The sequence below is a fragment of the Phyllobates terribilis genome, unplaced genomic scaffold (genome assembly GCF_046119375.1).
Source record: "Phyllobates terribilis strain yellow unplaced genomic scaffold, ASM4611937v1 Scaffold_7__3_contigs__length_470593459, whole genome shotgun sequence".
Lineage (NCBI taxonomy): Eukaryota > Metazoa > Chordata > Amphibia > Anura > Dendrobatidae > Phyllobates > Phyllobates terribilis.
This window is the reverse complement of record NW_027362767.1, coordinates 120,428,124-120,572,302: the sequence shown is the minus strand read 5'-3', so window position 1 is coordinate 120,572,302 and position 144,179 is coordinate 120,428,124.

Genomic DNA, 144,179 nt, shown 5'->3' with positions numbered 1-144,179 from the left:
AGGGTGGGGGAGAGGGATTAACCAGGGCGCATGGTAGCAGCCAAACTGTTGAGGAAGGTGCAGGAGCCGAGGAAGAAGTGGAGGACGAACTGGCAATGGGCATGGAAGACTTATCAGATGAGGGAGACCTTGATCACATTTCTGTTGTGCGAGGTTGGAGGGAGAGGGCAGAGGAAGGAAGCATGATTCTTACCTCGCTACCAACACAACAAAGACTTGGTCCTTCTGGATGCGCAAGACACATGAGTGCCTTCTTGCTGCACTACCTGCAACATGACCCCCGGATTGTCAGAATTCGAAGTAATCCCGACTACTGGGTTGCCACACTCTTAGATCCCCGGTACAAAAGTATATTTGCCGAAATAATTCCTGCCATAAAAAGGTATTGACGAATGCAGGAGAATCTGTTGCAGAATCTTACATGTGCTTTTCCACAAAACACCAGTGGTGCACGTAGTGAATCTCACAGTTCTAACTTGCCAACGGTGGAACTGTCGAGTCTTCATCACTCAAACAGTAACAGTAACACAGTATCTGCTGGTAACAGCAATTTTGTGGAATCGTTTCACCACTTTTTTAGACCATCCTTTGCAAGGCCACAGGAGACAAGAAGTCTGACACATAGTCAATGCCTAGAGAGGATGGTACAGGAGAATCTCCAAGTGAACATCGAAGCCATGACTGTGTCACTGGACCCTTGCTCATTTTGGTATTCCAATCTTGAAAAATCGTTGGAGCTCGCCACTCACGCCTTGGAGATCTTGTCATGCCATGCAGCCAGCGTTCTCTCTGAACGTGTGTTCAGCGCTGCTGGTGGTGTGCTGACAGATAAGCGCACGCTAGCCATGAGAAAGCTAAGAGGTTGAATTTCACCATCTGCAAGCTGTTGGCTACAGAAATGCTGCCTTTCCACCTGGAGGACACAGAGGATTTTCAAGACCTTATGTCCGTCACAGTGCCCCAGTACCAGATGCCCAGTCGGCACTACTTCTCAAAGAAAGGTGTGCCTGCGCTCCACTAGCATGTCGCACACAACATCACCGCTTCTTTGAGAAACTCTGTGTGTGACAGGGTGCACTTCACCACAGACACTTGGACGAGAAGGCATGGACAGGAGCGTTACATGTCGCTGACTGGGCACTGGGTAACTATGGTGACAGCAGGACAAGGGGCTGATGTCCAAGTCTTACCGTCCCCACGAGTTGTGTGTTAATCCTCTTTATCTCGAACTTCCTCCACTGCTTCTGCCTCCTCAACCTCCTCTCGGTCCTCCACCTGCACCCAAAGCCTGTCTGGTAATGCCACCTGCTTTCTAACTGCGCAGAAGGAATCCTGCACACCTCCTTACTATGCTGGCAGCAGGGCTCAACGCATCAGTGTTTACTTTGAAATGTCTGGGAAATGTGAGTCACACAGCTGAGGAGTTTTGGTCAGCTCTGGAGACCCAGTTTCATGAAAGGTTGTCTCCACTGGACCTGCAACCAGGGAAGGCCATGTGCGACAATGCTGCAAACCTGGGTGCGGCACTTCGCCGGGGCAATGTCACACACGTGCCTTGTATGGCTCACGTGTTGAACCTGGTTGTCCAGCAATTTTTAGCCCACTATCCCGGACTAGATGGCCTTCTGCAGAGTGCACGGTCGCTGTGTGCTCACTTCCGCCGTTCGCATCCCGCAGTTCAACGACTTACATCTCTACAGAAGTCGTTGGGCCTGCCAGTTCACCGGCTGAAATGCGATGTGCCGACACGGTGGAATTCAACTCTGCACATGTTGCAGCGACTGTGGCAGCACCGACAAGCCCTGGTGCAATACGTTCTGACGTATAGCCTGGGCCAACGAGATCCAGAGGTGGGGCAAATCACGCTGGAGTAGTGGTCTCAGATCAGGGACCTATGCACCCTTCTGCACAGTCTTGAAATGGCGACGAAGATGTTTAGTGCAGACGATGCCATTATCAGCATGACTATTACGGTGATTTACATGCTGGAGCACATGTTAAACAGAATTCGGAGTCAGGTGGTGGGACAAGAGGAGGTGGAGGAAGTAGAGGAGGAGTCGTATGCGGAAGGGATAACATCTCCAAGGTCCAGACGGTTGGCAGCACCAAGGTGGCAGGCATGGGAGGGTGGGGGAGAGGGATTAACCAGGGCGCATGGTAGCAGCCAAACTGTTGAGGAAGGTGCAGGAGCCGAGGAAGAAGTGGAGGACGAACTGGCAATGGGCATGGAAGACTTATCAGATGAGGGAGACCTTGATCACATTTCTGTTGTGCGAGGTTGGAGGGAGAGGGCAGAGGAAGGAAGCATGATTCTTACCTCGCTACCAACACAACAAAGACTTGGTCCTTCTGGATGCGCAAGACACATGAGTGCCTTCTTGCTGCACTACCTGCAACATGACCCCCGGATTGTCAGAATTCGAAGTAATCCCGACTACTGGGTTGCCACACTCTTAGATCCCCGGTACAAAAGTATATTTGCCGAAATAATTCCTGCCATAAAAAGGTATTGACGAATGCAGGAGAATCTGTTGCAGAATCTTACATGTGCTTTTCCACAAAACACCAGTGGTGCACGTAGTGAATCTCACAGTTCTAACTTGCCAACGGTGGAACTGTCGAGTCTTCATCACTCAAACAGTAACAGTAACACAGTATCTGCTGGTAACAGCAATTTTGTGGAATCGTTTCACCACTTTTTTAGACCATCCTTTGCAAGGCCACAGGAGACAAGAAGTCTGACACATAGTCAATGCCTAGAGAGGATGGTACAGGAGAATCTCCAAGTGAACATCGAAGCCATGACTGTGTCACTGGACCCTTGCTCATTTTGGTATTCCAATCTTGAAAAATCGTCGGAGCTCGCCACTCACGCCTTGGAGATCTTGTCATGCCATGCAGCCAGCGTTCTCTCTGAACGTGTGTTCAGCGCTGCTGGTGGTGTGCTGACAGATAAGCGCACGCGGCTGTCCACTGAGAATGTAGACAGACTCACGTTTATAAAGATGATCAAATCATGGATTCGCAAGGACATTTCTACCCCTGTGTCATCCTTGGGAGACTAAAAGCTTGGGGATTTGGTAAAATCACCTCACCAACCGTTTTAAGCAACAGTGGGGCAATTGATGCCACTTAACCCTAGAACGCATGACCATAAAAATCTACACTTTCACATACCTGGGGCCCTTTAGGCCCGTGTGCAAATAACATGGAATAACTCAAACTCAAATGACAAACAACTATATACATGAAGAATACCTAGAGTTTCAAAATTCTAACTAAAGCAATCTTGCAGAAAATAGAAAACAATTAACTGGGCGGGCCTGCAAGGCCACAGGTATGCGTTCTAGGGTTAAGTGGTGTCTGTGCCACAATTTTGGGAGTCCCCTTGCTGTGTCTTACGTGACGTTGGCATCGTCAATTCCAGGTGGGTTGGGTCGCACCCCCCCCTTTTAACTGTAAGAAACTACATACACTATGGCTTGGGGTAACACAGATGGTTGAGTCTGAAGAGCTGTTTACTCAGAGGTCTGCTCCAAATCTTCAGTGTCTGCTAGTCAGCGTAGAATTTTTAACTGCATCTAGCCTAGGCAATACTTTGGGCGTAGTAGCCCAGCTGCGAAGCAAGCTGCACCGCCTGTGTATCTAATAAGAATTTTTAAATTAATCTAGCCTAGGCAGACTGTGGGGACCCCCAACCAAACCCAGATGCTCAGCCCCCCTACCGCCCCCCTTTAATGGACAACCCAATAATGTAACTCTTACAACTGGATGGGTGAGGATCGGTCACAGCTTTATTAACTCTTTATACTCATTCCATTAGAAAGGCATTTTATTTCTAAAATAATTCAGCTTGTTGCAGCATGCCCTGGGTCCCCACTCCGGCAAGTTGGCCAACAAGTGTAACTCTCCAACATGTCCTTTCTATTTCCAGGCCACGGAGGATTCAGCGTACTCGTATGCAGGACTTTGACCCCCACCCATCACTCTTAACGCTTGTTCCACTCCGTCCTGGAGTCCTGACAGGAATATGTCCAGTCCAATATCTATTAAGTGAACACCGTCGGGCCGTATGAGGCCTGCTTTATCTCCTTCCAGTTGTCGGTGTCGTATCACTACACCGCCTCTGTCTCTTCTAAATTTTGCCATCCGAATATTTATTACCCGTCTTGTCCATTCGATGGCCGTGATGTCTCGCGCACCTTGCCATACCGCTATCGGCACAATCTCTGACCATACTATAGCTAATTTTGTGAAAAATTCTCTGAAGCGCTCAGTGTCTAGTTTCATTATTGCCATTAGTTATGCGCTCTTGTGATGACCTAGGTTGTTTCCCCCGGCCTGTATAACTAAGATGACCGGACCTCTTGCCTCTCTCCCTACCTTGATTACCTCCATTAGTACCTGTGGCCATAGCAGGCCTCTAATACCTCTCCAGTTGAAATATGTGTTATGAAACTCTAATTTCCTCCCGCCTGGGCGGACTTTCGCCCTTTTTTGTGCCCAATATATATACGAGTGGCCTATCACTCACACTGTTGGCTTAGCGTCACCTGTAAAAGAAACAAACCACGTTAGGATAACAAGTCCGGTCTTATGTATCTCGCCAAACACGTGGATCGCCATCTCCCTATCCTCTGAACTTCCGTTTCTGACAGTCCTGCTCTTGCTGCTTCCGTGGCCGCACCTATGCGGAATGAGTGTGTCCCGTAATCTTTGGGGTGGTTCCCTGCCGATGTTATGCATTTATTAAATATAGCTTGGAACAGGTATCTTGATAATGGCGTTCCATCAATGTGTGATACGAAGAAATTACTTTGTGATCTGATGGTTAGATATTGTTTTACTATTGTTACCGGACTCAGTGTACCGTTTGTGGGTTGTAGAAGTACCCAAGTACCCCTGCCCGCTGGAACCGTTTTCGATTGGTGTATGCGTACACGTATTGCATTATTGGCTATGACTACTTCCTGGTGTAATAAGCGTCCACTGGTGGTAATTTTGGATTGAGGGACTAATTCGCTTATACATAGCGCCCCGAAGAAGGCGATCACAAATGCAGTAGACATTAGTGTTGCTTCAAATTGTGAGTGTCATGTTAATGGTGTTAGGGATAAGATGTGAGAAATCAGTTTTAGTGACACGGGACGGGACGTCTACATTCCTGACTTGGCTGACCCCTTTTCCACCCTTTTATGGATTGTCTGATGATGAATCTTTGTCACATCTCCCCAATTCAGTAGTTGGAAGTGAAATGCTACTCCGGTCAGACACCGCTGCGCTGACGCCCCTGATATGCCCCTCATCATTAGCTGGTGGAGAAATTCTATGGTGACTTGTGATCTGGCTTGTTCACATTGGTCAACCCGTCTGCCTGCTACTAGTCGTGTCCACTCTTCCCATGCCTTACCGTATGCTTGCCACGTTGACGGGGCAACTGACGCTCTGATTAATGGCATCAACTATTCGCCACTAGATCCCATAGGGAGGGTGGGCAACTGTTGCCCGATGGGTGGGCGTTGTGGAAGAGCTCTGTGAAAATCTGCCAATTGAATTGTTATAAAGCGTTAGCAGCAGCTTTATACCCCTCAGCATAGTGGCTAGCGCGGACCCATACATTGTGTTTTAGGCACAGGAATACTAGCCTGCGTAGTAGGCCTAGCACTGGGAGAGACGATGATGCCATCTTATTAATGCAGTGCGCTAGGCTGGTGTTTTGTGTTATGAAGCGTATATTTTTGTTAGCCAGGCGCGCGCCCCATATTTCTATTGCTACCACTATTGGGAAAAATTATTTTCAGGGCTAGATGCAGCTAAAAATTATTATTAATTTCAAAGCTGGTGGAGCTTGGTATAGATGGGCTAATACAATGAGTCCCAAACACTGCTAGAAGCCCAAATATTTTTTCAGAGGTAGATGCAGATAAAAAATATTTTTAATTTGCAACCTGATGGAGGTCAGTATAGATGGACTAATAGAGAAAGTCCCACACACTGCTAGAAGGCCAAATATTTTTTCAGAGGTAGATGCAGATAAAAATTATATTCAATTTGCAACCTGATGGAGGTCAGTATAGATGGACTAATAGAGAAAGTCCCACACACTGCTAGAAGGCCAAATATTTTTTCAGAGCTAGATGCAGATAAAAATTATATTCAATTTGCAACCTGATGGAGGTCAGTATAGATGGACTAATAGAACAAGTCCCACACACAGCTAGAAGCCCAAATATTTTTTCAGAGGTACTGTAGATGCAGATAAAAATTATTTTTAATTTGCAACCTGATGGAGGTCAGTATAGATGGACTAATACAACAAGTCCCATACACAGATAGAAGCCCAATATTTTTTCAGAGCTAGATGCAGACAAAAAATTATTTTGAATTTGCAACCTGATGGAGGTCAGTATAGATGGACTAATAGAGAAAGTCCCACACACTGCTAGAAGGCCCAATATTTTTTCAGAGGTAGATGCAGAAAAAAATATATTCAGTTTGCAACCTGATGGAGGTCAGTATAGATGGACTAATACAACACGTCCCACACACAGCTAGAAGCCCAATATTTTTTCAGAGGTAGATGCAGAAAAAAATATATTCAGTTTGCAACCTGATGGAGGTCTGTATAGATGGATTAATAGAACAAGTCCCACACACAGCTAGAAGCCCAATATTTTTTCAGAGGTAGATGCAGAAAAAAATATATTCAGTTTGCAACCTGATGGAGGTCTGTATAGATGGATTAATAGAACAAGTCCCAAACACAGCTAGAAGCCCAAATATTTTTTCAGAGGTAGATGCAGATAAAAATAATTTTTAATTTGCAACCTGATGGAGGTCAGTATAGATGGACTAATAGAGAAAGTCCCACACACTGCTAGAAGGCCAAATATTTTTTCAGAGCTAGATGCAGATAAAAATTATATTCAATTTGCAACCTGATGGAGGTCAGTATAGATGGACTAATAGAACAAGTCCCACACACAGCTAGAAGCCCAAATATTTTTTCAGAGGTAGATGCAGATAAAAATTATTTTTAATTTGCAACCTGATGGAGGTCAGTATAGATGGACTAATAGAGAAAGTCCCACACACTGCTAGAAGGCCAAATATTTTTTCAGAGCTAGATGCAGATAAAAATTATATTCAATTTGCAACCTGATGGAGGTCAGTATAGATGGACTAATAGAACAAGTCCCACACACAGCTAGAAGCCCAAATATTTTTTCAAAGGTACTGTAGATGCAGATAAAAATTATTTTTAATTTGCAACCTGATGGAGGTCAGTATAGATGGACTAATACAACAAGTCCCACACACAGCTAGAAGCCCAATATTTTTTCACAGCTAGATGCAGACAAAAAATTATTTTGAATTTGCAACCTGATGGAGGTCAGTATAGATGGACTAATAGAGAAAGTCCCACACACTGCTAGAAGGCCAAATATTTTTTCAGAGCTAGATGCAGAAAAAAATTATATTCAGTTTGCAACCTGATGGAGGTCTGTATAGATGGACTAATATAGAAAGTCCCACACACTGCTAGAAGGCCACATATTTTTTCAGAGGTAGATGCAGAAAAAAATATATTCAGTTTGCAACCTGATGGAGGTCAGTATAGATGGACTAATACAACAAGTCCCACACACAGCTAGAAGCCCAATATTTTTTCAAAGGTAGATGCAGAAAAAAATATATTCAGTTTGCAACCTGATGGAGGTCAGTATAGATGGACTAATACAACAAGTCCCACACACAGCTAGAAGCCCAAATATTTTTTCAGAGGTAGATGCAGATAAAAATTATTTTTAATTTGCAACCTGATGGAGGTCAGTATAGATGGACTAATAGAGAAAGTCCCACACACTGCTAGAAGGCCAAATATTTTTTCAGAGCTAGATGCAGATAAAAATTATATTCAATTTGCAACCTGATGGAGGTCAGTATAGATGGACTAACAGAACAAGTCCCACACACAGCTAGAAGCCCAAATATTTTTTCAGAGATACTGTAGATGCAGATAAAAATTATTTTTAATTTGCAACCTGATGGAGGTCAGTATAGATGGACTAATACAACAAGTCCCACACAGAGCTAGAAGCCCAATATTTTTTCAGAGGTAGATGCAGAAAAAAATATATTCAGTTTGCAACCTGATGGAGGTCAGTATAGATGGACTAATACAACAAGTCCCACACACAGCTAGAAGCCCAATATTTTTTCAGAGCTAGATGCAGAAAAAAATTATATTCAATTTGCAACCTGATGGAGGTCAGTATAGATGGACTAATAGAATGATGCTATGCCCAAAAGATTTTACTTCACTAGGTGCAGTAAAAAAATTGGTATTCTATACACAGGTGGTATATCTTCCAACACAGATAGGCTACTCCACTGACTAACACACTCTGCAATAGGCCAAAAAGAATTAGCTTTGCTAGATTCAGCCAAATGCTGTGAAAAAAACTTGCACAGCACTGGCACAGACCTGCCTGGCAAAAACTGATAGGAACTGATGTAACCTAGTCCTGAAAAGGACTCCAATTACAATTAGTCTTTACTCCCACAACCTATCTATTTAAGAGCACAGACCTGCCTGATAAAAGTCATAGGAAATGCTGTAACCTAGTCCTTAAAAGGACTGCAATCACAACTATTCCCTACTCCCAAGCTATCTGTAGATTTGTGCGAAAATTGGCTTGAAATTAACAAGGTATAGCGCACACAGCAACAGCGGTGCCGTCTAACATGCAGCTGCAGCAGTGAGAAAATGGTGGCGTCGGGGAAAATGGCTTGGTCTTATAGGGCAAGGACATGTGACATACACTGCCAATGACACATGCCCTTGCTTGTGTGAAAAAAAGCACTTCGCTCCGTGTGTGCGCTGCTGATAGGCTGACAGATTGCACCTCCCCACTGTAAATGCGGGAAAGAGAAAAAAAAAATGGAGATCTTCATTGTTCCTGCAGAGATCCATCCCCTGCCCCTCCCCCCACCCCGCTGTACACTCAAACTGCGTATTAACATTAATTTTCATCATTACTGAGAAAAAATCCAGTTATGATTTTGGTGCACGAACAGTTATCGAACATAACCTCGAACAGCCGAATTTTTCTCAAATTGTTCGTGTTCGCCGAACGGCTCGAACACCGCCCAAAACAGCTCGAATTTGAGATTGGCGAACAGTTCGAGTAGAACAACGTTCATCTCTACTCCTGATGAAACATCTGTTTCTGGGGTCGGCTGGTCTTCCAGATGTTCTGGAGCCTCTGCAGTTTCCAGTGAGGCCGCTTGGAGGAAGGTCAGGACCGGTAACACAATCGCTTTGTTCACCTGCGTCCAAGACCGGGGAAATTCTCCGAGGACTGTCTGAACCATTTCCTCCACTTTTTTGGTGGGCCGAGGGCTGTCTTGATCTTCTTCTGTGTGTTTGAACTGTTCAGGACATATCTTCAAGTGGTCTCTTGAGACTGCCGCTGAAATTTCCCCTCCATCTTTGCTGATGAGGCACACTTTGGTGTTGTTGTAATTCGAGGGTAGGACGGTCTATGGCTCAACCTCCCACTGGTCATCTAACTTGTGGACTCGTCTTTTCCTCTTAAGTACCTGTTCTCCAGGTGATAAGGGAATGGCAGGTGCGCGCTGATTATAAGTTTTCTCTTGCTTCTGTCTCGCCTGGGACAAACTTTTCTCAACACACTCTTGCACCTTGGGGTATTGTTGACGCCGTTCGGTATCCCAATCCACATCTGATGATGTCGTCTCTGGTGTTAAGACTCCCATGTATAAGTCGATGGGTAGCTTACCAGGTCTTGCTCTCATCAGGTAAGCGGGTGTACAATTAGTGGAGTTCACCGGGATGTGGTTATATAGGTCCACCAAATCTGGTATCTTCTCTGGCCACAGGCTACATTCTTCAAGGGGCAACATCTTCAACAGGTCTATTACCACCTGGTTCATCTTCTCACACAACCAGTTGGTCTGGGGATGATACAGCGTCATCCTTATTTTCTTGCAGCCATACAAGTTACAGAATTCCTGGAACACCTCTGCTTCAAAGGCTGGACCTTGGTCGATAAGCACCCATTGAGGGTAACCATGCGGGTGACAAAAGTGCTGTTGGAACACTTTGGCTGCCGTCTGAGCCATCTGGTCTTTCACTGGCACTACTACCAAGAACCGGGAGTAGTGGACTTCTATGGTGAGAGCGTAGACATAGCCTGACCGGCTTGGAGCTAGCTTCACGTGGTCCAAGACTACCAGTTCAAGTCGTTGTTTGGTGATTATGGGCTGCAGGGGAGCCCTCTGGCTGTCATGGTCTTTCCGTCTCAGGTTGCATGGACCACATTCTCGACACCATCTCTCGATTGCTTTCCTCATGCCAACCCAGTAGAATCTCTCACGTGCCAGGACTTCCAACTTCTTCCACCCGAAGTGTCCTGCTCCATCTTGGTGCGCTTCTAAGACCATTGGTGCATCCCGCTTCGGGACTACCACCTGCCAGACCAGTTCGTGAGTCTGGGAGTTGATACTTCTTCAACACAGCTTTCTCTCGTAGATGAACAGCTTGCCCTTCTCCTTCCACAACTGTTGGGTCTCCTGTGGAGCATCTGGATCAGGGTGCGAGTCCACCTGTGTCAGCAACTCCTTTACCAGGCAGATAGCCTGGTCGCTATCTTGCGTCTCTGCCCATCCATGGTGGGGCAATGGGTTGAACGTGGCCTTTCTGTTGGCGGAGCGCTTGTTCCTTACACAGTGGGAGCACTGGGTCACCCCGTGACGATGGAAAGCGGGTAGCTCTATTTCCTCCAGCTCTTCCGGGTCTTCTCCTCCATCTGGCAAGTTGGGCATTCTGGACAGTGCATCAGCATTTGTATTTTTATGCCCCGCCCGATACTTGATGGTAAACTCATAGTTAGACAGTCGGGCCATCCATCGTTGTTCTAGGGCACCAAGCTTCGCAGTCTCCGGGTGCGTCAGCGGGTTGTTATCTTTGAAGACTGTAAGTCTGGAGGAGGCGAGGTAGTGTTTGAAGCGCTCTGTTACAGCCCAGACTATGGCGAGAAACTCCAACTTGAAGGAACTGTAGTTGTCGTGGTTCCTTTCCGTAGGGTGGAGCTTCCTGCTGGCGTAGGCAATCACTCTCTCTCTGCCTTGCTGAACCTGGGACAGCACCGCTCCCAATCCCACGTTGCTGGCATCTGTATGAAGTATAAAGGGTTGGCCATAGTCGGGGTAGGCCAGGACTTCGTCTCTGGTGAGAGCCATTTTCAGTCGAATGAAAGATTTGTCTTCTGGTTTACCCCATTTGAATGGAAGTTTCTGGTTCTTGGCCTTCTTGGACTGGCCCACTAGGAGGTCCTGCATTGGTGCCACTATCTTGGTGAAACCCCTGATAAATCTCCTGTAGTAGCCTACCAGCCAGAGGAACTGCCGCACTTCCTTAAGCGTGGAGGGTCTTGGCCAGTCTTTGATCAAGGTGACTTTTTCTGGGTCTGGTGCTACACCTTCAGGCTTACCACATCACCTGGGTACTGCACCTTGGGTTTCAGCAGGTGGCACTTGGACGGCTTTACCTTCAGGCCAAAACCAGATAGGGTTTTGAACACCTCGGCCAGGTGCTCCAGGTGGTCTTCATATGTCTTTGAGTAGACAATTACATCATCTAGGTACAGCAGGATGGTTTCAAAGTTTTTGTGTCCTAGGCAGCACTCCATTAACTGCTGGAAGGTTCGTGGGGCATCATTGCAGAGCCCGAATGGCATGCAGTTGAACTCGCTGAGGCCCATTGGTTTTGTAAATGCGGTCTTTTCTCTATCCGCCTCTGCCACAGGAACCTGCCAGTACCCACTGGTGAGATCCAAAGTGGAGAAATAATTAGCAGATCTTAGTGCAGCTAATGATTCCTCAATTCTGGGTAATGGGTAGGCGTCCTTATGTGTAATGCGGTTAATCTGCAAGTAATCAACACACATCCTCATTGTACCATCTTTCTTTCTGACGAGAGCTAATGGAGATGCCCAGGGGCTACAACTATCTCTGATCACCGCAGCCTCCTTCATCTCCCGTAACTTTCCTTTGGCACATTGATAGTGAGCTGGGGGTACAGGCCAGTACCTCTCTTTAATTGGCGGATGATCTCCTGTGGGGATATGATGTTGGACCCCTTTTACCTGCCCAAAGTCTAGTGGATGTTTGCTGAAGACTCGCTCATACTCTTGGACCACCCGGTATACTCCATGCTTTTGGTGCAAAGGGGTGGAGTCAGTGCCCGCTTGTAGCTTCTCACACCAATCCTCCATCTGCCCCTTGGAGCTATTATCCTCCACCGGTTTGGATGGAGGCAAGGGTTCCACTGCCTTTATTGCGTTGTTACTGACAGTGAACAGCTTAGCAAGGGTAGCATACCGGGGTAAATGGACCTCTTTCTTCCCACAGTTCATGATGCGTATCGGTACTCTCCCCTTGCGGACATCAACTACCCCCCTCGCTGTCAAGATGGTGGGCCTACTGTCAGAGTACACGGGTTCCACCAGGGCCTGATAATCTTGACCCCTGAGACCTATTGCTGCCTGACACCATATTAACATTTCACTCCTTGGGGGCATTGCAATGGGGAATGGATCACTCATCCTGACACTGCCAACTTCTCCACCAGACAGCTCTACCTGTTGTCTTTTCATCAGGGCTCTGATTTCTTTCTGCAGAACTCGCTGCTGACTGGGACTGGCAGTCTCTGCGACCTGTTGCAAGAAAGCAATAATTTCTCCAAGACAATTTTCTATCACATTGGTGCCTAAGGTTATCATGGGATGACTTTCTCGGCGATCAATATCAACAATAATCATTCCTTGTGATGGCAATTCTACTTTGCCAACTTTTATGGTCACCTCTTTATACCCCACCTGATGCAAGCGCTGACCATTGCTGGCATAGATACTAAGATGTTCATCTGGATGACGGGTAATGTCTCAATCAGTCCAGTATTGCTTATAAAGGATATATGGCATCGTGGTCACCTGGGACCCAAGGTCCAGCAACGCGTTCATTGGGATGCCATCAAGCAAGACAGGCAGGACTGGTCGTCCTCCCACGTACTTGTCTCGCCCGCTTTGTTGGCCCGGTCGTCTTACTCATGGGGGTTGGCCCTCTGCCCCAGGGGTTGCTCGATTAAATTACAGAATCTTGCATAGTGCCCCGCCTTTTTACAGCGGCGGCAGATGGGTTGTCCGTCCTGGTCGTAGCGATCGCTGTTCCTCCCTCTGGTCGGTAGAATTCTTCTCTGTCGTCGCCATGAGACGTCATCTAGACTGGAAGCCAGCTGGATCTTTTCCTTTGGAGACACTTGCATAGCCTGCACGGTTTTGGTTAGTGTAGCCACACCTTTGGTCAGCTCCTGGACCTGAAGGCACTGGTCTGCGGATAGATCATTATCTAGGGTCTGCACGTCAGCCTCCACAGGTGCAGGGGAAAAGGACGCCACCTCCTGGTGGTATGTGATAGCTGGACGCCGGAGGGATGCAGTGCCACTTGGGATTGATTCTCGCAGCACCCGGATGGCTCTGTCTTTAAATTGTGCAAAGTCCAGATCAGGGTTTTGCAGAGCCATAATGCGCAGCTGTGTCCTGTGAGCACTAGACAGGAGCCCCTCAGTAAACTGCTCAGTTAGAAATTTGTCCTCATCTCGCACACTGTCGGGGTCTACCTGTTTGATGGCCCGCAGTGCCTACTGCAGGTTTAGAGCATAGTCCCGTACACTGTCCTGCATCCTTTGTTTGCACCCGTAGAACTTCATCTTAATTTCTGCTGCAGTGCGGTTGTCAAAGGTATCCTTCAACCAGGCCAGTATTTCCTTGACAGTGCCTTTGTCCCTGCCCGGCCAGGACTTAACCTCTCTCTGGGCTGCACCGATTAGCTGGCCTATGAGGATGCTAACTTTTTGTTCCTCAGACAAGGGGTACACTTTAAACAAACTGCGCAGTCTCTCCTCAAAGTCGTTCAGGGTGTGCGACTCCCCTGAGTACTGGGGCAACCACGCCGCCCCGGGTATGTACGGCATTGATAACGGCATTACAGTGGCGGCGGCCGCGCCTGCGGCTGTATTCTCCCCCTGGTTGGGCACCTTCCTCCCCCCTAGTGAACCTCAGCCAGGTCCTGGGCATCTGCTGATGTACCACTATGCTGCTCTGCATGCGGAGGGATCTCTTGCCCGGCGGATTTGGATCTGGCCTCTTGCTGTTCCTCGGCGGGCGCTAAACCATGTTATAACACTAAGTAAAGTCTATGGGGCACACATGACCCAGTTAGACCGGGCTTTGTGAATCCTGTTCGTGACGCCAAGTTGACGCGCCCCCTGGGTCGTGGGGTACCCGGTGCCGGCCTGGTCGTTGCTAGGGGAGATGTCACAGTGATGGTGACCCGGTCCGTGACCCAGGGCGGTCAGTGAAAAGGGGATTTTATAGTTTTTATGTACAAAGTTCGTGACGCCACCTGTGGTATGCGGCTAGAGGGAGCCGCCGCTGAGGAGAAGGTCCTCTGGAGCTGATGTTAGTGCAGCAAAGCTGGTGTGGCTCTCCACAGGTAGAGCTTAGCTCCAGGGCAGTGTAGATGTTATAGGTGATGCTGGGCGTTGTAGTGCAGGGTTTGATGGCGCAGCAATAATCAGTCCACAACTTAATGGCAGTTTCCTCTTATCTTTACTGGCAGTGATTAGGCAAATCGGGACTAGGGTACTGGCTAGAAGTGGATGTCCGGGCAGCCTGGAAGCAAGTAAGGAATCCACCTCACCAGGTGAAGTTAGAGGCCTTCCCTTTCCACTAATCTCTTTGACCCTGCTGTTTGTAGCTGTGCGGCGGCCCTCGTCGCTGAGTGCAACATCCTGGTGCTCACCCATATGGCAGGCAGCTCGGGCCTTGCTGATGCGTCGCTCCTACGTGGCGGTGCTGGGCCCTGCAGTGCTGCTGAGCCTCCGGGCATCTGATGGGTCCAGGAGACCTGCAGTCTCTTGCCCTCTGGTTTCTGCTGCTGGGCCTTCAGTGCCCCACAGCCTCGGACTCCCGTGTCCAGTTCCTCTGTGTTGGTTCCTTCTGGAGTGAACTGCCGTGCAGCTCCACTCCCCAGTTCCTCTCTCTTCGACGTCCTCACTTCAACTCATCACACTAAGTTTAACTAACCCCATCCCCAGATCCTAGTTGCCAAGGGGAGGGACTCCCCTTGCTGGTCTGGAGCCAGGACAGTGTTGCATGCTTAGCAAAACCTAATTAGGGGACCCCTGCTTGCTTCAAGGCATGGCATCACCTCTTGTGAGGGAGGCAATGCCACTGAAGCAACCGAACCCCTGGGGTGCCACATAAGCATGTTCACATTACCATTGTTGCCATAACAGAATGAATCTTCTCCTTACACAAGTTTTCTGGATTTTGAGATACCAGTTTACAGGTATTTTATTATGTAAGTTCTGAAGTTATTAAAGCAAATGCTCATTTTACCTCTTCTTTTGTTGTCAATATTTAAACTTTTTCCCAACTTTTTTAAGGTTTTAGTTAGACTCTATCATATGAATAAATTTGTATTTTTCCTGTGCTAGCGCCTCATTCCTCCATCCAATGGGGAAAATAAAGAGCTGTGTCTGACATAATGACCACTTTTCAGCTGCTCCGTTTGTTTTTCACAGTTCTCATTTTATTCTTGACACTGTAAGAATAAGACATAAATGATAATGGGGTAACTAATATTTCAGAGGTCCCAATCTCCACCTCACAGCTTTGTCTGGATGGCTGCAATCATCAGTTGCTGTAATTATGAAGAAATTAATTCATTCATGATCTGCATTATTCATGATGAAGTATCTGGCTTATTCTTTTACCTTTGAGCATTCTGTCTAATCTCTCTAACCCTCCCACAGAAGCTGGACACTCGCCAGTCTACTAATGATACTGTGTTTGTGTTTATCAACGTTAACCATAACCTCTATGTCAGCTGCCAGGGAGCTCTCCTTCCACCAAGATCAGAGGGTTAACCATTTTAATACAGTTCAACCAGGTGCACAGACGGTCAAGGAATCTGAGTCAAATAACTAATTTTTGTTCTTTTTCAAAACTTTTAGAGATAATAAATTTTTTAGGATTTTTTCTATGTCTAGGTTTCATTAAATATTAAAATGTATTCTACTAATTTTATAATTATGATGTATATTCCATTACTTTTGATTTGTTAAAAATTCTTATAATTAGAGATGAACAAACCAATTTGCAAGACTATGGACCATCAGCCAGATCAGTAATTTGTGACCACTGGACTCGAGACCAGCAACACTCCCAACCTCCCAGCATTAGTGGCTCATCTTTTGATTAGCCACACTGGCACAATGTCATTGTGATGACACAGAATTTAATCTTAATTATCTAGCCGTCTATTTTCAGTAGGTCAGGAGACTTTTTTCATATTGTCTGAATGTTGACACTTGACTTGATATTTATTGCAACTTATTGTCTGTTAATTTTGTAAGAGAGAGACTCATGGTCTTTGAACAATGGATGTTTACTAATTTGCTAAATATGTAGATTAACCATTGTGTGGACCCTGTGGCTTCTTGACTCGCGAAACAGAGAAGCACAAACTATGCAAATTGATTAAATGCTCAAACAATGACACATGCGCCCCTGCCACCTTCCCCCATATGTATGAATGATGACTTGAGCCACATATGTAAATATAAAAAGGGATTTCTATCATGCTGCAAGGAGAATCAGGGAGACTCTTCAGAACAGCAGCTAGGACACATGGCATCATCCAGAGGTACACAGATTTGGATTCAACAGGATGCCAGCCTTAGGGAACCCGGCCCGGGCAGGAAGGATATAAATCTTCTCCACTGACTATCACAGAACCCATGGATACCTTTGGGGAAACCAGTTTGGGACAATGAGGTCACCTGGAACTCATGGAGATGTTTGGTTTAGCCAGGTTGAGATCCACCGGTCACTTAGAACCTATGGATACTCTTGGAAAAAGCCAGGTTGGGACCCACCGGTCACCTGGTTCAGTTGATATGTTCGGAGAAGTCAGATTGGGACTCTCGGGTCTCCTGGCCACGTACCTCAATGGACTATCAGCTTCTAAGCTTGCCGCTACCTCCTCTCTGTGGGGGCCCACCAAAAGCGGGGGGGCCAATGATTGTGGTAGTTGGCCCTGGAAACCTCAAAGTAGCAGCTGCTCTATTCCCAGCAGGCCAGCAGAAGGGTGAGACTGTGTAATTTTGCATAATTTTGCACCATCTTGGGTATTTGCTGGGACTGTTCTATATGTGTATTGTCTGTTTGGTGGTTCAATAAAGTATTGCCACTCTGTTTTACCATCACCCTGTGTTGTCTGAGTAGTATTACACCCACGAAAGACCCCGTGTCTTCACAGACATCGTTGCAGCGTAACACAAACACAATGTCACCACAGCCTGGCTAATCATAAGAGGAGTCAGGAATGCTAGAAGATATAGATATCTGCAGGGCTCCTGTCCAGCAATCACAGATTTCTGACCTGGCCAATGGACCAGAGTCCAATGAATTGATTCTCCCATCTCTCTTTATATTCCAAATCGATGCCAACCTTTAAACAACCGCAAAACAAAACTTTTCTTAACAAATGTGCTTTTTTTATTTCATAAATTGGGTATTTCTCTTACAAAAATCTGACTTAACTTATTTTCACTGGAAATCTACTTTAGCATCTATGTGGATAGACATCACAGTTCACATTGCATCACGTAACATATTACAACAATAAACTTGTTTCTTAAAGGAGGAAGGTGGGCAGCATTTCCATCTCCATACAATTGCACAGTAAGCAATAATTATTTATATTAATATTTCCTATTCCATACAGCAAATAAGGTTTTTTTTAAGGTCATCTTCAGATTTTTTAACTAGCCATGAGGTGGCAGAATAAATTCTTCTCCTATAGCTTTAACTCAACATTTCAGATGTCTTTGAGGGTCTCACCATTACTGATAATTCTTAAGAATCAGGTTTCTGATTAATTACATTATAGGAGAGTAGCAAATTGATTCACTGACTTTGACCTACAGATCAATTTGAATCAGCAATTGTTACCAGTCTCATCAATCTGCTCATGTCCTGCTCCAAGACAGAAACGAGAGCAGAACGTAAAACCCTCCAGACATTGACTGACTCCTTTCAAGCTTTTAATGGGCAACTAAAATGAAAAAAACATACTAATCTCGAGTAGTATCATCCTTTATCAGCATTTGTATTGTCCCCAACTGTAGAACCTGCAGTAACTGTTATACTTTATATATTATAGCATGAATGGACAATTAATTTACCCAAATGTCCTCATGAGAAACCATGACTGGATAGCTGAACCAATCAGCTGAAATGCATTCTGCTCAATATTAATATTAGCATATTATTATTATTTTTTATTAATTTTATCTCTTAACATTGAGCAAAATGAATTAAGTCGACTTGCTATTACTGCTAATACATGTTACGACAGGGCTGATTGTAACATGTATTCTTATCTTTAGCAGCAAATCAAAATCATAAAATTTACTCATCATACAGCTTCTGCTAGTCAGACTTGTACCTTGATCAACAGCTCCCCCCAAACAGTGTTATGTCACCCCAGCCTCCCAAACAGTATTATTTTCCTACAACTCTCCAACACACACAGTATGTTGCCCACAAAGTCCTCAATACGGTATAATGGTACCACAGCTTCACCACACAGTATGATGGACCGCAAAGCTCTATATAAAAAAGTGTGATGCTGTCACACACAGTATGATGCCCTCAATCACAATATGTCTTCCCAACATGGTTTAATGACCCCCACAATATTATTCCTCCATGGTAACTCAAACAGCATGATGTTCCTACAACCCTTAAATTAGCATGATGGACCCTACAGCTCCAATACCCAATTTGATATCTGCCACAACTCCCCATGCACAGTATCAAGGCTCCCACAGACCTCACACACAGTTTGTTACCCCCACAGCTCCTTACAAACAATATGATTGCCCTAGAGCCTCCCACACAGTATGATGGACCCACATACAATATAATATAATGTTCTCACAACCAACCCACACAGTATGATTCTTCCATAGCCACCCACACACAGTATGATGGACCCCACACCCCTCAACACAGTATGATAGCCCTCACACAATATAATGCTCCCACTGCTCTTCCCAAACAAAATGATGCCTCCCATGCAATATAATGCCCCCACACACAGTATGATGGACCCCACAGTTCCCAACACAAATTATTATGTCTTCACAGCATGCCATACACAGTATGATGGTCCCATATCCCCCAAAACAGTATAATAATGGTACCACAGACTCACAAAAGTATGATGACCCCACATTCCCCCAAACAATATGATGGCCCTCACCGCCGCCTCATAGAGTATGGTGCTGCACAGTTCATCCCACACAGAGTATGAGGGCCCCAGAGTTCCCTATATGCAGTATAATGGCCCCACAGCTTGTCAAATGGTATGTTGGCCCTAAAGATGTATGATGTCCCCACATATATCTCCATCAAGCAAATAACAATAAAAAGATAACAAATTCATTAATCGCAGTGTGCTGACACATCATGTATATATAACTCCAAGTGAGTCTCACTGGCTTTAATATAATTGTACTCCTTAAATTCGGACAAATGACCTGATTCAGCATTATATTTCCACTAGTTTTTTGGCTCAATACCTCTTAAAAAGTGATTTTTTTGATTTGTGACAAATGCATCAAACGATTTCAGCCTTTTTTCCAAGTTTTCTCTTGTTGTTTACTAAGTTTCCTTACTCACCTCACTACTAACGGCTCGAGTCGCCCCGCTGCTTGCTTCCCCTATCTTGTCCTCTTCTTTACACCATCGCAATCTGCAACTTCAACTTTTTCACAATAGACCAGGACTTCTGGCCACATCCAGGCCTCGTAGGTTACTGAGCGTCATAAGGTTGCGACATCAACTTTGTGACCTTATGATGTTCCTTGTCCTCCAGGTCCTGTAAGCGGCCAGAAGTCTTGGAGATTCAGCTGCAAAAAGAAGATGGCCATCCAGCGAGCCAGACGGCCAGTCACCTCATTGCTCGCCATCCAGTCCTTTCCGTTTCTTCGTTGGGCACAACGCTTTTCTGTCCTTTTCACTATAGACCAGGGGTCATGCCATGTTCAGACCAGAGCTCACTGCACTCATAAGGTTATGGTGAAGATGTGACTTTATGGTGCTCAGTGAGCTCCAGCCTAATGGTGGACTGATGAGGCTGATGCATAACAGCAGAAAGAAGAGGACTGGACAAGGGCTGAAGAGTTCAGTGGTGATGAGCATATTAGACTTTTTTTTGAACATCCGACATTCATAACTAAGGGTTGTATGTAAGATGGATGTTCGTAAGTCGAGGACTGCACATATATACATGTATGCATGCATAATATGTATATATGTTGTTGAGAACCCAAATTGTGACTTTAGTCCTACCTCTGGAAATAATAACCCATTTTGATACTCGGAGAGAGGAGAACTTTACAGATCAGAATAAAATTCCAGATACATCACTGACTTCAGGGCAGAAGGAAGATTTGCCTTGCTGCATTTAGCTCAGACAATTATCCGAAGATATTACATTGACATCTTGTAGAAAATCTATATCAGGATGGGTTTTCAGCCTTCAAATGTGAATAAGAATATTTTTCAAACATATAAAGCAAACGTGAAGAGTCTTACCATGAAATATATTAGAAGCGTACAAATCACATGCTTTTTTTTACAGTATCTTACTGTACAAACACAACATCTAAATATCTGTAAAACCAATAGTGAGATAGTTGGGTAATTACTCTGTGAACTAATAGAACAGGAGTTGCTTTATCAGGATGTCCCATTTCATTGTCTACAAATGAGCCAACATTTTTCGCTTGACCCTAGTAATGGACCCATTTCATCTCATATTCACTCATTTTCCTATTCAGAATAAACAGGGATATCTAATAGTAAAATCAATTCTGCCTACAATCTTCACATCTCCTGCATGTACTGAATGCATTAATGCTTGAGAATAAAGAGCGTAATTCTTAGAAAATGAGATCCAGTGAAGGTATATCTCCACATATAGCAGCAAACCTTCCCAGAACAATCATGCCATATTCATCTTCCCGACAGTAATTTCCTTGGCAGTGCTTACTCTATTCACTACTTGACATTGTGTGTCCCAGTGTAACTACAAGAAATAACATAGAAATGATTTTTTGTATAGTGTGAGCTCTAAATGTCTCTATATACATTCTCACCTCTCCATTCTTTAAAATAATGTCTATTTATTTCTTCCAAGAAAAAGTCTCAAAATGCTCTTTAGCTTGAAATTAGGAGGACTGGACACAAATTCACTATTCTCTAGAATTGAACCTGAAGTGTACAGACATTTACCAAGAAAATGTATTATTCCTGTGTCGAGCTTCCCAAGTTTCTTACATTTTACATCCCATTACAAGATCCTATACAGTTCAATATATTTTTTTTAAATAAACATTTATAAGAAATTATGGAAAATTATGGAAATCGTGACTTTTCTACAAATATATTTTTCTATTCTTATTTAAATAAATATTTCTGTATTTTAAAATTAAAGGGTACAAAGAGCCAGAACGTTGATTTCATATTGGTCCGGAATGCACAGGTTTAGCATTAATCAGATTTTTTTTTTACCCAAGACATAGGCTTAGATTTGGGGCTGTCCAAAGGTAGCAGTCACATCTGAGTCCTTGTGAAAGAGTGGGCCTATAGTCTTTTTACCACTTACTGCATTAACACGCCAGTATCAAAAATGGTGCATTGTAGGTGGAAGTTCTTTCACACATGTTGCAATAGGCTTGCCATGACATGCCATGCCCGTTTGAAGGCTGTCGGTCAATCATTCTGCCAACAACCATCTCATTTGTCTCTTGTTTACACAGTAGCGCTTTTTTGACTGAGCACTCATGTGTTCTCTATGAGAAAGCCAGTATATAAAACTTATTAAAAAAAATGGAAAAAGTGTCAGGACGTATATACACTGTGTTCCAAATTATTATGCAAATAATATTTTCTCAGATTTTCCCAAATTACCTATATGAATTGCAGTCATTGTAATTTTCCAGTCAAATAACTATTAGAATACAATTGAAAGGTTTTTCTACAAACTGCCTATGATAACAGTATATTTTTAAAAAAATAAAAAACTCAAACTGCACTCAGAATGCATGTTCCACAGCAGAGTTTTCAACCTTTTCATTTTAACAAAGAACAAAAAAATGGTCATTTTTGAAATTATAAGCATTAGCAGGTTATTACAAACTGAAATCAAACAGTTTTCAACTCAAAACTTTATTCTAGGTGATGTTACATCTTAACAAGACGGCTTGAATGCACCTTGGAAAAGTGGTGGAGGTCACAGTAGTTTAACAAGACGGTTTTAATGCCCCTCGGAAGAGACGTGGAGGTCGCAGTAGCTTAACAAGACTGTCTTAATGCTCCTTGGAAAAGTGGTGGAGGTCACAGTAGCTTAACAAGACGGTTTTAATGCCCCTTACAAGAGCCATACAGTACAGCATCTTAAAAACATTATTCCCATTATTGGGGAGTGGGTCTCTCATAGTCTTTGCCTATGCCTTCCAAGCAAAAGCTGCCAAAAATTAGGGCGGAGAAACTTGCAATGCCCCTTACAAGAGCCATGCAGTACAGCATATTACAAACATTATACCCATTATTGGGGTGTAGGTCTCCCATAGTCTTAGCTTATGCCTTCCAAGCAAAAGCTGCCAAAAATTAGGACGGAGGAACTTGCAATGCCCCTTACAAGAGCCATGCAGTACAGCATATTACAAACATTATTCCCATTATTGGGGAGTGGGTCTCCCATAGTCTTTGCTTATGCCTTCCAAGCAAAAGCTGCCAAAAATTAGGACGGAGGAACTTGCAATGCCCCTTACAAGAGCCATGCAGTACAGCATATTATAAACATTATTCCTATTATTGGAGAGTGGGTCTCCCATAGTTTTTGCTTATGCCTTCCAAGCAAAAGCTGCCAAAAATTAGGAGGAAATGCAATGCTCGTTCGAAGATTCATGGAGGTTAGAGTTAATTAAGAACAACATTTCAATGCCCCTTGGAAGAGCTGTGGAGTTCAGAGTGGTTTAACAAGATACTTTTAATGCCCCTCGAAAGAGACGTGGAGGTCGCAGTAGCTTAACAAGACGGTTTTAATGCCCCTTACAAGAGCCATACAGTACAGCATCTTAAAAATAATATTCCCATTATTGAGGAGTAGGTCTCCCACTGTCTTTGCTTATGCCTTCCAAGCAAAAGCTGACAAAAATAAGGATGGAGGAACTTTCAATAATGGCAACACGGACCACGGTCACCCTGGTGGTATAGTGGTGGTGGATAGTGTTGAGCCACCCCCGTAGTGTTCGGGTTCGGTTCGGTTCGTCGAACACCGGGATGTTCGAGGAACTGTTCGTCGAACTGTTCGTCGAACACCGTTAAAACCAATGGCAGGCAAACAAAAACACATAGAAACACATAGAAAACACCTTCAAATGTGTCCAAAAGCTGACAAACTGCTCTGAAGACGCTCTCTTTAAAAAAGCCGGCCAGCAATTCAGCAGTGGCATACACCGGTACCCGACAATTTAGACAAGAAGGAATAGAGCATCACACATAGATTAGATAGAAACATGTCAGTCACATATATAAGAAGTACAGTGACAGTGTTGGTTACTGTACTTGTCATTTAGTGTAAAGGATTTATTAAAAAAAAAAATAGTGTTTTCGTGCACCGTCTCTTTAAAAAAGCCGGCCGGCAATTCAGCAGCGGTACCCGACAATTTAGAACAGAAAGAATAGAGCTTCACACATAGATAGATAGATATAAACATGTCAGTCACATATATAAGAAGTACAGTGACAGTGTTGGTTACTGTACTTGTCATTTAGTGTAAAGGATTTATTTAAAAAAATAATAGTGTTTTCATGCACTGTCTCTTTAAAAAAGCCATCCGGCAATTCAGCATCTGTACCCGACAATTTAGAACAGAAAGAATAGAGCATCACACATAGATTAGATAGAAACATGTCAGTCACATATATATGAAGTACAGTGACAGTGTTGGTTACTGTACTTGTCATTTAGTGTTAAAATAAAGTATTTATAAAAAAAAAAAATTGGCGTGGGGTTCCCCGTAATTTTAGTCTCTAGCGGAGGTTAAGCAGACAGCTGGGGCAGATGTTTGAAGCCTGGGAAGATGGTAATACCCACGGAGCTTCCCAGGCTACTAATATCAGCCCCCAGCTGAATACCTAGCCTTTACTAGCTATTAAAATGGGGAACCCCGCCAAAAAATGACATGGGGTCCCCCCTATTTTATTAGCTAGCAAAGGCTAGGCAGACAGCTGGGGGCTGATATTAATAGCCCAGGAAGGGTGCCATGAATATTGGCCCCCTCCCAGGCTAGAAACACCAGCCATCAGCCGCCCCAGAAAAGGCGCATCCATGGGATGCGCCAATTCTGGCACTTAGCCTCGCTCTTCCCACTGCCCTGTAGCGGTGGCAGTGGGGTAATAGGGCTGGGGTTGATGTCAGCTTATAATGCCAGCTGACATCAAGCCCAGGTTAGTAATGGAGAGGCGTCTATAAGACACCCCCATTACTAACTCCATAGTCAAAGTTAAAAGAAAACACAAACACCCAGAATAAAGTCCTTTAATTGAAATAAAGACACAATTATTTATTTTTCTAACTTAAACCATACTTACCATCATGCCCATTCCAGCTCAAGCCAATGATCTCCTGCAATAAAAGAAAAATAATAAAGCAACCTCATCCTTACCTTTCCATGGTTCCCACGACAGCTTCAGCTCTGCTACATCGAGATGACAGGCTGGACCGCAGCAGAACGCTGGCATCCAGCCTGTCATCCCGCGGACACTGAGAAGCGCAGGCATGCTTGTGCTCCTCAGTGTCTGGCTGTAACGGCATAAAGATGAGCCGAGGTCATGTCCAATGAACTCAGCTCACCTCATGTACATCATTGACAGCGTGGGAAAATTCTCCTGCACTCAGCGCTTCAGCGTGAGAATTTTCCCACGCTGTCAGTGACGTGCATGAGTAGCACAGTAGTGTTTAACTTTGGCGGCAAGATCAGTGATTAGTCGCAGGTCAATCACCATGGTGTTACAAAGGTCCAAATATTTGTGTTAAAAATCGGTGATTGGCCGCTGGCGCTGCCCGCGACCAATCACCGATTTGGGCGTTAAATTTAAATATCGGCCGCGACCAATCACCCATCTTGGCTCCACATTTAAACACCGCTGTACTGATTGGTCGCGGACGCTATTTAAATGTGGCGCCAAAATCGGTGATTGGTCGCGCCCAGCGTCGGCGACCAATCAGCACAGCAGTGTTTAAATGTGGAGCCAAGATCGGTGATTGGTCGCGGCCGATATTTAAATTTGGCGCACAAATCGGTGATTGGTCGCGGGCAGCGCCAGCGACCAATCAGCGATTTTTAACACAAATGTCCGGATCTTTGTAACACCATGCGGATAATGTGGGGACATCAGTGGCTAGGGTGTGAAGGGAGGACCGGGGAGCGGCGCTGCGGGTCGGGATACTTCTGCTCCGAGCAGTCGCTCATCTCCCGGCTTCTCGCAGCGGAAGTATCCGACCAGGCAGCGGCGCTCCCTGGTCCTCACCAATACGATTCGCTGATTTGTCGCGCTCTCCGCACGCGACTAATCAGTGATCTTGGCGCTAAAGTTAACCACCGCTCTGCTGATTGGTCGTGGACGCTGCCCGCGACCAGTCACCGATTTGGGCGCCACATTTAAATAGCGGCCGCGACCAATCAGCGAGCTTGGCGCCAAATTTAAACAACGCTCTGCGGATTGGTCGCGGACTCCAGCCGTGACCAATCAGCGAGATTGGAGCCAAATTTAAACCCCGCTCTGCTAATTGGTCGCGGATGCCAGCCGCGACTAATCAGCATTATTGGCGCCAAATTTAAACACCGCTCTGCTGATTGATCGCGGTCGCTGGCCGAGATCAATCAGCAATATTGCCGCAAAATTGAAACACCGCTCTGCTGATTAGTCGCGGTCGCCGTCCGCGACCAATCAGCAGTATTGGCGCCAAATTTAAACCCTGCTCGGCTGATTGGTCGCGGTTGCCGGCCGCGACCAATCAGCAGTATTGGCGCCAAATTTAAACCCCTCTCTGCTGATTGGTCACGGTTGCCGGCCGCGACCAATTAGCGATTTTGGCGCCAAATTTAAACACCGCTCTGCTGATTGGTCGCGGCCGGCGATTGCGACCAATCAGCATTATTGGCGCCAAATTTAAACCCCGCTCTGCTGAATGGTCGCGGTCGTGACCAATCACCTTTATTGGCGCCAAATTTAAACACCGCTTTGCTGATTGGTCGCGACCACAACCAATCAGCATTATTGGCGCAAAATTTAAACCCCGCTCTGCGGATTGGTCACGTTCGCTGGCCGAGACCAATCAGCATTATTGGCGTAAAATTAAAACCCGCTCTGCTGATTAGTCGCGACCGCCGACCGTGACCAATCAGCGATATAGTCGCCAAATTTAAACACCGCTCTGCTGATTGCGCCGGGTCTGCCGCATACATATTCAAGAATACCCGATGCGTTAGAATCGGGCCACCATCTAGTTTCATGAAATAATTTTAAAAAAATTGACGTGGGGCTTCGCACTATATTTGTGTCCAGCCAGGTACAGCAGGCAGGAACGGGCTGCCCCCAACCACCAGCTGCCTATTTGTACCTGGCCGGACACAACAATATAGGGAAGCCATTTTTTCTTAATTATTTCATGAATTTCATGAAATAATTTAAAAAAAAAATACGTGGGGCTTCGCCCTATTTTTGGGTCCAGCCAGGTACAACTAGGCAGCTGGGGGCTGGAATCCGCAGCGCAGGGAGGCCCAAGCTTTCTGCCCCCCCCCCCCCCCGCTGCAAATTGCAGTCCGCAGCCACCCCGGAAAATGGCGCGTTCATAGAAGCGCCATCTTCTGGCGCTGTACCCAACTCATCCAGGGCCCTGGTGCGGTGGCTCACTGGGTAATAAAGGGGTTAGGGCCAGCTTGGCATTATCAGCTGGCCCTAAGCCCGAAATTCATGGGTTCACGCCAATATTAGACATGACCACCATGAATTTCTAGTAAAGTATTTAAAAAAAGCACAACACCCAGAATAAAGTCCTTTAATTGAAAAAAACACACAATTCTTTATTGTTCTAAATTAAACCATACTTACCGTCACGCCCATTCCAGCTGAAGCCAACGATCTCCTGCAATAAAAGAAAAATAATAAAGCAACATCATCCTTACCTTTCCATGGTTCCCACGACAGCTTCAGCTCTGCTACATCGAGATGACAGGCTGGACCGCAGCAGAACGCTGCCATCCAGCTTGCCATGCCGCACAGACTGAGAAGCACAGGCATGCTTGCGCTCCTCAGTGTCTCGCTGTGACGGCATCCAGATGAGCCGAGGTCATGTCCAATGAACTCGGCTCACCTCATGCACGTCACTGACAGCGTGGGAAAATTCTCCTGCACTCAGCGCTTCAGCGTGAGAATTCTCCCACGCTGTCAGTGACGTACATGAGGTGAGCTGAGTTCATTGGACATGAGCTCACCTCATGCACGTCACTGACAGCGTGGGAAAATTCTCACGCTGAAGCGCTGAGTGCAGGAGAATTTTCCCACGCTGTCAGTGACGTGCATGAGGTGAGCTGAGTTCATTGGACATGAAGAGCTCACCTCTTGCACATCACTGACAGCGTGGGAAAATTCTCACGCTGAAGCGCTAAGTGCAGGAGAATTTTCCCACGCTGTCAGTGACGTGCATGAGGTGAGCCGAGTTCATTGGACATGACCTCGGCTCATCTTTATGCCGTCACAGCCTGACACTGAGGAGCACAAGCATGCCTGCGCTTCTCAGTGTCTGCGGGATGACAGGCTGGATGGCAGCGTTCTGCTGCGGTCCAGCCTGTCATCTCGATGTAGCAGAGCTGGAGCTGTCCTGGGAACCATGGAAAGGTAAGGATGATGTTGCTTTATTATTTTTCTTTTATTGCAGGAGATCATTGGCTTCAGCTGGAATGGGCGTGATGGTAAGTATGGTTTAATTTAGAACAATAAAGAATTTCAATTAAAGGACTTTATTCTGGGTGTTTGTGTTTTCTTTTAACTTTGACTATGGGGTTAGTAATGGGGCTGTCTTATAGACGCCTCTCCATTACTAACCTGGGCTTGATGTCAGCTGGCATTATAAGCTGACATCAACCCCAGCCCTATTACCCCACTGCCACCGCTACAGGGCAGTGGGAAGAGCGAGGCTAAGTGCCAGAATTGGCGCATCCTATGGATGCGCCATTTCTGGGGCGGCTGATGGCTGGTGTTTCTAGCCTGGGAGGGGGACAATATTAATTGTACCCTTCCTGGGCTATTAATATCAGTCCCCAGCTGTCTGCCTAGCCTTTGCTAGCTATTAAAATAGGGGGGACCCCACGTCATTTTTTTGGGGGGGTCCCCCATTTTAATAGCTAGTAAAGGCTAGGTATTCAGCTGGGGGCTGATATTAGCAGCCTGGGAAGCTCCGTGGGTATTATCCCTTCCCAGGCTTCAAACATCTGCCCCAGCCGTCTGCTTAACCTCCGCTAGAGACTAAAATTAAGGGGAAGCCCACGCCAATTTTTTTTTAAATAAATCCTTTATTTTAACACTAAATGACAAGTACAGTAATCAACACTGTCACTGTACTTCATATATATGTGACTGACATGTTTCTGTCTATCTAATCTATGTGTGATTCTCTATTTCTTCTATTCTAAATTGTCGGGTACCGCTGCTGAATTGCCGGCCGGCTTTTTTAAAGAGACGGTGCATGAAAACACTATTATTTTTTTTAATAAATCCTTTACACTAAATGACAAGTACAGTAAGCAACACTGTCACTGTACTTCATATATATGTGACTGACATGTTTTTATCTATCTAATCTATGTGTGATTCTCTATTCTTTCTGTTCTAAATTGTCGGGTACCAGTGTATGCCGCTGCTGAATTGCCGGCTTTTCATGTTTCACTGTGGGCACTGTTCCCATCGATTTGGGCAATCACTCTTATGCCACAACCACCATGGCTGTGGCATTACAGTGAGTGGCAGGCAATCCCTGCATGATTGGTGCTCAAAATAGCGCCAGACATGCAGGACACGCTTTTGGTGCACGAACAGTTATCGAACATAACCTCGAACAGCCGAATTTTTTGCAAATCGTTCGGGTTCGTCGAACAACTCGAACACCGCCCAAAACAGCTCGAATTTGAGATTGGCGAACAGTTCTAGTCGAACACCGCTCATCTCTAGTGGTGGAGGCTGAGGATAAGGAGAAGAACATATAACAGCCGAAATGAGGAAGCGTATACCCATGTGTGGGTGTGAAGCGGTGCATGTGGAGATGACTCGCCCAGGGGAATGGGGATGACTCGCTACGTAGGCCCTGGGGTGGCTGCAGGGCATGAAGATCCCGAGTTGGACCTCCAAAAGAGCCACTCCAGACAGGTTTTCCTTCTGAGGTCACCTAAAGGGGCACTCCAGGGAGCGCAATTATATACAAAAGCAGTTTTTGGGCTGCACACAGTCCTCAGCCTCACAGTTCTTAGGTGAATAAGAAAGTAATTAATGAGGTAAAGCACAAATTGATAAACATGCATGAAAATACACAATTAATTCAATACATTTCAATTTATTACACAATACCCCAGGGGTAACTATCTACATTTTCAGCAGTTTGACTACTTACTGAGTGTACCTAGCAGGGGGTTTACCTCTCGTGCTACGTGCTGATCTGCGTAGTGCGGTGGTTGGTGGGGTGTCAGTGTCTGCATTCTCAGTTACTCTACCAGTTCTACGTGTGACTAAGTTGTAAAACTGCCTTAACCTCTCTCTTGGACTGGCAATTCTACCATTGGCTGGGCCCTCTTGCTCTGCTCCTACCGGGGATCCTTCATCCGGGGATACTTCTTGAGCTGGCTCTTCTACAGCACTTACAGGTTCAACTTGCTGTGGAGGGTTTTCTGGCTGTTTGTAGAATTGGAGTACTGGGATGATTACTGCACCTCCTATTTGTGGCCAATCTATTGGGAAGTCTCCTAGGTCCATGTGGATCACTTCTTCTTTAGGTTGTTCTGGGATTGTGAGAGGCACATCTTCCTGGGGTTTCAGTAAGTCTGGACAGAACTTTAGGTGATCCCTGGACACTGTTGTAGATGTTTTTCCTCCATCTCGACTGATTATGCAGGTCTTCTTGTTGTCAAACCTTGACGGTAACACAGTGTAGGGGTCTTTTTCCCACTGGTCATCAAGTTTGTGGTTGCGTCTTTTCCTTTTAAATACTGTTTCACCAGGTGTGAAAGGTTCTGTGGGTGCGTTTTTGTTGTAGTGGATTTCATGCTTTTCTCTCACCCGAGTAAGACTGTCCTCGGCACAAGCTTGTACCCTTCTGTGCTGCTCTTGTCTGGTCTTGTCCCAGTCTTCAGTGGTCATATCAGCTTCAGGCTCAACAACACCAAGCTCCAGATCCATGGGCAGCTTTCCTGGCCTTGCCCGCATAAGATATGCCGGAGTGCAGTTGGTGGATCTGACTGGTATACGATTGTACAGATCCACTAAGTCAGGTAGTAGGTCTGGCCACTGGTTCCTCTCCTCAAGTGGTATGGTCTTTAGCAGGTCGATGATGATGTTGTTCATCTTTTTGCAGAGACCATTGGTTTGTGGGTGGTACGGTATAGTTCTGATCTTTTTACACCCGTAGAGATGGGAGAACTCCTTGAACAACTCAGCCTCAAAGGCCGGGCCCTGGTCCGTCAGCACCTGCTCAGGGTAACCATAGAGTCTATGGAAATACGCTTGGAACGTCTTTGCTGCTGTCTCTGGTCAGGTCTTTGACGGGGGTGACCATCAGGAAACGTGAGTAGTGATCCACCATGGTCAGAGCATAGGAGTACCCTGACCTGCTGGGGGACAGCTTGACATGGTCCAGGGCCACGATCTCCAGGGGTAGCAGGGGTGCCTTCTGGCTGCTGAAGTCTTTTCTTCTTAGGCCACAGGGTCCACAGTCCCGGCACCACCTCTCAATGGAGCTGCGTATTCCTACCCAGTAGAATCGACACTTCAGCAGGGTCTCTAGCTTTTTCCAGCCAAAGTGCCCCGCCTGATGGTGGTAAGCTTCTAATACCGTCTGGATGTCTGTCTTCGGGACCACTATCTGCCATACCATCTCATGAGTTTTTGGATTGACGTACCTTCGGCACAACTATTCACGGTAGATAAACAGCCGGCTTCTCTCGTTCCACAGCTGCTTTGCTTGGAGAGACGCATCTTTCTCCAGGGAGGCACCTTCTTGGGTTATCAGCTGTTTGATGTGGCTGACAACCGGGTCACTGTCCTGGGTCTCTTTCCAGCTGTGGTGAGGCAGGGGGTTTAACGTCTTTCCACGCTGCTTCCTGGAGACTCGTTGCTCGTGGATCATCCCACTCCGGTGAAAGGCAGGTAGCTCTATCTCTTCCAAGTCATCCACTTCTTCTTCTGTGTCTGACTGGTGAGGCATCCTAGACAGGGCATCGGCGTTGGCGTTCTTGCGGCCCGCCCGGTATTTAATTGTAAATTGGTAGTTTGATACCCGAGCCATCCATCGTTGTTCCAGTGCCCCCAACTTAGCTGTTTCAAGATGGGTCCAAGGGGTTGTTATCAGTAAAGGCAGTGAACTTACTGGAGGCTAGGTAGTGCTTGAACCTTTCAGTGATGGCCCAGACCAAGGCCAGGAACTCCAACTTAAAGCTGCTATAGTTCTCTGGGTTCCTCTCGGTCGGGCGGAGCTTCCTGCTTGCGTATGCGATCACTTTCTCTTGGCCATTCTGCTTCTGACTTAGAACAGCGCCCAGCCCTTCGTTGCTGGCATCTGTATACAGCAGGAACGGTTGGCTGTAGTCAGGGTAGGCTAGGATCTCATCACACGTCAGGATCTCCTTCATCTCCTGAAACGACTCGGCTTGCTCCTTACCCCAGTGGAATGGAGGGTTTTTGCCTTTGGGGGACTGCCCTACCAGGAGGTCTTGCAGAGGAGCTGCTCTCCTATTATAGTCCTTTACGAACCTCCAGTAGTATCCTACTAGTCCCAAGAACTGACGTACCACCTTGAGGTTCTTCGGCTCCGGACACTTTTGGATGGCTGTGACTTTCTCCGGGTCTGGTGCTACCCCTTCTGGACTGACAATGTGCCCCAAGTACTGTACCTTTCTCTTGAGCAGGTGGCACTTTGAGGGCTTCAACTTCATCCCGTACCAGGACAGTGACTCAAATACCTCTGCCATGTGTTTCAAGTGGTCCTCGTACGTTCTGGAGTACACTATCACGTCATCCAGGTAAAGTAACACAGTCTCAAAGTTGCGGTGTCCCAGGCAGCACTCCATCAATCTCTGGAATGTTCCCGGGGCATTGCAGAGTCCAAACGGCATACTGTTGTACTCGCAGAGTCCCATGGGGGTGGTAAAGGCCGTCTTCTCCCGATCCTCCTCTGCCACAGCTACTTGCCAATACCCACTAGTGAGGTCAAGGGTAGAAAAGTAAGTTGCAGACTTTAAGGCAGCTAGGGACTCCTCTATGCATGGTAAATGATATGCATCTTTATGTGTAATGCGATTTACTTGACGGTAATCTATACACATTCTCATGCTCCCGTCCTTTTTCCTCACTAGCACTAGGGGATCTGCCCAGGGACTACAGCTATCCCTTATTACTCCCGCCTTCCTCATGTCATGCAGCATTTCTTTTGCCTTCTGGTAGTGAGTTCTGGTATAGGCCTATAACGTTCTTTGATTGGGGAATGGTTGCCTGTGGGTGGATGTTTACTAGTGTTGAGCCACCCCCGTAGTGTTCGAGTTCGGTTCGTCGAACACCCGTGTGTTCGCCGAACTGTTCGTCGAACTGTTCGTCGAACACCTTCGAACACCGTTAAAACCAATGGCAGGCAAACAAAAACACATAGAAACACATAGAAAACACCTTCAAAGGTGTCCAAAAGCTGACAAACTGCTCAGAAGACATAACTAACACATGGAAAAGTGACAAGTACATATAGTCATGCGAAAATAAAAGAGGTGGAGGAGTAAAAGGAGGGGGAGACACAGATATAGGCATGTCATGCCCTTCTAAAATCCAAAAAGTGAGAAGCCGACACGGCCAGTCCGCTCCTGCCCGTGCCACCTCCGCGTCGCCGGGTTTGTGCCAGAGCCGCGGTGAACCCTGACGGCCAGCCCCCCTCTCCCAATACTGGTGCCTGTCCGCTGGTGGGTCGAGCGAGCCCCCCTGTGGTGGAGGCAGCTCTAAGCTTTTTAATTTAAATTGTCTCTCTAATTTGAATGAATACACTTTAAATCCATTTACAAGGATCTATTGGAGGGCAAGTCTCATGCCAGCAGCCGCGGTAATTCCAGCTCCAGTAGCGTCCACTAAAGCTGCTGCAGTTAAAAAGCTTTTATAAGGATCGAGCTCGGCTGTCCACCGCAAGGCGTCCTACTGCCAGTCCCAGCCCCTATGCCTTGGGGTGCCTCCTGATGCTCTTCACTAAGTATCCCATGGTCCCGAAGCATTTCCTTTGAAAAAATTAAGTGTCTAAACTACAGGTGGTGCAGCTTGCTTAACAGCCGGGATAATCCGCTTACTAGCAGACACTGCTACTAGGCACAAAGTATTTCCTGAGCTAGATGCAGTTAAAAATTTGTAATTAGATACTCTCGTTGGATGCTGAGAAAGCATTCCATAGAGTCTCCTGGCACGCCATATATGATTCTCTTAAAAAGCTTGGGGTAGGGGTCTAGAGGAACCTTTTATAGCCAAAATCACGGCCCTGTATCGCAATACGTCACCTAGGCTGAAGATAAATGGAACTGTAGCACCCTGAGGGCTCGGTTGCTAAAGACGTATTGCACCTCACCCAGAGGTGTGATATCTCACTCTCAGGTAAGGATGGAGTGTGGATCAGGACCCGACACCTGCATGCATTACACCACATTGCCGTGGGGCAGGGCGACCAATATGCCCCTGAGATGGGCACGACAGTCCCTGTCCCTGGCTGGAGTGGGGGGAGGGAACACTGAGGAAGGGGAACCCTGTAGTGCAGGAGCAGGGAGGAAGCAGTTCCTGGGTGCATTGAGAAGGGAGTATAAAAGGTGGGCACCATCTTAGTTCAGTGCAGAGAAGTCTGAGCAGAAGTGGCAGGGAGCAGGGGCTCTGCATGAGCTCTGCTCCGGAGGCGGGCCTAGTAACAGAGGCCCAGGCCTGGAAGAGGGAGAAGGAAGGAAGAGGAGCGGAGAAGGCTCCAGGAACGAGGAATGAAGGGATCCCAGGGGTGCGGACGGGCGAGTCGCCACCGCACGCCCGAATCCACCTGCGTGGAGGGGTCAGGCCAAAGGGGGAGACCGGTCCCCGAACTAGTGGAGGCAGGAAACGACCCTCAGCTAGAAACCGGAGGCTCTGACATTTTATGTGGCGCAGCCCCTCGCTACACCCGCTAGGAAGGCACCACATAGGGTCAGGGAAACTGGCGCCAAGTTTACCAAGAGGAGGCCCGAGGCAGCCGGACAGAAGTGTTGGTAAGAAAGGCCAGACAAAGGACACACAAAGGGGGTCCTGTGAAGTGCTCCAAAGTTATCTGGGAGTTGTCTGAGCCCCTCACCTGGTGAGCACAGTACGACGTGGGCAGCCGTTACCTGCAGACGTGGTCTGGATAATAAGAACTGTGAGTAAAGGCCCTGAATTGCATCACTGACTCCGTGTCGTTACTGCTGCTGCCCTGCACCATCACCCCCATCCTCCGCATACACTGCCCTGAGGCTATACTCCTCCCGTGGGGAGTTATGCTACGCTCTGCTGCACCCACAACACCAGCCTCAGTGGTCTGCCCTGTAGCGGCGGTTCACTCTGACCGCAATCCACGGGTGGCGTAGTCGGACATTTAAACATGAAAACCACATAAATAGTTCCGCCACTGGTTTGACCGCCCTGAGCCACGGAACTGGGTCGCCGCCACGAAGACTACAACCACCAGCATCCACCAAAAAGGGTCCGGCTCCGGGTGTCCCAAGGCCCAGGGGGTGCGTCAGAACATTTTCATCACCTTTCACAATTACCAATGGGACAAGGCAGTGATGTCCTCTGTCCCCTCTCTTATACATCCTAGTGACGGAGCACCTGCTCTCATCAATTCGCCATAACCCCAATATTAGGTGGATTGAGGTGGGAGGCACCGAGTACAAGTGCTCTCTATTTGCTGATGATGTCCTAGTATATATCACTCAATCACATATATCCATTCATGCTGTTATGGCTGAAATAGATCACTTTGTTACATGGTAAAATTTTAAAATCAATGCAGCGAAGTCTGAGGCCCTCGATGTCTCCCTCCCCAAATCCATATAGGATTCCATCCAGTCCAACTTTCCCTTTGCCTGGCCCTCACAGGGTATCAAATACTTAGGAATTCCTATTCATAGAGACCTCTCCCATCTATGTTATCTTAATTTTGGGCCCTTTATTGAACAACTCCATACAGACCACGGTTGGCAAGTTAGAACTGTAAGATTCACTACGTGAACCACTGGTGTTTTGTGGAAAAGCACATGTACACTGCGTTCCAAATTATTATACAAAAAGTGTTTAGGAGTGATAAGGGAAGAATTTGTTTGTTTGTCAGTTAAACTCATTGATGGTGATGTGTGTCAGGGCTCGTTATATCACTGTAAGCAATTGCAGACACCTGTGCTAATTAGTTTGGCAGGTGTGTCCAATGAAAGGCAAGACTACTTAAGAAGGCTGTCTCACATTATTAAGCAGCCTACATTTTCTGCCAAAATGGGAAAGAAAAAGGATGTGTCGGCTGCTGAGAAGCAACAAATTGTGGAGTGTTTAGGTCAAGGCATGACTACAATCAACATTGTGCGATGATCAGGATGAAGTGTCTTGGCAATCAAGAAGTATGTAGCTGATTCACAGTACACACGTGTGCGTGCTGATAAGGGCAAATTGAGGACTCTTTCCTACAGGCAATTACGTCAGGTTGAAAGAGCAGGGGCAAAAAAGCCTTGTCATAGCAGCAGACAAGTTTTTGAAGCTGCTTGTGCCTCCAACGTCCCCCGAACAACAAGATGCAGGGTCCTTCAGAGGTTTGCAGCTGTGCATGCGCCATCCTGTCGACCTCCTCTATCCACTTCACACAAGCAGAATCGGCTCCAGTGGGCCAAACATTACATGAAGACTGATTTCAAAACTGTTTTGTTCATGGATGAGTGCCGTGCAGCGCTCGATGGTCCAGATGGATGGAGTGGAGGATGGCTGGTTGATGGACACCCCACGCAAACACGGCTACAGCGCCAACAAGGAGGAGGTGGAGTAATGTTTTGGGCTGGAATCATGGGGAGAGAGATTGTCGGCCCCTTTAGGATCCCTGAAGGCGCTAAAGATGAACTCCATAATGTATGTGGATTTTCTCAAACAGCACTTCCTGCCATGGTTCAAGAAGAAGAACCGTGTATTTCACAGCAAGATCATTTTTCTGCATGATAATGCACCATCTCATGCTGCACATAAAACATCTGCATCTCTGGCTGATATGGGCATAAAAGGGGACAAACTTATGGTGTGACCCCCATGCTCCCCTGACCTCTACCCCATTCAGAACCTTTGGAGCATCATTAAAAGGAGTGTCTATGATGGCGGGAGGCAGTTCACATCTAAGCAACAGCTCTGGGAGGGTATTCTGTCCTCATGCAAAACAATTGAAGCAGAAACCATCCAAAACCTGACAAATTCAATGGACGAGAGAGTTCAGAAGCTCCTTTCGAACAAGGGGTCCTATGTGAAAATGTAACATCACCTAGAATAAAGTTTTGAGTTGAAAACTGTTTGATTTCAGTTTCTAACAACCTGCTAATGCTTATAATTTCAAAAATGACCATTTTTTTGGTCTTTATTAAAATGAAAAGGTTGATCGAAAAGTTTGGGGGATCTAAGAGTGTGGCAACCCAGTAGTCATGATTACTTCGAATTCTGACAATATGAGGGTCATGCTGCAGGTAGTGCAGCAAGAAGGCACTTATGTGCCTTGCGCATCTCGGAGCCCCAAAATTATTTTCCGGGCTAGATGCAGCTAAAAATTATTTTTAATTTTAAATCTGGTGAAGCTTTAGTATAGATGGCCTAATAGGATCAGTGCTGCACACTGCTACAAAGCCCAAATTATTTTCCAGTCAAGATACAGATAAACATGATTAGTAATTTGAAAGCTTAAAACGGTTGGTAGGGTGATTTTAACCAATCATCAAGCTTTTACTCTCCCCAGGATGACACAGGGGTAGAAAAGTCGTTTCGGATCCATGATTTGTTCATCTTTATGAACGTGAGTCTGTCTACATTATCAGTGGAGAGCCGCGTGCGCTTATCTGTCAGCACACCACCAGCAGCGCTGAACACACGTTCAGACAGAACGCTGGCTGCGGGGCATGACAAGATCTCCAAGGCGTAAGTGGCTAGCTCCGGCCATTTATCCAGATTGGAAGCCCAAAAAGAGCAAGGGTCCAGTGACACAGTCGTGGCTTCAATGTTTACTTGGAGATACTCCTGTACCATCGTCTCTAGGCGTTGACTATGTGTCAGACTTCTTGTCTCCTGTGGCCTTGCAAAGGATGGGCTAAAAAAGTGGTGAAATGATTCCGCAAAATTGATGTTACCAGCAGATACTGTGGTTCTGTTACGGTTTGAGTGCTGAACACTTGACGGTCCCACGGTTGGCAAGTTGGAACTGTGAGATTCACTACGTGCACCACTGGTATTTTGTGGAAAAGCACATGTAAGATTCTGCAACAGTCTCTGCTGATACTCCTGCATGCGTGCATCCCTTTCTATGGCAGGAATAATTTCTGCAAATTTACTTTTGTACTGGGGATCTAACAGTGTGGCAACCCAGTAGTCAGGATTATTTCTAATTCTCACAATTCGAGGGTCATGTTGCAGGTAGTGCAGCAAGAAGGCACTCATGTGTGTTGCGCATCCAGGAGCACCAAGTCCCTGTTGTGTTGGTGGCGAGGTAACAATCATGCTTCCTTCCTCTGTCCTCTCCCCCCAACCTCGCACAACAGAAATGTGATCAAGGTCTCCCTCATCTGATGAGTCTTCCATCAGTTCGTCCTCCACTTCTTCCTGGGCTCCTGCACCTTCCTCACTAGTTTGGCTGCTACCATGCGCCCTGGTAAAACCATCTCCCCCACCCTCACATGCCTGCCGCCTTGGTGCTGCCGACCGTCTGGACCTTGCAGATGTTAGCCCTTCCGCATACAACTCCTCCTCCTCTACTTCCTCCACCTCCTCTTGTGCCACCACCTGACTCCGAATTCTGTTTAACATGTGCTCCAGCATGTAAATCACCGGAATAGTCATGCTGATAATGGCATCGTCAGCACTAAACATCTTCGTCGCCATTTCAAAACTGTGCAGAAGGGTGCATAGGTCCCTGATCTGAGACCACTCCTCCAGCGTGATTTGCCCCACCTCTGAATCTCGTTGGCCCAGGCTATACGTCAGAACGTATTGCACCAGGGCTTGTCGGTGCTGCCACAGTCGCTGCAACATGTGCAGAGTTGAATTCCACCGGGTAGGCACATCGCATTTTAGCCGGTGAAGTGGCAGGCCCAACGACTTCTGTAGAGATGTAAGTCGCTGAGCTGCGGGATGCGAACGGCGGAAGTGAGCACACAGCGACCGTGCCCTCTGCAGAAGGCCATCTAGTCTGGGATAGTGGGCTAAAAATTGCTGGACAACCAGGTTCAACACGTGAGCCATACAAGGCACGTGTGTGACATTGCCCCGGCGAAGGGCCGCACCCAGGTTTGCAGCATTGTCGCACACGGCCTTCCCTGGTTTCAGGTCCAGTGGAGACAACCATTCATGAAATTGGTTCTCCAGAGCTGACCACAACTCCTCAGCTGTGTGACTCACATTTCCCAGACATTTCAATGTAAAAACCGCCTGATGACGTTGAGCCCTACTGCCAGCATAGTAAGGAGGTGTGCAGGATCCCTTCTGCGCAGTTAGAAAGCTTGTGGCATGACCAGACAGGCTTTGGGTGCAGGTGGAAGACCGAGAGGAGGTTGAGGAGGCAGAAGCAGTGGAGGAACTTTGACATAAAGAGGATTGACGCACAACTCGTGGGGACGGCAAGACTTGGACAGCAGCCCCTTGTCCTGCTGTCACCATAGTTACCCAGTGCCCAGTCAGCGACATGAAACGCCCCTGTCCATGCCTACTCGTCCAAGTGTCTGTGGTGAAATGCACCCTGTCACACACAGAGTTTCTCAAAGAAGCGGTGATGTTGTGTGCGACATGCTGGTGGAGCGCAGGCACACCTTTCTTTGAGAAGTAGTGCCGACTGGGCATCTGGTACTGGGGCACTGCGACGGACATAAGGTCTCGAAAAACCTCTGTGTCCACCAGGCGGAAAGGCAGCATTTCTGTAGCCAAGAGCTTGCAGATGGTGAAATTCAACCTCTTAGCTTTCTCATGGCTAGGAGGAAATGGTCTTTTACTTGTCCACATCTGAGGGACCGAGGGCTGGCTATTGTGCTTAGACGGGGTTGATAAGGGTGTCCCCGGCAAACTGCCGGTCTGTGAGGAAGATGCAGGCGGACATGTTAGGTTGCCTTGATCCAAAGGTGGTGCTATCGATGTCGGACAGCGCTCAACACCAGCTGGTGTTACCACCTCCAAAGAAAATGATGACCTGCCAATCATGCTGGCTGTTGCGGGTAAAGAGGTGGCAGGTCTGCGCCCCAAAACAGGTGTGACTGCTGTCCCCCCAGTCACAGAGGATGAAGAGGCCGCGGATGCACAAGATATGGCAGACGGTGATTGGCCCGGCCGGCTAGGCCGCATTGTAGCACACTGAGCTTCCCACTGCAACTTATGCTTCATGTCCATGTGCCGGTTCATGCACGAAGTACTCAAACTATGTATTTTTTGGCCTCTACTTAGCTTTTGCTGACAAATGTTACAGATAACACGAGTTGGGTCATCTTTATCGATCTGAAAAAATGCCCAGGCTATGCAAGGCTTAGCACCCATGCGACCTGAAGAGCCACCACGACTTGTGGTGAGAGGCAGAGTTGTGTTTGAGGATGCAGTTGTTGACGTGCTTCCAGTACTACGTCTCTGTCCAGGAAGGCGCAACCTGACCTCGTCGTCACTAGCATCTTCCTCCACCTCCTCTGCTGACCTCATCTCTTGGCTGACTGTGGGTTGACAGTAAGTGGGATCTCCGACCTCATCATCATCACCCTGTGCGTTATCACACCCGTCGTCCTCAGAGCCAACCTGTTCCTGCCCTGACAAAAAACTAAAGTTGTCGCTCCAATCAGGTATTTGAGTCTTATCATCATCTTCCTCATTGTCTCCACCAACAGGAGTTACAGTTTGGGAATGAGGGTCTACATTATGGTCAGAACCTTCTGCGTCTGGTCCTGGATCCGACTCATAAAGATTCTGGGCATCAGTGCAGATCATTTCCTCGTCTGGATTCACAGAAGCGCTGGAGTCGACCTCTGATTCCCAGGCTATAGTATGAGTAAACAGCTCTGCAGACTCAACCATCTGTTCTACCTCACACTCAGACGGGCAGCTGGAGATTTGGGAGCTGTGAGGAAGCAAGTGCGATTTGGGTGACACCTTTGAGGACTGGAGTATTTGTGATGTTGAAGTTGATGTGGAGGAGAGCCCACTTAAAGGAGCACTTGATATCCGTTGAAGCACCTGCTGTTTTTGTGCCTCATCTGGAATTTGTAGCGATTGGCGTGGCCGTAAGAAAGGGATCTTATCACATTGTCCGCTAAAAGAAGTAGACATTTTAGTTTGGCTGGAAGATGGTCTTTCTTCTGCACCTACCCCACGGACACAACCTTTTTTCCCCTTCCCAACACGCCTATTCCCCTTTCCACCAGCAGCAGGCCTTTTTCCACTCATTTTGGTGGTTACCTAATTCACAACTCTGGAGTTGTTTGCACAAAAAAACAATGGATGGTAACCGAGCAGAGCTGAGTGGCCAAACTGTGGTATTAGGCCAAAACTATTGGCTGGGTTAGATGCAGAAAAAAATTATTTTTAATTTGCAACCTGATGTAGGTCAGTATAGATGGACTAATAGACCAAGTCCCACACACTGCTAGAAGCCCAAATATTTTTTCAGAGCTAGATGCAGAAAAAAATTATTTTTAATTTGCAACCTGATGGAGGTCAGTATAGATGGACTAATAGACCAAGTCCCACACACCGCTAGAAGCCCAAATATTTTTTCAGAGCTAGATGCAGAAAAAAATTATTTTTAATTTGCAACCTGATGGAGGTCAGTATAGATGGACTAATAGACCAAGTCCCACACACTGCTAGAAGCCCAAATATTTTTTCAGAGCTAGATGCAGAAAAAAATTATTTTTAATTTGCAACCTGATGGAGGTCAGTATAGATGGACTAATAGACCAAGTCCCACACACCGCTAGAAGCCCAAATATTTTTTCAGAGCTAGATGCAGAAAAAAATTATTTTTAATTTGCAACCTGATGTAGGTCAGTATAGATGGACTAATAGACCAAGTCCCACACACTGCTAGAAGCCCAAATATTTTTTCAGAGCTAGATGCAGAAAAAAAATATTTTTAATTTGCAACCTGATGGAGGTCAGTATAGATGGACTAATAGACCAAGTCCCACACACCGCTAGAAGCCCAAATATTTTTTCAGAGCTAGATGCAGAAAAAAATTATTTTTAATTTGCAACCTGATGGAGGTCAGTATAGATGGACTAATAGACCAAGTCCCACACACTGCTAGAAGCCCAAATATTTTTTCAGAGCTAGATGCAGAAAAAAATTATTTTTAATTTGCAACCTGATGGAGGTCAGTATAGATGGACTAATAGACCAAGTCCCACACACCGCTAGAAGCCCAAATATTTTTTCAGAGCTAGATGCAGAAAAAAATTATTTTTAATTTGCAACCTGATGTAGGTCAGTATAGATGGACTAATAGACCAAGTCCCACACACTGCTAGAAGCCCAAATATTTTTTCAGAGCTAGATGCAGAAAAAAAATATTTTTAATTTGCAACCTGATGGAGGTCAGTATAGATGGACTAATAGACCAAGTCCCACACAACGCTAGAAGCCCAAATATTTTTTCAGAGCTAGATGCAGAAAAAAATTATTTTTAATTTGCAACCTGATGTAGGTCAGTATAGATGGACTAATAGACCAAGTCCCACACACTGCTAGAAGCCCAAATATTTTTTCAGAGCTAGATGCAGAAAAAAAATATTTTTAATTTGCAACCTGATGGAGGTCAGTATAGATGGACTAATAGACCAAGTCCCACACACCGCTAGAAGCCCAAATATTTTTTCAGAGCTAGATGCAGAAAAAAATTATTTTTAATTTGCAACCTGATGGAGGTCAGTATAGATGGACTAATAGACCAAGTCCCACACACCGCTAGAAGCCCAAATATTTTTTCAGAGCTAGATGCAGAAAAAAATTATTTTTAATTTGCAACCTGATGTAGGTCAGTATAGATGGACTAATAGACCAATTCCCACACACTGCTAGAAGCCCAAATATTTTTTCAGAGGTAGATGCAGAAAAAAATTATTTTTAATTTGCAACCTGATGGAGGTCAGTATAGATGGACTAATAGACCAAGTCCCACACACTGCTAGAAGCTCAAATATTTTTTCAGAGCTAGATGCAGAAAAAAATTATATTCAGTTTGCAACCTGATGGAGGTCAGTATAGATGGACTAATAGAATGATGCTATGCCCAAAAGATTTTACTTCACTAGGTGCAGTAAAAAAATTGGTATTCTATACACAGGTGTTATATCTTGCAACACAGATAGGCTACTCCACTGACTAACACACTCTGCAATAGGCCAAAAAGGATTAGCTTTGCTAGATTCAGCCAAATGCTGTGAAAAAAACTTGCACAGCACTGGCACAGACCTGCCTGGCAAAAACTGATAGGAACTCATGTAACCTAGTCCTGAAAAGGACTCCAATTACAATTAGTCTTTACTCCCACAACCTATCTATTTAAGAGCACAGACCTCCCTGATAAAAGTCGTAGGAAATGCTGTAACCTAGTCCTTAAAAGGACTGCAATCACAACTATTCCCTACTCCCAAGCTATCTGTATATTTGTGCGAAAATTGGCTTGAAATTAACAAGGTATAGCACACACAGCAACAGCGGTGCCGTCTAACACGCAGCTGCAGCAGTGAGAAAATGGTGGCGACGGGGAAAATGGCTTGGTCTTATAGGGCATGGACATGTGACATACACTGCCAATCACACATGCCCTTGCTTGTGTGAAAAAAAGCACTTCGCTCCGTGTGTGCGCTGCTGATAGGCTGACCGATTGCACCTCCCCACTGCAAATGCGGGAAAGAGAAAAAAAAATGGAGATCTTCATTGTTCCTGCAGAGATCCATCCCCTGCCCCTCCCCCCGCCCCGCTGTACACTCAAACTGCGTATTAACATTAATTTTCATCATTACTGAGAAAAAATCCAGTTATGATTTTGGTGCACGAACAGTTATCGAACATAACCTCGAACAGCCGAATTTTTCTCAAATTGTTCGTGTTCGCCGACCGGCTCGAACACCGCCCAAAACAGCTCGAATTTGAGATTGGCGAACAGTTCGAGTAGAACAACGCTCATCTCTAATGTTTACTGAATACCTGCGAGTATTCTTGTATTCTTGTACCACCCGGTGTACACCCTGTTTTTGATGGGCAGGAGTGGTGTCTGTTCCAACATGGAGCTGTTGACACCAATCCTCCACCTGGGTTGCAGGGTCATTATCGTCCACTTCTTCTGGTGAGGTTAAGGACTCCGCCTCGTGAATACAGTTGTTATTGACAGCATGTAATTTGGCAACAGTGGCATAACGTGGCAGTCTAACCCCATCTTCCCCTAAGTTGAGAAGACGGACGGGCACCCTCCCATTGCGTACATCTACCACTCCCCTGGCGGTTAAGAGCGTGGGTCTATGCACGGAGCAAAGGGGTTCTACTACTGCCTGGTAGCTCTGTCCTCTAAGACCTATAGCAGCTCTACACCAGATGAGCATTTCACTCATTGGGGGGATGACAATGGGTATGGGGTCTGTTACCCGCACGTTACCAATTTCACTATCTGTCAACCTTACTTGCTGTTAATACATCAGGACTCGGATTTCCTTCTGCAGCGCCCTCCTCTGTCCTGGTTTGGCAGTGTCAGCTATCTGTTGGAGTAAGAATACAACCTCTCCCAAACAGATACCAACAATATTAGTGCCAAGTACCATATACAGATTGGTGTCATCAGGATTAGTCTCTACTACAATTAGCGCCTGGTCCTTCAGCTCCACTCTCCCCACCTTTACAGTCACATTCTTAACCCCGAGTAGGTTAAGGGAGAGTCCATTTGAGGCATATACAGACAAATTTGGAGCTGGTGGACGTAGGTCGTCCATGGACCAGAACCTCTTGTAGAGGACATCAGTCATGATCGTTACCTGAGATCCTGTGTCCTGTGTCCAGCAGAGCATGCGTCGGGATCCCATCCAACACAATGGACAGGAAAGGTCTTCCTCCGACGAACCTGTTGTACCAGTCTGATGGGCCTGGTGAGGTTACTCCTGGGTGTCGGCCCTCGGACCCATGGTTTTCTCGTTTAAAGTACAGCTCTGGGTGATGTGTCCGGTCTTACGGCAGCGGTAGCAGGCAGGGTCCTTCTGTGGACGGCGCTGGTCACTGGTCCTCGGCGAGGGCGGTGTTGGCCTCCTCCTCCTGCGCATCCAGGGGACATCCTCAGGGCTATTGGCTAGCAGGATTTTCCCTCCTTCCTCTGGCTCCGTCCGCAGCTGCAGAGCACTCAGCACAGTGGTCAGGGTTTTGCTCAACTGACGCACCTCAGAGCGCAGACTGTTCAGTTCTTTAGGGGACATTGCTGGAACCTTAGCTTCAGCAGCCACTGGGGACAAGGTAGGTGTAGCAGGCACTGGGGTAGCCCCACCCTGGTAACGTTGGATGACATTTGTTTCCAGGGGCTGCAGTCCTTTTATAGCCATGTCCTTAAGATTGTCAAAGGTGGCATCTGGATGATCCAGGGACCACCAACGCACAGTCCTGCTTTCCTCTGGAGACCTTAGCCCCCGGACAAACTGTTCCTTCAGCATCTTGTTCTCATTCTCAATGCTGGTTGGATTAACCTGGTTCAGAGCCCGCAGGGCCCCTTGAAGACGCCAGGCGTAGTCCCGAACATTGTCCTCCGGTTTTTGGGAGCAGCTGTAGAACCTCATCCTGAGGTCCGCCTCAGTACGGTCCTCAAAGACACTCTGTAGTTTTTGGAATATTGCGGACACTGACTCCTGGTCTGCGGCCGACCACGTTTCCACTTCCCGTTCCGCAGCATCGGTCAGTTGTCCTAATACAACGGCGGCTCTTTGTTTGCCGGTCATAGAGTACATGTCTAAGATACCACATATCTTCTGTTTGAATCCAGACAGGGTATCTGGTTTGCCATTGTACTGTGGGAGCCACTTTGCTCCAGGAACGTACGGTAAAGTCATTGGAATTACGGGTGTTATAGGCGCTGCTGGGGGAGCGGCGGCTTCGGCCTGCTCATCATCGGGCGCGGGTTGAACTTCAGGGACGTTGACCGGCAGGTCGGCGTTCTGCTGCTCGTCGGACATCTCTGCGCCCCCCTAGGTAACCGTGGCCTACCTTCTTGTTTTTCTTCCGGTAAGCCGCAGCTCCGCAGGTGACGGTCGTCTTCAGGACCTTGCGTCGCTTGCGTCCTACGTCAGAGCGTTCAGCGACGTTCCTTACATGACCTGGCGCTTCCCGATTTGACGTCGAGGCGTGGGGCGTGTCTGAAGCTTTGCGCTCTTTTGCAGGTACGCCTCTAATTTTTCCTTGGTTACGCACTTCTTCTCGCTCAGCGGCCCAACAATGGCGGCAACCTTCACCACAACTTTACGTACACAGCTCAGAATAAAGGCGCACAGTACCCGGTGGCAACGGGCATAACACTTCGTCGTTGCAGCGGGCACGTAATCCTGTTTGTGACGCAAGTTGGAGATGACTCGCCCAGGGGAATGGGGATGACTCGGTACCCGGGCCTTTAGCCTAGCCTTTAGGGATGTCGCGGTGGTCGGCTCCCGGGCCCGTATCCTGGGGTCTCTCCTTAAAAGGGTGGATAATTTGTTAAATTTATAAAAGAGTTTGTGACTTCACCTGTGGCTTCTGGTGAGGATCACCAACATTGCGCAGTCCACTGAGGCCAATGATAAGGCAGCTGGGTGGTATAGCTCCCCATAGGTGGAGCTAGGCCTCAGGGCAGTGTATGACGGGGAATGCAGGACAGGCCAGACCGAGCCGGGTCAGAGCAAGAACAGGGACAGACACGATAGTCACTTCAGTACCTTTTACTGATGGAAATTCAGGCACGTCCCGGAGCACTGTAGGGTGAAGGGTGCATGTCAGGATCGTCCCCAATGAGCGGGTTTTGGGCCTCCTGTTTCTTGCCTCTGCGTAGTAAGTTTCTGACCTGCCTGGAGCTAGGCCTAACTTTGTCTCTGTCCTGCGCTGGCTGACCTTGTGGTAGGGCCTTTCCTTGGAGTACACGCTCCTCAGCTTGCGGGGCTTATGTGTCTCCTGGCTCTGTTACGTATCAGCACTTTAGCGATCCTGGGACTTGTAGTTCCCCAGGGATTCCGGTTATGTCTTACTGGGTCATAGAGATCCCGGTAAACTTCAGACCCGGTGTCCGGTAACTTCTTCAGGGTGAGCTAGTTAAGCTCCTCTGCCCCTTATGTACTAACTCTCCACTTGCCTTCGGCCTGCTTGGGCCCTCGCTATTCTACTCACACTAACGGTAGCTTGCCACGCTTCACCGATCTTATGGCGCCGACACACCTGAAGCTCACCGCTCTGAGCTACCCGGAGTCTTGATCTGGATAAGCTCCACTGCAGGATAGCAATTGCAGGAGCTGGAACAGGCTTTTGTCCTCTGAGGTAACTCTTCTCAGACTGCACTGGACTCACTGCTAAACCAGACTGAACTCGACTCTGACTCCAGAATAGACTGACTGCTGCCTGGCTCCACCTTCCCTATTGATCTATCCCTAACGAGCTCCCTCTGGTGGTCTGAGGTGGAAGGTGGAGATGTGTGAATGGTTATGGGGGCCTCTTGTGAAGGAATCCTTCAATACACCCTTCTAGGATCTGTGATACCAAGCGCAGCTGGGCGTCACAAATACACCTCCTTAAATAACAGTGGATTTGACTTTATGTTGCTCTGCTGTCATTTGGTGGTGATGAGAATTCTGGCCCAATCCAGCACTTGTTCATTTTGATAAGGGTCAGCTTGTCAGCATTGTCAGTTGACAGACGAGTGCGCTTATCAGTTATAATTCCCCCAGCGGCACTAAAAACACGCTCCGATAACACGCTAGCGGCAGGGCAGGCCAGGACCCCCAAGGCGTACAGAGCGAGTTCATTCCAAGTATCCAGCTTGGATACCCAATAATTAAAAGGCACAGAGGAATCACGGAGAATGCTGGTACGGTCAGCAAGGTACTCCCTCACCATCTTTTGAAACTTTCCACTCCTTGTGAGAGTACCCCACGCCTCGGGGTCTGTCCGAAGGGAGGGTCTGAGAAAACTGCCCCAGAACGTTGACAGTGTTCCCCTGCCTCTGCTGGATTGGAGTTGCGTCTCCTTCGCATGTATGCCTTAGTTGGGCAATGAACTGTGACCTCTGCCGCTAATGTGTTCAGATGGGAATTTTTAACAGTTCTGCAGCAAGGGCCTTCTGGTACTGCCCCATTTTTGTAGACCTCTCCACCTCAGGAATAAGAGAGTGAAAGTTCTCCTTGTAGCGGGAGTCTAAAAGTGTCACCAACCAGTAATGACTGTCATCCAACATTTTGACAACGGGAGGGTCACGGTTAAGGCAGCGTATCAAAAAGACAGCCATTCGTGCCAGACTGGTAATGGGCAAGACTTCCATGTCCTCACCAAGATGATGACTGACCATGCTCTCCATTTCCTCCTTCTCCCCCCTGTCCTACAGCGCATGATACAAGCTCCTGTTCTTCCTCCTCCTCCTCTCCCTCATTGTCCCCCAATGCACGTTGGGATGAGATGAGGCTGGGCTGTGTGTAATCGCCCGGTACGGCTTCTTGATCCATCTCATCATTCTCTGGCTGCAATGCCTCCTCTCTAATTCTCTGCAGAGAGCGTTGAAAAAGACAGACAAGTGGGATGCTGATGCTAATGATGGCGTCATCGCCACTCACCATCTTGGTGGACTCCTCAAAGTTTGTCAAGATGGTACATATGTCAGACATCCAGGTCCACTCCAGAGGTCTTATGTGTGGATTCTGACCTGAATATCGACGGCCATGTTGCAGCTGGTACTCCACAACTGCTCTCTTATGCTCACAAATCCTTTGCAACATGTGGAGGGTAGAGTTCCAACGTATGAGGACATCACACACCAGTCGGTGTGATGGAAGCTGCAAACGCTGCTGCAACACAGCAAGGGCGGCGGAAGCTGTAGCCGACTTGCGAAAATGAGCTGACAGGTGGCGTACTTTGACGAGCAGATCTGGCAACTCGGGGTATGATTTAAGAAACTGCTGAACCACGAGGTTAAGCACATGAGCCAGGCATGGTACGTGTGTGATCTCGCCTCATCTCAGAGCCGCCACCAGGTTACGGCCATTGTCACATGCGACCATGCCTGGATGTAGGTTCAGCGGTCTCAGCCACAGATCTGCCTGCTCTTTCACAGCTGTCCACAACTCACAAGCAGTGTGAGGTTTCTCACCTAAGCTTATGAGTTTCAGCACAGCCTGTTGCCGCTTGGCGGAGGCAGTACTGCAGTGCTTCCAGCTTGTAACTGATGTGATATCTGAGATGGAGGATGAACATGAGGGGGAGGAGGAGGATAATGCCAGGAGCTGTACACTGTGGGTGAAACTCTGACTGACATATTGCCCACAATCCTCGGTGTGGGGAGGATGTGTTCCTTCCCAAGGTCCGACTGGGTCCCGGCTTCCACTATGTTTACCCAGTGTGCCGTCATGGAGATGTACCGCCCCTGGCCACAAGCACTTGTCCACGTGTCCGTTGTCAGGTGGACTCTCCCTGTAACTGCGTTGTTGAGGGCACGGCAGATGTTTTGGGACACGTGCTTGTGTAGTGCGGGAATGGCACACCGGGCAAAATAGTGTCGGCTGCGGACCGAGTACCGAGTGACGACCACCGCCATAAGGTTGCGGAAGGATTCCGTCTCCACCAGCCTAAAAGGCAGCATTTCCAGCGCAAGCAGTCGTGAAATGTGCGAATTCATGACTGTGGCCTGTGGGGTGTTGGCTGAGAATTTCCGTTTTCGTTCAAATGTCTGGGATATGGACAATTGAACGCTGCGGTGGGACGTGGACGTTGATGCTGTTTCTTGAGAAACTGCCATAGCAAGTGAAGACTGAGAGGAGGGGGCATGTTTGTATGCAGTATGGACAGGGGATTGCCTTGCACATACAACAGGGGGTTCTATTGCACGCACAACAGCGGAATAAGCAGTGGTGACACCCACTGACACTGGTCGTGGGTCCTGGGGTTCACACCACAAAGTCGGGTGCTTTGCTGCCATGTGCCTGATCATGCAGGTGGTGGTCAGGCTGGTAGTTTTGTCAACCCTGCTGATGTTGGCATGGCAGGTGGTGCAAATGGCCTTTTTGGGGTTATCAGCAGAGTCTTTAAAAAAATTCCAGACTCTGGAAGACCTACAGGTCGTACTGGCAACGTCCCTCGTGTTGGTGTTGCCTGCCTTCTGTGTGCGGCCACCACACTGCTTCTTCCTGCCTGTTGGAGTACTCTGCCTCCCTCACCCTTTGTGCTGCTGGCCTCGCTCTGCATGTCCTCCTGCCACGTTGGGGCAGTTACTAGATCATCCACCACCTCCTCCTCTTCCACTTGTGCATCACGATACTCCTCCTCACTTCCTGGCAATTGTTTCTCGTCATCGTCTACCTCTTGTGACAAATTGCCAGCGTCGACTTCCTGTGTCCGTGGCTGTTCAAATATTTGGGCATCGCTAGATGGGATCTCCTCTTCCATCACTTCAAGCGGAGCAGGCGAGGGGCACAAATCTGGAAATGGACCAGTGAACAGCTCTTCAGAGTGTTCAAGTGTGGGATCAGTTGCTGTCTGACGACACTCGGCAATGTGGGAGGAAGGAGCATCAGGGTGAGGAGGAGTATGCGGTTGAGACTCACGGCTACTAAGAATTGACCGTGTGGAAGACAGACCGGAGGTGGTGGTGCCCAGGTAACTGGAAGTATTATCTGCTATCCAAATAATAACCTGTTCACACTGATCAGTTCGCAATTAGAGATGAGCGTTGTTCTACTCGAACTGTTCGCCAATCTCAAATTCGAGCTGTTTTGGGCGGTGTTCGAGCCGTTCGGCGAACACGAACAATTTGAGAAAAATTCGGCTGTTCGAGATTATGTTCGATAACTGTTCGTGCACCAAAATCATAACTGGATTTTTTCTCAGTAATGATGAAAATTAATGTTAATACGCAGTTTGAGTGTACAGCGGGGTGGGGGTAGGGTCAGGGGATGGATCTCTGCAGGAACAATGAAGATCTCCATTTTTTTTTTCTCTTTCCCGCATTTACAGTGGGGAGGTGCAATCTATCAGCCTATCAGCAGCGCACACACGGAGCGAAGTGCTTTTTTTCACACAAGCAAGGGCATGTGTCATTGGCAGTGTATGTCACATGTCCTTGCCCTATAAGACCAAGCCATTTTCCCCGTCGCCACCATTTTCTCACTGCTGCAGCTGCCTGTTAGACGGCACCGCTGTTGCTGTGTGCGCTATACCTTGTTAATTTCAAGCCAATTTTCGCACAAATCTACAGATAGCTTGGGAGTAGGGAATAGTTGTGATTGCAGTCCTTTTAAGGACTAGGTTACAGCATTTCCTACGACTTTTATCAGGCAGGTCTGTGCTCTTAAATAGATAGATTGTGGGAGTAAAGACTAATTGTAATTGGAGTCCTTTTCAGGACTAGGTTACATCAGTTCCTATCAGTTTTTGCCAGGCAGGTCTGTGCCAGTGCTGTGCAAGTTTTTTTCACAGCATTTGGCTGAATCTAGCAAAGCTAATCCTTTTTGGCCTATTGCAGAGTGTGTTAGTCAGTGGAGTAGCCTATCTGTGTTGCAAGATATACCACCTGTGTATAGAATACCAATTTTTTTACTGCACCTAGTGAAGTAAAATCTTTTGGGCATAGCATCATTCTATTAGTCCATCTATACTGACCTCCATCAGGTTGCAAATTGAATATCATTTTTTTCTGCATCTAGCTCTGAAAAAATATTGGGCTTCTAGCTGTGTGAGGGACTTGTTGTATTAGTCCATCTATACTGACCTCCATCAGGTTGCAAACTGCATATATTTTTTTCTTCATCTACCTCTGAAAAAATATTGGGCTTCTAGCTGTGTGTGGGACTTGTTCTATTAATCCATCTATACAGACCTCCATCAGGTTGCAAACTGAATATATTTTTTTCTGCATCTACCTCTGAAAAAATATTGGGCTTCTAGCTGTGTGTGGGACTTGTTGTATTAGTCCATCTATACTGACCTCCATCAGGTTGCAAATGGAATATAATTTTTTTCTGCATCTAGCTCTGAAAAAATATTGGGCTTCTAGCTGTGTGTGGGACTTGTTGTATTAGTCCATCTATACTGACCTCCATCAGGTTGCAAACTGCATATATTTTTTTCTTCATCTACCTCTGAAAAAATATTGGGCTTCTAGCTGTGTGTGGGACTTGTTCTATTAATCCATCTATACAGACCTCCATCAGGTTGCAAACTGAATATATTTTTTTCTGCATCTACCTCTGAAAAAATATTGGGCTTCTAGCTGTGTGTGGGACTTGTTGTATTAGTCCATCTATACTGACCTCCATCAGGTTGCAAACTGAATATATTTTTTTCTGCATCTATCTCTAAAAAAATATTGGGCTTCTAGCTGTGTGTGGGACTTGTTCTATTAATCCATCTATACAGACCTCCATCAGGTTGCAAACTGAATATATTTTTTTCTGCATCTACCTCTGAAAAAATATTGGGCTTCTAGTTGTGTGTGGGACTTGTTGTATTAGTCCATCTATACTGACCTCCATCAGGTTGCAAACTGAATATATTTTTTTCTGCATCTACCTCTGAAAAAATATAGGGCTTCTAGCTGTGTGTGGGACTTGTTCTATTAATCCATCTATACAGACCTCCATCAGGTTGCAAACTGAATATATTTTGTTCTGCATCTACCTCTGAAAAAATATTGGGCTTCTAGCTGTGTGTGGGACTTGTTGTATTAGTCCATCTATACTGACCTCCATCAGGTTGCAAACTGAATATATTTTTTTCTGCATCTACCTCTGAAAAAATATTGGGCTTCTAGCTGTGTGTGGGACTTGTTCTATTAATCCATCTATACAGACCTCCATCAGGTTGCAAACTGAATATATTTTTTCTGCATCTACCTCTGAAAAAATATTGGGCTTCTAGCTGTGTGTGGGACTTGTTGTATTAGTCCATCTATACTGACCTCCATCAGGTTGCAAACTGAATATATTTTTTTCTGCATCTACCTCTGAAAAAATATTGGGCTTCTAGCTGTGTGTGGGACTTGTTCTATTAATCCATCTATACAGACCTCCATCAGGTTGCAAACTGAATATATTTTTTTCTGCATCTACCTCTGAAAAAATATTGGGCTTCTAGCTGTGTGTGGGACTTGTTGTATTAGTCCATTTATACTGACTAGTGTTGAGCCACCCCCGTAGTGTTCGAGTTCGGTTCGGTTCGTCGAACACCCGTGTATTCGCCGAACTGTTCGTCGAACTGTTCGTCGAACACCTTCGAACACCGTTAAAACCAATGGCAGGCAAACAAAAACACATAGAAACACATAGAAAACACCTTCAAAGGTGTCCAAAAGCTGACAAACTTCTCAGAAGACATAACTAACACATGGAAAAGTGACAAGTACATATAGTCATGCGAAAATAAAAGAGGTGGAGGAGTAAAAGGAGGGGGAGACACAGATATAGGCATGTCATGCCCTTCTAAAATCCAAAAAGTGAGAAGCCGACACGGCCAGTCCGCTCCTGCCCGTGCCACCTCCGTGTCGCCGGGTTTGTGCCAGAGCCGCGGTGAACCCTGATGGCCAGCCCCCCTCTCCCAATACTGGTGCCTGTCCGCTGGTGGGTCGAGCGAGCCCCCCTGTGGTGGAGGCAGCTCTAAGCTTTTTAATTTAAATTGTCTCTCTAATTTGAATGAATACACTTTAAATCCATTTACAAGGATCTATTGGAGGGCAAGTCTCATGCCAGCAGCTGCGTAATTCCAGCTCCAGTAGCGTCCACTAAAGCTGCTGCAGTTAAAAAGCTTTTATAAGGATCGAGCTCGGCTGTCCACCGCAAGGCATCCTACTGCCAGTCCCAGCCCCTATGCCTTGGGGTGCCTCCTGATGCTCTTCACTGAGTATCCCGTGGTCCCGAAGCATTTCCTTTGAAAAAATGAAGTGTCCAAACTACAGGTGGTGTAGCTTGCTTAACAGCCGGGATAATCCGCTGACTAGCAGACCCTGCTACTAGGCACAAAGTATTTCCTGGGCTAGATGCAGTTAAAAATTTGTAATTAGATACTCTCGTTGGATGCTGAGAAAGCATTCCATAGAGTCTCCTGGCACGCCATATATGATTCTCTTAAAAAGCTTGGGGTAGGGGTCTAGGGGACCCTTTTATAGCCAAAATCACGGCCCTGTATCGCAATACGTCACCTAGGCTGAAGATAAATGGAACTGTAGCACCCTGAGGGCTCGGTTGCTACAGAGGTATTGCACCTCACCCAGAGGTGTGATATCTCACTCTCAGGTAAGGATGTAGTGTGGATCAGGACCCGACACCTGCATGCATTACACCACATTGCCGTGGGGCAGGGCGACCAATATGCCCCTGAGATGGGCACGACAGTCCCTGTCCTTGGCTGGAGTGGGGGGAGGGAACACTGAGGAAGGGGAACCCTGTAGTGCAGGAGCAGGGAGGAAGCAGTTCCTGGGTGCATTGAGAAGGGAGTATAAAAGGTGGGCACCATCTTAGTTCAGTGCAGAGAAGTCTGAGCAGAAGTGGCAGGGAGCAGGGGCTCTGCATGAGCTCTGCTCCGGAGGCGGGCCTAGTAACAGAGTCCCAGGCCTGGAAGAGGGAGAAGGAAGGAAGAGGAGCGGAGAAGGCTCCAGGAACGAGGAACGAAGGGATCTCAGGGGTGCGGACGGGCGAGTCGCCACCGCACGCCAGAATCCACCTGCGTGGAGGGGTCAGGCCAAAGGGTGAGACCGGTCCCCGAAACTAGTGGAGGCAGGAAACGACCCTCAGCTAGAAACAGGAGGCTGTGACATTTTATGTGGCGCAGCCCCTCGCTACACCCGCTAGGAAGGCACCACATAGGGTCAGGGAAACTGGCGCCAAGTTTACCAAGAGGAGGCCCGAGGCAGCCGGACAGAAGGGTTGGTAAGAAAGGCCAGACAAAGGACACACAAAGGGGGTCCTGTGAAGCGCTCCAAAGTTATCTGGGAGTTGTCTGAGCCCCTCACCTGGTGAGCACAGTACGACGTGGGCAGCCGTTACCTGCAGACGTGGTCTGGATAATAAGAACTGTGAGTAAAGGCCCTGGACTGCATCACTGACTCCGTGTCATTACTGCTGCTGCCCTGCACCATCACCCCCATCCTCCGCATACACTGCCCTGAGGCTATACTCCTCCCGTGGGGAGTTATGCTACGCTCTGCTGCACCCACAACACCAGCCTCAGCGGTCTGCCCTGGAGCGGCGGTTCACTCTGACCGCAATCCACGGGTGGCGTAGTCGGACATTTAAACATCAAAACCACATAAATAGTTCCGCCACTGGTTTGACCGCCCTGAGCCACGGAACCGGGTTGCCGCCACGGAGACTACAACCACCAGCATCCACCAAAAAGGGTCTGGCTCCGGGTGTCCCAAGGTCCAGGGGGCGCGTCAGAACATTTTCATCACCTTTCACAATCACCAATGGGACAAGGCAGGGATGTTCTCTGTCCCCTCTCTTATACATCCTAGTGACGGAGCACCTGCTCTCATCAATTCGCCATAACCCCAATATTAGGTGGATTGAGGTGGGAGGCACCGAGTACAAGTGCTCTCTATTTGCTGATGATGTCCTAGTATATATCACTCAATCACATATATCCATCCATGCTGTTATGGCTGAAATAGATCACTTTGTTACATGGTCAAATTTTAAAATCAATGCAGCGAAGTCTGAGGCCCTCCATGTCTCCCTCCCCAAATCCATATAGGATTCCATCCAGTCCAACTTTCCCTTTGCCTGGCCCTCACAGGGTATCAAATACTTAGGAATTCCTATTCATAGAGACCTCTCCCATCTATGTTATCTTAATTTTGGGCCCTTTATTGAACAACTCCATACAGACCACGGTTGGCAAGTTAGAACTGTAAGATTCACTACGTGAACCACTGGTGTTTTGTGGAAAAGCACATGTACACTGTGTTCCAAATTATTATGCAAAAAGTGTTTAGGAGTGATAAGGGAAGAATTTGTTTGTTTGTCAGTTAAACTCATTGATGGTTATGTGTGTCAGGGCTCTTTATATCACTGTAAGCAATTGCAGACACCAGTGCTAATTAGTTTGTCAGGTGTGTCCAATGAAAGGCAAGACTACTTAAGAAGGCTCTCTCACATTATTCAGCAGCCTACATTTTCTGCCAAAATGGGAAAGAAAAAGGATGTGTCGGCTGCTGAGAAGCAACAAATTGTGGAGTGTTTAGGTCAAGGCATGACTACAATCAACATTGTGCGATGATCAGGATGAAGTGTCTTGGCAATCAAGAAGTATGTAGCTGATTCACAGTACACACGTGTGCGTGCTGATAAGGGCAAATTGAGGACTCTTTCCTACAGGCAATTACGTCAGGTTGAAAGAGCAGCGGCAAAAAAGCCTTGTCATAGCAGCAGACAAGTTTTTGAAGCTGCTTGTGCCTCCAACGTCCCCCGAACAACAAGATGCAGGGTCCTTCAGAGGTTTGCAGCTGTGCATACGCCATCCTGTCGACCTCCTCTATCCACTTCACACAAGCAGAAACGGCTCCAGTGGGCCAAACATTACATGAAGACTGATTTCAAAACTGTTTTATTCACGGATGAGTGCCGTGCAGCGCTCAATGGTCCAGATGGATGGAGTGGAGGATGGCTGGTTGATGGACACCCCACGCAAACACGGCTACAGCGCCAACAAGGAGGAGGTGGAGTAATGTTTTGGGCTGGAATCATGGGGAGAGAGATTGTCGGCCCCTTTAGGATCCTTGAAGGCGCTAAAGATGAACTCCATAATGTATGTGGATTTTCTCAAACAGCACTTCCTGCCATGGTTCAAGAAGAAGAACCGTGTATTTCACAGCAAGATCATTTTTCTGCATGATAATGCACCATCTCATGCTGCACATAAAACATCTGCATCTCTGGCTGATATGGGCATAAAAGGGGACAAACTTATGGTGTGACCCCCATGCTCCCCTGACCTCTACCCCATTCAGAACCTTTGGAGCATCATTAAAAGGAGTGTCTATGATGGCGGGAGGCAGTTCACATCTAAGCAACAGCTCTGGGAGGGTATTCTGTCCTCATGCAAAACAATTGAAGCAGAAACCATCCAAAACCTGACAAATTCAATGGACGAGAGAGTTCAGAAGCTCCTTTCGAACAAGGGGTCCTATGTGATAATGTAACATCACCTAGAATAAAGTTTCGAGTTGAAAACTGTTTGATTTCAGTTTCTAACAACCTGCTAATGCTTATAATTTCAAAAATGACCATTTTTTTGGTCTTTATTAAAATGAAAAGGTTGATCGAAAAGTTTGGGGGATCTAAGAGTGTGGCAACCCAGTAGTCATGATTACTTCGAATTCTGACAATATGAGGGTCATGCTGCAGGTAGTGCAGCAAGAAGGCACTTATGTGTCTTGCGCATCTTGGAGCCCCAAAATTATTTTCTGGGCTAGATGCAGCTAAAAATTATTTTTAATTTTAAATCTGGTGGAGCTTATTATAGATGGCCTAATAGGATCAGTGCTGCACACTGCTACAAAGCCCAAATTATTTTCCAGTCAAGATACAGATAAACATGATTAGTAATTTGAAAGCTTAAAACGGTTGGTAGGGTGATTTTAACCAATCATCAAGCTTTTACTCTCCCCAGGATGACACAGGGGTAGAAAAGTCGTTTCGGATCCATGATTTGTTCATCTTTATGAACGTGAGTCTGACGCACCCCTGGGCCTGTGTCGCGCAGCGTTGCGCACGCGGGAGCTTACCCGGAGCCGGATCTGTTGAGGGTTGTAGTCTCGTGGCGGTGACCCGGTCCGTGCCCAGGGAGTCAGACTAAGTGGCGCTATCAGCGGTAGATGTAGGACGACTACGCCACCCGTTGAATGCAGCTATGGAGCTGCCGCTGCAGGGCAGACCGCTGAGGCCGGTGGTAGGATAGTGCAGCGTAGATGGTATAACCCCCAACGGGAGGGGTATGGCCTCAGGGCAGCCGACGTGGATGATGGGGGTAGCAGGAATCACTCAGAGACGATGCGGTGTGATTCAGGGTCTTTACTGGTGACAAAGATAGACCCTCCCGGAGTACTGGCTAGCGATCGGGGCCTGGTCAGTCCTTGAGCAGATGGGATCTCCCCTGGCCAGGCGGAGTTGTAGGCCTCCCAAACTGACTGTACTCTTCTGGCTACCTTGCTAGAGGCGGGTATAAGTAGTCCACGTCCCTGAGTGTACCGTGTGGTGCTCACCCGTATGGCCGGTGACTCGGGGCCTTCTAGTAGCTTCCGCTCCATGACGGAGGTGCTGGTCCCATGCGTGTGACCGTGCCTTCGGGTTTCTTGGCCAGAGGACCTGAAATCCCCTGCCTGACGGATTCTGCTGCTGGGTAGGAGTTAGTCCCCACAGCCTCGGACTCCGGGTCCGGTAAGAAATCTTCTCAGTCAGGGCGAGCTCTGCAGCTGCCAGCCCCTGACTCCATGTAACACTGCTCCCACAGAGCACCTGTTGTTTCTTCCTATGCTGCTTCTCTTCTCTACTTCTGGCATGGCCCAGGAGCTGGGCCCAGCCGGAGCCACAGCTCCCTGTCAGCCCTCCTGGCTGCACTCTCCCTCTGAACTCTCTAACCCTGCCTCAGCCCCAGGTTTATATAGGGGAAGTTCTTCCCCTCCCAGGACTGGGCAGGAGGTGTGGCATGCATAAGATTGCTGACCAAGAGACCTCCCACCTGCTCTCAGACATAATATTGCTATTATTGTGGAGACCAGACCCCTGGGGTGCCACAAGTCTGTCTACATTATCAGTGGAGAGCCGCGTGCGCTTATCTGTCAGCACACCACCAGCAGCGCTGAACACACGTTCAGACAGAACGCTGGCTGCGGGGCATGACAAGATCTCCAAGGCGTAAGTGGCTAGCTCCGGCCATTTATCCAGATTGGAAGCCCAAAAAGAGCAAGGGTCCAGTGACACAGTCGTGGCTTCAATCTTTACTTGGAGATACTCCTGTACCATCGTCTCTAGGCGTTGACTATGTGTCAGACTTCTTTTCTCCTGTGGCCTTGCAAAGGATGGGCTAAAAAAGTGGTGAAATGATTCCGCAAAATTGATGTTACCACCAGATACTGTGGTTCTGTTACGGTTTGAGTGCTGAACACTTGACGGTCCCACGGTTGGCAAGTTGGAACTGTGAGATTCACTACGTGCACCACTGGTATTTTGTGGAAAAGCACATGTAAGATTCTGCAACAGTCTCTGCTGATACTCCTGCATGCGTGCATCCCTTTCTATGGCAGGAATAATTTCTGCAAATTTACTTTTGTACCGGGGATCTAACAGTGTGGCAACCCAGTAGTCAGGATTATTTCTAATTCTCACAATTCGAGGGTCATGTTGCAGGTAGTGCAGCAAGAAGGCACTCATGTGTGTTGCGCATCCAGGAGCACCAAGTCCCTGTTGTGTTGGTGGCGAGGTAACAATCATGCTTCCTTCCTCTGTCCTCTCCCCCCAACCTCGCACAACAGAAATGTGATCAAGGTCTCCCTCATCTGATGAGTCTTCCATCAGTTCGTCCTCCACTTCTTCCTGGGCTCCTGCACCTTCCTCACTAGTTTGGCTGCTACCATGCGCCCTGGTAAAACCATCTCCCCCACCCTCACATGCCTGCCGCCTTGGTGCTGCCGACCGTCTGGACCTTGCAGATGTTAGCCCTTCCGCATACAACTCCTCCTCCTCTACTTCCTCCACCTCCTCTTGTGCCACCACCTGACTCCGAATTCTGTTTAACATGTGCTCCAGCATGTAAATCACCGGAATAGTCATGCTGATAATGGCATCGTCAGCACTAAACATCTTCGTCGCCATTTCAAAACTGTGCAGAAGGGTGCATAGGTCCCTGATCTGAGACCACTCCTCCAGCGTGATTTGCCCCACCTCTGAATCTCGTTGGCCCAGGCTATACGTCAGAACGTATTGCACCAGGGCTTGTCGGTGCTGCCACAGTCGCTGCAACATGTGCAGAGTTGAATTCCACCGGGTAGGCACATCGCATTTTAGCCGGTGAAGTGGCAGGCCCAACGACTTCTGTAGAGATGTAAGTCGCTGAGCTGCGGGATGCGAACGGCGGAAGTGAGCACACAGCGACCGTGCCCTCTGCAGAAGGCCATCTAGTCTGGGATAGTGGGCTAAAAATTGCTGGACAACCAGGTTCAACACGTGAGCCATACAAGGCACGTGTGTGACATTGCCCCGGCGAAGGGCCGCACCCAGGTTTGCAGCATTGTCGCACACGGCCTTCCCTGGTTTCAGGTCCAGTGGAGACAACCATTCATGAAATTGGTTCTCCAGAGCTGACCACAACTCCTCAGCTGTGTGACTCACATTTCCCAGACATTTCAATGTAAAAACCGCCTGATGACGTTGAGCCCTACTGCCAGCATAGTAAGGAGGTGTGCAGGATCCCTTCTGCGCAGTTAGAAAGCTTGTGGCATGACCAGACAGGCTTTGGGTGCAGGTGGAAGACCGAGAGGAGGTTGAGGAGGCAGAAGCAGTGGAGGAACTTTGACATAAAGAGGATTGACGCACAACTCGTGGGGACGGCAAGACTTGGACAGCAGCCCCTTGTCCTGCTGTCACCATAGTTACCCAGTGCCCAGTCAGTGACATGTAACGCCCCTGTCCATGCCTACTCGTCCAAGTGTCTGTGGTGAAATGCACCCTGTCACACACAGAGTTTCTCAAAGAAGCGGTGATGTTGTGTGCGACATGCTGGTGGAGCGCAGACACACCTTTCTTTGAGAAGTAGTGCCGACTGGGCATCTGGTACTGGGGCACTGTGACGGACATAAGGTCTCGAAAATCCTCTGTGTCCACCAGGCGGAAAGGCAGCATTTCTGTAGCCAAGAGCTTGCAGATGGTGAAATTCAACCTCTTAGCTTTCTCATGGCTAGGAGGAAATGGTCTTTTACTTGTCCACATCTGAGGGACCGAGGGCTGGCTATTGTGCTTAGACGGGGTTGATAAGGGTGTCCCCGGCAAACTGCCGGTCTGTGAGGAAGATGTAGGCGGACATGTTAGGTTGCCTTGATCCAAAGGTGGTGCTATCGATGTCGGACAGCGCTCAACACCAGCTGGTGTTACCACTGTCACGAGTGTGTTGCCACGAAGATCGTCACGAGTACACAGCCTGACTTCTCGCAGCTGACTTGTTGGTGCTTTGTGTCTCTCGGCAGTGAGGGAGTTAATTCTCTCTCTCTCTGGGCTAGATGAGGTCCAGCCTCGCCCAGCTGCAATCAATACTTCTGTAGTGAGACTCCTTCATATACCTGCTGGTCTGTTTGGGAGGTGTCGGTGAAAGCATTTCATTCAGACTGACAGAGCGGATCGTGGTGTTTGGAGTTGCTGAGATAAGTGTATTTGGAAGTGTTTTTCCCTTTCCTCGCTTTATCATTTATCTCCTTTCCCGTTGGTTTTCCCTCTGTTGTAGTTGAGTAGTTGTTTGTATGCAAGGTGGTTTTGGTTTGTCCCTTGTACTGTCTCGTTCGTCTAAGTATTGTGTTTGGGCATATTATGTCTTGTTCCCTTTGGTTGTGATCGGGGTTCTTCTCAGGACTAGATTACTGTGGTGCAGGGATCTTCAGGAGGTAGGGGTTACGCTGGCGGCCTAGACCTCTGTACCTTTAACAGTACCTCCAGGTTGAGGGATTAGTCAGGGCCCCAGCTTAGGGTCAGCTTAGGCCCCCTACCTCCAGTATACGGAGACAGCGTGACATTTTCACCGACCAAACTTAGTTTTTCTCCAGCTACCATGGATCCAGTAGCCGGTCTAGCTCGGCAATTGCAGAGTTTGTCCATGGAGCTGGCGGACGTTAGGTCCAAGGTTTGGCATCCTCAGGAGCCAGCCGGACCAGAACCTAAAGTAGCTCTCCCTGATAGGTTCACTGGGGGGCGGGACAAGTTTTTTGTTTTCCGGGAGGCATGCAAATTGTACTTTCGGCTGCGGCCTCGGTCATCGGGGAGTGAAGAACAAAGGGTGGGAATTGTCATCTCGCTCCTACAAGGGGACCCACAATCCTGGGCGTTCTCTCTTCCCCCGGGTTCCCCGGCTCTCCAGTCAGTGGATAGGTTTTTCGCTGCTCTGGGACTCGTATATGATGACCCAGATCGGATCTCCCTTGCTGAGTCTAAGTTACGTAGGATCCAGCAGGGAGATCGTCCGGCGGAGGAATTCTGTTCGGAGTTCCGTAGGTGGGCCACGGACACCCAGTGAAATGACCCGGCTCTTAGGAGCCAGTTTTGTCATGGTTTATCCGACAAATTACAGGATGTGTTGGCACAGTATGACTCTCCCGTGTCACTGGAAGCCGCTATGGCCCTTGCTATTCGCGTGGACAGACGGCTTCGGGAGAGGTGCGGGATAATTCTACCCCCTGTGATGACTCCACCTCCTACAAGGTCCCCTCATATGGTGGTTCCCCTGGTCAGTCCAGAGGAGCCTATGCAATTAGGAGGGACATCATTTCGGGGGAGGGGACCGGTGGTACGCCATAAGGCAGGAAGGTGTTTCTTCTGCGGGAGAAAGGGACATTTTATTGGGGGGTGTCCATCCCGTTCCTTGCAGAGTGAAGAGTCGTCGGAAAACTGTTAATCCCAGGTTGTGTGGTGGACGGCAATCTGGGAGTAGGTATTTCGTCCCTAGGTTCGTCTCAGTTTCTCGTACCGGCGGAGGTGGTGGTGGGTACGAGAACTGAGAGGATATCTGTTCTTCTGGATAGTGGGGCCGGGGGCTAATCTGGTTGATGCTCGGTTTGCCCGGGTCCAAGGTATGCGGTTGAGTGAGTTGGCTAAACCCATCCCCATATTCTCGATCGATGCCAGGCCTCTCGGTCAGGGAAGTTTTTTGCAAGCTGTGCATGACGTAAAACTTCAAGTGGGGGCAATACATAAAGAACTGTTGTCTTGCTACGTGTTGGAGGGACTTCCCACTCCTATTGTGTTGGGCCTTCCTTGGTTAGCTAAGCATAACCCGGTTATTAATTGGCAAACCAGGGAGATAAGCCAATGGAGTAAATTCTGTAATAAAAACTGCATGAACACGGTCATTGGTGCGGTTACTCCTTGGGTCTTACCTCCATTTCTGGCGGACTTTGAGGATGTATTCTCGGAGAAAGGGTGTCAGGAACTACCTCCTCATCGCGTGTATGACTGTTCTGTAAAACTGCTCCCTGAGGCCAAGTTACCTAAAGCTAGGTTGTATAACCTTTCTGGTCCTGAGAGGCAGGCCATGAAGGATTATATCTCAGAAAGTCTGGCTAAGGGGCATATTAGACCTTCATCTTCACCGGTGGCTGCGGGGTTCTTCTTTGTTAAGAAGAAAGATGGAGGCCTACGCCCTTGCCTGGATTTCCGTGAACTTAATCGGATTACGGTCCGAGATCCGTATCCGCTCCCACTTATTCCCGATCTCTTTAATCAGATCGTGGGCGCCAAATGGTTCTCTAAGTTGGATCTCAGGGGGGCGTACAATCTGATTAGGATGAAAGAGGGGGATGAGTGGAAGACGGCGTTTAACACTCCGGAGGGGCATTATGAGAACCTTGTCATGCCATTCGGTCTGACTAATGCCCCGGCGGTGTTTCAACACTTTGTTAATGACATCTTTCGCCGCCTGGTGGGACAGTTTGTTGTCATATATCTGGATGATATCTTAATTTACTCGCCGGATCTGGTGTCTCATCAGGAGCACGTTAGGCAGGTGTTACAGATCTTGCGGGATAATAAACTGTATGCCAAGTGGGAAAAGTGTGTGTTCGCTGTACAGGAACTCCAGTTTTTAGGCTTCCTGGTTTCAGCGTCCGGTTTTCGTATGGACCCTGGGAAAGTGCGGGCAGTTCTTGAGTGGGATCGGCCAGAGAACCTTAAGGCACTACAACGTTTCCTGGGGTTTGCTAATTATTACCGGAAGTTCATTCGTAATTTCTCGTCCATGGTTAAGCCTCTCACAGACATGACTAAAAAGGGGACGGATTTTTCTAGGTGGTCTGACAAGGCTTGTCAAGCATTCTCCTCTTTGAAAAAATGTTTTGCCTCGGCGCCCATACTCATTCAACCTGATGCGTCTCAGCCATTCATTGTAGAGGTAGACGCTTCCGAGGTAGGGGTGGGAGCAGTATTGTCACAGGGTTCGTCCCCTGGTAAGTGGCATCCGTGCGCCTTTTTCTCTAAAAAATTGTCGTCCGCTGAGAGGAATTACGATGTCGGCAATAGGGAACTCTTGGCCATTAAGTTAGCTTTTGAGGAGTGGCGCCATTTTTTGGAGGGGGCAGTTCATCCGGTCACCGTCATCACCGATCACAAGAACCTGCTATATCTGGAGTCCGCGAAACGTCTGAATCCCAGACAAGCTAGGTGGTCATTGTTTTTTACCAGGTTTAATTTTGTCGTTACATATCGTCCTGGGTCAAAAAATGTAAAGGCGGATGCCTTATCTCGTAGTTTCCCGGGGGCCGGGAATACGGACGACCCGATTCCTATCTTTCAGGAGGGGGTGGTGGTTTCGGCAGTATGCTCTGAGCTGGAGGAGGAGGTATTGGAGGCTCAGGGGGACGCCCCTGTTGGACCTCCAGGGAGACTGTTTGTTCCAGATCAGTTGCGACAAAAGGTGATCGAGGCACACCATAACTCTGTTTTTGCAGGACACCCGGGGAGTAAAGCAACTGTGGATCTCCTCTCGCGTCGGTTTTGGTGGCCTAACTTACATAAGGAGGTGGTAACTTTTGTCGCGTCCTGTGGGGTTTGTGCGCGCTCTAAGACCTCACATACCCGTCCGTCTGGGGCCCTCTTACCTTTGAAGATCCCGGAGCGTCCTTGGACTCATCTGTCTATGGACTTTATTACGGACCTCCCTCCGTCTTCGGGTAAAACGGTCATACTCGTTGTAGTGGACAGGTTCAGCAAGATGGCACATTTTATCGCTCTTCCGGCTCTCCCTAATGCTAAAACTCTTGCGCAAGTGTTCATTGGGGAGATTGTGAGGCTTCACGGGGTACCCTCCGAGGTGGTGTCTGATCGGGGGTCTCAGTTTGTGTCTAAGTTCTGGAAGGCGTTTTGTGCACGGCGGGGGATGCAGTTGTCATTCTCTTCGGCTTTTCATCCTCAGACCAATGGTCAGACGGAACGTATGAACCAGAGCTTGGAGACATATCTCCGGTGTTTTGTGTCAGAGAACCAGGAGGACTGGGCTTCTTTCTTACCTCTGGCAGAGTTTGCTCTTAATAATAGGCGGAGCGAGTCCACTGGTAAGTCCCCGTTTTTTGGGGCATATGGTTTTCACCCCCAGTTTTGTACTTTCAGTAGGGGGGGCTCTTCGGGGGTTCCTGAGGAGGAACGATTTTCCTCATCACTCGCTTCAGTATGGAGAGGGGTGCTGAAGAATCTGAATACTATGGGGAACCGATACAAACGTATGGCTGATAGGAGGAGAGTGTCTGGTCCGGACCTAAGTGTGAACGATCGGGTATGGTTGTCTACCAGGAATATTAAACTTAAGGTTCCCTCCTGGAAATTGGGTCCCAGGTTCATCGGGCCGTACAGAATCAGTTCTATTATTAATCCGGTGGCATTCCGTCTTGATCTTCCCCCTACGTTTAAAATTCACAACGTGTTTCACAGATCATTGCTTAAGAGGTATGTGGCGCCGGTGGTACCAGCACCTTTACCTCCCCCTCCAGTGGTTGTCAATGGTAACTTGGAGTTCCAGGTATCGAGGGTCATTGATTCACGCTTTAATCGCCGGTCCCTTCAGTACCTGGTTCATTGGAAGGGGTATGGTCCTGAGGAGAGGATGTGGGTTCCTGCGTCGGATATTAACGCAGACCGATTAGTTCGGGCCTTCCACACGACTCACCCGGATAAACCTGGCCCTGAGGGTCCGGAGGCCCCTCGTAGAAGGGGGGGTACTGTCACGAGTGTGTTGCCACAAAGATCGTCACGAGTACACAGCCTGACTTCTCGCAGCTGACTTGTTGGTGCTTTGTGTCTCTCGGCAGTGAGGGAGTTAATTCTCTCTCTCTCTGGGCTAGATGAGGTCCAGCCTCGCCCAGCTGCAATCAATACTTCTGTAGTGAGACTCCTTCATATACCTGCTGGTCTGTTTGGGAGGTGTCGGTGAAAGCATTTCATTCAGACTGACAGAGCGGATCGTGGTGTTTGGAGTTGCTGAGATAAGTGTATTTGGAAGTGTTTTTCCCTTTCCTCGCTTTATCATTTATCTCCTTTCCCGTTGGTTTTCCCTCTGTTGTAGTTGAGTAGTTGTTTGTATGCAAGGTGGTTTTGGTTTGTCCCTTGTACTGTCTCGTTCGTCTAAGTATTGTGTTTGGGCATATTATGTCTTGTTCCCTTTGGTTGTGATCGGGGTCCTTCTCAGGACTAGATTACTGTGGTGCAGGGATCTTCAGGAGGTAGGGGTTACGCTGGCGGCCTGGACCTCTGTACCTTTAACAGTACCTCCAGGTTGAGGGATTAGTCAGGGCCCCAGCTTAGGGTCAGCTTAGGCCCCCTACCTCCAGTATACGGAGACAGCGTGACAACCACCTCCAAAGAAAATGATGACCTGCCAATCACGCTGGCTGTTGCGGGTAAAGAGGTGGCAGGTCTGCGCCCCAAAACAGGTGTGACTGCTGTCCCCCCAGTCACAGAGGATGAAGAGGCCGCGGATGCACAAGATATGGCAGACGGTGGTTGGCCCGGCCGGCTAGGCCGCATTGTAGCACACTGAGCTTCCCACTGCAACTTATGCTTCATGTCCATGTGCCGGTTCATGCATGAAGTACTCAAACTATGTATTTTTTGGCCTCTACTTAGCTTTTGCTGACAAATGTTACAGATAACACGAGTTGGGTCATCTTTATCGATCTGAAAAATTGCCCAGGCTATGCAAGGCTTAGCACCCATGCGACCTGAAGAGCCACCACGACTTGTGGTGAGAGGCAGAGTTGTGTTTGAGGATGCAGTTGTTGACATGCTTCCAGTACTACGTCTCTGTCCAGGAAGGCGCAACCTGACCTCGTCGTCACTAGCATCTTCCTCCACCTCCTCTGCTGACCTCATCTCTTGGCTGACTGTGGGTTGACAGTAAGTGGGATCTCCAACCTCATCATCATCACCCTGTGCATTATCACACCCGTCGTCCTCAGAGCCAACCTGTTCCTGCCCTGACAAAAAACTAAAGTTGTCGCTCCAATCAGGTATTTGAGTCTTATCATCGTCTTCCTCATTGTCTCCACCAACAGGAGTTACAGTTTGGGAATGAGGGTCTACATTATGGTCAGAACCTTCTGCGTCTGGTCCTGGATCCGACTCATAAAGATTCTGGGCATCAGTGCAGATCATTTCCTCGTCTGGATTCACAGAAGCGCTGGAGTCGACCTCTGATTCCCAGGCTATAGTATGAGTAAACAGCTCTGCACACTCAACCATCTGTTCTACCTCATACTCAGACAGGCAGCTGGAGATTTGGGAGCTGTGAGGAAGCAAGTGCGATAGGGGTGACACCTTTGAGGACTGGAGTATTTGTGATGTTGAAGTTGATGTGGAGGAGAGCCCACTTAAAGGAGCACTTGATATCCGTTGAAGCACCTGCTGTTTTTGTGCCTCATCTGGAATTTGTAGCGATTGGCGTGGCCGTAAGAAAGGGATCTTATCACATTGTCCGCTAAAAGAAGTAGACATTTTAGTTTGGCTGGAAGATGGTCTTTCTTCTGCAGATGTTACTGTTGCTTTAACACCTACCCCACGGACACAACCTTTTTTCCCCTTCCCAACACGCCTATTCCACTTTCCACCAGCAGCAGGCCTTTTTCCACTCATTTTGGTGGTTAACTAATTCACAACTCTGGAGTTGTTTGCACAAAAAAACAATGGATGGGAACCGAGCAGAGCTGAGTGGCCAAACTGTGGTATTAGGCCAAAACTATTGGCTGGGTTAGATGCAGAAAAAAATTATGTTCAATTTGCAACCTGATGGAGGTCAGTATAGATGGATTAATAGAACAAGTCCCACACACAGCTACAAGCCCAATATTTTTTCAAAGGTAGATGCAGAAAAAAAATATATTCAGTTTGCAACCTGATGGAGGTCAGTATAGATGGACTAATAGAGAAAGTCCCACACACTGCTAGAAGGCCAAATATTTTTTCAGAGCTAGATGCAGACAAAAAATTATTTTGAATTTGCAACCTGATGGAGGTCAGTATAGGTGGACTAATAGAACAAGTCCCACACACTGCTAGAAGGTCAAATATTTTTTCAGAGCTAGATGCAGAAAAAAATTATATTCAGTTTGCAACCTGATGGAGGTCTGTATAGATGGATTAATAGAACAAGTCCCACACACAGATAGAAGCGCAAATATTTTTTCAGAGGTAGATGCAGATAAAAATTATTTTTAATTTGCAACCTGATGGAGGTCAGTATAGATGGACTAATAGAGAAAGTCCCACACACTGCTAGAAGGCCAAATATTTTTTCAGAGCTAGATGCAGATAAAAATTATTTTTAATTTGCAACCTGATGGAGGTCAGTATAGATGGACTAATACAACAAGTCCCACACACAGCTAGAAGCCCAATATTTTTTCAGAGGTAGATGCAAAAAAAAATATATTCAGTTTGCAACCTGATGGAGGTCAGTATAGATGGAGTAATAGAAAAAGTCCCACACACAACTAGAAGCCCAAATATTTTTTCAGAGGTACTGTAGATGCAGATAAAAATTATTTTTAATTTGCAACCTGATGGAGGTCAGTATAGATGGACTAATAGAGAAAGTCCCACACACTGCTAGAAGGCCAAATATTTTTTCAGAGCTAGATGCAGATAAAAATTATTTTTAATTTGCAACCTGATGGAGGTCAGTATAGATGGACTAATAGAGAATGTCCCACACACTGCTAGAAGGCCAAATATTTTTTCAGAGCTAGATGCAGATAAAAATTATATTCAATTTGCAACCTGATGGAGGTCAGTATAGATGGACTAATAGAACAAGTCCCACACACAGCTAGAAGCCCAAATATTTTTTCAGAGGTACTGTAGATGCAGATAAAAATTATTTTTAATTTGCAACCTGATGGAGGTCAGTATAGATGGACTAATACAACAATCCCACACACAGCTAGAAGCCCAATATTTTTTCAGAGGTAGATGCAGAAAAAAATATATTCAGTTTGCAACCTGATGGAGGTCAGTATAGATGGACTAATAGAGAAAGTCCCACACACTGCTAGAAGGCCACATATTTTTTCAGAGGTAGATGCAGAAAAAAATATATTCAGTTTGCAACCTGATGGAGGTCTGTATAGATGGATTAATAGAACAAGTCCCACACACAGCTAGAAGCCCAATATTTTTTCAGAGGTAGATGCAGAAAAAAATATATTCAGTTTGCAACATGATGGAGGTCAGTATAGATGGACTAATACAAGAAGTCTCACACACAGCTAGAAGCCCAATATTTTTTTAGAGGTAGATGGAGAAAAAAATATATTCAGTTTGCAACCTGATGGAGGTCAGTATAGATGGACTAATAGAACAAGTCCCACACACAACTAGAAGCCCAAATATTTTTTCAGAGGTACTGTAGATGCAGATAAAAATTATTTTTAATTTGCAACCTGATGGAGGTCAGTATAGATGGACTAATAGAGAAAGTCCCACACACTGCTAGAAGGCCAAATATTTTTTCAGAGCTAGATGCAGATAAAAATTATATTCAATTTGCAACCTGATGGAGGTCAGTATAGATGGACTAATACAACAAGTCCCACACACAGCTAGAAGCCCAATATTTTTTCAGAGGTAGATGCAGAAAAAAAATATATTCAGTTTGCAACCTGATGGAGGTCAGTATGGATGGACTAATACAACAAGTCCCACACACAGCTAGAAGCCCAATATTTTTTCAGAGCTAGATGCAGAAAAAAAATATATTCAATTTGCAACCTGATGGAGGTCAGTATAGATGGACTAATAGAATGATGCTATGCCCAAAAGATTTTACTTCACTAGGTACAGTAAAAAAATTGGTATTCTATACACAGGTGGTATATCTTGCAACACAGATAGGCTACTCCACTGACTAACACACTCTGCAATAGGCCAAAAAGGATTAGCTTTGCTAGATTCAGCCAAATGCTGTGAAAAAAACTTCCACAGCACTGGCACAGACCTGCCTGGCAAAAACTGATAGGAACTGATGTAATCTAGTCCTGAAAAGGACTCCAATTACAATTAGTCTTTACTCCCACAATCTATCTATTTAAGAGCACAGACCTGCCTGATAAAAGTCGAAGGAAATGCTGTAACCTAGTCCTTAAAAGGACTGCAATCACAACTATTCCCTACTCCCAAGCTATCTGTAGATTTGTGCGAAAATTGGCTTGAAATTAACAAGGTATAGCGCACACAGCAACAGCGGTGCCGTCTAACACGCAGCTGCAGCAGTGAGAAAATGGTGGCGACGGGGAAAATGGCTTGGTCTTATAGGGCAAGGACATGTGACATACACTGCCAATGACACATGCCCTTGCTTGTGTGAAAAAAAGCACTTCGCTCCGTGTGTGCGCTGCTGATAGGCTGACAGATTGCACCTCCCCACTGTAAATGCGGGAAAGAGAAAAAAAAAATGGAGATCTTCATTGTTCCTGCAGAGATCCATCCCCTGCCCCTCCCCCCGCCCCGCTGTACACTCAAACTGCGTATTAACATTAATTTTCATCATTACTGAGAAAAAATCCAGTTATGATTTTGGTGCACGAACAGTTATCGAACATAACCTCGAACAGCCGAATTTTTCTCAAATTGTTCGTGTTCGCCGAACGGCTCGAACACCACCCAAAACAGCTCGAATTTGAGATTGGCGAACAGTTCGAGTAGAACAACGCTCATCTCTAATCAGGAGACACTATTAATGTTTTTCTTTACGGCAATAAATGCGAAAAGCAGGATAATACCGAAATTTGACCCGTGGAACTGCAAAACCACAGTTCTATTTCTTGGGCCTACACCAGACTATTTTCAACAAATATATTTTTGTCTGAACAATCAGGAGACACTATTACTGTTTTTCTTTACGGAAAAAATTCCAAAAGCTGTATAATAGAGATTTTTCACTGTGGAATGGCAAAACCACAGTTATAATTTACTGGTGTATACCAGTCTTTTTTAAATAGATATATTTGCGGCTGAACAGTGAGCGACACACTCAAACTGTTAATTTTTAGGTAAAAATGGCCCAAAAGTGGATAATACAGATGTTTGAACCGTGAAACTGCAAAACCAAACTTCTATTTCTTTGCCCTTCACCAGACTATTTTCAAAAGATATAATTGTGTCTGAACAATCAGTAGACACTATTACTGTTTTCCTTTATGGCAAGTTTGCCAAAAGCAGGATAATAGAGATTTTTCACCGTGGAATGGCAAAACAACAGTTATTATTTACTGGTGTATACCAGACTTTTTTAAATAGATATATTTGCAGCTGAAAAGTGAGCGACACACTCAAACTGTTAATTTTTAGGTAAAAATGGCCCAAAAGTGGAGAATACAGAGGTTTGAACCGTGGAACTGCAACACCACACTTCTATTTCTCAGACCTACACCAGAATATTTTCACCAGATATATTTGTGTCTGAACAATCAGGAGACACTATTACTGTTTTCCTTTATGGCAAATTTGCCAAAAGCAGGATAATAGAGATTTTTCACCGTGGAATGGCAAAACAACAGTTATTATTTACTGGTGTATACCAGACTTTTTTAAATAGATATATTTGCAGCTGAAAAGTGAGCGACACATTCAAACTGTTTTTTTTTTAGGAAAAAATGGCCCAAAACTGGATAATACAGAGGTTTGAACCGTGGAACTGCAAAACCACACTTCTATTTCTCTGCCCTTCACCAGACTATTTTCAACAAATATATTTGTGTCTGAACAATCAGGAGACACTATTACTGTTTATCTTTACGGCAAAAAATGCCAAAAGCAGGATAATAAAGATTTTTCACCGTTGGACGGCAAAACCACAGTTATAATTTATTGGTGTATACCAGACTATTTTCAACAGATATAATTGTGTCTGAACAATCAGGAGACACTATTACTGTTTTTCTTTACAGCAATAAATGCGAAAAGCAGGATAATACAGAGGTTTGACCCGTGGAACTACAAAAACCACAGTTCTATTTCTCGGGCCTACGCCAGACTATTTTCAACAAATATAATTGTGTCTGAACAATCAGGAGACACTATTACTGTTTTTCTTATGGAAAAAATACCAAAAGCTGGATAATAGAGATTTTTCACCGTGGAACGGCAAAACCACAGTAATAATTTACTGTTTTATACCAGACTTTTTTTAAATAGATATATTTGCGGCTGAACCGTGAGCGACACACGTAAACTGTTTTTTTAGGTAAAAATGGCCCAAAAGTGGATAATACAGAGGTTTGAACCGTGGAACTGCAAAACCACACTTCTTTTTCTCTGGCCTACACCAGACTATTTTCAACAAATATATTTGTGTCTGAACAATCAGGGATACACTATTACAGGTTTCTTTTTTGGCCAAAAATGCCAAAAGCAGGATAATAGAGATTTTTTTACCGTAGAATGGCAAAACCACAGTTATAATTCAATGGTGAGTAGCAAATTTTTTTAAAAAGATATATTTGCCGCTGAACAGTGAGCGGCACACTCAAACAGTTTTTTTTTTAGGTAAAAATGGCCCAAAAGTGGATAATACAGAGGTTTGAACCGTGGAACTGCAATACCACACTTCTATTTCTCGGACCTACACCAGACTATTTTCAATAGATATATTTTAGTCTGAACAATCAGGAGACACTATTACTGTTTTTCTTTATGGCAAGAAATGCCAAAAGCAGGATAATAGAGATTTTTCACCGTGTAACGGCAAAACCACAGTTATAATTTACTTGTGTATACCAAACTTTTTTAAATAGATATATTTGCGGCTGAACAGTGAGCGACACACTTAAACAGTTTTTTTTTTAGGTAAAAATGGCCCAAAAGTGGATAATACAGAGGTTTGAACCGTGGAACTGCAAAACCACACTTCTATTTCTCTGGCCTACACCAGACTATTTTCAACAAATATATTTGTGTCTGAACAATCAGGGAGTCACTATTACATTTTTTTTTTTCGGCAAAAAATGCCAAAAGCAGGATAATAGAGATTTTTTTTACTGTAGAATGGCAAAACCACAGTTATAATTAACTGGCGTATACCAAATTTTTTAAATCGATATAATTGCCGCTGAATAGTGAGCGGCACACTCAAACAGTTTTTTTTTAAGGTAAAAATGGCCCAAAAGTGGATAATACAGAGGTTTGAACCGTGGAACTGCAAAACCACACTTCTATTTCTCAGACCTACACCAGACTATTCTAAAAAAATATATTTGTGTCTGAACTGTCACAGACACACTTTTTTTTTTTTTGGGGGAGGGGGACACCAAAAGGTTAATAAGATGGGTATTTTTACAGTGTCATCATATTAATCAGTGCAGCAGCCCCAACATGACACTGCCTGTAGTTTACTTAGTAGTGTTGAGCGAGCATGCTCGACACTGCTCGGTACTCGCCCGAGCATCTCATTACTTGAGATGTTCGGCGAGCACCGAGCATTTCCAGGTTACTCGGGTGGGAGCTCGGGTCTCCGCCCTGCACGTTTGTCGCTCTTTACTGAGCCAACAAACATGCAGGGATTGCCAGCCAGTCACTGTAATGCCGCAGCCATGTTGTTTGTGGGCATTACAGTGATTGGCTGGCCGCACAGCGTCACCTCGAGTATTTAAAATCTGGCGCCGCCAACTTGGACACAGTCGCTCCGGATCAGACAGTGTAGGGTCAGTGCTGCTGAGCTAGGGAGAGATTTATACTCCGAAATAGTTAGTGTAGGATTTCTAAAGCCTGCAAAATCAATCAAACAGTCCTTCTCAGGACTAATATCCATCCCAGATATCAGGCAGGCAGGCAGGCTGTATAGGAGATGCAGTGGTTATACCAGCAAGCGCTGCATTACAGTCCTGTGTGCTCCTGTTGGTCAAATTGCTAGACTTATTCCCTGGTCTCAGAGGCCAGGAAAAAAAATATTTTTTTTCATCTAAATCCTGTATTTTTTTTTTCCTCAGTCAGACTGTCCAAATACACGTCTTATTAACCTTTTGGTATTCCCCTCACCCCTCCAAAAAAAAGAAAATTGAGATTGTCTGTGAGTGTCCAGACACCAATATATCTGTTTAAAAGAGTCTGGTGTAGGCCAGAAAAATATAACTGTGGTTTTGCAGTTCCACGGGTGAAATCTCTGTATTATCCTGTTTTTGGCATTTTTTGCCGTAAAAAAAAACTGTAATAGTGTCTCCCCGACTGGTCAGACACCAATATATCTGTTTAAAAGAGTCTGGTGTACGCCACATAACTATAACTGTGGTTTTGCAGTTCCACGGGGGAAATCTCTGTCTTATCCTGTTTTTGGCCTTTTTTGCCGTAAAATAAAATCGTAATAGTGTCTCCCTGAGTGGTCAGACACCAATATATCTGTTTATAAGAGTCTGGTGTAGGCCAGAAACATATAACTGTGGTTTTGAGGTTCCACGGTTCAAATCTCTGTATTTTCCAGCTTTTAGTATTTTTTCCTTAAAGAAAGACAGTAATAGTGTCTACCTGATTGTTCAGACACAAATATATCTATTTGAAAGATTCTGGTGTAGGCCAGAAAAATATAACTGTGGTTTTGCAGTTCCACGGGTCAAATCTCTGTATTATCCATCTTTTGGTATTTTTTCCGTAAAGAAAAACAGTAATAGTGTCTCCCTGATTGTTCAGACACAAATATATCTGTTTAAAAGAGTCTGGTGTAGGCCAGAAAAATATAACTGTGGTTTTGCAGTTCCACGGTTCAAATCTCTGTATTATCCTGCTTTTGGTATTTTTTCCTTAAAGAAAAACAGTAATAGTGTCTCCCTGATTGTTCAGACACAAATATATCTGTTTGAAAGATTCTGGTGTAGGCCAGAAAAATATAACTGTGGTTTTGCAGTTCCACGGTTCAAATCTCTGTATTATCCAGCTTTTTGCCTGTTTTACATTAAAAAAAAAATAGTGTCTCCTTGTCTGTTCAGTCACAAATATATCTGCTTAAAATATTCTGGTGTAGGCCAGAGAAATAGAACTGTGGTTTTCCTCTTCCATGGTTCTAATCTCCTTTCTATTACCCTTTTTCCATTGTAAGCTATTTTACTTAATTTACAATGGGCAAGGCACGTGGCAAGGGACATGGAACTGGATGTTCTGTTGATGGTGCGTGTAGAGGACGGGGCCGTGGCCAAGGTGAAAATGTGCCACAACCAAGAGCCACATCTTCTCGCTCCCACTTCTTGACCGAATTACTAGGGAAGCACAGAACAACACCAGTATTGCGAACTGATCAGTGTGAACAGGTTATTAATTGGATAGCAGATAATACTTCCAGTTACCTGGGCACCACCACCTCCGGCCTGTCTTCCTCACGGTCAAGTTTTAGTAGCCGTGAGTCTCGACCGCATACTCCTCCTCATCCTGATGCTCCTTCCTCCCACCAGACAGACAGCAACTGATCTCACACTTGGACACTCTGAAGAGCTGTTCACTGGTCCATTTCCATATTTGTGCCCCTCGCCTGCTCCACTTGAAGTGGTGGAAGAGGAGATCCCATGTAGCGGTGCCCAAATATTTGAACAGCCACGGCCAGAGGAAGTCGACACTGGCAATTTGTCACAAGAGGTGGAAAATGACGAGACACAATTGCCACGAAGTGAGGAGGAGGATCGTGGTGCGCAAGTGGAAGAGGAGGAGGTGGTAGATGATCTAGTAACTGACCCAACGTGGAAGGAGGACATGCAGAGCGAGGCCAGCAGCACACAGGGGGAGGTAGGCAGAGTACCCTAACAGGCAGGAAGAAGCAGTGTGGTGGCCACACACAGAAAGTGGGCAACCGTTCCCCGTAACACCAACACGAAGGATGTTGCCAGTACAATCGGTAGGTCTTCCAGAGTCTGGAATTTTTTTAAAGATTCTGCTGATAACGCCAAAAAGGCCATTTGGACCACCTGCCATGCCAGCATCAGCAGGGGTGACAAAACTACCAGCCTGACCACCACCAGCATGATCAGGCACATGGCAGCAAAGCACCCGACTTTGTGGGGCGAACCCCAGGGTCCACGACCAGTGTCAGCGGGTGTCACCACTGCTTCTTACGCTGTTGTGCGTGTAATAGAACCCCCTGTTGTGCGTGCAAGGCAATCCCCTGTCCATACTGCATGCAAAGATGCCCCATCCTCTCAGTCTTTACTTGTTATGGCAGTTTCTCAAGAAACAGCATCAACGTCCACGTCCCACCGCAGCGTTCAATTGTCCATATCCCAGAGCTTTGAATGAAAGCGCAAATTCGCAGCCAACGACCCACAGGCCAAAGTCCTAAATTCGCACATTTCACGACTGCTTGAATTGGAAATGCTGCCTTTTAGGCTGGTGGAGACGGAATCCTTCCGCAACCTTATGGCGGATGCCGTCCCTCTGTACTCGGTCCCCAGCCGACACTATTTTGCCCGGTGTGCCATCCCCCCACTACACAAGCACATGTCCCAAAACATCTGCTGTGCCCTCAACAAAGCAGTTATTGGGAGAGTCCACCTGACAACGGACACGGGGACAATTACTTGTGGCCAGGGACAGTACATCTCCCTGACGGCACATTGGGTAAACATAGTGGAAGCCGGGACCCAGTCGGACCTTGGGACGGAACACATCCTCCCCACACCGATGATTGCGGGCCCTATGTCAGTCAGAGTTGCCTCCATCTCAGATATCACTGCATCAGTTACAAGCTGGAAGCACTGCAGTACTGCCTCAGCCAAGCGGCAACAGGCTGTGCTGAAACTCATAAGCTTAGGTGATAAACCTCACACTGCTTGTGAGTTGTGGACAGCTGTGAAAGAGCAGGCAGATCTGTGGCTGAGACCGCTGAACCTACATCCAGGCATGGTCGTGTGTGACAATGGCCGTAACCTGGTGGCGGCTTTGAGGAGAGGCGAGATCACACAAGTACCATGCCTGGCTCATGAGCTTAACCTCGGTTCAGCGGTTTCTTAAATCGTACCCCTAGCTGCCAGTTCTGCTCGTCAAAGTACGCCATCTGTCAGCTCATTTTCGCAAATCGGCTACAGCTTCCGCCGCCCTTGCTGTGTTTCAGCAGCATTTGCAGCTTCCGTCACACCGTCTGGTGTGTGATGCCCCACACATTGGAACTCTACCCTCCACATGTTGCAAAGGATTTGTAAGGAGAAGAGATCAGTTGTGGAGTACCAGCTGCAACAAGGCCGTCAATATTCAGGTCAGACTCCACACATAAGACCTCAGGAGTGGACCTGGATATCTGACATATGAACCATCCTGAAAAACTTTGAGGAGTCCACCAAGATCGTGAGTGGCAATGACACCATCATTAGCGTCAGCATCCCACTTGTCTGTCTTTTGCAATGTTCTCTGCAGAGAATAAAAGAGGAGGCATTGCAGCCAGAGTATGATGAGATGGATCAAGAAGCCTTGGCGGGCGATTACACATAGCCCAGCCTCATCTCATCCCAATGTGCATTGGGGGGCAATGAGGGAGAGGAGGAGGGAGAACAGGAGCTGGTATCATACGCTGTAGACGGTAGTACCTGTACAACTCTCATACCATCGGATCAGCGTGGGTGGCAGGGGGGGAGGAGGAGGAGAGCATGGTCAGTCGCTATCTTGGTGAGGACACAGAAGTCTTGCCCATTACTAGTCTGTCACGCATGGCTGACTTTATGTTACGCTGCCTTAACCGTGACCCTCGCGTTGTAAAAATGTTGGGTGACAGTCATTACTGGTTGGTGACACTTTTAGACCCCCGCTACAAGGAGAACTTTCACTCTCTTATTCCTGAGGTGGAGAGGTCTACAAAAATGGGGCAGTGCCCGAAGGCCCTTGCTGCAGAACTGTTAAAAAAATACCCATCTGAACACGCTAGCCGCAGAGGTCACAGTTCGTTGACCAACCAAGGTGTGCAGGCGAGAGAGACGCAATTCCAATCCAGCAGAGGCTGGGGAACACTGTCAACAATCTGTGACAATTTTCTGAGACCCACCCAGCTTAAAGGCCCTGAGGTGCGGGGGACTCTCATAAGGAGTGGAAAGTTTCAAAAGATGGTGAGGGAGTACCTTGCCGACAGCACCAGAATCCTCCGTGATTCCTCTGTGCCTTTTAATTATTGGGTATCCAAGCTGGGGATTGGAAAGAACTCGCTCTGTATGCCTTGGAGGTCCTGGCCTGCCCTGCCGCTAGCGTGTTATCGAAGCATGTTTTTAGTGCCGCTGGGGGAATTAAAACTGATAAGCGCACTCACCTGTCAACTGCCAATGCTGACAAGCTGACCCTTATCAAAATGAACAAGGGCTGGATTGGGCCAGACTCCTCATCACCACCAAATGACAGCAGAGTAACATAAAGTCAAATCCACTGTGTTATTTCTTGAGGTGCATCCCCATGCACCGCTTCACACCCACACATGGGTATACGCTTCCTCATTTCGGCTGTAATTTGCTCTTCTCCTTATCCTCAGCCTCCATCACCACTATACCACCAGGCTGACCTTGGTCCATGTTGCCAGCATAGCAAGTTCCTCCCTCCTAAATTTTGGCAGCTTTTGCTTGGAAGGCATAGGCAAAGACTATGGGAGACCTTCTCCCCAAAAATGGGAATAATGTTTTTAAGATGCTGTACTCCATGGCTCTTCCAATGGGCATTAAAACCGTCTTGTTAAGCTACTGCTACCTCCACCACCTTTCCAAGGGGCTTTAAAACCGTCTTGTTAAGCTACTGCGACCTCCACCACTTTTCCCAGGGGCATTAAAACCGTCTTGTTAAGCTACTGCGACCTCCACCACATTTTCAAGTGGCATTGATATTGTTTTTTTATTCTACTGCGACCTCCTCGTCTCTTCCAAGGAGCATTAAAACCGTCTTGTTAAGCTACTGCGACCTCCACCACTTTTCCTAGAGGCATTGATATTGTCTTTTTATTCTACTGCGACCTCCATGTCTCTTCCAAGGGGCATTAAAACCGTCTTGTTAAGCTACTGCAACCTCCACGTCTCTTCCAAGGGTCATTAAAACCGTCTTGTTAAGCTACTGCAACCTCAACCACTTTTCCAAGGGGCATTAAAACCGTCTTGTTAAGCTACTGCAACCTCCACGTCTCTTCCAAGGGGCATTAAAACCGTCTTGTTAAGCTACTGCGACCTCCATGTCTCTTCCAAGGAGTATTAAAATCTTCTTATTAAGCTACTGCGACCTCCACCACTTTTCCAATGGGCATTAAAACCGTCTTGTTAAGCTACTGCGACCTCCACCACATTTTCAAGGGGCATTGCAATTGTCCTTTTATTCCACTGCGACCTCCATGCCTCTTACAAGGGGCATTAAAACAATCTTGTTAAGCTACTGCAACCTCCACGTCTATTCCAAGGGGCATTAAAACTGTCTTGTTAAGCTACTGCGACCTCCACCACTTTTCCAAGGGGCATTGATACTGTCTTTTTATTCCACTGCGACCTCCACATCTCTTTCAAGGGGCATTAAAACCGTCTTGTTAAGCTACTGCGACCTCCACCACATTTTCAAGGGGCATTGATATTGTCTTTTTATTCCACTGCAACCTCCACCACTTTTCCAAGGGGCATTAATACCGTCTTGATAAGCTACTGCGACCTTAACGTCTCCACAGCTCTTCCAAGGGGCATTGAAATGTGGTTTTTAATTAACTCTAACCTCGATGACTCTTCCAACGGGCATTGCATTTCCTCCTTATTTTAGTCAGCTTTTGCTTTTCAATGCAAACACTAAGGGAGACCCACTCCCCAATAATGGGTAGAAGGTTTTTAGTATGCTGTAATCCACGTCTGTTTCAAGGGCCATTGCAGTTCCTCATAATTTTTGGAAAGCCTTCCATTCACTGCTTAGTCCAACAGTGCAAAGGAGACCCAGTTACTATAAATGGAAAAAAACGGTTTAGTTAAGGCCCTCTGACCTCCATGTCACTTCCAAGAGGCATTGGAGTGCCTCAAAATTTTTGGTAGGCATTGCACTCACTGTATGCCCTATAACTGTGTAGCTGAACTGCTCCTTTTGGTACAGAAACATATCCTACAAGACATGTGTGGTTGACTGGCCTGATATTGATGTGAATGGTCCCTGTTCCTCCTGCTCTTTCACTTTGCCACCACCTCATCCATCATTCATCACCTGAAACTTTGTTTTAACGGGAGTCATAGAACTGGGATAGTAGCAGGAAAACATCCAGCAGTCCTCGGAGGAGGTAGGATATGCACCAAAACGCTGACCACCTCAGGCCTTGCCGCTACTACATACATGCGCTTGCATTCCAAGGATCAGAAAGCTAAGGAGATGGATGACCTCATGATCATGAATAATTTACTCATTGTGTAGGAGGCCGACCACTGCTGCTGTCTACCTTTTGAACTTTGTGTTGAAGACTGATTGGCCCAGGACCCGCAATGCTATATGTCTGGAGGACGTGTTGCATTCCAGTGTCCAACCTTGTCCCGGCTTCCACAATTTTAACCCAGTGTGAAGGAGTGAGATGGACCATCCCTGGCCTCAATCACTTGTCCACGTGTTTGTGGTTAGGCTGTCCTTCAAATAGGGGTGGCTGGGGACCGTTTATGGACACCCGGCCGCCCCCAGGCGGCTGGGGACCGTGTGTGGACACCTGGCCTCGAGCGGCTGGGGACCAAGTATGGACACCCGCCCACCGGGTGGGGACTGAGTATGGATACCAGGCCGCCCCCTGGCGGCTGGGGACCGAGCGTGGGCACCCAGCCGATGGGTGGCCGGTGACTGAGTATGGATACCAGGCCGCCGACGCAGCCATGACGTGGTGGCCAGATTCTGCCTCCACATGCCTAAAAGGCCCAATTTGAAGTGCAAGCAAGCTAGCAGTATGGTATTGCAGGCTCCTCCCCTTGGCACTCTGAACTCCAGAAGAAGAAGCCAGGGCCCAACGGAGGAGTGTGGTTCTCTGTTGGGCTCGTCCAATGCTGCCCTAAAGCAGGCCGGGCTTAGAAAAATGTGTGTAGGGAAGTTGACAGGAGAAATAGGGGTGGCTGGGGACCATTTATGGACTCCCAGCTGCCCCCAGGCGGCTTGGAACTGTGTGTGGACACCCGGCCACGGGGCAGCTAGGGACCGAGTATGGACACCCGGCCGCCCCCAGGTGACTGGGGACTGTGGGAGGACACCCGGCCGCAGGGCGGCTGGGGACCAAGTATGGATACCCGGCCGCCCCCTGGCGGATGGGGACCAAGCGTGGACACCCGGCCGCCGGGCTGCTGGGGACTGAGTATGAATACCAGGCCACCGACGCAGCCATGACGTGGTGGCCAGATTCCGCCTCCACATGCCTAAAAGGCCCAATTTAAAGTGCAAGCAAGCAAGCAGTATGGTATTGCAGCCTTGGGAGTGGGTAGGTGGAAGGCTGCATACTTCCACTTGCATTGCAAGGAATGGGGGAGGTACAATTGAACACTGCCCTGGGACAAGGACATGCACGCGGATAGTTGCAAGTCTGCATCTTCTGATGTGACAAGGATCACTTCTGATGGGCACACTTTTAGGCAGTGACCTGGGAGTCAGAGATGCTTCCAGGGGTCTTCCCCATGCTGTTCCCATGTCTTTTCAGCACTGTATGCGTGTGTCACACAGCACATGGCCAGATAAGATTGTAAAATGTTAAAATTACATTTCCCGGTGAATGCATTTGTCACGGTTGAAAGCAATACAAAAGTGCAAAAACGCATAAAAAATGCTACTTGTGAACATAGCCCAAGGTGTGAAGGAGTATTTTTGTTTTTGGTTATTTATTTTACCTTATACACAAGTCTTTACCCTGGAAAGGATGTTCCTTAACATATTTCACAGGAAAACCGTTTCATTTTCGTTTTTGTACGTTTTATTGTGAGCCCGTAAAAGTGGCTTAATACCTCTGACCACGTTGTTGACAGCAGTGACCTAGGGGTCAGAAATGATTCCAGGGGCAATGCCCATGCTGTTCCCATGTCCCCATGTTCCCATGTCATTTGAGCACTGTCACTATCGTTTTGGGCACTTTTTAGGCTTTCTACAGACTGCCGGGGGTGCCGCTGCAAAAATTCTCGGGTCTCCCATAGACTTACATTGGGCTCGTTGCTCGGGTCGAGCACCCGAGTATCACAGCGAGCTCGGCCCGAGCTTCGAGGACCCGAGCATTTTAGTGCTCGCTCAACACTATTACTTAGCAAAATCCTAAAAAAATTGGAAATTTTGTGAAAATTGTGAAAATTTTGCAATTTTCAAACTTTTAATCTTTATGCTGTTAAATCAAAGAGATATGTCACACAAAATAGTTCAGAAATAACATTTTCCACATGTCTACATTACATCAGCACAATTTCGGAAACAGAATTTTTTTTTCTTAGGAAGTTATAAGGGTTAAAATTTGACTATCGATTTCTCATTTTTCCAACAAAATTTACAAAACCACTTTTTTAGGGACCACATCACATTTGAAGTGACTTTGAGGGGTCTATATGACAGAAAATACCCCAAATTGACACCATTCTAAAACTAGAACCACTCAAGGTACTCAAAACCACATTCAAGAAGCTTATTAACCCTTCAGGTGCTTCACAGGAATTAATTGAATGTGGAAATAAAAAATAAACATTTAATTATTTTTTTCACAAAACTTTTACTTTAGACCCAATTTTTTTTACGTTTACAAGGGTAAGAGGAGAAAATGAACTCCAAAATTTGTTGTCCAAATACTCCTGAGCACACCGATAGCCAATATGTGGGGGAAAACCACTGTTTTGGTGCACAGCAGGGCTTTGGAAGGGAATGAACGCCATTTCACTTTTTGAATTTAACATTTTTTTGTCATACTTAACGGACACTATGTGGCATTTGGAGGGCCGCTGATGTGCCTAAACAGTGGAAACCCCCCACAAGTGACACCATTTTGAAAACTAGACCCCTAACAGAACTTATATAGATGTGTTGTGAGCACATTGTAACCCCAGGTGCTTCATAGAAGTTTATAATGTTGAGTCGAGAAAATAAAGAAATCACATTTTTGCACAAAAAAAAAATTAGCTCCAAATTTTGCACTTTCACTAGGAGAACAGGAAAAATTGCATCACACAATTTGTTATGCAATTTCTCCTGGATACGCAGAAACCCAATATGTGGAGGAAGACTACTGTTTGGGCACACAGAAGGGTTCAGAAGGGAAGGAGCGCCATTTGACTTTTTGAATATAAAATTTGCTTGAATAATAAGCGGACACCATGTAACGTTTAGAGAGCCCCTGATGTCCCTAAACAGTGGATACTGCCCACAACTGACCCCATTTTGGAAACTAAACCCCTCAAGGAACTTCTCTAGATGTGTGGTGAGTACCCTGAACCCCCAGGTGCTTTGCAGAAGTTTATAACGTTGAGCCGTGAAAATAAAGAAATCACATTTTTCCACAAAAATGTTTTTTCAGATTAAAATTTTGCATTTTTACTAGGGTAAAAGGAAAAATTGCACCAAACTATTTATTTGGCAATTTCTCCTGAGTATGCAGATACACAATATGTGCAGGAAAACTACTGTTTGGGCGCACGGCAGGGCTTGGAAGTGAAGGAGCACCATTTGACTTTTTGAAAGTAAAATTTGCTGGAACAATTAGCATATGCCTTGTCGCATTTGGATAGTCCTTCACATGCCTAAAAAGTGTAAACACCCCACAAGTGTCACCATTTTGGAAATTAGACTCCTCAGGGAACTTATCTAGATGTGTGGTGAGCACTTTGAACCCCCAATTTCGTCACAGAAGTTTATAACATTGAGCCGTGAAAATAGAAAAAAAGCAACACATTTTTCTTGCAAGAATGTTTTTAGCACAAAATTTTGCATTTTCACAAGGATAACAGGAGAAAATGGACACCAAAATTTGTTATTCTATTTCTCCTGAGTTTGCAGATACCCCATACATGGAAGAAAAGTACTTTTGAGTCTTAGTGCAAAACTCAAAAGGGAAGAAGCGCCATATTGGAGTTCAGATTGTGCAGGGCTGGTTTGAGGGTGCCATGTCACATTGGCCGAGCCCCTGAGGAGCCAGATCAGCTGAACCCCGAATTAGTTAACACATTTTACAAACTACACCTCTCAATGAATTCATCCAGGGCCGCACTGATCATATTGACACCACAGGTATGTCACAGAATTTTTTACCATTGGGCAGTGAAGAAAAAATAATTACATTTTCACCATAAAAATGTTGTTTTAGCCTCAGATTTTACATTTTCATATGGGTAAAAATGACGCCAAAATTTGTCCCACAATTTCTGCTGAATGTATAAATACCCCATATGTGGCTGTACAGTACTGCTTAGCCACACGATGAGACTCGGGAGAGACCGAGTGATTTTTTCTTCCTGGAGCGCAGGTTTTCCTAGAATAGTTTGCGGACTCCCTATACAGAGCCCCTACGTGCTAAAAGAGCAGAATCCCTCTCAAGTGACCCCATTTTGGAAATTATACCCCTTTGTGAATTTATCTACAGGTGTATTGATAATTTTGACTTCATGAGTGTTTTCCAGAAACAAGAAGCAGTGGATGTTGCTAAGTAAAGATTGCAAACTGCCGTTGCAGTGATCAGTACGCTGTAGTCACAGTACGTTGTAGTGATCAGTACGTTATGTCCAGCTCATTCTTCTGGAGATATGCACCCATAAATTAGGCAGGCTCTCATCTGTACAGGAATGCCAAACATGTGGACGCTAACTGCGGTTTAGACACACACTGAAGCTCAGAAGGTAGGGGGACATTTGGATTTGGGAGTACAGAATTTGCTGGATTTCTTTTGGAGGGCGAGGAGCCATTCCATTTTTCCAGATCCTTTGTGCTACCAGTAACGTGGAAACCCCCTATATTTTCATTAGCAGATGACGAACCTGAGTGGGGACTTGCTTTTTTTGTGAATGGAGTTGAAGCTTTTAACATTTTACATATCATTTTGGATCACGCTTATCCTGCGCTCTACGCTGAGCACTTATATAGGGGTTTCAATCTAAATCTCCAAGTGATGTGATTCCGATGAAATCCACAAGTGATCTATTCACTATAATATGGCAACAAAGTTACTCTGGACTCCATCTGGCCTCCGTTCAGCGGTGTCATTCTTTTCAGAAGTGTACAATACTGTTGCCGATGGCACTTTTATGCACGCCTAATAAAAAGACGGACACCTCCGGATCATAGGCCAGACGGCGTCCACAGTGTCTCCATCTACCTCACTATAGGGAATCTTCCGCCGGGAGTTAAATCTGGATCGCATATTTCACAGATTTACATGAAAACCCCGACTTAAGCACTCAGCGCAGAGCGCAAGATAAATTTTAGATTTTAATAATTTTTATTTACTTTTTTTTACTGTTTCACATTGTCCCACTATGGGACATGAACTTTCTCTGCCCTGATCGCTGATCTAATACTCTGCATTTCTTCTGCACTGCAGAGCATCAGATCAGCATCTGACAGGCAAGAAGGAGGAGTCTCAGCTCCTGCTCTCTAAGCAGGTGATGTGCCCCCTGGGCAGTGAGGTACCCGGTGCCGGGCCGGTAGATACTGGGGGATGTCACAGTGGCGGTGACCTGGCCCGTGACCCAGGGCGGTCAATAACTGGGGTTTATTTATAAGGGATTTATAGTGATTGTATAAAGTTTGTGACGCCACCTGTGGTATGCTGAGCAGGTCCTCTGGAGCTGATGTTACTGCAGCAGGGATGATGTGGCTCTCCACAGGTAGAGCTTAGCTCCAGGGCAGTGTAGATGGGATTGGTTATGCTGGGCGTTGTAGCGCAGGGATTGATGGCGCAGCAATAATCTGTCCACAACTTAATGGCTGTTTCCTCTTAGCTTTACTGGTGGTGATTAGACAAGCCCGGACTAGGGTACTGGCTAGAAGTGGAAGTTTGGGCAGCCTGGAAGCAAGTAAAGAATCCTCCTTGCCAGGTGAAGTTTGAGGCCTTCCCTTTCCACTAAACTCTTTGGCCCTGCTGCTTGTAGCTGTGCGGTGGCCCTTGTCCCTGAGTGCAACGTTTCTGTGCTCACCCGTATGGCAGGCAGCTCGGGCCTTGCTGATGCATTGCTCCCATGTGGCAGTGCTGGGCCTTCTGTGCTGCTGAGCCACTGGGCATCTGATGGGGCCAGGAGACCTGCAGTCTCCTGCCCTCCGGTTTCTGCTGCTGGGCCTTCAGTGCCCCGCAGCCTTGGACTCCCGTGTCCTGTTCTTCTGTGCTGGTTCTTCTGGGGTGAGCTGCTGCGCAGCTCCAGTCCCCAGCTCCTCTCTCTTTGACGTCCTGACTTCAACTCCTCACACTAAGTCTAACTAACCCCGCCTCCAGATCCCAGATGCCAAGGGGACGGACTCCCCTTGCTGGTCTGGAACCAGGAAAGTGTTGCATGCTTAGCAAAACCTGATTAGGGGACCCCTGCTTGCATCCAGGCAAGGCATCACCTCTTGTGAGGGAGGCAATGCCACTGTGGCAACCGGACCCCTGGGGTGCCACACAGGCACTGAGTGGCCACCTTCCTGCAGGACCCTGAAGAACATTGCGGCCATCTTTGGACCAGGGGTCACCATGGAGACCATCAACACTACACGATCACATTGTGTTGTGTTGATGGAATCACAGAGGGAGTTCTCTCCCTGTGCAATGGCCTGCGATGTTGCTGTCACTATTGACAGTGGCTTGAGAGGAGTTAAACGCCTGTGATTGGTGCTAGCACCGATCGAGGGCATTGCTGCATGGTGTCAGCTCTCACATAGAGCTGATACCCGCATGCGATCGAAGCGGCGCTGAGCGTGAGCCCGATCGATCACTGCGCCGTACATATACTGCTCTTTACAGAAACACAGCTCCCAAAGAGCAGTATATGTACTGCGCATGTCGGGAGGGGGTTAAGTTTCATAATTTGAGAGGTCTCTCTTTAAAAAATGCAGCGGATCTCAAAACAGACTGATTACTGTTTCATTTGCAAACAGAAGCAAACCTGGAATTTAGATTTAGGTCTCGTTCACACAAGCGTATAGCATCCAATGATGCTCTCATACGAGAGAATGGGATGCTATATGCAAATGACCCTTGGTTCAAATTCTGCTACAAGCGTGAGTCGATTGTTACTTTACTGTGATCCGATTCTCTAGCATGCAAGAATCAGATCACAGGTGTTAAGAAGATGGAGAATGCAATTTCTCCATCTTCTCCATTGTGTGAGTCTGCGTATCCGAGTGTTGTCCAATGTTTTGCACACACAGAGTGCGTGCGTGAATGTTTTGCACACAGACTATAGTTGCGCGCCAATCGCAGCATACAGTGATCTTTTTTCTCATGCCGACTCGGCATGAGAAAAAAAGCTCTAATTGGCATTGCTTCATAGTATAGCATTGGAGCGAGCGCTATCTGATGAAACATAGGATAGCACTCATCTGAGTTATAAGCTGGCTACTCACCAGTGTAAGCAAATTCTTAGTTGCAAAATCTGCATTGAGTGTTTTAATACTACCCTTTCTTGGAGTCACTGTGTGAGAATTAAAAAACCCTGCTATTAAGGAGCTGTTGCTGCTGTATATAAGAGATGTATTAATTCACAATCACACACTGAGGGGTGATGATGAGACGTTACAACAGTTATCTAAATATCACTTGAATCTTGGATTTCTATTTACAGACTGAGACTATCACTCCTATATTCAATCTGGTACATCAGCAATGAACTGGTACACCACAATCACATCAGGCCTTCTTCATCTATCCCTATGCTGTGTGCTCTGAGCTTCTATCCCTATATAGTACAGGCATAAAATGTCATTCTTTGGCCGGCCCCTATGTTTTATACTGCTCTGAGGGGGTGATTGAGGATTCCCACTCCCCTCTAAAACTTTGTTATTGAATGTTATCATAAAAAGTGTTATTTATGATATGGCCATTAGATGTCATCAATGTGTTTCAGTGAAGACCAGTTCTATCTAGATGTCCTGTTAGAACCGGACATAGTTAACCAGTTAGGCCAGCTCTGGGGGGGGTGGCAGTTAATCTGAGGGATGCTTGGAGTTGTGGGTCATTCATCTTAGATTCAGTTAGCGAGAGAGTCTCAGGGAAGACCGATGTGTGAGAAGAACCAGAGAGAAGAAGGAGACGGGTGTGTGGTGAATACTTAGTTTCAGGTGGATCTGTGACGCTCACAGCCCTCACCCTGGGAAGTGGGGGTTACTCGGAGCCGGGTCAGATGTTGGGGGGGATTGCAGTCGTGGCCTGGACCCAGTCCATGCCCAGGGCGGTCACAATAAAAGATGTTTAATGGGCTTTCAGGGTTAAGTGGTAATTTACGGTTCCCGGTGATGGACACCAGCGCTGTTTCAGTCCACTGAGGCCAGTGTTGCAGACAGCTAAGATGGGATGGCTCCCCGCAGGCGGAGCAGGCCTCAGGGCAGTGTGAGGAAGGATGGTGGGTGCAGTGCCGTGCAGGAAATAACAGGCTGAAGCGGGGTGTGAAGTCATCCAGGGTTTTTTACTCACATTAAGATGAACTTTAGCCGCAAAGCTTCCCTCTGCTCCTCGCGGCATGCTGCGGCCACCAGGAAGGGGGGTCCAGCACTTTCCAGATTGATCAGGAGCACCTGTCAAGACCCCTCTGGTGTGTGTTCCACTCCTTGATGAGTTCTCCCACTAAGTCTTCACTTGACTGTTTGTGTGGTTAGAACTAGGTGTAAGGCCGGGTCCCACTGGATGAACGCAGGTAGAGAGGTATTTGTGGCGTATGCCGCTCCGTCCGTATCCCTCCTGGGATCCACTAAGCCTCCGGGCTTTTCTGACTGAGACGTGAAGTAACAAAGTCAGATATCGGGGGCCGGTAACCCCTCTTGCAGCAGGAGTCCCTCTGACTAGGCCAGAATAAGAAATACAGGTGGCGTAGGCCGCTCCGTCCATATCCGCTGGGATCCTTTTGCCTGTGGAGCTTGTCTCCTCTGCTCCCCTCCAGGCCTTCTTAGGTCAGGACCTTGACCGGGTAGAGACAGTGGTTAACTCTGACCCGCTCCTCGTCTCAAGGCCAGAGAACGAGGACCGTGTATCTTCAATAGGCAGCAGGCTCTATCAGAAAGCCACAATCAGCCATGAAGATCACAATCAAAAGACCTTGAACCTAAGATGGCCGTAGATTAAATATGAATTAGTAAGTGTAACCTAAAAGTGTGTCCTAAACCCTCACCCACTACATGGTTCCCCCTATCTTTGGTTCCCCCCTATCTTCTATATCCTGGGCCGGGGCAGCACCCTGGTGCATTTAGGCCCCCTACAGGACAGGAGTGGTGTAGTGTTGAATGGTGAAGTAGGGTCCTGAGAAGTGCTCCATCTTTACCTGGAAGAGGAGATACCACACCTCTACTGAGGTGCAGTACCCCTGTGGCAACTGAACCCTCTGTGGCGCCACAGATCCTGGAAGAGCCAGGTAGCAGGAACAGTAGGATGGAAGCAGGAGCTCCTTTACGTCGAGGTTCCGAAGGTAGTTTCCCTTAGGGCCGAGGCTCACTGTGAGTGTTCATTTTGGGGGGACTGTACCCATGTCCGGATCACTGTGAGAGTGCCGTTGCCTATGAGACCAACACAACAATTATATAACCTGTATTCCTCTATATTTGAAGGTGCCAACCAGTAAAGTGGACTCTGTGTTTTTAAAACTGTGTCTTGTCTCATTATAAGGACCAGAAGAACTGGATCTGTATAAGTGAAGAATGGAAGTGAGTAAGCTCATCAACCACAGCAAAACATTGCACACCACACACCCAGGGACACAAAGGTCCTCATAGTCCTATAGCGGGAAGGGGTGTAGAATTAGTGCCACTCACCCATGACTACCACCCTGCCCCCCCCGTAACACCGCCTGTGATAGCCCCCGATTGCCTGTGCCACACCATCATATGTGATCGGATTTCTGCAGGGCATTATGGGAAAGCCCGCAAATTGATCCGCTCATCTGCAATCTTAACCCTTCCAGTCCCACTGCAGCTAATAATAAAGATTTGGTTTCTCCATTTGACGGTGTCTGCACAAACACTAATTCTATTACAATCTCATAAAAATCAGAATCCATCACCTTTATCTTTCCACAATCTAATACCTCTGCAAATCTTTTTAATTCTTTCATGAAAATAAATAGTTTCTTGGCCCAGAGGCTGGTCGATGCTGAAATACACAAATGAGGATTCATTACCCGTTGCCATGTTTGTTATTCAGCAGCACTTTTCTCATAAACATCCATTTCCTCGCAACCACTCGCAGTGACTCCTATTACAAGTCCTGCAAATTGGATCTTTTTTTGTGCCATTCAGACTAAATAGTCTTGAAATTTTATCAGGTTTCTTTCGAAACTCATTTACCTTCCCGTTCTACGTACTCAACAAAATGAATAATCATTGCAACATTATTGGAAAGTTCCAATTTTATCGTTAAAACAGTTGTTTTCATTTCAGATGCAGCTGTACTGAAAATGTAATGGAGTTCGGATTATTTAAGTCACAGCACGCTGAGTGATTTGCATAGGACTGCCGATGAATTCTGAAGTTTCACTTGAACCTTTGGGACCCAAAGCAAACTTTTAACTTGTGACTCTCGGAGTACTAAGGATAAGTGCACAATACGTCTCTTTCTAGCAGATTCTGTAATGGAAACCACCTGACAAACTTATTTGAAAACTCTTCAAAAATTTAATATATTTTAAATTCAAACTTGACTATTTGTGCGTTTTTCCCCAGGAAATTTAATTTGGGGAGAAGTTATTCGCCATAAATTTAATATCCCTTATTATGCTCTATGGTCTCTCTACACCCCAGAGCATAATACATATAAGATATAAAAAAAAAAAAAAAAAAAAAAAATCTTTTACTCACATTTCCAGCCCTTGCTCTACTCACAGTTACCCATATGGTCCTCGCTGCATTTTCAGTTCTTTTGCCTCTCACGATAGAATCATCAAATCTCCCAAACCTTGCCAGACTTCTGGATGTCATGGCCTAAAAAGTTCTGCACATGTGCAAGGAGGTCATCGGGTCTGTTAAGTGTTTGTTGGATTTGAAATGGGTTCAGAACCACCAGTGGATTTTGTGGTCTCCCTTTCCAGTCCAGCCAGGGATGATGCTTCTCAGCATCATCGTCAGTCCCAGCACCTAGCTGGTCCACGAGAGGTACAGGTTGTCTCTTGGTTCTTTGTTCCTAGCAACATGAAGGATAGGTTGTGGAGGGAGACAGGGCTGCTAAAGCCTAAGTCCAGGATTCTCTGTACTGAGCATGCCCGTGACATGGCGGAGCGTGATTGGTGGTTTGGGAGTAAGCTGATCCGGTGACCTGGCACCGCCTGATTGGTCGCGGGTGACGTCACCAATGGTGCGATGGTGGGCAGGGCTTAATCTTTAAAAAGCCCGCCCACAAACATGGCAGCACGCTCTGATAATTGAGCTGTGATGGTGTTGTGTGGACGCTTGGTCTCTTGGGCTCCACGTGTGCTTTAGTTTCTGACAGGCAGGTTTAGTGGAAATAGGCAGGCTTAGATGAAATAGGCAGGTAGCTTCATCTAACAGTCTGGCTCCGACAAAGGGGTCGCCTTACACCCCGAGCAGTCTGCAGACACCCTATTCCCGGTACCACCTGTAAGACCCGTGGAGAGACACTCCTCAGTCCGGTAGCACGCCGGCTGGGAGCATGTATACGTCGGCGTGAGTCACACACGCATCCTAGCGCCTGCTGCGTAGTCCCTGTGCTGTAACAGGACTACAGATATATTATTTATCGCACATCTCTCGTGCAGTTAACGGAGATAGTGCGAATCCCTATTCCCGTTCCGGTGTGCAGTAACACGGAAGGGATTGTTATTTAAGTTGGTTGTTTTACCTTCTCACCCGGAAGGTGTTTGGCCGCAGTCCTCCAGGCTGCATCGCGGACCCCGGGTTTGGTTGCTTTCCATTATTTAATAAAGTTGTTTTCATCCGTCCCCTTAACAGTGTCAGACATCCCCGGTGCATGTGCAAAACCTTCCCGGGCACCATGACACCCAGAAAAGTCGGGACAGTGCAAATGAAAATGAGATTACCGTATATTGCGAGCGATGGGGCATCTGAAGATGAGGCAAGTGCACAACAGGTGGCTGTGAGTAGTAGAGGGGCCGGAGAGGTCAGCATTGAGGTGAGAATAGCAATTTTTTTGGTTTTAATTACACCTTTTGATGGTGCTTTATTGGTCAGAATAATGGCAGCTAGGAGATGCCATGTATCTGAATTTGGGCAGAAGCAAATTACAAAAAATGCACATTTTGGAAAATGCAGATTATTGTCAATTTTGAGTAGAATTCCATTCCACTCAAATGTATTCACTCATTTCTTTATATATGCATTTCCTATGGAAAAAAAATTGCTAAGATTTAGTCTTTTGAACATCTCTTAACCACTACAGGTTTTTAAAGCCTCCAAACAGTTAGAAGAAGTGACATCCATTCTTCAGGTGTTTTCTGTTTAGAATTCAATTACTATACAAGATAAAGGGTAGGCTCGGAACATACCGGGGCTTTTTTTCAGAGTATTTTGCCAGTGTATTTGGTTTAAAAAATGGAAAAAAAAGAGCAGATGAAAAAAGCTATGTACACACAAAGTATTTCAAGGAGTTCTTTGAGCAGAAACTGAGTGGAAACTGAACAGAAACTCTCCAAGTCATCTTCAAAAAGTCAAAACACCTCAAAAACTTTGAGTTTCTGATCTAAAAAGACTCCTTGTGCTCATAGCCAATGAAATAAAAAAAGACTCTTTAAAAACCATGAAAACGCCCTCCAAAAATCGTCTGGCGGTCTAAGACGTCAAAAAAAGGCTCAGGAAATGACCAGAAAGTTTGCTAAAGTGTCTTTTGCTTTTCAAACTCTGCGAGCTCTTCCCAGTTTAAAAGACGTTGTGTGCACATACCCTTATATGGGAATGACTTTAGCGAGAAAAATTGCACTCCTGGAATACTGTAAGTCCTTTATCTTTTACAATTCACAACCCTCATAACTTTTGTCCAGCTACCATATGGGTGAACACACTACAGCTACCAATTTGTATCCTTGCATAGGCTGTGGTCACAACTAGCATTTTTTATGCATTTTTCCCGCTTCATTTTTTTCCCATGTGTTTTGCATCCATACCAAAATAAGCATTAAAATGTCAAATTATTTTGGTTTTTTTTGTGATTTTTATGTATTTTACCTTTTATTTGATGAATTTTGTTGCAGATTTAAAGCTGCCTTTTTTACGACTTTTTTTAATGTACAGAAAAACTATAGTTCTGCACTTAAAAGCACAACTGCATTTTTTACTTACAGTATGCTTTTATATGCACTTTTACACTCATTTTTTTCAGCCTCCCTATTGAAGTGTTTAAAGAAAAATTGCACCAAAAAATGCACAGTTTAATAGTATATTTAGATGCAGGAGCTTCCATGAAATCACATCCACTTAGCATGGACAAATAAATGCAGCAGATTTTTTGCCCAAAAAACGCAGCGGAAAAAACACAGCGTTTACAGTGTCTGTGAACATGGCTTTTTAGTCAGTTTTCATAAACACTTCATGAATATTGCAAAACTGCTGGAAAATGTATCTGCGGCTTTAGTTTTAGACACAATGTGCCCGATTCATCATAGCTTTTACTCCAGAAATTCTGGCATAAAAAGCTTTTAAAAAAAACAAATAAAATACAAGGCTGCTCTAAAGTTTTGTGACTTTTAGCACTCTCATTCCATTTCTCCCCAGCTTTGGACGCTCAATGCTGTTAATTATGCCATAAGTCAGAGACTGGAGTAATATTTGTGGTAGGGCATACACAGAAGCGAATCGCACTTGTAAGAAATCAGGAGCATCTGAGTTCAGCACGCCCCTTCATCAATACCAATAAGAAAAACAACTTGAGGAATCAGCGCCATTCTTTTAATTATTGAAATAATAAAAGTCCAGTTTTAATGAAGTTTTATCCCCTTGCTGGATTAAAGTTATATTTAACTCAATATCAATACAGATAAGTAATGTACACAGTGACTCCACCAGCAGAATACTGAGTGCAGCTCTGGAGTATAATACAGGCTATATTATTCAGGATCAATACAGGATAGGTAATGTAATATATGTACAAACTGACTCTTGTGTTGTCAATCTCTCTACTTGTGCCATATATACTATTCCTTTGCTCAGTCAGTCAAGGGACATGAGTAGAGATGAGCGTTGTTCTACTCGAACTGTTCGCCAATCTCAAATTCGAGCTGTTTTGGGCGGTGTTCGAGCCGTTCAGGGAACACGAATGATTTGAGAAAAATTCGGCTGTTCGAGGATATGTTCGATAACTGTTCGTGCACCAAAATCATAACTGGATTTTTTCTCAGTAATGATGAAAATTAATGTTAATACGCAGTTTGAGTGTACAGCGGGGTGGGGGGAGGGGCAGGGGATGGATCTCTGCAGGAATAATGAAGATCTCCATTTTTTTTTCTCTTTCCCGCATTTACAGTGGGGAGGTGCAATCTGTCAGCCTATCAGCAGCGCACACACGGAGGGAAGTGCTTTTTTTCACACAAGCAAGGGCATGTGTCATTGGCAGTGTATGTCACATGTCCTTGCCCTATAAGACCAAGCCATTTTCCCCGTCGCCACCATTTTCTCACTGCTGCAGCTGCGTGTTAGACGGCACCGCTGTTGCTGTGTGCGCTATACCTTGTTAATTTCAAGCCAATTTTTGCACAAATCTACAGATAGCTTGGGAGTAGGGAATAGTTGTGATTGCAGTCCTTTTAAGGACTAGGTTACAGCATTTCCTACGACTTTTATCAGGCAGGTCTGTGCTCTTAAATAGATAGGTTGTGGGAGTAAAGATTAATTGTAATTGCAGTCCTTTTCAGGACTAGGTTACATCAGTTCCTATCAGTTTTTGCCAGGCAGGTCTGTGCCAGTGCTGTGCAAGTTTTTTTCACAGCATTTGGCTGAATCTAGCAAAGCTAATCCTTTTTGGCCTATTGCAGAGTGTGTTAGTCAGTGGAGTAGCCTATCTGTGTTGCAAGATATACCACCTGTGTATAGAATACCAATTTTTTTACTGCACCTAGTGAAGTAAAATCATATGGGCATAGCATCATTCTATTAGTCCATCTATACTGACCTCCATCAGGTTGCAAATTGAATATAATTTTTTTCTGCATCTAGCTCTGGAAAAATATTTGGCCTTCTAGCAGTGTGTGGGACTTTCTCTATTAGTCCATCTATACTGACCTTCATCAGGTTGCAAACTGAATATATTTTTTTCTGCATCTACCTCTGAAAAAATATTGGGCTTATAGCTGTGTGTGGGACTTGTTCTATTAATCCATCTATACAGACCTCCATCAGGTTGCAAACTGAATATAATTTTTTTCTGCATCTAGCTCTGAAAAAATATTTGGCCTTCTAGCAGTGTGTGGGACTTTCTCTATTAGTCCATCTATACTGACCTCCATCAGGTTGCAAACTGAATATAATTTTTTTCTGCATCTAGCTCTGAAAAAATATTTGGCCTTCTAGCAGTGTGTGGGACTTGGTCTATTAGTCCATCTATACTGACCTCCATCAGGTTGCAAATTAAAAATAATTTTTTTCTTCATTTAGCTCTGAAAAAATATTTGGGCTTCTAGCAGTGTGTGGGACTTGTTCTATTAGTCCTTCTGTACTGACCTCCAGCAGGTTGCAAATTGAATATAATTTTTTTCTGCATCTAGCTCTGAAAAAATAGTTGGGCTTCTAGCGGTGTGTGGGACTTGGTCTATTAGTCCATCTATACTGACCTCCATCAGGTTGCAAATTAAAAATAATTTTTTTCTGCATCTAGCTCTGAAAAAATATTTGGGCTTCTAGCAGTGTGTGGGACTTGGTCTATTAGTCCATCTATACTGACCTCCATCAGGTTGCAAATTAAAAATAATTTTTTTCTGCATCTAGCTCTGAAAAAATATTTGGGCTTCTAGCAGTGTGTGGGACTTGGTCTATTAGTCCATCTATACTGACCTCCATCAGGTTGCAAATTAAAAATAATTTTTTTCTGCATCTAGCTCTGAAAAAATATTTGGGCTTCTAGCAGTGTGTGGGACTTGGTCTATTAGTCCATCTATACTGACCTCCATCAGGTTGCAAATTAAAAATAATTTTTTTCTTCATTTAGCTCTGAAAAAATATTTGGGCTTCTAGCAGTGTGTGGGACTTGTTCTATTAGTCCTTCTATACTGACCTCCAGCAGGTTGCAAATTGAATATAATTTTTTTCTGCATCTAGCTCTGAAAAAATAGTTGGGCTTCTAGCGGTGTGTGGGACTTGGTCTATTAGTCCATCTATACTGACCTCCATCAGGTTGCAAATTAAAAACCATTTTTTTCTGCATCTAGCTCTGAAAAAATATTTGGGCTTCTAGCAGTGTGTGGGACTTGGTCTATTAGTCCATCTATACTGACCTCCATCAGGTTGCAAATTAAAAATAATTTTTTTCTGCATCTAGCTCTGAAAAAATATTTGGGCTTCTAGCGGTGTGTGGGACTTGGTCTATTAGTCCATCTATACTGACCTCCATCAGGTTGCAAATTAAAAATAATTTTTTTCTGCATCTAGCTCTGAAAAAATATTTGGGCTTCTAGCAGTGTGTGGGACTTGGTCTATTAGTCCATCTATACTGACCTCCATCAGGTTGCAAATTAAAAATAATTTTTTTCTTCATTTAGCTCTGAAAAAATATTTGGGCTTCTAGCAGTGTGTGGGACTTGTTCTATTAGTCCTTCTATACTGACCTCCAGCAGGTTGCAAATTGAATATAATTTTTTTCTGCATCTAGCTCTGAAAAAATAGTTGGGCTTCTAGCGGTGTGTGGGACTTGGTCTATTAGTCCATCTATACTGACCTCCATCAGGTTGCAAATTAAAAATAATTTTTTTCTGCATCTAGCTCTGAAAAAATATTTGGGCTTCTAGCAGTGTGTGGGACTTGGTCTATTAGTCCATCTATACTGACCTCCATCAGGTTGCAAATTAAAAATAATTTTTATCTGCATCTAAAGTACCTCTGAAAAAATATTTGGGCTTCTAGCAGTGTGTGGGACTATTTGTATTAGTCCATCTATACTGACCTCCATCAGGTTGCAAATTCAAAATAATTTTTTTCTGCATCTAACCCAGCCAATAGTTTTGGCCTAATACCACAGTTTGGCCACTCAGCTCTGCTCGGTTACCATCCATTGTTTTTTTGTGCAAACAACTCCAGAGTTGTGAATTAGTTAACCACCAAAATGAGTGGAAAAAGGCCTGCTGCTGGTGGAAAGGGGAATAGGCGTGTTGGGAAGGGGAAAAAAGGTTGTGTCCGTGGGGTAGGTGTTAAAGCAACAGTAACATCTGCAGAAGAAAGACCATCTTCCAGCCAAACTAAAATGTCTACTTCTTTTAGCGGACAATGTGATAAGATCCCTTTCTTACGGCCACGCCAATCGCTACAAATTCCAGATGAGGCACAAAAACAGCAGGTGCTTCAACGGATATCAAGTGCTCCTTTAAGTGGGCTCTCCTCCACATCAACTTCAACATCACAAATACTCCAGTCCTCAAAGGTGTCACCCAAATCGCACTTGCTTCCTCACAGCTCCCAAATCTCCAGCTGCCCGTCTGAGTATGAGGTAGAACAGATGGTTGAGTCTGCAGAGCTGTTTACTCATACTATAGCCTGGGAATCAGAGGTCGACTCCAGCGCTTCTGTGAATCCAGACGAGGAAATGATCTGCACTGATGCCCAGAATCTTTATGAGTCGGATCCAGGACCAGACGCAGAAGGTTCTGACCATAATGTAGACCCTCATTCCCAAACTGTAACTCCTGTTGGTGGAGACAATGAGGAAGACGATGATAAGACTCAAATACCTGATTGGAGCGACAACTTTAGTTTTTTGTCAGGGCAGGAACAGGTTGGCTCTGAGGACGACGGGTGTGATAACGCACAGGGTGATGATGATGAGGTCGGAGATCCCACTTACTGTCAACCCACAGTCAGCCAAGAGATGAGGTCAGCAGAGGAGGTGGAGGAAGATGCTAGTGACGACGAGGTCAGGTTGCGCCTTCCTGGACAGAGACGTAGTACTGGAAGCACGTCAACAACTGCATCCTCAAACACAACTCTGCCTCTCACCACAAGTCGTGGTGGCTCTTCAGGTCGCATGGGTGCTAAGCCTTGCATAGCCTGGGCATTTTTTCAGATCGATAAAGATGACCCAACTCGTGTTATCTGTAACATTTGTCAGCAAAAGCTAAGTAGAGGCCAAAAAATACATAGTTTGAGTACTTCATGCATGAACCGGCACATGGACATGAAGCATAAGTTGCAGTGGGAAGCTCAGTGTGCTACAATGCGGCCTAGCCGGCCGTGCCAATCACCGTCTGCCATATCTTGTGCATCCGCGGCCTCTTCATCCTCTGTGACTGGGGGGACAGCAGTCACACCTGTTTTGGGGTGCAGACCTGCCACCTCTTTACCCGCAACAGCCAGCGTGATTGGCAGGTCATCATTTTCTTTGGAGGTGGTAACACCAGCTGGTGTTGAGCGCTGTCCGACATCGATAGCACCACCTTTGGATCAAGGCAACCTAACATGTCCGCCTGCATCTTCCTCACAGACCGGCAGTTTGCCGGGGACACCCTTATCAACCCCGTCTAAGCACAATAGCCAGCCCTCGGTCCCTCAGATGTGGACAAGTAAAAGACCATTTCCTCCTAGCCATGAGAAAGCTAAGAGGTTGAATTTCACCATCTGCAAGCTCTTGGCTACAGAAATGCTGCCTTTCCGCCTGGTGGACACAGAGGATTTTCGAGACCTTATGTCCGTCGCAGTGCCCCAGTACCAGATGCCCAGTCGGCACTACTTCTCAAAGAAAGGTGTGCCTGCGCTCCACCAGCATGTCGCACACAACATCACCGCTTCTTTGAGAAACTCTGTGTGTGACAGGGTGCATTTCACCACAGACACTTGGACGAGTAGGCATGGACAGGGGCGTTACATGTCGCTGACTGGGCACTGGGTAACTATGGTGACAGCAGGACAAGGGGCTGCTGTCCAAGTCTTGCCGTCCCCACGAGTTGTGCGTCAATCCTCTTTATGTCAAAGTTCCTCCACTGCTTCTGCCTCCTCAACCTCCTCTCGGTCTTCCACCTGCACCCAAAGCCTGTCTGGTCATGCCACAAGCTTTCTAACTGCACAGAAGGGAACCTGCACACCTCCTTACTATGCTGGCAGTAGGGCTCAACGTCATCAGGCGGTTTTTACATTGAAATGTCTGGGAAATGTGAGTCACACAGCTGAGGAGTTGTGGTCAGCTCTGGAGAACCAATTTCATGAATGGTTGTCTCCACTGGACCTGAAACCAGGGAAGGCCGTGTGCGACAATGCTGCAAACCTGGGTGCGGCCCTTCGCCGGGGCAATGTCACACACGTGCCTTGTATGGCTCACGTGTTGAACCTGGTTGTCCAGCAATTTTTAGCCCACTATCCCAGACTAGATGGCCTTCTGCAGAGGGCACGGTCGCTGTGTGCTCACTTCCGCCGTTCGCATCCCGCAGCTCAGCGACTTACATCTCTACAGAAGTCGTTGGGCCTGCCACTTCACCGGCTAAAATGCGATGTGCCTACCCGGTGGAATTCAACTCTGCACATGTTGCAGCGACTGTGGCAGCACCGACAAGCCCTGGTGCAATACGTTCTGACGTATAGCCTGGGCCAACGAGATTCAGAGGTGGGGCAAATCACGCTGGAGGAGTGGTCTCAGATCAGGGACCTATGCACCCTTCTGCACAGTTTTGAAATGGCGACGAAGATGTTTAGTGCTGACGATGCCATTATCAGCATGACTATTCCGGTGATTTACATGCTGGAGCACATGTTAAACAGAATTCGGAGTCAGGTGGTGGCACAAGAGGAGGTGGAGGAAGTAGAGGAGGAGGAGTTGTATGCGGAAGGGCTAACATCTGCAAGGTCCAGACGGTCGGCAGCACCAAGGCGGCAGGCATGTGAGGGTGGGGGAGATGGTTTTACCAGGGCGCATGGTAGCAGCCAAACTAGTGAGGAAGGTGCAGGAGCCCAGGAAGTAGTGGAGGACGAACTGATGGAAGACTCATCAGATGAGGGAGACCTTGATCACATTTCTGTTGTGCGAGGTTGGGGGGAGAGGACAGAGGAAGGAAGCATGATTGTTACCTCGCCACCAACACAACAGGGACTTGGTGCTCCTGGATGCGCAACACACATGAGTGCCTTCTTGCTGCACTACCTGCAACATGACCCTCGAATTGTGAGAATTAGAAATAATCCTGACTACTGGGTTGCCACACTGTTAGATCCCCGGTACAAAAGTAAATTTGCAGAAATTATTCCTGCCATAGAAAGGGATGCACGCATGCAGGAGTATCAGCAGAGACTGTTGCAGAATCTTACATGTGCTTTTCCACAAAATACCAGTGGTGCACGTAGTGAATCTCACAGTTCCAACTTGCCAACCGTGGGACCGTCAAGTGTTCAGCACTCAAACCGTAACAGAACCACAGTATCTGCTGGTAACATCAATTTTGCGGAATCATTTCACCACTTTTTTAGCCCATCCTTTGCAAGGCCACAGGAGACAAGAAGTCTGACACATAGTCAACGCCTAGAGACGATGGTACAGGAGTATCTCCAAGTAAACATTGAAGCCACGACTGTGTCACTGGACCCTTGCTCTTTTTGGGCTTCCAATCTGGATAAATGTCCGGAGCTAGCCACTTACGCCTTGGAGATCTTGTCATGCCCCGCAGCCAGCGTTCTGTCTGAACGTGTGTTCAGCGCTGCTGGTGGTGTGCTGACAGATAAGCGCACGCGGCTCTCCACTGATAATGTAGACAGACTCACGTTCATAAAGATGAACAAATCATGGATCCGAAACGACTTTTCTACCCCTGTGTCATCCTGGGGAGAGTAAAAGCTTGATGATTGGTTAAAATCACCCTACCAACCGTTTTAAGCTTTCAAATTACTAATCATGTTTATCTGTATCTTGACTGGAAAATAATTTGGGCTTTGTAGCAGTGTGCAGCACTGATCCTATTAGGCCATCTATACTAAAGCTTCACCAGATTTAAAATTAAAAATAATTTTTAGCTGCATCTAGCCCGGAAAATAATTTTGGGGCTCCGAGATGCGCAAGGCACATAAGTGCCTTTTGCTGCACTACCTGCAGCATGACCCTCATATTGTCAGAATTCGAAGTAATCATGACTACTGGGTTGCCACACTCTTAGATCCCCCAAACTTTTCGATCAACCTTTTCATTTTAATAAAGACCAAAAAAATGGTCATTTTTGAAATTATAAGCATTAGCAGGTTGTTAGAAACTGAAATCAAACAGTTTTCAACTCAAAACTTTATTCTAGGTGATGTTACATTTTCACATAGGACCCCTTGTTCGAAAGGAGCTTCTGAACTCTCTCGTCCATTGAATTTGTCAGGTTTTGGATGGTTTCTGCTTCAATTGTTTTGCATGAGGACAGAATACCCTCCCAGAGCTGTTGCTTAGATGTGAACTGCCTCCCGCCATCATAGACACTTCTTTTAATGATGCTCCAAAGGTTCTGAATGGGGTAGAGGTCAGGGGAGCATGGGGGTCACACCATAAGTTTGTCCCCTTTTATGCCCATATCAGCCAGAGATGCAGATGTTTTATGTGCAGCATGAGATGGTGCATTATCATGCAGAAAAATGATCTTGCTGTGAAATACACGGTTCTTCTTCTTGAACCATGGCAGGAAGTGCTGTTTGAGAAAATCCACATACATTATGGAGTTCATCTTTAGCGCCTTCAGGGATCCTAAAGGGGCCGACAATCTCTCTCCCCATGATTCCAGCCCAAAACATTACTCCACCTCCTCCTTGTTGGCGCTGTAGCCGTGTTTGCGTGGGGTGTCCATCAACCAGCCATCCTCCACTCCATCCATCTGGACCATCGAGCGCTGCACGGCACTCATCCGTGAACAAAACAGTTTTGAAATCAGTCTTCATGTAATGTTTGGCCCACTGGAGCCGTTTCTGCTTGTGTGAAGTGGATAGAGGAGGTCGACAGGATGGCGTATGCACAGCTGCAAACCTCTGAAGGACCCTGCATCTTGTTGTTCGGGGGACGTTGGAGGCACAAGCAGCTTCAAAAACTTGTCTGCTGCTATGACAAGGCTTTTTTGCCGCTGCTCTTTCAACCTGACGTAATTGCCTGTAGGAAAGAGTCCTCAATTTGCCCTTATCAGCACGCACACGTGTGTACTGTGAATCAGCTACATACTTCTTGATTGCCAAGACACTTCATCCTGATCATCGCACAATGTTGATTGTAGTCATGCCTTGACCTAAACACTCCACAATTTGTTGCTTCTCAGCAGCCGACACATCCTTTTTCTTTCCCATTTTGGCAGAAAATGTAGGCTGCTTAATAATGTGAGAGAGCCTTCTTAAGTAGTCTTGCCTTTCATTGGACACACCTGCCAAACTAATTAGCACAGGTGTCTGCAATTGCTTACAGTGATATAAAGAGCCCTGACACACATCACCATCAATGAGTTTAACTGACAAACAAACAAATTCTTCCCTTATCACTCCTAAACACTTTTTGTATAATAATTTGGAACGCAGTGTACATGTGCTTTTCCACAAAACACCAGTGGTTCACGTAGTGAATCTTACAGTTCTAACTTGCCAACCGTGGTCTGTATGGAGTTGTTCAATAAAGGGCCCAAAATTAAGATAAAATAGATGGGAGAGGTCTCTATGAATAGGAATTCCTAAGTATTTGATACCCTGTGAGGGCCAGGCAAAGGGAAAGTTGGACTGGATGGAATCCTATATGGATTTGGGGAGGGAGACATCGAGGGCCTCAGACTTCGCTGCATTGATTTTAAAATTTTACCATGTAACAAAGTGATCTATTTCAGCCATAACAGCATGGATGGATATATGTGATTGAGTGATATATACTAGGACATCATCAGCAAATAGAGAGCACTTGTACTCGGTGCCTCCCACCTCAATCCACCTAATATTGGGGTTATGGCGAATTGATGAGAGCAGGTGCTCCGTCACTAGGATGTATAAGAGAGGGGACAGAGGACATCACTGCCTTGTCCCATTGGTGATTGTGAAAGGTGATGAAAATGTTCTGACGCACCCTCTGGGCCTTGGGACACCCGGAGCCGGACCCTTTTTGGTGGATGCTGGTGGTTGTAGTCTTCGTGGCGGCGACCCAGTTCCGTGGCTCAGGGCGGTCAAACCAGTGGCGGAACTATTTATGTGGTTTTGATGTTTAAATGTCCGACTACGCCACCCGTGGATTGCGGTCAGAGTGAACCGCCGCTACAGGGCAGACCACTGAGGCTGGTGTTGTGGGTGCAGCAGAGCATAGCATAACTCCCCATGGGAGGAGTATAGCCTCAGGGCAGTGTATGCGGAGGATGGGGGTGATGGTGCAGGGCAGCAGCAGTAACGAAACGGAGTCAGTGATGCAGTTCAGGGCCTTTACTCACAGTTCTTATTATCCAGACCACGTCTGCAGGTAACGGCTGCCCACGTCGTACTGTGCTCACCAGGTGAGGGGCTCAGACAACTCCCAGATAACTTTGGAGCACTTCACAGGACCCCCTTTGTGTGTCCTTTGTCTGGCCTTTCTTACCAACACTTCTGTCCGGCTGCCTCGGGCCTCCTCTTGGTAAACTTGGTGCCAGTTTCCCTGACCCTATGTGGTGCCTTCCTAGCGGGTGTAGCGAGGGGCTGCGCCACATAAAATGTCAGAGCCTCCGGTTTCTAGCTGAGGGTCGTTTCCTGCCTCCACTAGTTCGGGGACCGGTCACCCCCTTTGGCCTGACCCCTCCACGCAGGTGGATTCGGGCGTACGGTGGCGACTCGTCCATCCGCACCCCTGGGATCCCTTCATTCCTCGTTCCTGGAGCCTTCTCCGCTCCTCTTCCTTCCTTCTCCCTCTTCCAGGCCTGGGCCTCTGTAACTAGGCCCGCCTCCGGAGCAGAGCTCATGCAGAGCCCCTGCTCCCTGCCACTTCTGCTCAGACTTCTCTGCACTGAACTAAGATGGTGCCCACCTTTTATACTCCCTTCTCAATGCACCCAGGAACTGCTTCCTCCCTGCTCCTGCACTACAGGGTTCCCCTTCCTCAGTGTTCCCTCCCCCCACTCCAGCCAGGGACAGGGACTGTCGTGCCCATCTCAGGGGCATATTGGTCGCCCTGCCCCACGGCAATGTGGTGTAATGCATGCAGGTGTCGGGTCCTGATCCACACTCCATCCTTACCTGAGAGTGAGATATCACACCTCTGGGTGAGGTGCAATACGTCTGTAGCAACCGAGCCCTCAGGGTGCTACAGTTCCATTTATCTTCAGCCTAGGTGACGTATTGCGATACAGGGCCGTGATTTTGGCTATAAAAGGGTCCCCTAGACCCCTACCCCAAGCTTTTTAAGAGAATCATATATGGCGTGCCAGGAGACTCTATGGAATGCTTTCTCAGCATCCAACAAGAGTATCTAATTACAAATTTTTAACTGCATCTAGCCCAGGAAATACTTTGTGCCTAGTAGCAGTGTCTGCTAGTGAGCGGATTATCCCGGCTGTTAAGCAAGCTGCACCACCTGTAGTTTAGACACTTAATTTTTTCAAAGGAAATGCTTCGGGACCATGGGATACTCAGTGAAGAGCATCAGGAGGCACCCCAAGGCATAGGGGCTGGGACTGGCAGTAGGATGCCTTGCGGTGGACAGCCGAGCTCGATCCTTATAAAAGCTTTTTAACTGCAGCAGCTTTAGTGGACGCTACTGGAGCTGGAATTACCGCGGCTGCTGGCATGAGAATTGCCCTCCAATAGATCCTTGTAAATGGATTTAAAGTGTATTCATTCAAATTAGATAGACAATTTAAATTAAAAAGCTTAGAGCTGCCTCCACCACAGGGGGGCTCGCTCGACCCACCAGCGGACAGGCACCAGTATTGGGAGAGGGGGGCTGGCCGTCAGGGTTCACCGCGGCTCTGGCACAAACCCGGCGACACGGAGGTGGCACGGGCAGGAGCGGACTGGCCGTGTCGGCTTCTCACTTTTTGGATTTTAGAAGGGCATGACATGCCTATATCTGTGTCTCCCCCTCCTTTTACTCCTCCACCTCTTTTATTTTCGCATGACTATATGTACTTGTCACTTTTCCATGTGTTAGTTATGTCTTCTGAGCAGTTTGTCAGCTTTTGGACACCTTTGAAGGTGTTTTCTATGTGTTTCTATGTGTTTTTGTTTGCCTGCCATTGGTTTTAACGGTGTTCGAAGGTGTTCGACGAATAGTTCGGCGAACACACGGGTGTTCGACGAACCGAACCGAACTCGAACACTACGGGGGTGGCTCAACACTAGTGTTCAGCGCTGCTGGTGGTGTGCTGACAGATAAGCGCACGCGGCTCTCCACTGATAATGTAGACAGACTCATGTTCATAAAGATGAACAAATCATGGATCTGAAACGACTTTTCTACCCCTATGTCATCCTGGGGAGAGTAAAAGATGGATGATTGGTTAAAATCACCCTACCAACCGTTTTAAGGTTTCAAATTACTAATCATGTTTATCTGTATCTTGGCTGGAAAATAATTTGGTCTTTGTAGCAGTGTGCAGCACTGATCCTATTAGGCCATCTATACTAAGCTCCACCAGATTTAAAATTAATAATAATTTTTAGCTGCATCTAGCCCGGAAAATAATTTTGGGGCTCCGAGATGCGCAAGACACATAAGTGCCTTCTTGCTGCACTACCTGCCACATGACCCTCATATTGTCAGAATTCGAAGTAATCATGACTACTGGGTTGCCACACTCTTAGATCCGCCAAACTTTTCGATCAACCTTTTCATTTTAATAAAGACCAAAAAAATGGTCATTTTTGAAATTATAACCATTAGCAGGTTATTAGAAACTGAAATCAAACAGTTTTCAACTCAAAACTTTATTCTAGGTGATGTTACATTTTCACATAGGACCCCTTGTCCGAAAGGAGCTTCTGAACTCTCTCGTCCATTGAATTTGTCAGCTTTTGGATGGTTTCTGCTTCAATTGTTTTGCATGAGGACAGAATACCCTCCCAGAGCTGTTGCTTAGATGTGAACTGCCTCCCGCCATCATAGACACTCCTTTTGATGATGCTCCAGAGGTTCTGAATGGGGTAGAGGTCAGGGGAGCATGGGGGTCACACCATAAGTTTGTCCCCTTTTATGCCCATATCAGCCAGAGATGCAGATGTTTTATGTGCAGCATGAGATGGTGCATTATCATGCAAAAAAATGATCTTGCTGTGAAATACACGGTTCTTCTTCTTGAACCATGGCAGGAAGTGCTGTTTGAGAAAATCCACATACATTATGGAGTTCATCTTTAGCGCCTTCAGGGATCCTAAAGGGGCCGACAATCTCTCTCCCCATGATTCCAGCCCAAAACATTACTCCACCTCCTCCTTGTTGGCGCTGTAGCCGTGTTTGCGTGGGGTGTCCATCAACCAGCCATCCTCCACTCCATCCATCTGGACCATCGAGCGCTGCACGGCACTCATCCGTGAACAAAACAGTTTTGAAATCAGTCTTCATGTAATGTTTGGCCCACTGGAGCCGTTTCTGCTTGTGTGAAGTGGATAGAGGAGGTCGACAGGATGGCGTATGCACAGCTGCAAACCTCTGAAGGACCCTGCATCTTGTTGTTCGGGGGACGTTGGAGGCACCAGCAGCTTCAAAAACTTATCTGCTGCTATGACAAGGCTTTTTTGCCGCTGCTCTTTCAACCTGACGTAATTGCCTGTAGGAAAGAGTCCTCAATTTGCCCTTATCAGCACGCACACGTGTGTACTGTGAATCAGCTACATACTTCTTGATTGCCAAGACACTTCTTCCTGATCATCGCACAATGTTGATTGTAGTCATGCCTTGACCTAAACACTCCACAATTTGTTGCTTCTCAGCAGCCGACACATCCTTTTTCTTTCCCATTTTGGCAGAAAATGTAGGCTGCTTAATAATGTGAGACAGCCTTCTTAAGTAGTCTTGCCTTTCATTGGACACACCTGCCAAACTTATTAGCACAGGTGTCTGCAATTGCTTACAGTGATATAAAGAGCCCTGACACACATCACCATCAATGAGTTTAACTGACAAACAAACAAATTCTTCCCTTATCACTCCTAAACACTTTTTGCATAATAATTTGGAACACAGTGTACATGTGCTTTTCCACAAAACACCAGTGGTTCACGTAGTGAATCTTACAGTTCTAATTTGCCAACCGTGGTCTGTATGGAGTTGTTCAATAAAGGGCCCAAAATTAAGATAACATAGATGGGAGAGGTCTCTATGAATAGGAATTCCTAAGTATTTGATACCCTGTGAGGGCCAGGCAAAGGGAAAGTTGGACTGGATGGAATCCTATATGGATTTGGGGAGGGAGACATCGAGGACCTCAGACTTCGCTGCATTGATTTTAAAATTTGACCATGTAACAAAGTGATCTATTTCAGCCATAACAGCATGGATGGATATATGTGATTGAGTGATATATACTAGGACATCATCAGCAAATAGAGAGCACTTGTACTCCGTGCCTCCCACCTCAATCCACCTAATATTGGGGTTATGGCGAATTGATGAGACCAGGTGCTCCGTCACTAGGATGTATAAGAGAGGAGACAGAGAACATCCCTGCCTTGTCCCATTGGTGATTGTGAAAGGTGATGAAAATGTTCTGACGCGCCCCCTGGGCTTTGGGACACCCGGAGCCGGACCCTTTTTGGCGGATGCTGGTGGTTGTAGTCTCCGTGGCGGCGACCCGGTTCCGTGGCTCAGGGCGGTCAAACCAGTGGCGGAACTATTTATGTGGTTTTGATGTTTAAATGTCCGACTACGCCACCCGTGCATTGCGGTCAGAGTGAAACGCCGCTCCAGGGCAGACCGCTGAGGCTGGTGTTGTGGGTGCAGCAGAGCGTAGCATAACTCCCCACGGGAGGAGAATAGCCTCAGGGCAGTGTATGCGGAGGATGGGGGTGATGGTGCAGGGCAGCAGCAGTAACGACACAGAGTCAGTGATGCAGCCCAGGGCCTTTACTCACAGTTCTTATTATCCAGACCACGTCTGCAGGTAACGGCTGCCCACGTCGTACTGTGCTCACCAGGTGAGGGGCTCAGACAACTCCCAGATAACTTTGGAGCGCTTCACAGGACCCCCTTTGTGTGTCCTTTGTCTGGCCTTTCTTACCAACCCTTCTGTCCGGCTGCCTCGGGCCTCCTCTTGGTAAACTTGGCGCCAGTTTCCCTGACCCAATGTGGTGCCTTCCTAGCGGGTGTAGCGAGGGGCTGCGCCACATAAAATGTCACAGCCTCCGGTTTCTAGCTGAGGGTCGTTTCCTGCCTCCATTAGTTTCGGGGATCGGTCTCCCCCTTTGGCCTGACCCCTCCACGCAGGTGGATTCGGGCGTGCGGTGGCGACTCGCCCGTCCGCACCCCTGGGATCCCTTCATTCCTCGTTCCTGGAGCCTTCTCCGCTCCTCTTCCTTCCTTCTCCCTCTTCCAGGCCTGGGCCTCTGTTACTAGGCCCGCCTCCGGAGCAGAGCTCATGCAGAGCCCCTGCTCCCTACCACTTCTGCTCAGACTTCTCTGCACTGAACTAAGATGGTGCCCACTTTTTATACTCCCTTCTTAATGCACCCAGGAACTGCTTCCTCCCTGCTCCTGCACTACAGGGTTCCCCTTCCTCAGTGTTCCCTCCCCCCACTCCAGCCAGGGACAGGGACTGTCGTGCCCATCTCAGGGGCATATTGGTCGCCCTGCCCCACGGCAATGTGGTGTAATGCATGCAGGTGTCGGGTCCTGATCCACACTCCATCCTTACCTGAGAGTGAGATATCACACCTCTGGGTGAGGTGCAATACCTCTGTAGCAACCGAGCCCTCAGGGTAATACAGTTCCATTTATCTTCAGCCTAGGTGACGTATTGCGATACAGGGCCGTGATTTTGGCTATAAAAGGGTCCCCTAGACCCCTACCCCAAGCTTTTTAAGAGAATCATATATGGCGTGCCAGGAGACTCTATGGAATGCTTTCTCAGCATCCAACGAGAGTATCTAATTACAAATTTTTAACTGCATCTAGCCCAGGAAATACTTTGTGCCTAGTAGCAGTGTCTGCTAGTCAGCGGATTATCCCGGCTGTTAAGCAAGCTACACCACCTGTAGTTTTGACACTTAATTTTTTCAAAGGAAATGCTTCAGGACCACGGGATACTCAGTGAAGAGCATCAGGAGGCAGCCCAAGGCATAGGTGCTGGGACTGGCAGTAGGATGCCTTGCGGTGGACAGCCGAGCTCGATCCTTATAAAAGCTTTTTAACTGCAGCAGCTTTAGTGGACGCTACTGGAGCTGGAATTACACGGCTGCTGGCATGAGACTTGCCCTCCAATAGATACTTGTAAATGGATTTAAAGTGTATTCATTCAAATTAGAGAGGCAATTTAAATTAAAAAGCTTAGAGCTGCCTCCACCACAGGGGGGCTCGCTCGACCCACCAGCGGACAGGCACCAGTATTGGGAGAGGGGGGCTGGCCGTCAGGGTTCACCGCGGCTCTGGCACAAACCCGGCGACACGGAGGTGGCACGGGCAGGAGCGGACTGAACGTGTCGGCTTCTCACTTTTTGGATTTTAGAAGGGCATGACATGCCTATATCTGTGTCTCCCCCTCCTTTTACTCCTCCACCTCTTTTATTTTCGCATGACTATATGTACTTGTCACTTTTCCATGTGTTAGTTATGTCTTCTGAGCAGTTTGTCAGCTTTTGGACACCTTTGAAGGTGTTTTCTATGTGTTTCTATGTGTTTTTGTTTGCCTGCCATTGGTTTTAACGGTGTTCGAAGGTGTTCGACGAACAGTTCGACGAACAGTTCGGCGAACACACGGGTGTTCGACGAACCGAACCGAACTCGAACACTACGGGGGTGGCTCAACACTAGTGATGAGCGAACACTAAAATGCCCGGGTGCTCTAAGCTCGGGTCGAGCACATTGGAATACTCGGGTGCTTGACCCAAGCAACGAGCCCAATGTAAGTCTATGGGAAACTCGAGCATTTTTCTGGCGGCCCCCCCGGTGGTCTGCAGAACGTCAAAAATTGCCCAAATCGATGGGAACAGGGCTCAATTAAACATCAGGCAGGCAGAATATATAGGCAGACAGGCAGGCAGGGTATATAGGAAGGTGCATGAAAAACATAGCAGGGCACTTGGAATACACTAGTGCCCTCCGATTTTTATGCACCCGTCTCTTTAAAAAAGCAGTCCGGCAATTCATCAGCGGCATACACCGGTACCCGACAATTTAGAACAGAAAGAATAGAGCATCACACATAGATTAGATACATAGAAACATGTCGGTCACATATATAATAAATACAGTGACAGTGTTGGTTACTGTACTTGTCATTTAGTGTCAAAATAAAGGATTTATTAAAAAAAATATATATTATTTTTGTCTCTTTAAAAAAGCAGTCCGGCGATTCATCGGCGGCAGACATCGGTACCCGACAATTTAGAACAGAAAGAATAGAGCATCACACATAGATTAGATACATAGAACATGTCAGTCACATATATAATAAATACAGTGACAGTGTTGGTTACTGTACTTGTCATTTAGTGTTAAAATAAAGGATTTATTTAAAAAAAAATTGACGTTCCCCGTAATTTTAGTCTCTAGCGGAGGTTAAGCAGATGGCTGGGGCAGATGTTTGAAGCCTGGGAAGAGGGTAACGGAGCTTCTCAGTCTACTAATATCAGCCTTCAGCTGAATACCTAGCCTTTACTAGCTATTAAAATGGGGGACTCAAAAAAAAATGACGTGTGGTCCCCCTATTGTAATAGCTTGCAAAGGCTAGGCAGACAGCTGGGGGCTGATATTAATAGCCCAGGAAGGGTGCCATCAATATTGGCCCCCTCCCAGGCTAGAATCACCAGCCATCAGCCTCCCCAGAAATGGCGCATCCATAGGGTGTGCCAATTCTGGCACTTAGCCTCGCTCTTCCCACTGCCCTGTAGCGGTGGCAGTGGGGTAATAGGGTTGGGGTTGATGTCAGCTTATAATGCCAGCTGACATCAAGCCCAGGTTAGTAATGGAGAGGCATCTATAAGACACTCCCATTACTAGCCCCATAGTGAAAGTTAAAAAAAAAAACACACACAGAATAAAGTCCTTTAATTGAAATAAAGACAAAATTCTTTAATGTTCTAAATTAAACTTTACTTACCATCACGCCCATTCCAGCTGAAGCCAACAATCTCCTACAATAAAAGTAAAATAATAAACCAACCTCATCCTTACCTTTCCATGTTTCCCAGGACGGCTTCAGCTCTGCTACATTGACATGACAGGGTGGATCGCAGCAGAACGCTGCCATCCAGCTTGCCATGCCGCAGACACTGAGAAGCTCCTCAGTGTCTGGCTGTGACGGCATCCAGATGAGCCGAGTTCATGTCCATTGAACTCAGCTCACCTTATGCACGTCACTGACAGCGTGGGAGAATTCTCCTGCTCAAGTGGTGCCGGCAAATGACATCCCCGCTTGAGCATGAGAATTCTCTCACACTGGAAAGGCATTGAGATGGCAGGCTGGATCGCAGCAGAACTCTGCCATCCAGCATGCCATCCTTCACAGACATTGCTTGCGTAGTGTCTCTGAAGGATGACTAGCTGGATGGCAGCGTTCTGCTACCATCCAGCCTGCCATCTCATTGCTGTCCCAGTGTGGGAGAATTCTCCTGCTCAATCGGTGATGTCATTTGCCGGCACCGCATGCGCAGGAGAATTCTCCCACGCTGTCAGTGACGTGCATGAGGTGAGCTGAGTTCATTGGACATGAACTCTGCTCATCTGGATGCCGTCACAGCCAGACACTGAGGAGCTTCTCAGTGTCTGCGGCATGGCAAGCTGGATGGCAGCGTTCTGCTGCCATCCAGCCTGTCATGTCAATGTAGCAGAGCTGAAGCCGTCCTGGGAACCATGGAAAGGTAAGAATGAGGTTGTTTTATTATTTTACTTTTATTGCAGGAGATCGTTGGCTTCAGCTGGAATGGGTGATACGGTAAGTAGTGTTTAATTTAGAACTTTAAAGAATTGTGTCTTTATTTCAATTAAAGGATTTTATTCTGGGTGTTTGTGTTTTATTTAACTTTCACTATGGGGTTAGTAATGGGGGCGTCTTATAGACGCCTCTCCATTACTAACCTGGGCTTGATGTCAGCTGGCATTATAAGCTGACATCAACCCCAACCCTATTACCCACTGCCACCGCTACAGGGCAGTGGGAAGAGCGAGGCTAAATGCCAGAATTGGCACATCCTATTGATGCGCCATTTCTTGGGCGGCTGACGGCTGGTGTTTCTAGCCTGCGAGGGGGCCAATATTCATGGCACTCTTCCTGGGCTATTAATATAAGCCCCCAGCTTTCTGCCTATCCTTTGCTAGCTATTAAAATAGGGGGACCCCACGTCATTATTTTTTTGGGTCCCCCGTTTTAATAGCTAGTAAAGGCTAGGTATTCAGCTGGGGGCTGATATTAGTAGCCTGGGAAGCTCCGTGGGTATTACCTCCTTTCCTGGCTTCAAACATCTGCCCCAGCCGTCTGCTTAACTTCCACTAGAGACTAAAATTACGGGGAACTCCACGCCAATTTTTTTAAAATAAATCCTTTATGATAACACTAAATGACAAGTACAGTACAACACTGTCGCTGTACTTATTATTTTTGTGACTGACATGTTTCTATCTATCTAATCTATGTATGATGATCTATTCTTTCTGTTCTAAATTGTCGGGTAACGATGTATGCCGCTGATGAATTGCCGGCCGGCTTTTTTAAAGAGACAAAAACACAATTATTATTTTTTTTTTTAATAAATCCTTTATTTTAACACTAAATGACAAGTACAGTAACCAACACTGTCACTGTACTTATTATATATGTGACTGACATGTTTCTATCTATCTAATCTATGTGTGATGCTCTATTCTTTCTGTTCTAAATTGTCGGGGACCGGTGTATGCCGCTGATGAATTGCCGGCTTTTCATGTTTCACTGTGAGCACTGTTCTCATCGATTTGGGCAATCACTGTAATGCCACAACCACCATGGCTGTGACATTACAGTGAGTGGCAGACAATTCCTGCAAGATTCGTGCTCTAAATAGCGCCAAACATGTAGGACAGGGACCCGAGCTCACGCCTGAGCATCTCGAAAGTACTCGGCGAGCTCCGAGCAGTGGCGAGCATGCTCGCTCATCACTAGACATGAGCCATTGTTTCATGTCAGGCTGTCTGGTTCCCCTTTTTGTATGCTAATCTGTATTAGTGTACTAGTCCGCACCACTTGGAGAACAATTGTGCAGGCTAATTGAGCAATCAAACAATGAGGGAACAGCCATGATCACCTTCCCCCAATACTGTAGGAAAATGCCCTGAAATGGGAGCTGGGGATTATAAAACGGCCCTGCTCCTGTCACCGGTGTGATTCTACAGGACATCAGTCCAGGGACCTTGGTTCTAGCTGGTGGAATACATATCTGCTTCACTGCCCAACACTGAGCCCACAAAGTCATTTGGATAACCCAGGTTGGGACAGTCAGGTCACTTGGCCACCTACCTCGCTGTGCTCGGTCAGCTGCCTAAGCTCGCCGCTTCCTCATTTCTGTGGGTGCCCACCAAAAATGGGTTGCCTCTGGTTGGGGTAGTTGGCCCTGGATGCCCCGAAGTCGCGGAGGTGCTAATCCCTGGTGGGCCAGAGGAATGGTGAGACTCAGTGCAAGTGACAATCTTGTGTACTTGCTGGGACTGTACTATATGCTGATGACTGTTGGTGATCCAATAAAATCTTACCGGAGTATGGTACCATGTGTTGGCTGAATAGTGTTCTGCCCACGGGAAGGAGTATGGGCATTTTGCTCTTGTTTTATTCTTGATGCTCCCCTGAATTTACCATTTTGTTGTATTTTTTTATCCACATACAGTTGTAGAGATATGAGCTTTTTTAGTGCTAATTTTTAATAGTCTTTTTACAAGGGGCCTCACTCAGAGGTTTCTGTTGAGGCTGCACTGCATTATTAACTTGTGAGTACCGCCCTTTTAAAAAGAAATCAAAGAGATCACTTAATAAAAAATTCCATCTCTGGAAAAGTACAGTTTTTTTTAATCATATTACTCAAAGGAGCAACTAAAATAAGAGCAAAAATAGTTCACTTTTGACTCAGTGGCAGTCAAACAAAATACTTATACTGTTGATCCTCTAGTTTCGTGTTTGTAGGTCACTGCTGAACTCACCACAGTAAGTAATGAGAAGATACTGGTTAACGTCCGGTTTTTGGCTCTAGGCTCAAACTTTAATACAATACAATTTACAACTTGAGTTGTCAAGTTTCTTCTTCAAACGTTCATTATAGACATGGAAAATCTATATGGCACAATTTTTTTTAAAGATGAGATAAAAGGTGTAATAGTGAGTTCAGTGTCATGATTTTGGTTTATTTTCCGGCTCATCGAGAAGAAAAGCACACTGCATTAACACTGTGGACAGACAATATCGACAGCATTTCTTGGCTTTTCTTAGGAATCAATAACTCTGACTGCTGGTGCCCAAGGCAATGAAGAAAAACTCTGCGATGTCATGACTTTTATAGAGCGCCTATCTGTCTCATATATTGCTGACAGATTTGGGAAGTATATCTACTTTTTTTTGTCTTTTCATCTAATTCAATGTAAAAAAGTTCATGATTTATATTGCTGTCTCATCCCTGACACTAAGAGCAGTTCGGCCTTCCATATTAATAACTTAAAAAAATAGCTAAAATGTCCAATCTCAGCAGTTTCAGTCAACCACACTTTGAGAATGTTATGCTATAGGATGGCCAACTATGGGATATTGGGTGTTCTTCACCCTGAAATTATCTGGGACTTGTCACGGGTGTATCAGAGGTGACAGTCGCCCTGCAGCTGGTTGTAATGCTCTACGTTTGGCATTACAGAAATCTTCATAGAGGCTGACTGTCTCTTGACCCAGCGGATACCTCCCTCTGGTTAGTTAGCTTCCTTGCCTTGGTGTATAAATGCCTGGTGTGTCTGAGAGGGAGGTGCCGGCGATGTTCATTACTACTTGTGAGGCTTTAGCAAGAGCAGTACTTCATCCTCTCTGAAGCTTGAAGCCATGTGCTCATTTTTCTTGAGTCGTCTAAAGCTAAGCAATTACCCCTGTTTGTCTACCCTTGTTGTCTATAGAGTCTAGTGGAGATCGACTAGTGCTCATCTCCTCCCGTCCCTAGCCTTAACAATACGCCAGGGAAAGTCAGGGCGAGTCACGCATGAGGCGATTGGTGCAGAGCCAATATAGGGACGGTAGTTGAGACAGTGTGACACTAGACCAGACTAGGAGGTCTCCACTCCCCCCTTTCCTTAGTGTCTGGGCTCCCTTTCCCTATTCCCTCTGTGTTGTGCTAAGTCTTTCCCACACCTGGCTTGACAGGACTATGGAGAAGAAATATCAAAATGGTGCAAAAGAGAAGTAGAGTAGCTGCCAATGAAGACAAAACCATTTCTACTAGTGTTGATCGAGCACTAAAATGCTCGGGTGCTCGAAGCTCGGGCCGAGCTCACCGTGATACTCGGGTGGTCGACCCGAGCAATGAGCCCAATGTTAGTCTATGGGAGACCCGAGCATTTTTGGCGCGGCACCCCCGGCAGTCTTTTAACCCCTTAAGCCCCGGAGCATTTTTCGTTTTTGCATTTTCGTTTTTGCTCCCCTTGTTCCCAGAGCCATAGCGTTTTTATTTTTTGGTCAATATGGCCATGTGAGGGCTTATTTTTTGCGGGACGAGTTGTACTTTTCAACGCCATTACTAGTTTTATCATATCCTGTACGGGAAAACGGGAAAAAAATTCCAAGTGCGGTAAAATTGCAAAAAAAGTGCAATACCAAAGTTGTTTTTTATTTATTTTTTTTACCATGTTCACTGAATGCTAAAACTGACCTGCTCTTCTTATTCTACAGGTCATTACGAGTTCATAGACACCAAACATGTATAGGTTCTTTTATATTTAAGTGGTGAAAAAAAATTCCAAAATTTGGTAAAAAAAAAAATAAAAAAATAGCGCCATTTTCTAAGACCCGTAGCGTTTCCATTTTTCGTGATCTGGGGCTGGTTGATGGCTTATTTTTTGCGAGCCAGGCTGACGTTTTTATTGATAACATTTGGGGTAGATACGATGTTTTGATCGCCCGTTATTGCATTTTATTGCAATTTTGCGGCGACCAAAAAACGTAATTCTGGCGTTTAGAATTTTTTTCTCGTTACGCCGTTTACCGATCGGAATAATTCTTTTTTTATATTGATAGATCGGGCGATTCTGAACGCGGCGATACCAAACATGTGTATGTGGGGTTTTTTTTTATATATTTTATTTTGAATGGGGCGAAAGGGGGGTGATTTAAACTTTTATATTTTTTTATTTTTTTTATATTTTTAAAAACTTTTTTTTTTTACTTTTTGCATGCTTCTATAGTCTCCATAGGAGACTAGAAGCAGCAACTATCCGATCGCCTCTGCTACATACAGGGGACGAGCAGGTCCCCTGCATGCAGCAGAAATGGTCCTGTGCTATGAGCGCCGACCACTAGGTGGCGCTCATAGCGACAAGATCATGACAACCACAGGCGTCTGCTGCAGACCCTGGGTTGTCATGCACGCCCATCGGCGACCCGCGATCACGTGACGGGGTCGCCGGTGGGCGGGGCTTATGATGCGCTACCCGGAAGCGCGCGTTAAATGCTGCTGTCGGAGATTGACAGCAGCATTTAACTGGTTAACAGCCGCGGGTGGATCGCGATTCCACCCGCGGCTGTTGCGGGCACATGTCAGCTGTAAGAATCAGCTGACATGTGCTCGGTTCAGTGAGGGCTCAGCGCCGGAGCCCTCACTGAACCGGCGGTACGCAAATATGCGTACTAATACGTCCCCGGTAAGTAAGGGGTTAAAAGCCTAACAAGTGCCCAAAACGATAGTGACAGTGCTCAAATGACATGGGGACAGCATGGGGATCGCCCCAGGAAGCATTTATGATGCCCAGGTCACTGCTGTCAACAACGTGATCAGAGGTATTAAGCCACTTTGAAGGGCTCACCATAAAAAGTACAAAAACGAAACTGAAACTGCTTTCCTGTAAAATATGTTAAGGAACATCCTTTCCAGGGTAAAGAAAACTTGTGTATAAGGTAAAATAAACAACCCCCCCCAAAAATACTCCTCAATACCTTGGGCTATGTTCACAAGTAGCATTTTTCATGCGTTTTTGCACTTTTGTATTGCTTTCAACCGTGACAAATGCATTCACCGGGAAATGTCATTTTAACATTTTACAACCTTATCTGGCCATGTGCTGTGTGACACATGCATACAGTGCTGAAAAGACATGGGAACCGCATGGGGAAGACCCCTGGAAGCATCTCGGACTCCCAGGTCACTGCATAAAAGTGTGCCCATCAGAAGTCATCCTTGCTGCATCAGAAGATGCCGACTTGCAACTATCCCCGTGCAAGTTCTTGTCCCAGGGCAGTGTTCAATTGTACCTCCCCCATTCCTTGCAATGCAAGCGCAAATATGCAGCCAACCACCCACCCACCCCCAGGCTGCAATACCATACTGCTTGCTTGCACTTGAAATTGGGCCTTTTAGGCATGTGGAGGCGGAATCTGGCCACCACGTCATAGCTGCGTTGGCCGCCTGGAATCCATACTCAGTCCCCAGCTGCCCTGCGGCTGGGTGTCCACACTCGGTCCCCAGCCGCCAGGGGGCGGCCGGGTGTCCATACTTGGTCCCAAGCCTCCCCGCGGCCGGGTGTCCACACACGGTCCCCTGCCGCCTGGGGGCAGCCGGGTGTCCATAAACGGTCCCCAGCCGCCCCTATTTCTCCTGTCAACTTCCCCCCACACACTTTTCATAGCCCGGCCTGCTTTAGGGCAGCATTGGACGAGACCACCAGAGATCCAGACTCCACTGGTGGGCCCTGGCTTCTCCATCATGGGAGTTAAGAGTGCCAAGGTGAGGAGCATGATGATGATGATACAAGTTAGCATCTGCTTTGTTTTCTTGGAATGCAAGTGCATGTATGTAGTAGCGGCTAGGCATGAGGTGGTCAGCGTTTTGGTGCATATCCTACCTCCTCCGAGGATTGCTGGATGTTTTCCTGCTACTATTCCAGTTCTATGACTCCGGTTAAAACAAAGCTTCAGGTGATAAATGATGGATGAGGTAGTGGCAAAGGAGAAAAAACAGGAGGAACAGGGACCATTCACATCAATATCAGGCCAGTCAACCACATATGTCTTGTAGGATATGTTTCTGTAACAAAAGGAGCGGTTCGGCTACACAGTTATAGGGCATACAGTGAGTGCAATGCCTACCAAAAATTTTGAGGCACTCCAATGCCCCTTGGAAATGACATGGAGGTCAGAGGGCCTTAACTAAACCGTTTTTTGCATTTATAGCAACTGGGTCTCCTGTGCACTGTTAGCCTAAGCAGTGAATGTGTAGCGCCGGCGTCCCTGCCCTCTGCTAGGCAGGGACGCTGTTCCCCTCACCCCTCTGCTCCGAGCCCGGCGTCCTCCTCCCGCTCTGCTGGCAGCGCGCGCTCCTTCCCGGCCACTGTGCTTAGGGCGCATGCGCGCGCGCTCCCTCCCTCTTAAAGGGGCCGCGCGCGCCGTCCTAAGGAGTCCCCGGCCAATGGCCGGAGGACTTCACCATATATAAGGCACCTCCTCCAAAATGGAGGTGCCCGAGCAATGTTGTTGCACTGTTCACTACTCTGCTTCAGCCCTCAGGTCCCGTTGCCAGTTACCTGCCAGTTACCTGCCAGAAACCTTCCAGTTTGCTGTCTGTTTCCTGCCTGATATTCCTCCTGCCTGCTTGCTAGCCTGAGGTCCGACGGTCTGCCTTCCTACTCCTGTCAGTCTGTCTATGGACCAGCTTGCCCGCTCACCTGGGAGCGCACATCTGCTACCAGCCTTCTAGCCTACCTGGAGGCTCCACCATCATGTGCTGTGACCACCTGCCATTCCAGAGACTCCTGCCCGCTCACCTGGGAGCGCACATCTGCTACCTGCCTGCTAGCCTACCTGGAGGCTCCGCCGTCACGTGCTGTGACCACCTGCCATTCCAGAGACTCCTGCCCGCTCACCTGGGAGCGCTCATCTGCTGCCTGTCTGTTGGCCTACCTGGAGGCTCCGCCGTCACGTGCTGTGACCACCTGCCATTCCAGAGACTCCTGCCCGCTCACCTGGGAGCGCTCATCTGCTGCCTGTCTGTTGGCCTACCTGGAGGCTCCGCCGTCACATGCTGTGACCACCCGTTTATCCAGAGACTCTCGCTTGCTCACCTGGGAGCACACATCTACCATCTGCCTGCTAGCCTACCTGGAGGCTCAGCCATCACAGGTCGTACCTACCCTTTACCCAGAGACTGCCCCGGTCACTTGCCGTGACCTCCTGCCCGTTCATCCAGAGACTGCCCCGGTCACTTGCCGTGACCTCCTGCCCGTTCATCCAGAGACTACCCCGGTCACTTGCCGTGACCTCCAGCCCGTTCACCCAGAGACTGTCCCGGTTACCTGCTGTGACTGCCTGCCCGTCTTCCCTGGTCGCCACCCGCTCCCTTACAAGGACCGCCCCCTTGTATAGTAGCTCAGAGGTTCCGCCTTCCAGACCCGTTACAGTTTGCTCGGGCCATGGAACCCGGTGGCACCCAAGCTCCCTCACTCTCGGACCTGTGTCATGAACTGTCCCGTCAGAGGTCCCAACAGGAGTCCATCCTGGGTCACCTGCGGAATGTCAATTCTCGCCTGGACACTCTGACTGCTCCACCAGCAACCACCACCAGTGCCATGACTCGCAATCCAGCAGCTCCGCTGCCCACCAATACTATGGTATCCTACCCCGGACCCCGGCTTTCTGCACCTCCTCGCTTCGGAGGCGACTCCGCTCAGGCTCGGGGCTTTATAAATCAGTGCAACCTGCACTTTGAACTCCTGTCCCACCAGTTTAACTCCGACCGGGCCAAAATTGCCTTCATCATGTCCCATCTCACCGGGGAGGCCCTGGCCTGGCTTAATCCTCTATGGGAGAGAGGAGACCCCCTGGTGTCCGACTTGCCTGCCTTTCTCACGGCTTTCCGGAAAGTCTTCGACGAACCCGGACGGAAGACCTCATCCGCATCATCTCTGCTACGCCTCCGTCAGGGAAGTCTCACCGTGGGCCAATATGCCATACGGTTCCGTACCCTTGCCTCGGAGCTGGCCTGGGATAATGACGCTCTGGTATCTGTCTTCTGGGAGGGTCTGTCCGGCCGTATTAAAGATGAACTCGCCGGTCGAGACATTCCTACCACTCTCGATGACCTAATAACTCTTGCCACCCGGATTGACCTACGGTTCCAGGAGCGTGCCAAAGAGGTCACCCGTGAGAGGAGGTTTCCACGTCTAGCTCCTACTTTTCAGAAACCCGTCACTCCCTCCGTTTCTCCCCAGGTACACTCTCCTGAGCCTATGCAGGTCGACCAGACCAAGATGGTCAAAACTCGTCAGGACTTACGCCGTGCCGAGGGGAGCTGCTTGTACTGTGGCAGTAAGGAGCACCGGATCCGTACCTGCCCGGAGAGGTCGGGAAACGCCTGTGTCTAGGTTCGCTCAGAGAGGTCGACCTAGACAAGAATAAATCCTCTCCATCTCTGCTGCTGTCAGTCTCAATTATCTGCGGGGAGAATCGTTATTTCGAACTAGCCCAACTTGACTCTGGAGCGGCCGGGAATCTTATTTCACAGGCCCTGGTAGAAAAATACCGCATTCCCACCAAACCTCTGGCTATACCATTATCTGTCGCTGCTGTGGATGGGGGCCTCTTACCACGTCCCATCCAACTCATCACCGAATCCATAACTCTGCAGGTGGGAATGCTGCATTCTGAGAGCATCTCTTTTCATGTTCTGCCTGGACTCTCTCACGCCCTCTTTCTAGGTCTACCTTGGCTCCAGAGACATGCACCCGTGCTTGACTGGCAGACCGGAGAAGTCCTTCGCTGGGGACAGGACTGTCATAAGACCTGTTTGGTTCCTGTTCATCCCGCCCGTCCTTCTCCTACCCCAACTAATCTACCTGGACTTCCGATTCCCTATTGGTCATTTGCTGATGTCTTTAATAAAAGGAGGCAGAGACATTACCCCCTCATAGACCATACGACTGTCCTATCGACCTGTTACCCGGTACTACGCCTCCCCGTGGGCGTATTTACCCATTGTCCGCTGCTGAGACCCGGTCGATGTCCGAATATATTGAGGAGAATTTGGCCAGGGGATTCATCCGGAAATCTACCTCCCCGGCGGGAGCAGGCTTCTTTTTCGTAAAAAAGAAGGACGGCTCTCTCCGTCCCTGTATAGACTATAGAGGCCTTAACCAGATCACGGTGAAGAATAAGTACCCCCTTCCGCTCATTCCAGAATTATTTGATCGTCTGAGGGGGCTAGAATCTTCACCAAACTGGACCTCCGTGGGGCATACAACCTGGTCCGTATCCGTCAAGGGGATGAATGGAAGACTGCATTCAACACCCGGGACGGCCACTATGAATATCTGGTAATGCCCTTTGGTCTCTGTAACGCTCCTGCCGTCTTTCAAGAGTTGGTCAATGACATCTTCCGGGACCTTTTCTACTCCTGCGTAGTGGTGTACCTGGATGACATCTTGGTCTTCTCTCCGGATCTCCAGACTCACCGGAGAGACGTTCGTCAGGTCCTGCTCAGGCTGAGGCAGAATCACCTCTTCGCTAAATATGAGAAGTGCCTCTTTGAGCAGACCTCGCTTCCGTTTTTGGGCTACATTATTTCTCAGACCGGCCTACGAATGGATCCAGAGAAACTGTCTGCCATCGAGAAATGGCCCCGACCGGAGGGGTTGAAGGCCTTTCAGCGGTTCCTGGGCTTCGCCAACTACTACCGCCTCTTCATACCGCACTTCTCTTCCCGGACTGCCCCAATTTCCGCGCTCACCCGTAAGGGCACTAATCCCAGAGAGTGGCCGCCCGAAGCAGAGGAGGCCTTTCTTTCCTTAAAACAGGCCTTCTCTTCCGCCCCGGTGCTGCATCGCCCAGATGGCAACAAGCAGTTCTTCCTGGAGGTTGACGCCTCCTCCTCTGGAGCCGGAGCGGTACTTACCCAAAAATCATCTTCCGGGAGAATGGTAACTTGTGGCTTCTTCTCCAAACTCTTCTCCTCTTCTGAGCGCAACTATTCCATAGGAGATCGAGAGTTATTGGCCATCAAGCTGGCATTGGAGGAGTGGCGTTACCTGCTCGAAGGGGCTCTTCACCCGGTAATAATTTACACTGACCACAAGAACTTGGCTTTCCTCCAGCATGCCCAGAGACTTAACCCGCGCCAAGCTCGGTGGTCCTTGTTTTTTGCTCGCTTTGATTTTATTCTTCATTTTCGCCCGGCTGACAAAAACATCAAGGCGGACGCCTTGTCCCGATCCTTTCTGGTGTCTGATCTCGAGGAAGAACCGAAACACATCATCGATCCCGCCAGAGTAATGCAGGTGGCTCCCGTGAGTCTAAATCGTCTCCCTCCCGGTAAGACGTTCGTATCAGTACCTGATCGGGAGAAGATCCTACACTGGGGTCACTCGTCTAAACTAGCTGGCCACGCCGGTCAGAAAAAGACCCTCCAGCTTATTACCCGGCACTACTGGTGGCCTACCCTGCACAAGGACGTAATAGACTTTGTTTCTGCCTGTGTGCCCTGCGCCCGCAACAAGGTTCCGAGACATCTGCCAGCCGGTCGCCTCCTTCCGCTCCCAGTACCTTCTGCCCCCTGGCAGCATATAGCAATGGACTTTATAACTGATCTCCCCGTCTCTGCCGGTTGTACGGTCATTTGGGTGGTCGCTGACCGCTTTTCCAAGATGGCTCATTTCGTTCCCCTGCCAGGCCTCCCGTCTGCACCCGAGCTGGCTAAAGACTTTATCCGCCACATCTTCCGTCTTCATGGACTGCCCCTCCACATCGTGTCGGATCGTGGGGTACAGTTCACCTCACGCTTCTGGAGAGCCACTTGTAAACTGCTAGACGTCACCCTGGACTTCTCCTCCGCTTACCACCCACAGTCTAATGGTCAAGTGGAGCGGATCAATCAGAACCTGACCAGTTACCTCCGGCACTTCATTAATGCCCACCATTCAGACTGGGTGGATCTCCTGCCATGGGCCGAATTCTCTTACAACAATCACGAGAGCGAATCTTCCTCCAAATCCCCGTTTTTTGTAGTCTTCGGTCAGCATCCTCGGATCCCATTTCCCGTCTCCACCTCGGTGGACAATCCGGCTGCGGAATCTCTTGTTAACAAATTTTCCTCCATATGGGAGAGTACCCGGTCCGCACTCCTTCTGTCATCTGAGCGTATGAAAAGACATGCTGACAAAAAACGTCTGGATCCTCCTCAATTCCGTCCAGGGGATAAGGTCTGGCTCTCGTTCAAGTATGTCCGGCTCAAGATTCCTTCAAATAAGTTAGGGCCTCGGTTCATCGGTCCTCTGGAGGTCATCAGTCAGATCAACCCGGTGGCCTATAAATTGAAACTCCCGGCCAACTTGCGGATCCCTAACTCCTTCCATGTATCTCTCCTCAAACCTGTGGTACTTAACTCTTTTTCCAAGTCTACAGGTACGCCTCCTGCTCCGGTTTCCGCTGAAAACGAATTTGAGGTAGAGAACATTCTGGCCACCAAAAGGGTAAGAGGGAAGACCTTTTTTCTAGTAGATTGGAAGGGGTTTGGTCCTGAAGAGAGAACGTGGGAGCCCCGGGAGAACATCCATGCCCCTCTCATCCTAGCTAAATTTCTCTCTGGCCTAAAAAAGGGGGGGCCTAAAGGGGGGGGTACTGTAGCGCCGGCGTCCCTGCCCTCTGCTAGGCAGGGACGCTGTTCCCCTCACCCCTCTGCTCCGAGCCCGGCGTCCTCCTCCCGCTCTGCTGGCAGCGCGCGCTCCTTCCTGGCCACTGTGCTTAGGGCGCGCGCGCTCCCTCCCTCTTAAAGGGGCCGCGCGCGCCGTCCTAAGGAGTCCCCGGCCAATGGCCGGAGGACTTCACCATATATAAGACACCTCCTCCAAAATGGAGGTGCCCGAGCAATGCTGTTGCACTGTTCACTACTCTGCTTCAGCCCTCAGGTCCCGTTGCCAGTTACCTGCCAGAAACCTGCCAGTTTGCTGTCTGTTTCCTGCCTGACATTCCTCCTACCTGCTTGCTAGCCTGAGGTCCGACGGTCTGCCTTCCTACTCCTGTCAGTCTGTCTATGGACCAGCTTGCCCGCTCACCTGGGAACGCACATCTGCTACCAGCCTGCTAGCCTACCTGGAGGCTCCGCCGTCACGTGCTGTGACCACCTGCCATTCCAGAGACTCCTGCCCGCTCACCTGGGAGCGCACATCTGCTACCTGCCTGCTAGCCTACCTGGAGGCTCCGCCGTCACGTGCTGTGACCACCTGCCATTCCAGAGACTCCTGCCCGCTCACCTGGGAGTGCTCATCTGCTGCCTGTCTGTTGGCCTACCTGGAGGCTCCTCCGTCACATGCTGTGACCACCCGTTTATCCAGAGACTCTCGCTTGCTCACCTGGGAGCACACATCTACCATCTGCCTGCTAGCCTACCTGGAGGCTCAGCCATCACAGGTCGTACCTACCCTTTACAAAGAGACTGCCCCGGTCACTTGCCGTGACCTCCTGCCCGTTCATCCAGAGACTGCCCCGGTCACTTGCCCTGACCTCCTGCCCGTTCATCCAGTGACTACCCCGGTCACTTGCCGTGACCTCCAGCCCGTTCACCCAGTGACTGTCCCGGTCACCTGCTGTGACTGCCTGCCCGTCTTCCCTGGTCGCCACCCGCTCCCTTAAAGGACCGCCCCCTTGTATAGTAGCTCAGAGGTTCCGCCTCCCAGACCCGTTACAGAATGGAAGGCTTTCCAAAAATTATGAGGAACTGCAATGCCCCTTGAAACAGACGTGGATTACAGCGTACTAAAAACCTTCTACCCATTATTTGGGAGTGGGTCTCCCTTAGTTTTCACCTTTGCATTGAAAAGCAAAAGCTGACTAAAATTGGAGGTTAGAGGTAATTAAAAACAACATTTCAATGCCCCTTGGAAGAGCTGTGGAGTTCAGAGTGGCTTAAGAAGACGCTTTTAATGCCCTCTGAAGAGACGTGGAGGTCACAGTTGCTTAACAAGACGGTTTTAATGCCACTCGGAAAAGACGTGGAGGTCCCAGTAGCTTAGCAAGATGGTTTGAATGCCCCTTGGAAGAGAAGTGGAGGTCACAGTAGCTTAACATGATGGTTTTAATGCCCCTCGGAAAAGTGGTGGAGGTCGCAGTAGCTTAACTAGACGGTTTTAATGCCCCTCGGAAAAGATGTGGAGGTCCCAGTAGCTTAACAAGACGGTTTGAATGCCCCTGGAACAGACGTGGAGGTTACAGTAGCTTAACAAGACGCCTTTAATGCCCCTTACAAGAGCCATAAAGTACAGCATCTTAAAAATGTTTTTCCCATTATTGGGGAGTGGGTCTCCCATAATATTTGCTTATGCCTTCCAAGCAAAAGCTTCCAAAAATTAGGATAGAGCAACTTGCAATGCCCCTTACAAGAGCCATGCAGTACAGCATATTACAAACATAAGTCCCATTATTGGGGAGTGGGTCTCCCATAGTATTTGCTTATGCCTTCCAAGCAAAAGCTGACAAAAATAAGTATGGAGGAACTTTCAATAACGGCAACACCGACCACGGTCACCCTGGTGGTATAGTGGTGGTGGAAGCTGGGGATAAGGAGAAGAACATAAAACAGCCGAAATGAGGAAGCGTATAACCATGTGTGGGTGTGAAGCGGTGCATGTGAATACACCTCCCGAAATAACTCAGTGGATTTGACTTTATGTTACTCTGCTTTCATTTGGTGGTGATGAGAAGTCTGGCCCAATCCAGCCCTTGTTCATTTTGATAAGGGTCAGCTTGTCAGCATTGTCAGTTGACAGGCGAGTGAGCTTATCAGTTATAATTCCCCCAGCGGCACTAAAAACATGCTCCGATAACACGTTAGCGGCAGGGCAGGCCAGGACCTCCAAGGCGTACAGAGCGAGTTCATTCCAAGTATCCAGCTGGGATACCCAATAATTAAAAGGCACAGAGGAATCACGGAGGACGCTGGTACGGTCGGCAAGGTACTCCCTCACCATCTTTTGAAACTTTCCACTCCTTGTGAGAGTACCCCTCTCCTCAGGGTCTGTTCCCCTGCCTCTGCTGGATTGGAATTGCCGCTCTCTCGCTTGTACGCTTTGGTTGGTCAACGAACTGTGACCTCTGCCGCTAACGTGTTCAGATGGGAATTTTTTTAACAGTTCTGCAGCAATGGCCTTCTGGTACTGGCCCATTTTTGTAGACCTCTCCACCTCAGGAATAAGAGAGTGAAAGTTCTCCTTGTAGCGGGGGTCTACAAGTGTCACCAACCTGTAATGACAGTCACCCAACATTTTGACAATGCGAGGGTCATGGTTAAGGCAGCGTAACATAAAGTCAGCCATGCGTGCCAGACTGGTAACGGGCAAGATTTCCATGTCCTCACCAAGATGATGACTGACCATGCTCTCCTCCTCCTCCTCCTCCTCCTCCCCCCTGTCTTCAGGCCACCAACGCTGAACCGATGGTATGACACTAGAACAGGTACTACCATCTACAGCGCATGATAACAGCTCCTGTTCTTCCTCCTCCTCTCCCTCATTGTCCCCCAATGCACGTTGGGATGAGATGAGGCTGGGCTGTGTGTAATCGCCCACTACGGCTTCTTGATCCATCTCATCATACTCTGGCTGCAATGCCTCCTCTTTAATTCTCTGCAGAGAGCGTTGCAAAAGACAGACATGTGGGATGCTGACACTAATGATGGCGTCATCGCCACTCACCATCTTGGTGGCCTCCTCAAAGTTTGTCAGGATGGTACATATGTCAGACATCCAGGTCCACTCATGAGGTCTTATGTGTGGAGTCTGACCTGAATATCGACGGCTTTGTTGCAGCTGGTACTCCACAACTGCTCTCTTCTGCTCACAAATCCTTTGCAACATGTGGAGGGTAGAGTTCCAACATGTGGGGACATCACACACCAGTCGGTGTGCCGGAAGCTGCAAACACTGCTGCAACACAGTAAGGGCGGCGGAAGCTGTAGCCGACTTGCGAAAATGAGCTGACAGGCGGCGTACTTTGACGAGCAGATCTGGCAACTCGGGGTACGATTTAAGAAACCACTGAACCACGAGGTTAAGCACATGAGCCAGGCATGGTACAGGTGTGATCTCGCCTCGCCTCAGAGCCGCCACCAGGTTACTGCCATTGTCACACACGACCATGCCTGGATGTAGGTTCAGCGGTCTCAGCCACAGATCTGTCTGCTCTTTCACAGCTGTCCACAACTCACAAGCAGTGTGAGGTTTATCACTTAAGCTTATGAGTTTCAGCACAGCCTGTTGCCGCTTGGCGGAGGCAGTACTGCAGTGCTTCCAGCTTGTAACTGATGTGGTGATATCTGAGATGGAGGCTGAACATGAGGAGGAGGAGGAGGAGGAGGATGATGCGCAGGAGCTGTACACTGTGGGGGAACTTTGACTGACATAGGGCCCGCTATCCTCGGTGTGGGGAGGATGTGTTCCGTCCTAAGTTCCGACTGGGTCCCGGCTTCCACTATGTTTACCCAGTGTGCCGTCAGGGAGATGTACCGTCCCTGGCCACAAGCACTTGTCTACGTGTCCGTTGTCAGGTGGACTCTCCCAGTAACTGCGTTGCTGATGGCACAGCAGATGTTTTGGGACACGTGCTTGTGTAGTGCGGGGATGGCACACCGGGCAAAATAGTGTCGGCTGGGGACCGAGTACAGAGGGACGGCCACCGCCATAAGGTTGCGGAAGGATTTCGTCTCCACCAACCTAAAAGGCTGCATTTCCAACGCAAGCAGTCGTGAAATGTGCGAATTTAGGACTGTGGCCTGTGGGGCGTTAGCTGAGAATTTCCGCTTTCATTCAAAGATCTGGGATATGGACAATTGAACGCTGCTGTGGGACGTGTACGTTGATGCTGTTTCTTGAGAAACTGTCATAACAAGTGAAGACTGAGAGGAGGGGGCATCTTTACATGCAGTATCGACAGGGGATTGCCTTGCACACACAACAGGGGGTTCTATTGCATGCACAACAGCGGAAGAAGCAGTGGTGACACCCGCTGACACTGGTCATGGACCCTGGGTTTCGCCCCACAAAGTCGGGTGCTTTGCTGCTCTGTGCCTGATCATGCTGGTGGTGGTCAGGCTGGTAGTTTTGTCACCCCTGCTGATGCTGGCATGGCAGGTGGTACAAATGGCCTTTTTGGGGTTATCAGCAGAGTCTTTAAAAAAATTCCAGACTCTGGAAGACCTACCGCTTGTGCTGGCAACGTCCCTCGTGTTGATGTTACGGGGAATGGTTGGCTGCCTTCTGTCTGCGGCCACCACATTGCTTCTTCCTGCCTGTTGGGGTACTCTGCCTCCCTCCCCATGTGTGCTGCAGGCCTCACTCTGCATGTCCTCCTGCCACGTTGGGTCAGTTACTAGATCATCCACCACCTCCTCCACTTCCACTTGCGCACCACGATGCTCCTCCTCACTTCCTGGCAATTGTGTCTCGTCATCGTCCACCTCTTGTGACAAATTGCCAGCGTCGATTTCCTGTGGACGTGGCTGTTCAAATATTTGGGCATCGCTACATGGGATCTCCTCTTCCACCAGTTCAAGCGTAGCAGGCGAGTGGCACAAATATGGAAATGGACCAGTGAACAGCTCTTCAGAGTGTCCAAGTGTGGGATCAGTTGCTGTCTGACGACACTCGGCATGGTGGGAGGAAGGAGCATCAGGGTGAGGAGGAGTATGCGGTCGAGACTCACGGCTACTAAGAGTTGACAGTGTGGAAGACAGACCAGAGGTGGTGGTGCCCAGGTAACTGGAAGTATTATCTGCTATTCAATTAATAACCTGTTCACACTGATCAGTTCGCAATACTGGGGTTGTTCTGTGCTTCCCTAGTAATTCGGTCAAGAAGTGGGAGCGAGAAGATGTGGCTGTTGGTTGTGGCACATTTTCACCTTGGCCACGGCCCCGTCCTCTGCACGCAACATCACCAGAACGTCCAGTTCCACGTCCCTTGCCACGCGCCTTGCCCATTGTAAAGGAAGTAAAATAGCTTACACTCGCACTATCAATGGAAAAAGGGTAATAAAAAGTAGATTAGAACCGTGGAAGAGGAAAACCACAGTTCTATTTCTCTGGCCTACACCCGACTCTATTAAACAATCAGAGCAATCAGGGAGAACCTATTACTGTTTTTCCTTACGGAGAAAATACCAAAACCTGAATAATAGAGATTTTTTACTGTGGAATGGCAAAACCACAGTTATTGTTTACTGGTGTATACCACACTTTTTAAAATATATAGATTTGCGGCTGAACAGTGAGCGACACACTCAAACTGTTTTTTTTTTAGATACCAAAGGCCCAAAACTGGATACCACAGAGATTTTACCCATAGAACTGCAAAACCACACTGGGATTTGTCAGGCATACACCAGACTATTTTCAACAGATATATTTTTGTGTCAGAACACTCCGGAGACACTACTGTTTTTATTTAAGGCAAAAAAAGCGAAAAACAGGATAAGAGAGATTTTTTACAGTGGAACAGCAAAACCACAGTTTTAATTTACTGGTGTATACCACACTTTTTAAAATATATAGATTTGCGGCTGAACAGTGAGCGACACACTCAAACTGGTTTTTTTTAGATACCAAAGGCCCAAAACTGGATACTACAGAGATTTTACCTGTAGAACTGCAAAACCACACTGGGATTTGTCAGGCATACACCAGACTATTTTCAAATGATATATTTTTGTGTCAGAACACTCCGGAGACACTACTGCTTTTTTTTACTGCAAAATATGCGAAAAGCAGGGTAATAGAGATTTTTTACCATGGAACAGCAAAACCACAGTTTTAATTTGCTGGTGTATATACCACACTTTTTAAAATATATAGATTTGCGGATGAACAGTGAGCGACACACTCAAACAGTTTTTTTTTTAGATACCAAAGGCCCAAAACTGGATACCACAGAGATTTTACCCATAGAACTGCAAAACCACACTGGGATTTGTCAGGCATACACCAGACTATTTTCAACAGATATATTTTTGTGCCAGAACACTCCGAAGACACTACTGTTTTTTTTAAGGCAAAAAAAGCGAAAAACAGGATAAGAGAGATTTTTTACCGTGGAACAGCAAAACCACAGTTTTAATTTACTGGTGTATACCACACGTTTAAAATATATAGATTTGCGACTGAACAGTGAGCGACACACTCAAACTGTTTTTTTTTAGATACCAAAGGCCCAAAACTGGATACTACAGAGATTTTACCCGTAGAACTGCAAAATTACACTGGGATTTGTCAGGCGTACACCAGACTATTTTCACCAGATATATTTTTGTGTCAGAATACTCAGGAGACACTACTGTTTTTTTTTACTGCAAAAAATGCGAAAAGCAGGATAATAGAGATTTTTTACCGTGGAACAGCAAAACCACAGTTTTAATTTACTGGTGTATACCACACTTTTTAAAATATATAGATTTGCGGCTGAACAGTGAGCGACACACTCAAACTGTTTTTTTTTAGATACCAAAGGCCCAAAACTGGATACTACAGAGATTTTACCGCAAAACCACACTTCTGTTTCTGTGGCCTATACCAGACTCTTTTCAACAGATATATTTGCGTCTGAAAAATCAGAGATACACTTTTTTTTTGGGAGGGGGGGCACCAATAGGTTAATAAGACGGGTATTTGTACAGTGTGTAGGAGGAAAAAAAAGAGGATTTAGATGAAAAAAAAGGATTTTTACTGGCCCCCGAGGCCTGCAGCTAAGTCTAGCAATTACAGAAACAGGAGCACACAGGACTGTAATGCAGCTTTTGCTGGTATAACCACTGCGTCTCCTATACAGCCTGCCTGCCTGCCTACCTGATATCTGGGATGGATATTAGTCCTGAGAAGGACTGTTTGTTTGTTCTGGCAGCCTTTACAGACCCTACACTAACTATTTCGCAGGAAAAATCTCTCCCTAGCTCAGCAGCGCTGTCCCTACACTGTCTGATCCAGCGCGTCTGTGTCCAAGATGGCGGCGCCCCATTTTAAATACTCGAGGTGACGCTGTGCGGCCAGCCAATCACTGTAATGCCCACAAACAACATGACTGCGGCATTACAGTGACTGGCTGGCAATCCCTGCATGTTCATTGGCTCTGTAAAGAGCGCCAAACATGCAGGGCGGAGACCCGAGCTCCCGCCCGAGTAACCCGGAAATGCTTGGTGCTCGCCGAACATCCCGAGTAGCGTGATGCTCGGGCGAGTAGCGTGATGCTCGGGCGAGTACCGAGCAGTGTCGAGCATGCTCGCTCAACACTAATTTCTACCTTTTTTCACTAATTTGGTAAATAAACACATTGTCATGGGTAACTTCACCATTTTTTTTTCGACCAGTTTTTATACAGCATACTGTATCTTCCAATATATATGTGACATGAGCAGACAATTTGTTTTCCACAGCAAGGGTCATTTATTAACATTGTCATGAGCATAGTGGGCAATTTTTATGTGACCATATACATTTAAACAAAAATTGACCGAACTCAAGAAATTGTTTTAGATCAGCTAAGAATAATTTTAACATGAAAAATATATTTGCGTGTGGGATGAAACAGAACTATTTCTATTAGCACAATAAGATAAATTCCTCAACAGTTAGAAAATTTTACTCTCAGGACCGTGGTGTAGCAGTCAGGTCAGTATTTTGTTCCTGCTGGATGAGAGAGCTACGAACCGCCTCCTACCTGCCGACATCTGTTGCTGTTCTATTGATTAGCTGGCTAAGCAAAAGAGGTGTCACCTATGCCAACATGTAGGAGGTTGGATCGCAAGACTCTTGTCAACCAGCCATGGACTTCTGACCTGGCCACCTAGACCAAGGTCCTGCGATTTGATTCCCTCAACTCTAATTCCTTCCAAAATAAACTAAACAAATGGTAATTTCAATATGCAGTGTTAAAAGTTCTGGATATATTCCCCTTTGTGCATGTTTATTGCACCTGTAAAGTGGAGAAAATATCTTCAGAAACATTTAAGGGACGTAATGATTCTAGAAACCTTTATTTTCAGATCCTTTGACAGTAATGTAATTTAAAGTCATTGGGGGTGATTTATCAAAGTTTTCATGTCCAAATTTTTAAAAATTTGAAAAATGTTTGTGCAATTTGGAGTTGGACAAAACTTTAGCAACTTTCTGTGTTTTTACGCCAGTTTGAAGCAGCTTCACCAAGAGAGAGGAGCTGGGGCGGAACCTCGAACTTCTTCATCAGGATAAACGATTGATAGCTCGAAATGCGTTGATAATAAAACCGCAGTCATTTCAATATATCCTGGAGTCGTTGGATCTGGTTTATTTCATACTGAACTGCAGCACAGCGCGCCCGAATCTCCTACAATTCATTTCAATTTTGATAGTGACTTATTAACTTTATAGTGTCAATTCCAAAATACTCCCCAGCTATTACTAAAGCTATCAAAACTACTTATCTATTAAAGAGTTTCAGAGACTACTCTTTAATGTGGTCAGAAGGTCACCCACAACTATCCACTTCATAAAACAGTCTAACTTTAATAAAAGTAAAATAGTTGCTTTTACTCTTCACGATTATCGTTTAATGATCATTCAGTGTCAACAGGCTGCAGATCTCTTGATGGACAAAACTCTCATTAGTCAAATGAAATGATATTTTTGTGCTGCACAAAAGATGATTATTCTCAACAGTGCATTACACTGTGTAAGCAGAACTCACGCGGCTGAGAACAATGGCAACATATGCATTATGAATGATTTATTACTGATTGTTCAGTGTGCATCTGAAGAGGAGTCAGTTTGTGTTAACAGACCATTAAACGGCTGATGACCAGCTCTTTATGCACTGTGATTAGACCTCTACACAACAATGACAAATGGATATCCAAATAAAGTTATGATTTTGTGGCACCCCAGGGGTCTGGTTTCCACAGTAATGCAATGTTATGTCTGAGAGCAGGTGGGAGGTCTCTTGGTCAGGAATCCTATGCATGCCACACCTCCTGCCCAGTCCTGGGAGGGGAAGGACTTCCCCTATATAAACCTGGGGCTGAGGCAGGGTTAGGGAGTTCAGAGGGAGAGTTCAGCCAGGAGGGCTGACAGGGAGCTGTGGCTCCGGCTGGGCCCAGCTCCTGGGCCATGCCAGAAGTAGAGACAGAGAAGAGAAGCAGCTATGGGAAGAAACAACAGGAGCTCTGTGGGAGCAGTGTTACAAGGAGTCAGGGGCTGGCAGCTGCAGAGCTCGCCCTGACTGAGAAGATTTCTTACCGGACCCGGAGTCCGAGGCTGTGGGGACTAACTCCTACCCAGCAGCAGAATCCGTCAGGCAGGGGATTTCAGGTCCTCTGGCCAAGAAACCCGAAGGCACGGTCACACGCGTGGGACCAGCACCGCCGTCGTGGAGCGGAAGCTACTAGAAGGCCCCGAGTCACCGGCCATACGGGTGAGCACCACACGGTACACTCAGGGACGTGGGCTACTTATACCTGCCTCTAGCAAGGTAGCCAGAAGAGTATCGTTAGTTTGGGAGGCCTACAACTCCGCCTGGCCAGGGGAGATCCCATCTGCTCAAGGACTGACCAGGCCCCAATCGCTAGCCAGTACTCCGGGAGGGTCTATCTTTGTCACCAGTAAAGACCCTGAACTACACCATACCGTCTCCGAGTGGTTCCTGCTACCCCCATCATCCACGTCGGCTGCCCTGAGGCCATACCCCTCCCGTTGGGGGTTATACCATCCCCGCTGCACAATCCTACCACCGGCCTCAGCGGTCTGCCCTGCAGCAGCAGCTCCTTAGCTGTACTCAACGGGTGGCGTAGTCGTCCAACATCTACCGCTAATACAGCGCCACTTAGTCTGACTCCCTGGGCACGGACCGGATCACCGCCACGAGACTACAACCCTCAAGAGATCCGGCTCCGGGTAAGCTACCGTGTGCGCAACGCAGCGCGACACAGGCCCAGGGGCGCGTCAACTTTTGGTGTAGTCGGCAGGATTTCGTGCCCGCAACCACCGGGTACTGCGTGCCTGAAAAAGACTGTTCAAACTTACCTGTGGTGAAGATTCCCGCCATCCGGCGCCATCTTCCGCTTCCTTCCCGCCATCGGTGGAGTTTTCCCGCCATCCGGCGCCATCTTCAGCCTTCTTCCTGCCATACGTGGAGTTTTCCCGCCATTGGACGCCATCTTGAGGACGCCGCGCGGGAAGAAGAGGGGCGTGGACTCCGAAAGCGCGCGAGAACTGAAGCCCCGCCTCACGTCCGGATGTTGCGTAAGGTCCTGGAAGGAGCCCAGCAGACGCCGACGTCACAGGAGCGCGACGGAAGGTCCTCAACCCTGACGATCCACTGCGGAGCCGCGGCCTACGGAAGAGTATCATCGCAAGGTAGGCCACGGTCCACTAGGGGGGAGAAGGATGCCGGATACGGAGGAGAGCTTCACCGCTTCAACCCCCGCCAGCGCCACCGCTGTTGCGGTCATGCCTTTCACCATGCCCTATATCCCGGGGGCAGCCTGGCTACCCCAGTACTCAGGGGAGTCACATACCCTGCATGACTTTAGAGAAAAGCTGGATAGCCTCTTCCAGGTGTACCCCTTCACAGAGGAGCAAAAAGTGAGCATCCTGGTGGCCCAATTAACCGGGGCAGCCCAAAGGGAGGTAAAGTCCTGGCCACCTGGGAGGAGGACTGTCGCAGAGATACTAACCCAGCTAACCGAGGAGGAGCTGCAGTACTACCAATACGAGGAAAGCCAAGAGGACCCGGACGGGTCTGAGGACTACCCTCAGGAGGGAGCACAAAGAGGACATAGCTACTGAAGGGAAGTAGCGTGAATAAAGAGCTGTACATAGTTACCCGTTAGGGTACAAGGACTGCTGCTAATTAAAATATGGTCCCCGTTGGGATTAGTGAATTGTTCCCCGTGTGTCCCTATCCCTTACCAGGCTGAGGACTGTGAGCAGCCATCCCCTATCCCTTACCAGGCTGAGGACTGTGAGCAGCCAATCCTTATCCCCACTGGCCGAGGACTGAGAGCGGCCATATCCTGTAAATAATTATGTGTTTCTAGTAATTTAAAGGAGTCCTTGGTGGATTTACCGGGAATCCTTTGTACAGTTAGTGGAGCGTAACCCAGGATGGACTAAAAGACTGTTAAGGACTCGGGGCAGGACAGACCCCTACCTGGTTATGTCTCCCTGTTTTGGTGAAATGGACACCTTGCTTTCTTCAAAGACTGCACCCGGTTACGGACATGCCGTGACCACCTTTATGTGTTTCTTTATTGTATTGTTATTGTTATATCTTGTTATGTTTTTCTAAAATATGTTTAGTCCCGGAGTACTAAATTTCACTAGGGGGGAATGTGGCACCCCAGGGGTCTGGTTTCCACAGTAATGCAATGTTATGTCTGAGAGCAGGTGGGAGGTCTCTTGGTCAGGAATCCTATGCATGCCACACCTCCTGCCCAGTCCTGGGAGGGGAAGGACTTCCCCTATATAAACCTGGGGCTGAGGCAGGGTTAGGGAGTTCAGAGGGAGAGTTCAGCCAGGAGGGCTGACAGGGAGCTGTGGCTCCGGCTGGGCCCAGCTCCTGGGCCATGCCAGAAGTAGAGACAGAGAAGAGAAGCAGCTATGGGAAGAAACAACAGGAGCTCTGTGGGAGCAGTGTTACAAGGAGTCAGGGGCTGGCAGCTGCAGAGCTCGCCCTGACTGAGAAGATTTCTTACCGGACCCGGAGTCCGAGGCTGTGGGGACTAACTCCTACCCAGCAGCAGAATCCGTCAGGCAGGGGATTTCAGGTCCTCTGGCCAAGAAACCCGAAGGCACGGTCACACGCGTGGGACCAGCACCGCCGTCGTGGAGCGGAAGCTACTAGAAGGCCCTGAGTCACCGGCCATACGGGTGAGCACCACACGGTACACTCAGGGACGTGGGCTACTTATACCCGCCTCTAGCAAGGTAGCCAGAAGAGTATCATTAGTTTGGGAGGCCTACAACTCCGCCTGGCCAGGGGAGATCCCATCTGCTCAAGGACTGACCAGGCCCCAATCGCTAGCCAGTACTCCGGGAGGGTCTATCTTTGTCACCAGTAAAGACCCTGAACTACACCGTACCGTCTCCGAGTGGTTCCTGCTACCCCCATCATCCACGTCGGCTGCCCTGAGGCCATACCCCTCCCGTTGGGGGTTATACCATCCCCGCTGCACAATCCTACCACCGGCCTCAGCGGTCTGCCCTGCAGCAGCAGCTCCTTAGCTGTACTCAACGGGTGGCGTAGTCGTCCAACATCTACCGCTAATACAGCGCCACTTAGTCTGACTCCCTGGGCACGGACCGGATCACCGCCACGAGACTACAACCCTCAAGAGATCCGGCTCCGGGTAAGCTCCCGCGTGTGCAACGCAGCGCGACACAGGCCCAGGGGCGCATCAATTTCTTCATGAACTTAACAAGAAGCATTTTTTCCATTTCCAGAGCTGCTGAAATTAATGCTTTGATCCAGCAACTGTTTGAGCTCCATTCTTATAAACATGACTGATATAGAAGGGTTAATATTTTTCTATATTCTAGATTTTTTAACATTAAATAGTCTCATAGTTTATATTTAGTGTAATATTTTTCTTAAGTTTTCATATTTAGTCTAATATTTTCTTAGCTCATAAGTAAAGGCTTTGAGAAACTGTGTGTTATGGGTAGTTCACTGAGAAAGTCATAATAGCTGAAAATCTCATAACATGTTTGTCAGAAGGAGGTGGCTGGTGGAAATTTCTAATGGGAACTACATTTGTAAATAAATGGTATAAGGAATCTGCTCATAGGGTAATTGTGACGGGCAGATACCACCCATGGATAGTTAGGGTAGAAACACCATAACTCCAAGGGGCTTGTTAAAGTAACCAGGTAGAAGGTAAATGTCGAGGATGACATTCAAAAAGGAGGGAAGAGTGTGACGGGTAGATACCACACATGGTGTTCATCCAGCAACTAGAGGGATTAACAGGGTGCAGCTAGTTTTAGTTCTGAGCTGGAGAGTGAGCTTAAAGGATGCAGACCTCTTCACCAGGCTGATGAGGGTTCTGGGACTCTCTCACTGCATCTGCCGCTTGGTTGCTAGTGATATCTACAGGAGAAATTAGTGGAGAAAGGAGTCAACTGTTGTTTAGCAGAAGCAAGGATTGAACATCACATCTGAGGACGGGACTCATCCTTCCATTCTAACCCCCCCTTGTACCTCATTGCATTCCAAGGTAAAACCTGTGACACTGTGGACCAGGGACTGCTGGTGGGAGCAGAGCTGTTGTGGGAGCAAAGAAGTGTGTTGCTAAAGAAACTTGATCTGTGCTGTACTGTGCTACTGAGGAAGACTTTAACAATGTGCCTTTGCAAGGACAAACCATTACTGTTAAGGAAGCCTGTTATTTTAAGAGACTGCTCTTTGGTACTGGACGTGCTGTTTCATTAAAATCTGCTGTTCAACTATTCATGAAGATTCTTGTCACGTGTGTCTGGTCAGCAAGTGAAACAACCTACGAGTCTGTGCCTGAGGGTCAATACCACTGTGTGCCTGAGAGAAGCTGCAGCACATGGTCTATTGCCGCCCTGAGTAAAGGTTGCCCCAGGATTCCAAAAAATTCATGAAACCTGTCCCGCCCCTATCTAAACTTAGGCGGCGTGCGCGTAACATAATAAACAGAATTGTTTTGCTCACAACTGATGTGCATTTCTTTTCTCTGAACACTAGTGACTAATAGGGTCAAGTCACAAAATTTGGCCTCACTGATGGTCCTGTAATTGGACATTGAGTCAGAACAAACAGTGACAACATGACCAAGTCATGAAAAGGCTAAAAACGTAATATTCTTGCCATGGAGATATGACCTTTTGGCTAAACAATTAAGAAATCCGTCTGCAATAGAAAAAATCCCCTTCTTGTTTATTTAAAAAATTAGATGGTCATAGACCCAAAAGATATTGTCTACAACTTATGGGTCGGCAATACCTTATAAATTGTTATAACCTTAATATACCCTTCTAAAATATATATGAAACACTAGTGTACAAGTGCTCTTCACCTGATGCTACCATAGGGGACCACATTTTCTACTCACACGGATTACTGTGTAGACAATAATCTACTCCCCCCACTCCCAACAAAAAATGGATAGAACATATACACAGAAATCAATTGTGTGAACGGAGCCTTACCACAAGAAGAATTAGGATATTGCCTTGTGAAGAAGCCACAATGGCGAAACTTTGCATTTGGACTGACCTCATCACAAGTTTTTTATGCACATTGTGGCAAGTGTTTATTTTGTGAGCATAATAAAAGTCTTTTTGTGATAAAATCTATCCACAGAGTTTCACTATAGGGACGATGTGTCTTACTTTTATCTTATTTTGAGAGATATTGGACAGGAAACACCTAAATCGGAAGACTTGACACATATTTTCGCTTACTCTCAGGAAGAAGCGTGATTAAGAACAAATGTGTCCCACTTATTCATAAAAGAGAGCTGCAGAATGTAAGATTAAGTCCTGTGATTGTATAGGTAGTGACCAATTCATTAAAGCTTTTATGATAGAAAACTGGTGTAAAAGCTTTGAAAAGTCACAAAATTTAGCGACATTAGTCTTTTTTATGCTCAAATGCAGGGACTTGGTGAGGAGCTGGGGAGGGACACTTGCCCATCAACTTCATCAATAGTGCCAACATTTAATTCTCCAGAAATGCTACTCCAGTCACTGACTGGAGTAGCATTTTTGGCGTGGTACACAGAGGCGCACGCCACTCAGAATAGACATCAAATTTATTTAGTTGTGTACGCCTCTTAATGAATTTGTCACCTTCTACTCCAGCAAAACTGGAGTAATGCGAGCGTGCATTACGCCACTCTTAATGAATTGGTCCCATTGTATTTTTTAAAGAATATGAAAAGCCATATGACCATAGATGGAAGGCTATGGTGTCATGAACCATCATAAGGCTAAATGGTATTCTGATTCTTGACAAAGCAAACAAAAGCGTTTGGATGTAAAACATCACCAATTTATTAGTACAGTCTAAAAGATTCCAGGTATATTAAAATTATTGCATCAAGGCAAAAACTGACGCATTTCGCATATGGAAATGTCCGTACAAAAAAAAGACAGGGTCAAAAATTTTATGACAGTGTCCAATTTAGGTGAAAAAAACTTCAAGGTTCCATTTCAAGCAAGTTCAGAGAAGAGCGACCAGAATCCAGAATGGTGACCGGTCTGCACACCAAGTCCTATGAGGAATGGTTACAGGATTTGGGAATGTTTAGCTTGCAAAAAAAAGACTGAAAGGAGAATTAATAGCTGTCTACAAATATCTCAAGGGCTGTCACATTGTAGAAGGATCATCTTTATTCTCATTTGTACAAGGAAAGACTAGAAGCAATGGGATGAAACTGAATGGGAGAAGATACAGATTAGATATTAGAAAAAACTTTTTGACCGTGAGGGTGATCAATGAGTGGAACAGGTGGCCACAAGAGGTGGTGAGTTCTCCTTCAATGGAAGTCTTCACACAGAGGCTGGACAGACATCTGTCTGAGATGGTTTAGTGAATCCTGCTTTGAGCAGGGGGTTGGACCAGATGACCCAGGAGGTCCCTTCCAGCTCTACCATTCTATGATTCTTTGATTTATTATTTCATACATGCATATGTGGGAGAATAAATGCAACCTTGAAGTTTTCTTTCACCTAAATTGGACGCTGTCTCTTTCTTGCATTTAATTTTTTCCAAGTGGAGCAAGTGGACTCCTTGGAACTTCTTTGACGGTGCTTCCTTTTTGAGCCTATATGCTCTTTGTCAAAGTCCAATATTGGAGTGCTTCGAGCCACCACTATTTTTGCGTAAATGTCCTTAGTCATGAAATGTCATGGTCCTGGTTTTTCCTAGATGCAATATTTTTAACATTTTATATCCAAATGGCTGGATACCTTTGTTTGCTTTGTCTGCATCTCAAGCCAAGCGGGGGCTTTTACTTCCCAGCCAATCTATAAGAGCTGGTCAACGTTGCCCTCGGTGCCTATTCTAATTCTTGCTGTTTTACCCCTAATATTTTACACATAGCCTCAGAGAATATGGTCTTCTGGAAACCAGCTTTATTTGATAAGAAGAGAAGTTTCCATAAAAGGAGTAGGTGAACTCTTTACAAGAACTCCGTTCTTCCACAGGATTGCATTGTCTTATGGTATAATTATGATTAATATGTAGGAAATAACAGTAATTACACACTTTGCAATCTCCATCTTAGTTTTAGAGAGCGAAATAAACATCGAGCACCAGATGTCAGTCTCTTCCGTATTTTTTTGCTAAGAACAATAATTACCACATATTTAACAAATGCAAAAAAAGCTAAATATTCACATTTTCCTCTTCATTGCCATTATCCTGTCAGTGGCAGAAGAAGACTATTTTAAGGTTTGTTACTCCGGATTGTGACTGAGTCCTGAACCTGGCAATGGAAACAAACATCTCACCTGTCTGTTGCTCGGTGGATATAATTGATCCTGAAACGCGTTGTGCCGTATGCACTAGCATGAGCGCAGACATCTGGCCAGTCTTAATGGGTTTCTCCTGGCATATCAATAACCTATGTGAGATTGCTTCATGTTGAGAGTACGTATACTTTTCACAGCGGTGAGTTTTTGCACATTGCTTTCCTAAAGGACTTTTATTGTATTTGCCAAGGAAAGTAAAAGCAGAAAGAGACGAGCCGAACAGTCAGTAATTAATTGTGATGTAAACCAGCAATAACTGCAGGCATTTTTCTGAGACATGCATTGCATAGACTACTATAAATTTAAATGGTGATGATTCAATTCCCCCGCAGAGACCTCTAAACAGGAACAGACAAATGGAACGTGCAAACAGAAGTGGGAACGTAGCCTTAGAGAGTTAGTAAAAATCGGAATGTTTTTTCAATACATGTAAACTTTTTACCTACAAGAGAAACTTATATACAAGCATTGGATAATCTTATCAACACATAGGCACACTTTTACACTTACTGTACATATACATACACAGGCACAAATTCACACATACGCAGAATTATTCACACATACCCTTTAAGTCATATTCACACATGCACAGGTGTTTTCACACATACAAATTAGAGATGAGCAAATAAATTAGAGTGGAATTGAACCAATTCAATTCTGCTAGAATTTTTTAAAAATCTGCATTTGCCAAAATGTGGCAAGATTTTTTACAATTCACTTTTGTGCGGAATCAGCAAAATTATGGCCGCCATTTTCCTGAACCAAAATGGACCATCAAAAGGTTAACAAAATAAAAAAAATATTTATGCTGACCTCACTGTTCACCTCTTCAGCCCCGCTGCCACTCACCTCCACTTGTCCAGTCCTCACCACATCTTCTGATCCCCTGCCACTCGCTATGGTGTCTTTAGGCTTCTTGCACTGGGCGGGACTTTCAAGTGTCATGGCGCCTGTAAAGTTTTTGCAAACACGCACACAAGGTCAAAGCGCAAGTTGTGATGTTATTACACCATTGACCTCCCATGAGCCTGCACAGAATTTTCCAAGGTGACGTGACATCCAGAAAACTAGCACATTGTGAAATGACCGAAGATTTTATCGTAATCCACAGGGGATCAGAAGAAATAGCGAGGACCGGAAGGGTGGTAGGACCAGAGAGGTGAGGGGAAGTTGAGCATAACAACTTCTCTAATTTTTTTACACATGACGTTTATTATTTTCTGGGGTCTAGAGAGACCCTAGAGCATAATAAGAGATTAAATTAGAGGACAATATCTTCTCCACAATTCAATTTTTCCAAAATGGACACAACAGCAGATTCAGTTTTGCCTGATCCGCTGATCTCTAATAAACATAAATAGGCACACTTTCATAATCATAGAAAATAGGGAACTGTGGCTCCTCTAATAGCGGGAAGGTACGAGGGTTGGATCTTGAATAGCCAGGAGAATCATGGGGATGCCACAAGCCTTTGGACAAAGGGTCAGGGAGCCAACAAACAGTGCAATGCTCTGTGCAAGACATCCTGATGCAAGCTAATGTTAGACTTTCTGTGGACTACAGATGGCTTGTGTCAGGACATTGAGTTCTACCTTGGTGGAAGTGATCTAAAACTTCATGAAAGGACAAAGCAGTCATGGATAGTTTACCTGATCGTTCTTTTAAGCTGCCTGAAACAACTGATATGCCTGTGGCCCTAAATATGACCTGAGGGATAGGCACGGCAGGGATATGCCCCTCTGCTACCAGTAAGCCTAGATAGGGAATGTGATCTGTGAATATCTCGATACTTGTGGAATGTTTTTCCTCTTTCATTTTCTACCTGTAAAATGCTTTTCCTCCATATTTTACTTTCTGATTATCTCATACAGTGAAGAAATAACTGTTATGTGATTGTGAAATTATTTATCAGATTAGTGGTCTCGCTCCCGACAGAGAATCAGAAGCCACCCCCTATCACTGCTGACCCAATACAATAAGGCTGCCACTATAGATAATGAGTGTAAAGTGTTCCACAGAAAAAATGATTAAACTCGATCAGCTCTGGATTTTAATTAGTGATTTAACGGAGGAAGCTTCATTGTAATGGGCGCCTGACAAGATAACACCAGAAATAATGGCCTCTCTTTACAGTGTACAAGTTTTGCATGTTAAAAGGGACCTATGGCCGAGTGTGATTATATTCATTATCTTGGTAAGATAGACTGAACCAGTGGAAAGTCTATGTATAAAAGGGAGTTAACTATTTACCTGCTTTATGTGATTTATACATTTGAGGCAAATAATGCTGGAAACCATGTGTCTTTAGAACAGAAATAGTATCATGATATACTACATGTAATAATAAGTACCACTTGTAATTAGGGATGAGCGGACCCGTGGAAGTTCGGGTTTGTGGGGTTCAACCAAATTTTAGCCTAAAGTTCAGTTCGGTTACTAGAACTGTACCCAAACTTGAACCAGTACCCAAACACCAAAGAAATCAATGAAGACCCAAACTTTGGAACTGGAGAAAATATCTCTCTATTTACAGTTCAGGTTCGCTCATCTTTACTTGTAATCTAAATATATATAATGGAAATGAGCGTATTTGCTGTCACAATTTTACACATAACAGAAGATTGCATCAGTCGGAGAATGCTCACAAGGCATCAGGTGCAGCCTGGCTGGCTTTTCCATATAGCCTTGAGGCTGTCACATCAGCATGGAATATCACGGCCTGCAAGAAACCTAAAACAGGAAATGCTGCAGCATTTTGTGATGACTCTGGATAGTGAGAGGATGCCACATCTCACAGCTTACCCATAAAGATAGAAAGGGATAGACATAAAACACATAAATTATTTTACATTCATACAGAAGCAGGCTACCAATATTGCTGAAAGAAAAGAACACATTTAATTCTTTGACTTCCTAGTAAAGTGTATGTGTCACACTTATTTTTTCCACACGGGGTTCATTACTCAAATTTGACATATCTATTACTTTCCTGCTGCTGTTGTTTTTTGTGTGTGTACCTTGCTTTTCTTGGCATGT